The following is a 127,533-nucleotide window of genomic DNA, read 5'->3' on the forward strand; positions in this document are numbered from 1 at the left end:
TTCCAGTGATAATGCCTTGCCTTATGCCTGGGAATAAAACACTTCAATTTTCTCTACTTGCCTTTGGCTCAACCATTGGCTCAATTTACCCCATGGCCAACCCACAATTTAACCCAAGGCAAACATTTTGACTATATTAGCACACACATCTACAAGGATGCACATTCATGGTAGGTTTAGGACCTCATATTGAAGCTTATTACCCCAACTTATCTATATAACTGTTACGTTCCCCAGTTTCTGTGTTGTGGTTTGTGTATTATGTATGTATTTCAGGAAATGGATTCCTGAAATTCTCTACAAGCAGCTGATTGGTCAATCAACATTGATGATTGGAGAGCTGACCCCGCCCTCGTCAGGACGCAGCTGTCTCCAATTACTAACTTCTTCTGAAGCTATATAAGCCCCAGTTCTGTTGATCAGGAGGTAGACACAGAGATAATGGTTGAGAGTTATAGCATGTTGGTGGTTGCTAAGACAGTTGGTATGTGCTGTGTAGTTGTTGCTGTGAGAGCTGATTGTAATGTTCTGTGTTAGTTTGTTGCTCAGAGAGAGCTTCTTTAATGTCCTGAGTTAATTGTTTTTTCTCAGTTTGTTGTGAAGACATTTGGAATATTCTGTTTCATTTGTTCCCAGGGGGGAAGGGGAAGGCACCTAGGGAGTGCTTAGGCAAGAGACCCACGGGCATACATAACCTGTAGTAGTTTACTGTCTATGCACACTAGGAAAGATCTGGGTGGACCATCCCCTGTATTTTGGTTAGTGCACCAGGTGGTGCTAGTTAGGTAAGTAGTGGGTAGGCAGGTATTGTAGGAGAGGGGGCTTTGATATTTAGTTTCTTTGCTTTGGTTCCGTCCAGCCCCTTTTTCCCAAACTTACCGCGTGAAGGAATAAATTACCAGTAAGTGGTATTCTCTGCTTTTTGTCATCCTTGCTCACACCTACACCCCCATACCTTTTTCACACCACGGAGAGTTAAGTTGTAGCAGGGTGTTGCGTTCCCTCTTTCTAGAGGCGTGCGTAACAATAACCTTAAAATGATCTACTTCGAGTACAAGCATCATGAAACATCTGGCAATATATTCATTTTACTTGGTGAAAATCTGTTTTTAGGACACAATGTAAAAACGGGTAGCTGGAGCTCGTCTGAGCCGTTGGGTTCAGTTTGATGTCATATTGATATGTTAAATAAATGTGTCATTAGTGATTTCGTCAAACCTGCACCAGAACCTGTTTTGAATTTGTTTTGTTTGTTGTATATTAGCTGTGTTCTCCTTCACTTTAACCAGGCTAAAAAGAGAAGCTTGAATGATTCAGGTTTTATACTAATGGTGAAGGAGAAATAACAGTTTGCAAGTTTTATAGACTTATTTATTTTTCCACTCAACCCAAACTTTAACAACCTGTATATGTTAGGCAGAGCTCCCCATGCTCTTGTTTAAACCTGGGCCGGCATATTGTGGCAGTTTGACTTATGCATTTGGTGTTCTTTCAAATTAACTACCAGTGGCGTTTTCAACGTGATTCTTCTTTGCTTTCACCACAAATGGGAAGAGAACAAAAACATCTCTGCATGAACTGGAGAGTGCAAATTGCTCCAAAAAATGTAGCTCTGCCCAAGTACAAACAGGTGTGAAGAACTACATGTTAAGCTTGTATCGGCCCTTACCCAGAGTCACCAACCCACATTTTTAATGATCATGGTCACAGTATGGATAAGGTATACATGGGGCAAAATACATTGATCCTTAGCGGTTTTGGAACAGTCAGCATTTCATTAAAACAAACGACTAGAAACATTTGAAAGCTAATATACCCTTTTAACCAAAGCAGTGGAGCAGAGCTTCATATTTCACTACCTAACCAGTTTGTCCAGAACCCATAGCCTATGAAAACCCTATTAGGACCATGAGCATACCACCGTGCATCCCACTGCTGGCTTGCCTATGAAGCCAAGCAGGGTCATTCCTGGTCGGTCCCTGGATGCTGCTGAAAGTGGTGTTGGATGGCCAGTAGGGGGCACTCTTCGCTCTAGTCTTAAGATCAAAATCCCAATGCCCCAGGGGAAGTGATGGGGACGTCGCCCTGCGTAGGGTGCTGTCTTTCGGATGAGACGTTAACGTGTGACCTTACTCTCTGTCACTAAATATCCCATGGCACTTATCGTAAGAGTAGGAGTGTGCACCTACAGTAGCAAGAGGCAGTTTAGAAGTGTTTTGGAGTGCACATGTGATGGCAGAGTTCACAAAACAAATTCCCACTGTATTGATTGGTAAGGTAAGCATAGGCTACTTTGTAGTTAACATCTAATTGAAAAGGTTTATGGGAAAGCCTTTCCATCTACCAGAAGACTTTTCATTAGAATCCTCGCTAACAGCTACACAAAGTGGCAGGCTTGCGCACCACACATACAGACAAGGAAATCAAATCAAATGTTATTGGTCACATACACATGGTTAGCAGATGTTATTGCGAAATGCTTGTGCTTCTAGTTCCAACAGTGCCACAATATCTAACATTTCCACAACAGCTACCTTATACACACAAATCTAAGTAAAGGAATGGAATAAGAATATATAAATATATGGATGAGCAATGACAGAGCGGCATAGGCAAGATGCAATAGATGGTATAAAACACAGTATATTCATATGAGATGAGTAATGCAAGATATGTAAACATTATTAAAGTGGTATTATTAAAGTGACTAGTGATCAATTTATTAAAGTGGCCAATGATATCAAGTCTGTAGGTAGGCAGCAGCCTCTCTGTGCTAGTGATGGCTGTTTAACTGTCTGATGGCCACGAGAGAGTAGCTATTTCTCAGTCTCCCGGTCCCAGTTTTGATGCTCCTGTACTGACCTCGCCTTCTGGATGATAGCAGGGTGAACAGGCAGTGGCTCGGGTGGTTATTGTCCTTGATCTTTTTGGCAAACCTGTGACATCGGGTGCTGTAGGTGGTGTCCTGGAGGGCAGGTAGTTTGCCCCCGGTGATGCTTTGTGCAGACCGCACCACCCTCTGGAGAGCCCTGCGGTTATGGGTGGTGCAGTTGCCGTACCAGGCGGTGATGCAGCCAGACAGGATGCTCTCAATTGTGCATCTGTAAAAGTTTGTGAGGGTTTTAGGTAACAAGCCACATTTCTTCAGCATCCTGAGGTTGAAGAGACGCTGTTGTGCCTTCTTCACCACACTGTCTGTGTGCGTGGACCATTTCAGTTTGTCCGTGATGTGTACGCAGAGGAACTTAAAACAAACTTTCCACCTTCTCCACTGCTGTCCAGTCGATGTGGATAGGGGGTGCTCCCTCTGCTGTTTCCTAAAGTCCATGATCATCTCCTTTGTTTTGTTGACGATCACCTCCTCCCTATAGGCTGTCTCGTCGTTGTTGGTAATCAAGCTTACTACTGTAGTGTCGTCTGTAAACTTGATGATCGAGTTGGAGGCGTGCATGGCCACACAGTCACGGGTGAACAGGGAGTACAGGAGGGGGCTGAGCACGCTCCCTTGTGGGGTCCCAGTGTTGAGGATCAGTGAAGTGGAGATGTTGTTTCCTACCTTCACCACCTGGGGGCGGCCCATCAGGAAGTCCAGGACCAAATTGCACAGGGCAGGGTTGAGACCCAGGGCCATGAGCTTGGAGGGTACTATGGTGTTGAATGCTGAGCTGTAGTCAATGAACAGCATTCTTACATAGGCATTCCTCTTGTCCAGATTAGATAGGGCAGTGTGATGGCGAATGCAGGAAGTTGCAGAAAATACGAATCACTGATGCATTGTGTTCATGTCTTATGACATGATAAACTTGGGCAAATGTATTCATTTTCAATAGGCTACATTTTGTTGATCCCTACTTAGTTATATACATTTTTGAACATTGTTAAATTCTGTTTTAATGTCTGGATTCAGTCAGCGTTCTCCATATCGCAGATTTTCAGGGCCTTATAAATGCAATCAATCAATCATTACTACTGCTGTCACTATCATAAATACTTCTAGCAAGCACACATATTTTCTTTAGGAAGTGTCCCTTTCTAGTAATATCTTTGGTTATTCTACTAAAAGTTAAACTTACTCAAATTACAAAACAGAAATTAAATCTATTACTCAAATGTTATCGGCAAAATTATAATCAAATCAAGAATGTTATATCTGGGGATCATGTAGGAAACATGAAACGGAATATGATGCAACATAGGCCTTATAATATTTACAACATTGAAAACAATTGGCATTTCATTACAATCAGTAAATCAAGGTACATAAGACACCTGAAAACAAATTGTTACAATCAAACCAAATCATAGAAAAAAATTATGATCTACATTTATTTTTCAACAAATAATCCATGTATCCCATCCAGTTTAGATGGTTTTTTAAAAATAATGTAGGTACAGTATCATCCAACCTCTGATACATTCTCGAAGATGCTCAATTGATGAACAGACCCATGGACCGTCCACGGATAGACCTGGCTGGGCTGACCTCAACCTTCTGGGTCATCCATCTATATGGAAGATTAGATTTTAGCATGGTAAAAGAGTTGCAAAAACAGTGACTCGTAACTTCTGTTGGACTCTTGCATATGACTTTAGACTTGACTATTAAAACATTTAGTCAAGGATTGAATGAAAATATATATTTTTTTTAACAAATTGACCTTTGACCTAGAAGAGTCTAACCTGCAACGCAATGTTAACCTGCATGGATCATAACACACATCTGTTTCTGAAGAGAGAGACTTGAGATTTGACTCAGACTCGCCCTGTTGAGACTGGTGCTGAAAGACCTGTGACCCTTGACAGTGACATATCGATAAGACTGGCTGCATGTGCTGGATAAAAGCAACCTACACACAACCATGTCAACACAACTCTCATTAAAACATGTTTTCAACGTGAAATCACAACAAAAATGTCAGCGGATTTAGGTGAAAAGTTGGGTGAAAAAATACAAAATTCAGTCAACAAGTTTTTGCCCAATGCTCCGTTTTGATTTACCTTCAGACTGACAACTCCCTTGACCTCCATGCCTCCTATATAGTGAGGACCCGCCCAGTCTGCCCTATCTGCCTCCTCCTCAGAGGAAAACCTCACGTATCCCAACGCACTGGCACTCTTTGAGTCAGAGTTCTGTGGAGTCTTCTTGATCTGTTTTCAAAGGATGGACCATCACCATAACCAATAAAAACGCCAATAATCCAAGAAAATACTTTGATTTAAAGGGGTCAATCTGTGATAGCGACATCCATTTATGGACTTTTAAATTACTGATATACAGCCATTGATTCTTGATGAATATAACTTCTAAATACCTCATGAGATTAATTCAACTGTCTTACCCCATTAAAATGCAAAATATAAGCTTGTTTTACTCCACTGACTGCAGTGTAAAAAAGGTGGAGGGGTGGATGCTATGTTGTTTAAAACTACAGATTGCCCCTTTAAAAAGGTATGGTTTAGGCCTTATCCACGTGAGGCTAATATTACAATAATTGATATAATGACTTATCAGCCTACCGTGCATGCTGTAATGCTGCCCCACTGTCGGAATTAAGCTTGTAGGTATCCTTCATTTATGTTAGTGCTGAGATCCTTAATGACAAGCAAATGATCCTGTCCAACAGATACAAAATAAAGCCATTCATATTTTTATTTTAAAATTTAATCATAATAAAGTAACTATATTGTGTGTCTGTAATAGGAATACTATGAAAATACACTACATCCATTCATAGGCTACTAAGAACTACAGATGTCGGACCTTAATGTGATACTCCTGTTGTTGCAGCAAATCAAAGACTTTATTTGGCATAACTAAAAATGTCCATTAATTATAATCCACATTTCCTGTTGCTGCAGGATTATTTTCCTACTGTGACAAACTGGTCAAATTAAGATCCTACACCTGTAAGTGTGTTTTAGGATGGTCAGAAAAATAAGTGTTTGTTTACCAGTTTACACTTTTCGGCCAAATCAATCATGTTTTTTTTAGGGAGGGATATGTACGCTCTCCTTTGAGGCTCCATTTTCTCCATAACTAGAGGGAAACAGAATAAATCAATATTTCATTTCATTTAACCCTGTGAAAAGCTGTAGTCTTTGGATATTTGCTTCAGACAAAAACAAAATCGATCAGCGTAACTTCTTCTATGCTTTATAAAATATATAAAAAAATGTATCAGTCATAATTAACTTAACATGAAAATAACCTGTTAGAGCAAGATACAATTAATATTTCCTTTGTAGACTTTATTTTCTGCAATAAAAAACCTAAAATGTGATCTTTCACTAGAAGTATAATGATATATACACTGCTCAAAAAAATAAAGGGAACACTTAAACAACACAATGTAACTCCAAGTCAATCACACTTCTGTGAAATCAAACTGTCCACTTAGGAAGCAACACTGATTGACAATACATTTCACATGCTGTTGTGCAAATGGAATAGACAACAGGTGGAAATTATAGGCAATTAGCAAGACACCCCCAATAAAGGAGTGGTTCTGCAGGTGGGGACCACAGACCACTTCTCAGTTCCTATGCTTCCTGGCTGATGTTTTGGTCACTTTTGAATGCTGGCGGTGCTTTCACGTGAGACGGAGTCTACAACCCACACAAGTGGCTCAGGTAGTGCAGCTCATCCAGGATGGCACGTCAATGCGAGCTGTTTCAAGAAGGTTTGCTGTGTCTGTCAGAGTAGTGTCCAGAGCATGGAGGCGCTACCAGGAGACAGGCCAGTACATCAGGAGACGTGGAGGAGGCCGTAGGAGGGCAACAACCCAGCAGCAGGACCGCTACCTCCGCCTTTGTGCAAGGAGGGGCAGGAGAAGCACTGCCAGAGCCCTGCAAAATGACCTCCAGCAGGCCACAAATGTGCATGTGTCTGCTCAAACGGTCAGAAACAGACTCCATGAGGGTGGTATGAGGGCCCGACATCCACAGGTGGGGGTTGTGCTTACAGCCCAACACCGTGCAGGACGTTTGGCATTTGTCAGAGAACACCAAGATTGGCAAATTCGCCACTGGCGCCCACAGATGAAAGCAGGTTCACACTGAGCACGTGACAGAATCTGGAGACGCCGTGGAGAACGTTCTGCTGCCTGCAACATCCTCCAGCATGACCGGTTTGGCGGTGGGTCAGTCATGGTGTGGGGTGGCATTTCTTTGGGGGGCCGCACAGCCCTCCATGTGCTCGCCAGAGGTAGCCTGACTGCCATTAGGTACCGAGATGAGATCCTCAGACCCCTTGTGAGACCATATGCTGGTGCGGTTGGCCCTGGGTTCCTCCTAATGCAAGACAATGCTAGACCTCATGTGGCTGGAGTGTGTCAGCAGTTCCTGCAAGAGGAAGGCATTGATGCTATGGACTGGCCCGCCCGTTCCCCAGACCTGAATCCAATTGAGCACATCTGGGACATCATGTCTCGCTCCATCCACCAACGCCACGTTGCACCACAGACTGTCCAGGAGTTGGCGGATGCTTTAGTCCAGGTCTGGGAGGAGATCCCTCAGGAAACCATCCGCCACCTCATCAGGAGCATGCCCAGGCGTTGTAGGGAGGTCATACAGGCACGTGGAGGCCACACACACTACTGAGCCTCATTTTTACTTGTTTTAAGGACATTACATCAAAGTTGGATCAGCCTGTAGTGTGGTTTTCCACTTTAATTTTGAGTGTGACTCCAAATCGAGACCTCCATGGGTTGATAAATTGGATTTCCATTGATTTTTTTTTGTGTGATTTTGTTGTCAGCACATTCAACTATGTAAAGAAAAAAGTATTTAATAAGATTATTTCTTTCATTCAGATCTAGGATGTGTTGTTTAAGTGTTCCCTTTATTTTTTTGAGCAGTATATATTGTCTTACATACCAACAGAGGTCGTAGAGAAATACTTCCACCTGTTTGTTTGGTAGCCCTAAGAGCATTGCCTAGGAAAACCCATTATAAGATAGAATTCAACAGGTGGATTCGGGGTGGGTACAAGGTTTCTCTTCCTGCTTCCCAAGAAGATGTTGCAATCCTACTCTTGGCTTTCTACAAGTTCCATGTTACTCACCCTGCAGCATAACTCACATATTACTGGATTGAATTCCACAGAAATTTCTGAGTAAAAGGGCATTGTTCCCCCCTCCTCCCCATTGTGATATGTTGCCTCCTAGGAATGAATGTTAAATAACAATAGGAAATGATGAGGGTCATCTTGGGGTCATGATAGGGGCTGCACCAAATGATTGATGTATTATATTAATTGATTATGCTTATGTTGTATTAATAGAAGGGGAAGGGCTATAATACCCTTCCCCACTACATTTATAGGGTCCTGGACCACAGATTAGCAATATATGCATTATAAGGTTTAATACTGTTCCACAGTTCTTTCCTAGTCTCTGCCTCTTATAAGAAACGGTCTGAGCAGATGTGTGAGCTATTGCAGTCAAAACAGGGTGTCTGTGAGAAAGCGCCTCAAGGCTAAAAGAGATACATAGACACAGACTCCTGCAGGGGAGTAAATAGATAAGAGACAAGTCAGACACACCACTGTAAGCCACATGGGAATGGACAAGTACTGCTGAGCCCTTAGAAAACACAGGACTATTGTTTTCTCATGCAAGTTTGTATAACTGTATATGCATGGGCTTGGTCTCATGAGTAGAAGGTGTTGACGTAGGCAGTTACATCACTAGGGGTTGACTGCAAGCATATTAAAGCAACTTTTACCTTTTTTATTCTTACTCTTACTCTTTATTCTTACTCTGAAACATGCGTGCTGTGTTTACATTGTCATCTTATGACTGCAGTTGCATTAACCTCTGACATCTAGACATTCCGCTAGCGGAACACCTGCTCCAATATCCAATGATGGGCGTGGCGCGAAATACAAACTCCTCTAAAATCCGAAAACTTCCATTTTTCAAACATATGACTATTTTACAGCATTTTAAAGACAAGACTCTCGTTAATCTAACCACACTGTCCGATTTCAAAAAGGCTTTACAGCGAAAGAAAAACATTAGATTATGTCAGCAGAGTACCCAGCCAGAAATAATCAGACACCCATTTTTCAAGCTAGCATATAATGTCACAAAAACCAAAACCACAGCTAAATGCAGCACTAATCTTTGATGATCTTCATCAGATGACAACCCTAGGACATTATGTTATACAATGCATGCATGTTTTGTTCAATCAAGTTCATATTTTTATCAAAAACCAGCTTTTTTACATTAGCATGTGACGTTCAGAACTAGCATACCCCCCACAAACATCCGGTGAATTTACTAAATTACTCACGATAAACGTTCACAAAAAAACATAACAATTATTTTAAGAATTATAGATACAGAACTCCTCTATGCACTCGATATGTCCGATTTTAAAATAGCTTTTCGGTGAAAGCACATTTTGCAATATTCTCAGTAGATAGCCCAGCCATCACGGCTAGCCATTTAGACACCGACCAAGTTTAGCCCTGACCAAACTCCGATTTACTATTACAAAAGTTTGATTACCTTTGGTGGTCTTCGTCAGAATGCACTCCCAGGACTGTTACTTCAATAACAAATGTTGGTTTGGTTCAAAATAATCCATCGTTATATCCAAATAGCGACGTTTTGTTCGTGCGTTCAAGACACTATCCGAAGAGTAAATAAGGGTCACGAGCATGGCGCAATTCGTGACAAAAGATTTCTAAATATTCCATTACCGTACTTCGAAGCATGTCAACCGCTGTTTAAAATAAATTTTTATGCCATTTTTCTCGTAAAAAAGCGATAATATTCCGACCGGGAATCTGCGTTTAGGTAAACAGACGAAAGAAAACAAGGCATGGGGTCGACGCGGGCTGTGATGCCGGGCTATCTACTGAGAATATTGCAAAATGTGCTTTCACCGAAAAGCTATTTTAAAATCGGACATATCGAGTGCATAGAGGAGTTCTGTATCTATAATTCTTAAAATAATTGTTATGCTTTTTGTGAACGTTTATCGTGAGTAATTTAGTAAATTCACCGGCAGTGTTCGGTGGGAATGCTAGTCACATGCTAGTCACATGCTAATGTAAAAAGCTGGTTTTTGATATAAATATGAACTTGATTGAACAAAACATGCATGTATTGTATAACATAATGTCCTAGGGTTGTCATCTGATGAAGATCATCAAAGGTTAGTGCTACATTTAGCTGTGGTTTGGGTTTATGTGACATTATATGCTAGCTTGAAAAATGGGTGTCTGATTATTTCTGGCTGGGTACTCTGCTGACATAATCTAATGTTTTGCTTTCGTTGTAAAGCCTTTTTGAAATCGGACAGTGTGGTTAGATTAACGAGAGTCTTATCTTTAAAATGGTGTAAAATAGTCATATGTTTGAAAAATTGAAGTTTTTGCATTTTTGAGGAATTTGAATAACGCGCCACGGGATTACACTGGCTGTTGAGTAGGTGGGACGCAAGCGTCCCACCTAGCCCATAGAGGTTAAAGCAGACCACCATAGTCCCTGTGCCAAAGAAAGCGAAGGTAACCTGCCAAAATGATTACCGCCCCATAGCACTCACATCAGTAGCCATGAAGTGCTTTGAAAGGCTGGTCATGGCTCACATCAACAGCATCCTCCCGGATACCCTTGACCTACTCCAATTCCCATACCGCCCCAACAGATCACGCAATCTTAATCACACTCCACACTGCCCTTCCCCACCTGGACAAAAATAACACCTATGTGAGAATGCTGTTCATTGACTACAGCTCAGCGTTCAACACTATAGCACCCACGAAGCTCATCACTAAGCTAAGGACCCTGGGACTAAACACCTCCCTCTGCAACTGTATCATGGAATTCCTGACGGGCCGCCCCCACGTGGTAAGGGTAGGCAACAACACGTCTGCCACGCTAATCCTCAACACTGGGACCCCTCAGGGGTGTGTGCTTAGTCCCCTCCTGTACTCCCTGTTCACCCACGACTGCGTGGCCAAACACGACTCCAACACCATCATTAAGTTTGATGACGACACAACAGTGGTACTGTAGGCCTGATCACCGACAACAATCAAATCAAATGTATTTATATAGCCCTTCGTACATCAGCTGATATCTCAAAGTGCTGTACAGAAACCCAGCCTAAAACCCCAAACAGCAAGCAATGCATGTGAAAGAAGCACGGTGGCTAGGAAAAACTCCCTAGGAAAAACTCCCTAGAAAGGCCAAAAACCTAGGAAGAAACCTAGAGAGGAACCAGGCTATGAGGGGTGGCCAGTCCTCTTCTGGCTGTGCAGGGTGGATATTATAACAGAACATGGTCAAGATGTTAAAATGTTCATAAATGACCAGCATGGTCAAATAATAATAATCATAGTAGTTGTCGAGGGTGCAACAAGCACGTCCGGTGAACAGGTCAGGGTTCCATAGCCGCAGGCAGAACAGTTGAAACTGGAGCAGCAGCACGGCCAGGTGGACTGGGGACAGCAAGGAGTCATCATGCCAGGTAGTCCTGAGGCATGGTCCTAGGGCTCAGGTCCTCCGAGAGAAAGACAGAAAGAGAGAAAGAGAGAATTAGAGAGAGCATATTTAAATTCACACAGGACACCGGATAAGACAGGAGAAATACTCCAGATGTAACAGACTGACCCTAGCCCCCCGACACATAAACTACTGCAGCATAAATACTGGAGGCTGAGACAGGAGGGATCAGAAGACACTGTGGCCCCATCCGATGATACCCCCGGACAGGGACAAACAGGCAGGATATAACCCCACCGACTTTGCCAAAGCACAGCCCCCACACCACTAGAGGGATGTCTCCAACCACCAACTCACCGTCCTAAGACAAGGCCGAGTATAGCCCACAACGATCTCCGCCATGGCACAACCCAAGGGGGGGGCGCCAACCCAGACAGGAAGACCACGTCAGTGACTCAACCCACTCAAGTGACGCACCCCTCCCATGGACGGCATGGAAGAACACCAGTAAGCCAGTGACTCAGCCCCTGTAATAGGGTTAGAGGCAGAGAATCCCAGTGGAAAGAGGGGAACCGGCAAGGCAGAGACAGCAAGGGCGGTTCGTTGCTCCTTTCCGTTCACCTTCACACTCCTGGGCCAGACTATACTTAATCATAGGACCTACTGAAGAGATAAGTCTTCAGTAAAGACTTAAAGGTTGAGACTGAGTCTGCGTCTCTCACATTGGTACGCAGACCATTCCATAAAAATGGAGCTCTATAGGAGAAAGCCCTACCTCCAGCCGTTTGCTTAGAAATTCTAGGGACAATTAGGAGGCCTGCGTCTTGTGACCGTAGCGTACGTGTAGGTATGTACGGCAGGACCAAATCGGAAAGATAGGTAGGAGCAAGCTCATGTAATGCTTTGTAGGTTAGCAGTAAAACCTTGAAATCAACCCTTGCCTTAACAGGAAGCCAGTGTAGGGAGGCTAGCACTGGAGTAATATGATCACATTTTTTGGTTCTAGTCAGGATTCTAGCAGCCGTATTTAGCACTAACTGAAGTTTGTTTAGTGCTTTATCCGGGTAGCCGGAAAGTAGAGCATTGCAGTAGTCCAGCCTAGAAGTAACAAAAGCATGGATTAATTTTTCTGCGTCATTTTTGGACAGAAAGTTTCTGATTTTTGCAATGTTACGTAGATGGAAAAAAGCTGTCCTTGAAACAGTCTTGATATGTTCTTCAAAAGAGAGATCAGGGTCCAGAGTAACGCCGAGGTCCTTCAGTTTTATTTGAGACGACTGTACAACCATCCAGATTAATTGTCAGATTCAACAAAAGATCTCTTTGTTTCTTGGGACCTAGAACAAGCATCTCTGTTTTGTCTGAGTTTAAAAGTAAAAAGTTTGCAGCCATCCACTTCTTTATGTCTGAAACACAGGCTTCTAGCGAGGGCAATTTTGGGGCTTCACCATGTTTCATTGAAATGTACAGCTGTGTGTCGTCTGCATAGCAGTGAAATTTAACATTATGTTTTCGAATGACATCCCCAAGAGGTAAAATATATAGTGAAAACAATAGTGGTCCTAAAACGGAACCTTGAGGAACACCGAAATGTACAATTGATTTGTCAGAGGACAAACCATTCACAGTGAGACAGCACATAGGGAGGAGGTCAGAGAACTGGCAGTGTGGTGCCAGGACAACAACCTCTCCCTCAATGTGAGCAAGACAAAGGAGCTGATCGTGGATTACAGGAAAAAGGCGGACCGAACATCAACGGGGCTGTAGTGTAGCGGGTCGAGAGTTTCAAGTTCCTTGGTGTCCACATCACCAACGATATATCATGGTCAAAACACACCAAGAGAGTCGTGAAGAGGGAACGACAAAACCTATTCCCCCTCAGGAGACTGAAAAGATTTGGCATGGGTCCCCAGATCCTCAAATGGTTCTACAGCTGCACCATCAAGAGCATCCTGACCGGTTGCATCACCGCCTGCTATGGCAACTGCTCGGCATCTGACCGTAAGGCGCTACAGAGGGTAGTGCGTACGGCCCAGTACAACACTGGGGACAAGCTTCCTGCAATCCAGGACCTATATAATAGGCGGTGTCAGAGGAAAGCCCATAAAATTGTCAGAGACCAGAAGGCTCCTTAACAGCTTTTACCCCCAAGCCATAAGACTGCTGAACAATTAATCAAAATGGCCACCGGACTATTACATTGACACCCCCCTCCATTTGTTTTGTACACTGCTGCTACTCTCTGTTTATTATCTATGCATAGTCACTTCACCCCTACCTACATGTACAAATTACCTCTAACCTGTACACCTACACACTGACTCTGTACCGATACCCCCTGTATATAGCCTCGTTATTGTCATTTTATTGTGTTACTTTTTATTATTTTTTACTTTTGTATATTTGGTAAATATTTTCTTAACTCTTCTTGAACTGCATTGTTGGTTAAGGGCTTGTAAGTAAGCATTTCACGGTTCGGTCTACAACTGATGTATTCGGCGCATGCGACAAATAAACTTTGATTTGACATGTCAGTAATGTTAGGTGACATGTCAGTAAGACAAATGTATTAAATGAAATGCATAGACAGTGCCAATTTAATATTAACTGAGTACAAAGAAGAAAAATACAACCAACATAATATAGTATACTGAAGAAAAATATAAACGCAACATGTAAACTATTGGTCCCATGTTTCATGAGCCAAAATAAAAGATCCCAGAAATGTTCCATATCCACAAACAGCTAATTTTGAGTACAAATTTGTTAACATCCTTGTGAGCATTTCTCCTTTGCCAAGATAATCCATCCACCTGACAGGTGTGGCATATCAAGAAGCTGATTATACAGCATGATCATTACACAGGTGCACCTTGTGCTGGGGACTATAAAAGGCAACACTAAAATGTGCAGTTTTGTCAAACACAATGCAACAGATGTCTTAAGTTTTGCGGGAGCGTGCAATTGGCATGCTGACTGAAGGAATGTAAACCAGAGTTGTTGCTAGAGAATGTAATGTTAATTTCTCTACCAAATTGTTATTGTACTGCTGCTCTTTAATTACTTGTTACTTTTTATTTCTTCTTTGTATTTTTTTTTTAATATATTTTTTTAAACTGCATTGTTGTATTTGGTGCATGTGACTAATAACATTTGATTTGATAAGCCCTCCTCCAACATGGTTTTAGAGAATTTGGCAATATGTCCAACCGGCCTCACAACCGCAGAACACGTGTAACCACACCAGCCCAGGACCTCCACATCCGGCTTCTTCACCTGCGGGATCGTTTGAAACCAGCCACCCGGTCAGCTGATGAAACTGAGGAGTATTTATGTCTGTACTAAGACCCTTTTGTGGGGAAAAACTCATTCCTATTGGCTGGGCCTGGCTCCCAAGTGGGTGAACCTATGCCGTCCCAGGCCTACCCATGACTGTGCCCCTGCCCAGTCATGTGAAATTCATAGATTAGGCCTAATGAATTTATTTCAGTTGAGTGATTTCCTTATATGAACTGTAACTCAGTAAAATCGTTGAAATTGTTGCATGTTGCATTTATATTTTTGTTCAGTGTACATCGAAGCTTGAAAGCGGTGACAGGCAGCCCAGATACAATAAATATATTTTTAAAAATATATTCACAAAAGGCAATTAGCCATTTATGGCCCACATTGGAAATACCATACTAGTACAAAACACACCTTGGATGGTCTTGAATACATATCAGTCTCGAGTTACTTTACATTCTGATGGTCTTGAATACATATCAGTCACAGTTACTTTACATTCCGATGGTCTTGAATACATATCAGTCTCAGTTACTTTACATTCCGATAGTCTTGAACATATATCAGTCTTAATTACATTCTACAAGAAATGGCTCAGTGTCCTTCACCACACACATCACTCCACTTTGAGTTCACTTTGACTGGTTGATAGCAGCCAAATATCCTTGATGTGATGGGAGTCCAAAGTTCAACATACAGCATCCAATGAATACTCTGGAATAATTGAATCTTCCATTAAAACATATTAAACCTGAAATGACATAAGGAAAACTGATGTAATATTTAACAGAAAACTCCACAAATGACCTGAATCTGTTTAGACTAACACATCAACCTGAATCTGTTTAGACTAACACATCAACCTGAATCTGTTTAGACTAACACATCAACCTGAATCTGTTTAGACTAACACATCAACCTGAATCTGTTTAGACTAACACATCAACCTGAATCTGTTTAGACTAACACATCAACCTGAATCTGTTTAGACTAACATATCAACCTGAATCTGTGTTTGCAGGACAAGACAGATCTGTCAGAAGACAACATCATGGTTTTGGTACAGACTAATCATAGCAGCAGCTCTTGGAGGTCATACAACAGGGCCATGTTCATTAGGTACCAAACAGAAGAAAGCACACAAACAGGGAGGGCCTACCTGGACTTCATTTTCTGTTGCTGAACATTTAAATTTTCTGTTGCTGAACATTTTCCGTTGCGTACGCTAATGAACACGGCACAGTCAGGGTCACTCACCTCACTGCCCTGTGGCTGAGGCCAGGCGGAAGGGGACAGTGGGTACTGCCTCTCCTCATGGATGGCCTGCAGTCTAGTAATTAAGAACTTCTTGTCCTTCCCCTCCTGGTGATGAGAAAGAACAGATGAGTAACCACCAACACACAGATCACAATAATCTTTGTAAGAATATTTAATGAAACAGAAGTTTTTTGTCTACACACACACACACACACACACACACATTTTCTATTTGCACCTGTAGCAGACTGATTAGTTTCCTTTGGCCGTCTAAAATTTGGGTGTGAATGTAAATGGCCATTCTGAAAAAAAAGAGAGGAAAAATGAACTGCCAGGTAGGTGAACGTAACATACTTAAAACATACACTGTACTGTTAGTGGCTTTGCATAATAGTGTCAGCCAAACGGCACATAACAAGAAATATCCAGAGCAGTCCAAAGAATGTCCTTGTTGGATGCTGACTCACAGAAAGACACCTCCCATCAGGAACAGGAAGAGGGGGTTCTCCACCAAGCAGCTGTGTACCCAGTTGAGCCAGGCCAGCTTGGGGTTGGTACTCTTCAGCTCCTGGGCCCACTGTTTGCCTGAGTGGAACATGAAGGGGAGGTTCCTGAAAGGACCACAGCCAGAGGAGGGCTTAATCCTATGGGGGGGAGAAGGGAAGAGTGGAAGCAACATTTGGACCACAACATCCTTTTCATACTGCAGTGTCAACCTGAAGCGTACTGTTCTGGCTCAAATATATTTTCTGTTCATGTTGTCCTTCCCAGCACAATTCCAGAGATGCGTACTTTTGAAGGGATGTTACATTTTAAAAGGTGACTTCCAGCCATTTTTGAAAATGTTCAGTTCAGAAATTATATCCCTAATAGAACTATGGTAACTTACTCACACTTCATCATAAAAAAATATGTTTGAGAAACATAGCAACATAGACTCAAAAGAGAAAAGGTGCATGTACTGTATGCATTCATACGTGCGCCTACATTGGTATAGGTTGATATATTTGTGTGTGTGTGTGTGTCAGACAGCGTTTGTGTGTGTGTGTGTGTTGGACAGACTCACGTCCATATGGTGTAGGTCACAGACACGGTGGCCCCGAGGAAGGAGGGGAAACACAGCAGAGAGATGAAGAGGGTGCTCATCTGACTGGCTCTCCACGGCTTCCTGGGTGCCTGGCAGCTCACCAGTATGCTGCTCTGAGGGAGAAAAGCAACAAGAGAGTTCACCAGTAGACTGCTCTGAGGAGGGTGAACAGCAACAAAAGAAGAAAGACTAATGATTCTAACAGCGCTGAGGTTTCCACTGAGTGCGATAGCTGGCAACAAAATGGCGGATCCTGTTCATTTTCAATTGAAGGAAGTGGCTCGGGCCAAAGTGAACAAGGTGAAAGAAGACATGCACACAGAGCATGAACGGGTGGGAATTAAGTTGGGGACCTTAAGTTTCTGGATGGGACCTTTACTTACCTAATCGTTTGTCAACACTTTTTGGGCCTCTGGTTATGACAAGTGCAGAGTTTAGACATGATAGTTTGACCTCTTTTGAGGAGTGTACCACTGTCACTGAAATAGTCACACTGGTTGAGCTCTGAGCTGGGGCCTACCTTTACTGTGTAATGGTTACATTGGTGGAGCTCTGAGCTGGGGCCTACCTTTACTGTGTAATGGTTACATTGGTGGAGCTCTGAGCTGGGGCCTACCTTTACTGTGTAATGGTTACATTGGTGGAGCTCTGAGCTGGGACCTACCTACCTTTTTCATATGGAACAACAACAACAGCTTGAGGATCTGCACAGCTGGGAGTAAAGGAGTGAAGAGCACGCCTAGCCTGTGGGAAAAATGACAGAGAAGGAGACATAAATACCACAGAAACCTCAATGACATTATCATCAAAAGAAAGAGAGACGACCCAGGTCTGACGGCACCCGCAGCATCTAACGTAGCATGACAAAAACAATTATGTCACAGAGATACGAGGTGAGACGACTCATGGCATGCGAACAGGCATTTTACCAGGTGAGGGTTTGCCCATAGATGAGCTCGAGTACGTTACGGGCGATATCAAACACTGGCTTCCTCCTTCTCCTCAGCACTCCTTGAGCAAACAGCCTATGGGGGGGAAACAGAGTGGAGTATCAGTACATTTTACAGGAATTCTAAAACAACATGTTCAGCAGGTCTGCCACGCACAACTTCTATAAAAAAGGTATACTTATTTACAATTTCCATTTCACAAATACACTTTGGCAGTTACAACTTGAACATACTATACAGAATGTCTGCAAATATGACAAGAACAGAAATACAATCACATACAAATATTACAAAACCTGTATTGGTTACTGTTTAGCTGTCTGACTAATGAAGGTAATGGACTCTTGAACCATCCTTCAAAAGACTGTAGAGCACAGTCAACATTAAAATAGTAGTGTCACTACATCTCACAGTGAATATGAAACAAACAAACAAACAAACAAACAAGCTCAAGCAGTTCTGGCACTCACAACTTCACTTCCGACTTCCTCAGAAATGACCCAGAGAGCATGTCAAGCACAGTGAAAATAGAATACCAGTTACATCGCACATGAATTATCAACACAAACATCTTCAAAACATGCTCAGCTGGTCAGTCACTCAAATATGTCCAGATAGAATCTCCAAAAAGCAAGTAGAGCGAATATGAAAATAGTAGAATACACAGTACCAGTCAAAAGTTTGGACACACTCATTCTAAACCTACTCATTCAAGGTTTTTTCTTTATTTTTACAAATTTTCTACATTGTAGAATAATAGTGAAGCCATAACTATGAAATAACACATATGGAATCATACAGTAATCAAAAAAGTGTTTTAGATTCTTCAAAGCAGTCACCCTTCGCCATGACAGCTTTGCACACTCTTGGTATTCTCTCAACCAGCTTCACCTGGAATGCTTTTCCAACAGTATTGAAGGTGTTCCCACATATGCTGAGCACTTGTTGGCTGCTTTTCCTTCACTCCACGGTCCAACTCATCCCAAACCATGTCAATTGGGTTGAGGTCGGGTGATTGTAGAGGCCAGGTCATCTGATGCAGCACTCCATCATTCTCCTCCTTGGCCAAATAGACACAGCCTAGAGGTGTGTTGGGTCATTGTCCCACTAAGCGTAAACTAGATGGGATAGCATATCGCTGCAGAATGCTGTGGTAGCAATGCTGTTTAAGTGTGCCTTGAATTCTAAATAAATCACTGACAGTGTCACCAGCAAAGCACCCCCACACCTCCTCCTTCATGCTTCACGGTGGGAACCACACATGCGGAGATCATCCGTTAACCTACTCTGCGTCTCACAAAAACACGGCGGTTGGAACCAAAAATCTCAACATTTGGACTCCTCAGACAAAAAGACAGATTTACACCAGTCTAACGTCCATTGCTCGTGTTTCTTGGCCCAAGTAAGTCTCTTCTTCTTATTGGTTTCCTTTCGTAGTGGATTCTTCGCAGAAATTTGACCATGAAGGCCTGATTCACACAGTCTCCTCTGAACAGTTGATGTTGAGATGTGTCTGTTACTTGAACTCTCTGAAGCATTTATTTGGACTGCAATTTCTGAGGCTGGTAACCTAACGAACTTATCCTCTGCAGCAGAGGTAACTCTGGGTCTTCCATTCCTGTGGCGGTCCTCATGAGAGCCAGTTTCATCATAGCACTTGATGGTTTTTGCATTCCAGGTGACTACATATAGAATGCCAAGAGTGTGCAAAGCTGTCATCAAGGCAAAGGGTGGCTACTTTGAAGAATCTCCAATATATTTAGATTTATCATTTCTTTGGTTACTACATGATTCCATATGTGTTATTGCATAGTTTTGATGGCTTCACTCTTATTGTACAATGTAGAAAATAGTAAAAATAAAGAAAAACGTTTCCAAAGTAGTAGGCGTCTCCAAATTTTTGACTGGTACTGTAGGTTAACACAAACAAATCTCCACAACATGGGGATACAGACAGGAGTATCAGTACATCTTACAGGAATTATTACCACAAAACACTTACTTCCAAATAAATTCTCCAAAGACTGTGTTGCCGTGAATATGAAATCCACGAGCAGGAAACGATACAGCTCCTGACCAACAAAGCTCTCCCAGCACTGTAGAGACAGACCAAGATACCAAAGCCAAAAGTTACATTACAACAACTGTGGTGGGAGCTCATTAACAGACTAATTGTCATCTGAAAGAGTCTATACTATCCCAAATATGGGAACTCATTTTGTGGGACAGCAAAATTGCTTCACTTGCAAGGCCTACATTAGGAGGTGTGTATGTGGGGGTGGTCCAAAATAAGGGAGGGTTTTCCAACAATTTTTTTTTTTTTAAGTGCTTTGGGGAGGGTTGTGTATATTTTTTTATTGGGCACAGGGGAGGGTAGTATGTTTTTTATATATACTTTGTATTGGGCACAGGGGAGGGTAGGGAGTTTTTTATGTACATTTTGTATTGGGCACAGGGGAGGGTAGGTAGTTTTTTATGTACACAGGGGAGGGTAGGGAGTTTTTTTATGTACATTTTGTATTGGGAACAGGGGAGGGTAGGGAGTTTTTTATGTACATTTTGTATTGGGAACAGGGGAGGGTAGGGAGTTTTTTATGTACATTTTGTATTGAGAACAGGGGAGGGTAGGGAATTTTTTATGTACATTTTGTATTGGGAACAGGGGAGGGTAGGGAGTTTTTTATGTACATTTTGTATTGGGAACAGGGGAGGGTAGGGAGTTTATGTACATTTTGTATTGGGAACAGGGGAGGGTAGGGAGTTTTTTATGTACACAGGGGAGGGTAGGGAGTATTTTTCACTGATTTACATTTTGGTCTTTTGCAGGTTTTATAATATCATTTCTTCCAACCTTGCCAAATGTCCTCATGCAAGCAGATGAGCCTCCCCTATATCAAGGAGTTTTGGTACTTCCCTTATGCACTATGCTTTTCTGAGCTCTATCCGCCATTCAGTGACAATAGTTGTAGTTGGATCGTATGTCCATATCTGCAATAGTCAATCATACCACACATAAAAGTGTAACAGTATAGCTTCCGTCCCACTTCTCGCCTCGAACCAGGGACCCTCTGCACACATCGACAACTGACAGCCACGAAGCATCGTTACCCATCGCGCCACAAAAGCCACGGCCCTTGCAGAGCACCACCGCTAACTAACTAGCCATTTCACATCGGTTACAAAAGCATTGAAAGCTGCATACATTTTAAATATGAATCCAGAAGAACAAAAAGGAACAGCTGATAGGCAGCAGAGAGGCCTGGTGCATCATTGCGCGTGAAAGAACAGTTAAGCCATGAAACACACAGGTCAAAAAGCTCACCTATTGATCTTGTTATTAAGGGACAATAGAATGATCCCACCTAGACTACAACACCTCAATTAATAATTGCATTATTGTTTTCAAGTGAGTACAACATTCTACTCTAGGCTGCAGTGAATATGTACAGTAACTTGAATAATGGTGCAAAAGCCCTGTGATTTGAATGTTTAATTCCATTTGGATCAGTTGTGGGTCTACTCTGGACCGTCTATAAGGTCTAGAAATGCACAGTAGTAGGCTAGTCTGGCTGTATTTTTACTTCTGATACTGAGATGTGTTATCTGTTGCAGATCATCATTCTCCCAAGTCGTCCTATTATAAAATGTGGCCACATACAGTATTCTCCTGGCATGCTCAGTTATTCAGGAAAGCTTCATGTGCGCTCTGCCTCTGCAATCCAAGCTACTATTCCTCACACACCTACAGTGCATTCGGAAAGTCTTCAGACCCCTTCCCCTTTTCCACATTTTGATACGTTACAGCTTTATTCTAAAATTGATTAAATTGTTTTTCCCCCTCATCAATCTACATAAAGAACCAACGCTTTAATGTAGCCTAAATATTTATAATTTTACTTTTAACATGCATTACCTTTTATATGTGGAATTAACACACCCAGTCAATGTTTTAATCTGATTAGGCTACTTCTAAACTCTCCTGTAGGTCTGCGCACGTTTGTCCAGAATATCATTCCAGCATCCTCAAAATGGCTTGACATTAACCAGGTTTCCATCCTACCTTTTTATGCAAGTAAAGTACATGTTGGATAAAAATGTCACGGCGTCATGGGAAAGCATGCTGTTTATTAGGATACAGATGAAATAAGTTATGAGGAACTTCACAGGGTGGTGAAAGTGCACAGTGATGAGCTTGATGCTCCTTTCAATAAATATCGAGGGTCTTATTCTGGTGATATGATGATTGGCTGATGTTTGACAAATATAAGAAATCTCATCATGTAGTAGGTTATGCCCCCACTGTATCTGTGAGCTGCTGGCTACAGTGCATGTGCCAGTACTAGAGTGGGTACATTCGCTACAGCTACGCATACTTTGTGACACAGCCATCAGTAGGCCTAGAGATGAAAATGCCATGGAAACCCCTTTCACTTTATTTTTTATTCGGTACATGGGAATTTAACTGCAAAAGTAACATTTGATGGAAACACAACTGAGCATATAGTTTTGATGCAGATTTTAGAATATTAACATGAAAATCTGTTGCCAATTGGATGGAAACCTGGCTAGACACCATAAAGACTCTGGCAAGTGCGCTAGTCCAGTGTAACTTTGATTATGCCTGCACATCATGGTTCACCAGCAGTCCCAAACATCTAAAGAACAAGCTACAGACCAGCCAAAACAAGCTTGTAACAATTGCACTTAAACTCCCCCCTCATACTCACATGGATGTCAAGCATTTTGTTGTCTCTAATGTGTCTGTATCTGTCACGAGTTTCTTCATCATCCGATGATATAGCGAAATCGTCGTCTGAAAGTGTGGACCAATACGCAGTAGAGTTGATGTTCATTTTCTTAATTTATTAAAGAATGTTGACCACGAAAAACAAAAAAACAATAAGCACGACAAATGACAGTTTTGCAGGCTCACAAAAACACGCAATGCAAAAACAATCTCCCACAAATACAAGACAAACACACCCAACTAATATAGGACTTCCAATCAAAGGCAACACCAAACAGCTGCCTTCAATTGGAAGTCCACCCCAATTAACTCAACATAGAAACACACTCACTAGACTACACATAGAAATACATAAACCATAACTCAAAACCCGGACATAATAAATCAAACGCCCTCCTAACTAACACACCACCCTGAACCACATAAAACAAATACCCTCTGCCACGTCCTGACCAAACTACAACAATTAACCCTTATACTGGCCAGGACGTGACAGTACCCCCCCTTAAAGGTGCTAACCCCGGAAGCACCTTAAAAAACTAAAAACAAAAAAAAAACACAACCCCAAACAACAAAACCAAATTTCCCCTCTACTAAAAGGGAGGGAAGGGAGGGTGGCTGCCGTCAACGACGGCACTGTGCTACACCCCCCCTCCCCAACCCACCTATATCAGGAGGTGGCTCCGGTTCTGGCCGCTCGGGGCAGTCGGGCCGCTCCGGCCGCTCGGGGCAGTCTGGCCGCTCCGGCAGCTCGGGGCAGTCTGGCCGCTCCGGCAGATCGGGGCAGTCTGGCCGCGCCGGCAGTTCGGGGCAGTCTGGGCAGCTCTGGTGACTGTTGACTGGCGGGCAGCTCTGGTGACTGTTGACTGGCGGGCAGCTCTGGTGACTGTTGACTGGCGGGCAGCTCTGGTGACTGTTGACTGGCGGGCAGCTCTGGTGACTGTTGACTGGCGGGCAGCTCTGGTGACTGTTGACTGGCGAGGCTGGGTTTACGCACTTGAAGCCTGGTGCGTGGTGCTGGTACTGGGCGTACCAGATTGGGAACACACACCTCCAGGCTAGTGCGGGGAGCGGGAACAGGACGAGTCGGACTGGGTTGACGCACTTCCGGGTCCGCACGAGAGACAGGAGCTGGAAACCCAGGGCTATGGAAGCGCACAGGCGGTCTTGATCTTACCTCCTGCACAACCCGTCCTGGATGGATGGAACTAGTAGCCCTGCACGAGCGGGATGCCTGTACAGGGCGGACTGGGTTGTGCAGGGGCCTGATGGTAGCCGTGCGTAGAGCGGGAGTTGGGTAGCCTGGTCCTCGGAGGCGTACCGGCAACCAGATGCGCTGCGCAGGCATCCTCCTACCAGGCTGGATGCCCGCTCTAGCACAGCACCTGCGAGGGGCTGGAATTACGCGCACCGGACTGTGCGTGCGTATGGGTGAGATCGTGCGCTCCTCAGCGAAACATGGCGCTCTCCACCTCATACGCTCCTCCATATAACGGGTAGCTGGCTTCCAGCTCTTCCTAGGCCTAGCCAAACTACCCGTGTGCCCCCCCCAAGACATGTGTCTTGGGGGTGCCTCTCATGCTTCTCCCTCTGCGCGTCCAAGGCCTCGTACCTCCGCCTCTCTGCCTTGGCTGCCTCAATTTCCCACTGCGGGAGGCGATAATCCCCAGCCTGGTGCCAAGTTCCAGCCCCGTCCAGAACTTCCTCCCAGGTCCATCTCTCCCGCCAGTCCAACTCGAAGTCCCTTTTCTTCTGCTGCTTGGTCTTTAGTTGGTGGGAGATTCTGTCACGGGTGTCGTTAGAAATGGAGGACCAAAACGCAGCAGGTATGTGTATACTCATCCTCTTTATTTACGGGAAAAGAAGGAAAAAACCAAACAAACACGTATACAAAAATAACAACCCGATGAATGACACAATAACAGTCTTGAAGGCAACACAGCAATCCAAGAACAATCTCCCACCAATACAAGACAAACACACCCAACTAATATAGGACTTCCAATCAAAGGCAACACCAAACAGCTGCCTTCAATTGGAAGTCCACCCCAATTAACTCAACATAGAAACACACTTACTAGACTACACATAGAAATACATAAACATAGACCATAACTCAAAACCCGGACATAATAAATCAAACGCCCTCCTAACTAACACACCACCCTGAACCACATAAAACAAATACCCTCTGCCACGTCCTGACCAAACTACAATAACAATTAACCCTTATACTGGCCAGGACGTGACAGTATCTATGTAATGTGTCTGTATCTATGTAATTGTATATGTATTTGTTAAAAATAGGGACCACAATGGAAAATAAGTCACCGACTTTATTGTGCAATACCGGTCACTTAAAAATCCATGTACTGTGTGTACACACACACATATACGTATACATATACATATACATATACACATACATATATATACATATATAATACATATATACTATACATATACATATACATATATATATACATATATACATATATACATATACACATATACATATACATATACATATACATATACATACATATATATGTATCACACACACTACCGTTCAAAAGTCGGGTCATTTAGAAATGTGTGTTTCTGTGTAGACATTGTTAATGTTGTAAATGACTATTGTAGCTGGAAACGGCAGATTTTTTATGGAATATCTACATAGGCGTACAGAGGCCCATTATCAGCAGCCATCACTCCTGTGTTCCAACGGCACGTTGCGTTAGCTAATCCAAGTTTATCATTTTAAAGGGCTAATTGATCATTAGAAAACCCTTTTGCAATTGTGCTAGCACAGCTGAAAACTGTTGATCTGATTAAAGAAGCAATAAAACAGGCCGCCTTTAGACTAGTTGAGTATCTGGAGCATCAGCATTTGTGAAGTCGATTACAGGCTCAAAATGGCCAGAAACAAAGAACTTTCTTCTGAAACTGTCACGTTCTGTGCCGGAAACCGTCGCCGGAAGCTCTGGACTGGGAACCGTCGCCGGAAGCTCTGGACTGGGAACCGTCGCCGGAAGCTCTGGACTGGGAACCGTCGCCGGAAGCTCTGGACTGGGAACCGTCGCCGGAAGCTCTGGACTGGGAACCGTCGCCGGAAGCTCTGGACTGGGAACCGTCGCCGGAAGCTCTGGACTGGGAACCGTCGCCGGAAGCTCTGGACTGGGAACCGTCGCCGGAAGCTCTGGACTGGGAACCGTCGCCAGAAGCTCTGGACTGGGAACTGTCGCCTGAAGCTCTGGAACGGGAAGGCGCACTGGAGGCCTGATGCCTGGGGCCGGCACAGGTGGCGCCAGACTGGTAACATGCACCTAAGGGCGAGTGCGGGGAGCAGGCACAGGACGTACCTGACTGGGAAGGCGCACTGGAGGCCTAGTGCGTGGAACTGGCACAGGTGGCGCCAAACTGGTGACACGCACTTCAGGGCAAGTGCGGGGAGCAGGCACAGGACGTACCTGACTGAGGACACGCACTTCAGGGAGAATGCAAGGAGGAGGCACAGGATATACTGGACCGTGGAGGCGCACTAGAGGTCTGGAGTGTAGAGCTGGCACAATGCGTCCTGGACAAATGACCACCTTCGCACGGCAAGTGCGGGGAGCTAACACAGGACGCACTGGGCTGTGAAGGCGCAGTGGGGTCCAGGATATCCTGGACCGAGGAGGCGCACTGGAGACCAGGCGCGCTGAGCTGGCACCACCCGTCCTGGACAGATGCCCACTTTCGCAAGGCAAGTGCGAGGAGCTGGCACAGAACGCATCGGGCTGTGGATGCGCACTGGAGACACCGTGTGTTTCACTCCTCGGCTCCACCGACCACTCCATGTGCCCCCCCAAAAAAACGTTTTCGGGCTGTCTCTCGGGCTTCTTTCGTGGTTGCGAACCCCGGAGTCGTCATTGATCCTCCTTCGCTGCCTCCGCCTGCTTCCATGGCGGGCTCTTGTCTCCTGCCATGATCTCCTCCCACGTCCGGGAAGTCCTCCACTCTCTTCTCTCCCGTGCCCAGGATCCCTGCTCCTCCTGGTCACGCTGCTTGGTCCTGGTTTGATGGGATATTCTGTCACGTTCGTGTGTATAGACGGACCAAGGCGCAGCGTGAGTAGCGTTCCACATCTTTTATTAGAAAGTGAAACTAAGCAAAATACAAAAAGAAAAAGAATAAATGAAACGTGACGACAATGCAACTACACATAAACAATATCCCATAACCCACAAGTGGGAAAAAATTCTACTTAAGTATGATCCACAGTTAGAGACAACGATAACCAGCTGCCTCTAATTGGGAATCATACAAATCGCCAACATAGAAAATATAACCTAGAACCCCACATAGAAATAAATAAACTAGATCAACCCCCCAGTCACGCCCTGACCTACTCCACCATAGAAAATAAGGACTCTCTATGGTCAGGACGTGACAGAAACTTGTCAGTCTGTTCTTGTTCTGAGAAAGGACGGCTATTCCATGTGAGATATTGCCAAGAAACTGGAGATCTCGTACAACGCTGTGTACTACTCCCTTCACAGAACAGTGCAAACTGGCACTAACCAGAATAGAAAGAGTGGGAGGCCACGGTGCACAACTGAGCAAGAGGACAAGTACATTAGAGTGTCTAGTTTGAGAAACAGACACCTCACAAGTCCTCAACTGGCAGTTTCATTAAATAGTACCCGCAAAACACCAGTCTCAATGTCAACCGTGAAGAGGCGACTCCGGGATGCTGGCCTTCTAGGCAGTGTTGCAAAGAAAAAGCCATATCTCAGACTGGCCAATAAAAAAAGATTAAGATGGGCAAAAGAACACAGACACTGGACAGAGGAACTCCGCCTAGAAGGCCAGCACCCAGGAGTCGTCTCTTCACCGTTGACGTTGAGACTAATGTTTTGCGGGTACTATTTAATGAAGCTGCCAGTTGAGGACTTGTGACAAATAAAAAAATAGATCAATCCAAACTGTGCAGCGGCCATTTGACAAACAGAGAGGCATCTGTTACAAAACACCAAAATGACAGTTTAATGACAGTCGGAGATTGTCAACACAAGCCTTCAATACTGGGTAGGCCTACAAGGTAGGGAGGGATGTATTTCCAGTTGGTCAAGATTGTCAGTCTATTTGTTGTGGTGCTGAAAATGCAAATCATGATATTGAAGTGCATGAAATTGGTATGCTTTGTTTATTGGTTGTGTGGTGCATTGTGACAGAAACCTGTTGGTGGAAAATGTGTCGCATATATTTGACATAGTTATACATATGGCATTAAAATGTTAAATCTGATTTCCCCCTAGCTGATCATTGTCTGCATCCGGCTCTGATTGTAGTGTAATGAAACAGGCAGGGAGAGTGAGCTCCTCCGTAGTGGTCGGCCAACCCTCAACCTGCATGGCATCAATCGTGCCACAAAAGCATGCCGAAGTGGCAAAATTGATATCCATGTTTATAAACACAGGGTTGCTACAGTTAGTTATTTGTGGTCGTAAACATTATTTTGAGTTAATTCTATGAGGGGGGAGGGTGTGCAATTTATTTTACAGTGAAAAGGGGAGGGTCATGTGGAAGTAGTTAAGCTGAGGAGGGAGGTACATTTTTTGTATGACACCATGAGTTGGACCAGCCCCCCTAATCAATTTAGAACTGTCCCCTACTACTACTAATTTGGGCAATAAATTCTTAGCTACTAATGTTTCCATGAAAGGGGACCTTCATTTGAAGGTGACATGTTGTTTTATGACAGACATCATGGTGACAAGAATCAGGTGTCTTTCCTGCAGACCATGTTGCTCTGGTTCAGCTGCAATTTTCCCCAGCCAATGGTAGCACAGTACTCCAAGAATGCTCACCTTCAGCAGTAAGTTCCTGTATAAAAACAGGATGTACAGTATCAAGTGTCTCAGAGTAAGAGTGCTTAGGGTCAGTTTATCCCAGCCATACTCAAATGGAGGACTGTGGTCCGGATCCGGACCCAGAACGGGTCAATACACACAGCGGGTCCTGACTTTTTTGGGGGGAACTTAGTCAGGCTTTCAACTTGCTGCTGTTGAGTTATAATAAAATGCACAAGGTGCAATTTCAAAATGTGTAAGTACATGGGCAGTTTTCTTATGTTCAGAAATTATTCAGACCCCTTGACCTTTTACAAATTTTGTTACAGCCTTATTCTAAAAATGTATTAAATAAATAAAACTCATCAATTAACACACAATACCCCATAATGACAAAGTGAAAACAAGTTTTTACATAAGAAATTTCTATTCGAAATTGAGCTCAGTTGCTTCCTGTTTACATTGATCATCCTTGAGATGTTTCTAAAACTTGATTGGAGTCCACCTGTGTTAAAGGCACACACCAGTCTATATAAGGTCCCACAGTTGACAGTGCATGTCAGAGCAAAAACCAAGCCATGAGGTCAAAGGAATTGTCCGTAGAGCTCCGAGACAGGATTGTGTCGAGGAACAGATCTGGGGAAGGGTACCAAAAAATGTCTGCAGCATTGAAGGTCCCCATTAACACAGTGGCCTCCATCATTCTTAAATGGAAGAAGTTTGGAGTTCTTCTGTGGAGATGGGAAAACCTTCCAGAAGGACAACCATCGCTCCAGCACTCCACCAATCAGGCCTTTATGGTAGAGAGGCCAGACGGAAGCCATTCCTCAGTAAAAAGGCACATGACAGTTCGCTGGGAGTCTGCCAAAAGGCTCTCAGACCATGAGAAACAACATTCTCTGGTCTGAAGAAACCAAGAGTGAACTCTTTGGCCTGAATGCCAAGTTTCACGTCTGGAGGAAACCAGGCACCATCCCTACGGTGAAGTATGGTGGTGGCAGCATCATGCTGTGGGAAAGTTTTTCAGCGGCAGGGACTAGTCAGGATCAAATACAGGTGGAAAGATGAACGGTGGAAAGTACAGAGAGATCCTTGATGAAGACTGCTCAGGACCTCAGACTGGGGTGAAGGTTTACTTTCCAACAGGACAACAAGCACACAGCAAAGACAACGCAGGAGTGGATTCGGGACATCTCCATGTCCTTGAGTGGCCCAGCCAGAGCCCGGACTTGAACCTGATCGAACATCTCTGGAGAGACCTGACAGAGCAACGCTCCCCATCCAACCTGACAGAGCTTGAGAGGATCTGCAGAGAAGAAAGGGAGAAACTCCCCAAATACAGGTGCGCCAAGCTTCTGGCGTCATACCCAAGAAGAATCAAAACTGTAATCGATGCCAAAGGCGCTTCAACAAAGTACTCAGTAAAGGTTCTGAATACTTATGTAAATCTGATATTTCAGTTTACATTTTGTATACATTCCAAACAAATTCTAGAAACCTGTTTTTCTTTGTCATTATGGGGTATTGTGTGTAGATTGAAGAAGGGGAAAAACAACTGAATCAATTTTAGAATAAGGCTGTAACGTAACAAATGTGAAAAAAGTCAAGGGGTCTGAATACTTTCCGAATGCACTGTAGGTAAGTTGGCTAACCAGCTACATGTCAGTTAGGTAAATTAGGCTAATCAGTTACCTATCTAAATCTTGCAGTTATCGTGGCTGGATTACGTGCCCAGGGCCCCCCATTGATTTTGCTGAGTCACTCAGGTATCATATGAACACGCATTAGACATGTAGAATTGCAGGAAATTAGCTTTAAAACTGCAACATTTTCTCTCTGCCAACAAGAGAGGTTTGAACAGTTTGGGGTCGCACTGTGAGGGGGGGGGGGGTTTGTTACTACGGCAATAGATGACAATATCCATGCACTGGTTTAGCCTTTCAGATCACAAATAATAACATTACATTTCCTGGGAGGAGATGATCCTAGATCAGCACTTCTACTTTGAGAAGCTTGATACACGGATCCAGATATTGTTAGAGAGGAAGGAACATTTGTTGAGTTTGTTAGGGCACGCTTTTTAAAAACGTACAGCAACGTACAGCAAATATGAGCATTTCTTATTGGACAAGACCAGGTAGTCCCTCTGTTTCAGTTCATTTCCTTCTGTTTGATGCCTAATGAACATGACCCTGCTGTACTACTTTGGCCGTTGGATGGAGAGCTTTATTACCCCCCCCATTGGGCCTCTGTTAACCACTTTGATAGGAGCACCTAAAAAGGATTACTCTGAAGTTATGGTATCTGTGGTATAGTATACTTTTATGAAGGGCCATTGACAACACCCTCCCATTTCTACTTCGAGGTTTACACATGGAGGGAGTTTCTAGCTCACTAACTGTTGTCCAAACCAGTTGTTAGACCTCTTTGCCTAAGCTGTTGATGGTTTCTTTGTTGCTATCCCTGGTTTTGCTTAGCCCTGTTTATTTTCCAATACCCAACATATTCAACATGTATTTGATCAATTTCACCTACTGCAGTTGAAAAAAAACTACCCCAGTTTTCCAATAGATTTTTACGTCTTCCACTTCTGTATTTCATCACTAGGTGGAGACATTGACCATAGTAACCCACACCTTGAGTACCACCCTGTATGGTCCACCACTGTCTCATTAGCACCATCAGCTGAAGCGGGTTCTCCCCAATTGTCTTCCCTGTGCCCTATATGAAACTTGTCCATTCCCTTTGTGATTATTTTGACAGCTGAAATGTCAATCTTTTAAAGTTGCCTAATAAAACTAAGAATTGTGAATGGTGAGCCAGCGTTGCGCCTTTTCCTGTCCAATGATGTTTACACATTTTTAGGTTTCACCTCGACTCACGTTGGTTGAGGACCCTCTACTTCTTTCCAAACGGTATCTCTTTTTTTAATATAGTGAAAAGTAAACAAGACTCAATGGTTGTGTCTGTGTGAAACATCTTGTGATTGTGTTATGGGCTCATGTACAGACCAGTTAACTTGACATCTGAAATAACCCCCCACTTATCTCAAGACGAAACTTCACAAGACATTCAGAATACCGCCCATTGGGTTCCACTGTGCACCATGTACCGATACAGGCACTTGTTGGATTGGCTTTCTGTCCACGTAAGAGCCAACAAAATGTTCCCTGTGCTACTTGATTACCGTAATTTCCGGACTATTAAGCGCACCTTAATATAAGCCGCACCCACTGAATTAAATTATTAATTTTTTTGAACATAAATAAGCCGCAGCTGCCTACCGGTACATTGAAACAAATGAACTTTACACAGGCTTTAACGAAACACGGCTTGTAACAAAAAATGTGCAGTAAGCTTTAGTTGTCTTTTTGCACTGAGTCAATTCCTCACGCTGCTGTTTCCAACGTCTTATCATCGACTCATTAAGACCAAGCTCCCGTGCAGCAGCTCTATTTCCTTTTCCAACAGCCAGATCAATCGCCTTCAACTTGAAAGCTGCATCATATGTATTTCTCCGTGTCTTTGCCATGATGAGGGTGACAAAATGACTACCGTAATCAGAATGATGGGAAGTTTGAGAGCGCTCGATTTAATCTAAACAGTAAACAAAAAAGTTGTTTGACCTTAACCCGTTCGGCAATTTCATTGGTCTAATGAAAGCTTCATGCCGCCAAAAAACTGAGCACGTCACAGAATGTGTTTTTTTGGAGAAAAAAAAATTGAAAGCGGGAAAAATCCATATATTAAGCCGCAAGGTTCAAAGCTGGGAAAAAAGTTGCGGCTTATAGTCCGGAATTTACGGTATATGGGAATGTCACTGGGGAAAGATGCATACATTTCAACCTCCTTAGAACATTTGTTGCTTGTCAGTCATGCTTTGAATTAAAAAGGGACATTACACTCGTCAGATGTTTTTCTGTAGACTGAAGATTTGTCCACATTCCACACTACTGGTTATGTAGAGCTAGCAGTATGCTTCAACCCCAAAATTGTTTTAAAATGTAACCTTTATTTACTAGGTAAGTCAGTTAAGAACAAATTATTCTTTTCAATGACGGCCTACACCGGCCAAACCCGGGGCAATTGTGCACCACCCTAATGGAACTCCCAATCACACCCGGTTGTGATACAGCCTGGAATCGAACCAGGGTGTCTGTAGTGACGCCTCAAGCACTGAGATGCAGTGCCTTAGACCGCTGCGCCACTCGGGAGCCCATTAATGTCACAATCCAAAATGAATGGTAAATATAGACTAAGCAACATGTAATTTACATATTTCCATTCATATTGGATTGTGACATTAGCTCTGGTAAGATAATTCCCCAACTTAACTTGTTGGACAACCAGGGTTGTACATTTGTCATTTTCACCAAAATTAGCTGTTTTTTCAGAAAGCCCAGTTGGAAGATTCCCAGAATAAGCAGGAAATCCAGAATCCTTCAACCATGATTTTTGGGAAAAATATTGTAACTTGGGGAAAGTTACCAGAATGCTAATGTACTAATATGTGTCAAACACTGAACATCTCTGAAAACAGTTCTAGTCGTATTTACCTGAAGATGGAAACATAGAGACATACAGTGGGCGAGTTGAAGTTCTCCATCCAAGACATGAGGTTGAAGAGACCAGGGAGGAGCAGGTTCCCACAGGACACAACCCCAGGCAGAGCCAGCAGACGAGCCTCATGCACCAAACTGACCTCCCCCTCTGCATCCTCAAGTCTCCTCTGGTCATATTGAAGGAAAAACATTAAACAAAGGACTGTCTTGTCAAGAAGAGAGTGTAACAAAATAGCAGGAGTGTTGCATAGGCCTACAGTAGAGACCAGGTGTGTTACAGGCGTTATCCTTTGGGCACAATGTTCAGAACATTGTTGCTATGAATATTAGTTGGGTGGGCAGTGGTGGCAGATCAGTCTTCTCAACTCCTATGGTCATTGTCAAACGTACAACCATAGGAGTTGGCTATACAGAACAAAGATCTGTGACCTGGCTATAGAAACACTGCAGTGCAGACAGACATTAAGGTAAGGCTCTACATCGCTGACTATAGTCTGGTCCTCCCAGATCTGTTTGTGTTATTTGGCATGACAAAGTCCATAGGAGTGGGCTATACACCACAGATCTGGGACCAGGCTTCTGACCTACTCCAACATTGAGAATGTTGCATTCCCTTCGAGTAGGCCCCGAGACATCTCCCTGTCTTGTTTTGCAGGCAACTACATGTCTTAAGCTGCTTTCTGATTTCACAATGTGATTTCCTCTGTTGACTCACCAAAGCATAATTCTGCAACAAACAAAAAACGTTCCTGTCTGATTCTCAGAGACAAACTCTGAAAAAACCCTATCCCCCAAAAACTGTGGCAATACTTGAAAGTAAATTGGCGATAGCCCTCTTCCAATATCCACCCACTAACTTACTACTTAGAAGGAAGTTATGTATTGCCAATATCCACCCACTAATGTTCTACTTAAAAGGAAGTTATGTACAGTGTTGGGCAGTGTATTCTATGTGGTATGCTAGTATGAAAATTGGAAGGTAGCTAATGGGCTGGTGTGACAACATCAGCAGTGGGTCAGTGACAGAGTAAGCTCTCCCTTTCCTTGGTAAAGGCTCATCTACCTTTGAGAGAGCAGCCACAAAAAACTCTGGCAGTAATACCCCTATTGTGCAAACCTGAACTGTACTGTGCTGGTACGTATAGCCCATTTTCTTTCCACATTGTCTTCTCCAGCACAGTGCCAGCAGCTATAGAGGATGCCTAACCAGGCCAGTGCAGTACAGCTCATGCTTGGCTCAGCAGTGTGAAAAGGGTGCAACAGCTTAGCTGCGGCTGGATTTGCATAGCGTTCTATGGTGTGATACGAGTCCCCCCCTCCTCCCTACCACACACACACACTAACCAGGTGCATGTCCTTGGCAAAGCAGTGGATGCCGAGTGCACAGAAGAAGGTGCTCCCCAGAGAAATGCTCCATGCTAGCAGGTGCACTGCCATCCCAGAAAGCCTGCCCTTCTCCTCCTCTCCGCCTTTCACCTCCGACAACAGCTCCTGGAAAGAACGAAGAGACCGTCTATTTATTTATTTATTTAACAAGGACAGTACACAATAACCAACAATCCGACAATACAGCTCATTTTTATCAGTAGCCAAAGTGTTTGTGAAAAATAACTTTCCCAGTCAGTATTTTAATCTGTGTCATAATGTAGTTCCTTGTTCCTAACTTAGTCTTATTTGCACATCTTAAAATGGATGCATATTCTTGTTTGTTGACACTGGGCAAGAATGTAGCTTTCTATAGGCACGCTACACCACAAACACCTAGACCTAGATCCGGTGTGTATTTCAATACCAGCTAGAACAGCTGTCCTTTAGATACTGTAAATATGCAGATCTATCAGAGGCAAATTGACTGACTGGGAGTGGCCTTCAGTCCCTGACTGACTGGGAGTGGCCTTCAGTCCCTGACTGACTGGGAGTGGCCTTCAGTCTCTGACTGACTGGGAGTGGCCTTCAGTCTCTGACTGTGTGCATAGAATATGAGCTTGATCAGGCCTCTATCCGATCTGTTCTATTTTGTTTGTTACAGTCTACGCAGGATTTTGCTCCTGCCCATTACTAACATCCCTGATCCAAATGATCAGCAAATGATCATGGTTCATCACACCTAAAACAAATGGTCAGTGAATCATGGACCACATTTGGCTGAATAAGGTCTATTAGTGATGGGCTTGTGCAAAAACGTGCACACCTGTTGATGTTAGCTCTTCAGCACTGGAGTTGGAAACCCCTGGCTCGTGTTCATTAGGCACAAAATGGAATAAACAGACTGAAACAGGGAGGGACTACTTGGATTTGTCTAATAAGAAATGCTTATTTGAGTTTTTTGGCTAGAATTTCGTTTCTTTTTTTACACTGTGAGCCCTAATGAACATGATCCTGTACCGTACCTTGAGCTGGGTGGTGATATTCTCAGACTGCAGCCTGACAGACATCTTCTTACTGACTTTGAAATCCCAGGAGCAGAAGACCTTTATGGCCAAGTTTCCCTGAGACTTCAACACACGGAAACTCCTCCCAAAGGACTTGGACATGCTAAGACAAATACAATGAAAACATTTGATTATTCCCATGAAAGACCAACAAAAGAGGAAAACGTCACAAATCTGTCCTGCCAACTCTTATGGGCATTTTCATACCAACACGGACCATAGCAGTTGGCTATAGAGCACAAACAGATCTGGGACCAGGCTAACAGAGATTCCAAATGAATAGATCAGGGTCGTATTCACATTATGATCAATGGCTGTATTTAAACAGGCAGCCCAATTCTGATATTTTGCGGGTAATTGGTCTTTTGAACAAATAGATCAGATCTTTCACCAATAATTGGACAAAATATCAGAATTGGACTGCCTGTGTGAACGCAGCCTAAAAACGATAAACTGATCCTATATCAGCACTTCAAAAGATTTGAGGCCTGTTGTTCAACCTGTAAACGAGGACGATGCCGGTGATAAAGAATGTTATGGTGAAGAAGTAGGCTAAGGGAATGTTGTAGGCCATCATGTGTGGGTCACTGGTGGTGCCGCAGCCAGTCCCGGCGGTGGCTTCAGCAGGTCTACAACTGGTGTTGATGGTGGAGTTGGTGTAGTAGCCATAAAACATTAGAGAGTTAGAGAGATAACCCTGAGAGGGAAGAGAGGTGGTGTGGTTTCAGAAACAGACTGACAACACTGATGTAGTGTTTTGATATAGAAGTGCTTTTGCAGGTGCTTTACATTTGTATGGGTGGGCATTGCGTTGTGACATAGCTAGGTATGACAGCAGCTGTTGTTTTATTGGCGTATGCTGGATTTACACTCCACTAGGTGTACTCTGTAGAGGCTCAACAACCACTTCACCGCACACAGCAGAGATTTTGGTGCATGCCAGAAATTGTAACAATGCAATCGGTCACATTTTGTTAGGACGATAAGTGGAGTTTAAACAAAGTCAAAACCTTGTGGATGAACATAATCTACCAACCAACCAATCATGACCCTCATCTTACCGTGCCGGTGAACAGCTCCAGGCCTGTGACTCTGTGGGAGCTGGGGGTGTGAAGGGGCGGGTGGATGGTCTGGGGGAGGACCAGGAACAGTCCGTTGATGAAGAAGAGGAAGACGTTGAAGAGCAGAAGAGTCCTGATGAAGAGAAAGTAGGAGAGCACACCAGTGCCAAAGCGGCCGCCCAGCCTCTTCAAAGCCACCTGCCACAACTGCAGGGAACTGAGGATGAAGAGACATCCGAACAAGATGTGATACAAAGTCTGTGGACACATGACGCAGAGTTACTTTCATGCCCAACATCTCTGTGCAGAGATTAACGTCAGGCTTGGAGCACTTTCCTCAGATTTTACATCTGAATGATAGCCATGAAATTGCCAACATCATGTTTTATGCTAGTGATAGCTTGGTTATACTCACTCGCTTAAGGAGGCTACAGCAGGGAACCTGGCTGCTCAAGATGGACTGTCCAACTTTGTCACTGAATGCAAGTTTCCTAAGGAGAGATGTTGACTGTAAAAGGGGTGTTTAAAGATTCAGCAATGACGAGAGAGAAGGGTTTAAGTAGCTTTCGTGTAATTTGTTTATTGTCAAATTTTACATTGGCATCATGTAAAGCAAAGGGTGTCCTGGAACAATTAAGATAATCAATTACAAACAAGGAAGAGAATATGGCACACACCTCAGCTTAGTCTTCTCAGCCAGACTGAGGGGCATGGCACGCAGCACACGCACACCGTGTCATAAAATAAGTTGTACTCATCCTTAAAAATGTCGTACTGGAGAGAAGAGGACCAAAACGCAGCAGGTATGTGCAGGCTCATCTTGACTTTTATTAACTATCAAAATGAATGCCAAAATAACAAACCATGAGAATGAACGAACGACCACCCAACAAACAGTCTGGCAAAGCATAGGCTCAACACAGAACAATTCCCCACAACCCCAAAGACAAACACACACCTATATAGGACTTCCAATCAAAGGCAACTATACACACCTGCCTTCAATTGGAAGTCCCAATCATCAACCCAATATTTTACAAACAAACCTGCCACGTCCTGACCAAAACTAAAACACTAGCTCCATCTGCTGGTCAGGACGTGACAGTACCCCCCCTCAAGGTGCAGACCCCGGAATGCACCTAAAAAAGAAAAACAACAAAATCCCCAATACCCCAACAAAAACCCCTAAACCATAAGGGAGGGAAGGGAGGGTGGCTGCCGTCAACGACGGCACTGTGCTACACCCTCCCTCCCCAACCCACCTATCCTGGAGGTGGCTCAGGTGCAGGCCGTTCCAGGCTGTCGGGGCAGTCTGGCAACTCGGGGCAGTCTGGCCGCTCGGGACAGTCGGGGCATTCTGGCCGCTCGGGACAGTCGGGGCATTCTGGCCGCTGGAGGGCAGTCGGGGCAGTCTGGCCGCTGGGGGGCAGTCGGGGCAGTCTGGCCGCTGGGGGGCAGTCTGGCCACTCCGGCAGGTCGGGGGCAGTCTGGCCACTCCGGCAGGTCGGGGGCAGTCTGGCCACTCCGGCAGGTCGGGGGCAGTCTGGCCACTCCGGCAGGTCGGGGGCAGTCTGGCCACTCCGGCAGGTCGGGGGCAGTCTGGCCACTCCGGCAGGTCGGGGGCAGTCTGGCCACTCCGGCAGGTCGGGGGCAGTCTGGCCACTCCGGCAGGTCGGGGGCAGTCTGGCCTCTCTGGCGACTGTTGACTGGCGGGCAGCTCTGACGACTGTTGACTGGCGGGAAGCTCTGACGACTGTTGACTGGCGGGCAGCTCTGGTGACGACTGTTGACTGGCGGGCAGCTCTGGTGACGACTGTTGACTGGCGGGCAGCTCTGGTGACGACTGTTGACTGGCGGGCAGCTCTGGTGACGACTGTTGACTGGCGGGCAGCTCTGGTGACGACTGTTGACTGGCGGGCAGCTCTGGTGACGACTGTTGACTGGCGGGCAGCTCTGGTGACGACTGTTGACTGGCGGGCAGCTCTGGTGACGACTGTTGACTGGCGGGCAGCTCTGGTGACGACTGTTGACTGGCGGGCAGCTCTGGTGACGACTGTTGACTGGCGGGCAGCTCTGGTGACGACTGTTGACTGGCGGGCAGCTCTGGAGACGACTGTTGACTGGCGGGCAGCTCTGGAGACGACTGTTGACTGGCGGGCAGCTCTGGTGACGACTGTTGACTGGCGGGCAGCTCTGGTGACGACTGTTGACTGGCGGGCAGCTCTGGTGACGACTGTTCACTGGCGGGCAGCTCTGGTGACGACTGTTCACTGGCGGGCAGCTCTTGCCCCGTCAAACAGCCCTTGTGCCCCCCCCTAAAAAATTCTTGGGGGTGCCTCTCGGTCTCCCTTACCTCGCCAGCCTTCTTCCGCTGCTTGGTCCTTTTTTGGTGGGGAATTCTGTCACAAAATAAGTTGTACTCATCCTTAAAAATGTCGTACTGGAGAGAAGAGGACCAAAACGCAGCAGGTATGTGCAGGCTCATCTTGACTTTTATTAACTATCAAAATGAATGCCAAAATAACAAACCATGAGAATGCACGCACAACCAACAAACAGTCTGGCAAAGCATAGGCTCAACACAGAACAATTCCCCACAACCCCAAAGACAAACACACACACCTATATAGGACTTCCAATCAAAGGCAACTATACACACCTGCCTTCAATTGGAAGTCCCAATCATCAACCCAACATTTAACAAACACAAACCTGCCACGTCCTGACCAAAACTAAAACACTAGCTCCATCTGCTGGTCAGGACGTGACACACCGGCCGACAGACTCTGAAGATTGTTGACCAGCTCCTGTCTCTTGGTCTCTGTAATCCACACATAAAGTTAAAAGGATACAGTAAAACTTCCATTAAATAGCCCAGGCATTTATTTGCTTCAATCATTGAACACAACCGGCGAATATTAGAGACAGGCTTGCATTTGCCTGGCTATTAAGGGAGCACGCAACTGGCATGCTGACTGCAGGAATGTCTAACAGAGCTGTTGCCAGATAAATTAACATTAAATTCTCTACCATAAGCCGCCTCCAACATTGTTTTAGAGAATTTGTCAGTACGTCCAACCGGCCTCAACCACAGATCACGTGTAATCACAAAAGCCCAGGACCTCCAGATCCAGCTTCTTCATCTGTGGGATCATCTGAAACCAGCCACACAGACAGCTGATGAAACTGTGGGTTTGCACAACCAAACAATTTCTGCACAAACTGTCAGAAACCGTCTCAGGGAAGCTCACCTGTGTGCTCGTTGTCCTCACCAGGGTCTTGACCGGACTGCAGTTGGGCATCGTAACCGACTTCAGTGGGCTAATGCTCACCTTCAATGGCCACTGGCATGCTGGAGAAGTGTGCTCTTCACGGATGAATCCCGGTTTCAACAGTACCAGGCAGATGGCAGATGTGAGGGAAAGTGTTTTGTTGATTTCAACATTGTGAACGGAGTGCCCCATGGTGGCAGTGGGGCTATGGTTATGGGCAGACATAAGCTATGGACAACGAACACAATTGCATTTTATCGATGGCAATTTGAATGCACAGAGATACCGTGACGGGATTCTGAGGCCCATTGTCGTGCCATTCATCCACCGCCATCACATCATGTTTCAGCATGATGATGCACGGCCCCATGTCACAAGGATCTGTACACAATTCCTGGAAGCTGTACATGTCCCAGTTCTTCCATGGCCTGCATACTCACCAGACCTGTCACCCATTGAGCATGTTTGGGATGCTCTGGATTGACATGTACGACAGTGTGTTCCAGCTCCTGCCAATATTCAGCAACTTCGCACAGCCAGTGAAGAGTGGGACAACATTCCACAGGCCACAATCAACAGCCTGATAAACTCTATATGAAGAAGATACACTGCATGATGCAAATGGTTGTCACACCAGATACTGACTGGTTTTCTGAGCCACGCCCCTACCTTTTTTTTTAAGGTATCTGTGACCATCAAATCTGTGACCAAAAAAAAAAACGTGTTTGATACCATTCCACTTATTCCACTCCGCCAATACCACAAGCCCGTCCTCCCCAATTAAGGTGCCAACAACCTACTGTGATTCCCAGCCATATGAAATCCATAGATTAGGGCCGAATGACATGTATTTCAATTGACTGATTTCTTTATATGAACTGTTACTCAGTAAAATCTTTGAAATTGCTGCATTTTTGTTCAGTATAGCATCTTCTAACCAAACCTTGATATCTTTAACTTTTAACAGCGGAGTCATTCTTGTTGGTACAGCCCATCTCAGCAGAGCACACAAAACAGACACTGACTCCCAGCGGAGGGACAGTCAGGGAATTTATTCAAAGGAATTTATTCAAAGGTTGAACAAGAGGTGCTCACCTCATACAGCATTGGTAAAAATATCTAAAACTGTCTAGTTTCAAATGCCATACACATTGTCCTGTGTCTGTAGTGAGGATGGTAAAAGGCCCCTCAAAGCTGGTGAAAGACTATTGCCTTCAGAGGTGGACGGTGAAGTGGGTTTGGGGATGGCACTCACCTTCCTCACAGACATCCTCAGAGTCTGCCTCGATCCCATAGCCACGGATACTAGGTCTGGAGGAGAGGAAAACGTCTTGGGTCTGGCGGTGGTACCTGCGCAGCTGAGTAGAACGGATGTTGCACTGGGAGATGATTTCAAGACGACTCTGCTGCCCTGTGTGAGGAGAGACCATTTCCTGAGGTTTAAAAGGAGGAAGATTACATTTACTACCGGGGTGTACTCACTAGGAACCAAACGTAAACAAACGGCCAATACAGGGAGGGATTAACCTGAACTTGTCCAATAAGTATTCTGTTGCACAGCATACATGGTTCGCTATGGTGTGCACTAATGAATACACCCCAGTAGTTTATTCAAACATCAACCACTTGTGAGGTCAGTGGCTTTTGCGTAGGCCATATTCTCCTCCAGTAGTTTTCTGAAACTTCTGACACAGTAAGACAAGAGACAGGAAACTCATCTAATGACTTATTAATGTACTTAGGCCACCCATTTTGACCATCCAAAAACATTGCTAGTATTAAAAAAGATAATTGGATTATACCCCCAATAGATTCGACCATTGTACGTATTTAAAATGTGTGTGGTGCGTTTACACTTATCCAGAGCGACTTACAGTAGTGAGTGAATAGGTTTTCATACTGTTCCCCGGTAGGAATCGAACACACAACCCTGGCGTTGCAAGTGCCATGCTCTACCAACTGAGCCACATGGGTAACAGGGCAGATACAAGAGGAACTGCAACATTTTTGTACGCTCTCAAAATATCACCCATAGTCTCTTTATAAGTCACACAAAAACCTTTGGCCTGGGTCTTGTTCATTAGAGCACAACGTGGTAAAACCTCACGGTTTCAAGCCGTTTTCTTCCCTTCTGTATCTAATAAACACAACCCCGAGGTTTCCCCTTAACAAACCGGCTTGTCACAGAAAGGATGGTCTCACCGACGCTGCGACTGGGCATGGAGGACAGGACCCTCAGGGTGGCGGCAGACCAGCGGCTCCTGACCAAAAGGTTGGTCTGCATGGATTCCTCACTCCTCTGCAGCCTCCTCTCATCTGCCCGCTCTCTGACATCACTCATCTGGCTGGCCTGCCTATCTGTGGGGAACATATGATTGAATATGATTAATCACATTTGTTCAGTAAGACACACTCCACTGGCCTTGGTTGTGTTCATTAGGGAATGCAATGGAAAATGCTTAAAAAAAAATGTTTCAACTGCAAACATTTCTTATTGAACAAGTCCAAGTCGCCTCTCCTTGATTCAGTCAGTTTTGTTACATTTGGTGCCTAATGAACACGAATCTGGTGGTTGTCTGTTTGTGCTTTAGCCAACTCCTCTGTGTATTATGTTCTTTGTCATACAAGTAGGCATGGCAACGATAAAGACAAGTTGGCTACAGCACAGTATAGGACCAGGCTAATACTGTTATGGATGTAGTGGTTAGAAGGTATCAGTCCTCACCTCAATGAGCATATCAGTTCACTGGAAAACATTGCACTTGTAACAAACTGGGTGTATCCTAAAAGGCAACCGATTGCCTACATAGTGCACTACTTTTGATCAGGGCCCATAGGGAATAAGGTGCCATTTGGGATACAACCACACATAGAAGTACCTCTGCCTTCCGTTGTAAGGACCTCCATTTCCAGGGCTTCAGGACTGCCACTCTCCAGACCTGTTCCCGTCACCCTAATGAGCTGGCACATAGAGTCCTGGGCCATATCATCACCCCTAAGACTCCTGGTGAACGTTGAGCAATGGAATAGTAGAGGGTTATACCAGACAGAGGGCTATGGTACACGTGCATGCATCCACAGACGGCTGAATGGACAGATACTTGTAAATGCGTAAACAAATGCGCGCACACACACAGCACAGTGTTATTCTAGTGGTTAGAGCTTTGGGCCAGTAACCTGGGCAAGGAAGTCACCCACTGTTCCCCCGCACCTCTCTGATTCACAGGGGTTGGGTTAAATGCGGAAGACACATTTCAGTTGGACAACTGACTAGGTATCCCCCTTTCCCTTATTCTTGGTTTTATCTACAAATAAAACACATTCAATATGAATTATGCAACGATTGACGAAAAAATAGCTCCTGTTTGTCGGTGTTATGTTTTCCAATTCTCAGGACAATGATTAATCAAACGCAAGACTCCAATGTTCCCAAGGCAACTGGGGTCACTGGAACATATCCAAAATAGAGAAACAGACCAGAGGACAAATAGCACCACAGGCTTCAATAACTAAAACATCTGCAAAGACCATAACATGCAGGCTCACTGCAGAATACAGAATATATTCTGGACCGCCACGGACACCATTCTGTATACATCTGGCCCTTCTTTGGACACTGTGCTAACAAACCTCCAAACGAGCTTCAACACCATACAACACTCCTTCCGTGGCCTCCAACTGCTTTTAAATGCTAGTAAAACTAAGTGCAAGCTCTTCAACCGATCGCTGCCCGCACCCTCCCGCCCGACTAGCATCACTACTCTGGACGGTTCTGACTAGAATATGTGGACAACTACAAATACCTAGGTGTCTGGTTAGACTGTAAACTCTCCTACCAGACTCACATTAAGCATCTCCAATCCAAAATTAAATCTAGAATCGGCATCCTATTTCGCAACAAAGCCTCCTTCACTCATGCTGCCAAACGTCCTCGTAAAACTGACTATCCTACCGATCCTTGACTTCGGCGATGTCATTTACAAAATAGCCCCCAACACTCTACTCAACAGACTGGGTGTAGTCTATCACAGTGCCAACCGTTTTGTCACCAAAGCCCCATATACTACCCACCACTGCGACCTGTATGCTCTTGTTGGCTGGCCCTCACTACATATCCATCGCCAAACCCACTGGCTCCAGGTCATCTACAAGTCTTTGCTAGGTAAAGCCCCGCCTTATCTCAGCTCACTGGTCACCATAGCAACACCCACCAGCACGCGCTCCAGCAGGTATATTGCACTGGTCATCCCCAAAGCCAACACTTACTTTGGCCACCTTTCCTTCCAGTTCTCTGCTGCCAATGACTGGAACGAATTGCAAAAATCTCTGAAGGTGGAGTCTTATATTTCCCTCTCTAACTTTAAGCATCAGCTGTCAGCAGTTTACCGATCACTGTACCTGTACACAGTCAATCTGTAAATATCACACCCAACTACCTCGTCCCCATATTATTACTTACCCTCTTGCTCTTTTGCACCCCAGTATCTCTACTTGCACATCATCATCTGCACATATATCACTCCAGTATTAATGCTAAATTGTAATTATTTTTCTTTTATGGCCTATTTATTGCCTACCTCCCTACTCTTCTACATTTGCACACACTGCACATAGATTTTTCAATTTTTCTTTTCTATTGTGTTATTGACTGTACATTTGTTTATGTGTAACTCTGTGTTGTTGTTTGTGTCACACTGCTTTGCTTTATCTTGGACAGGTTGCAGTTGTAAATGAGAACTTGTTATCAACTGGCCTACCTGGTTAAATAAAGGTGAAATAAAAATAAAATAATACATAGAAAATCATTTTTCTGTAAAAAGAATTCTGTGTACACTTTAACTACTGAAACCACATATAAAGTAAGGTAGAACAGATAGTGTAGCTATATATTTTAAATAAGATTGTCTTTGATAACTAACATTCACTAAATAAACACTAGACAGTCTGGGAGAATCTAAAATTCCTAAATGTCACTGCAATAAAGAAGCACTTTTTTCAACTTCCACTGTCCTCCAAAAGCTCTTTGCTTCAGTTTGCTCCTTAAATCAACCTTGGTTAGCGAGAGGCAGTGTTCCCTTCCCTTATAACCATATAGTAGTTGGACTGCGATAAAGGAACTTTTGAATGGGATGTTTAGACCTTGACTAATCTCTCGTGAACAGACTGCATAAACATAAATGGTACCATAATCCAGCATCTGAACAAATTACGCAATATTTTTGTTCTGGGTTAACTAAGATTAAACCTTGACCTATTCCAAACTAATGATGTTCTATGCACCAACTATGTACAACCAGACAAAGAGAGTGTTTGTGAAACTACAACTAACAACGAGGAACAACAAAGCACACACAATAATTCAGTATCTCCTTAAGAGTATGCAATTGTGGACAGACATGGGCTACAAAACACAGCTCAATTCTACTTTAACATCCCGTCATTAACAGAGAGATGAGAGTAACAGAGAGATGACAGGTTTCCAGAAGGAAACACAATAGAACCTACAACACCAGTCAGTACACTAAACTTCTGAATCATTATTCATAGGCAGTAGCTTATGACTTAGCAAAACTGCATATGTATTGTAACTGCAAAAAGTAACTTCAAATTGAATAGTTTGATGCAGAAGACTTGCATTATCGATGTATGTTCTACCCCTCACCATTTTTGAAGACTTAATTTTTTAAGACTGCCATGCACAGCCCCAAACCACCAATCAAACGGAAGAGATTCTGCCTGTTTGTTCACACTTACGGCACATGGAACTCTCAGCTCAGCAACTTTCAGCTCGAGCGTCTTTCTCTGGCGCAGACTCAACCAATTAAATACATTATCCTCAATAGAGGTGTATTCATTATGCGAAAAGTTTCAAAAACGTTAATAAAATATTTGCAAATGAATGTCAAGTTAATTCTAAACAGTTTGAATACATTTTGTAAGTCAATGATGTAACATTCTAATTGCAATCCTGCATTACAGTGGAGCACAACTGAAATGCATTGGCACATCACTAAAGACTAAAATTAAGTGAATATATAATCCATAATAAACTGTCTGTCTTTCACAGCAGGAATCCCTTATCTGTGTTTCTGCTGTCGTCTACTGGTAAACCTACATTATGAATGGAGTTAAGTGGGATATGATAGCAGTTGTTTGAGACGATATTAGTTAGAGAATCTAAAATATTGAAGTGAATAACAGTGATATGCAGACCTCACACCAGTAAATGTTTTCTATTTGGCGGTCAAAATGCAATGTTTTCATGTCCAAGGCACATTGGGGCGGCAGGTAGCCTAGTGGTTAGAGCGTTGGACTTGTAACCGCAAAGTTGCAAGATCGAATTAAATAGGGTGTAGGCCAGGCAGCAGGCTGTTAGCCAGCCTGCAAGCTTAGTGGAGTCTGTCACTAGCACAGTCAGTGTAGTCAGCTCAGCTATCCCCATTGAGACCGTGTCTGTGCCTCGACCTAGGTTGGGCAAAACTAAACATGGAGATGTTCGCCTTAGCAATCTCACTAGAATAAAGACCTCCTCCATTCCTGCCATTATTGAAAGAGATTGTGATACCTCATCTCAAAATAGGGCTACTTAATGTTAGATCCCTCACTTCAAAGGCAGTTATAGTCAATGAACTAATCACTGATCATAATCTTGATGTGATTGGCCTGACTGAAACATGGCTTAAGCCTGACGAATGTACTGTGTTACATGAGGCCTCACCTCCTGGTTACACTAGTGACCATATCCCCCGTGCATCCCGCAAAGGCGGAGGTGTTGCTAACATTTACGATAGCAAATTTCAATTTACAAAAAAAACAACAACAACGTTTTTGTCTTTTGAGCTTCTAGTCATGAAATCTATGCAGCCTACTCAATCACTTTTTATAGCTACTGTTTACAGGCCTCCTGGGCCATATACAGCGTTCCTCACTGAGTTCCCTGAATTCCTATCGGACATTGTAGTCATAGCAGATAATATTCTAATTTTTGGTGACTTTAACATTCACATGGAAAAGTCCACAGACCCACTCCAAAAGGCTTTCGGAGCCATCATCGACTCAGTGGGTTTTGTCCAACATGTCTCTGGACCTACTCACTGCCACAGTCATACTCTGGACCTAGTTTTGTCCCGTGGAATAAATGTTGTGGATCTTAATGTTTTTCCCCATAATCCTGGACTATCGGACCACCACTTTATTACGTTTGCAATCGCAACAAATAATCTGCTCAGACCCCAACCAAGGAGCATCAAAAGTCATGCTATAAATTCTCAGACAACCCAAAGATTCCTTGATGCCCTTCCAGACTCCCTCTGCCTACCCAAGGACGTCAGAGGACAAAAATCAGTTAACCACCTAACTGAGGAACTCAATTTAACCTTGCGCAATACCCTAGATGCAGTTGCACCCCTAAAAACAAAAAACATTTGTCATAAGAAACTAGCTCCCTGGTATACAGAAAATACACGAGCTCTGAAGCAAGCTTCCAGAAAATTGGAACGGAAATGGCGCCACACGAAACTGGAAGTCTTCCGACTAGCTTGGAAAGACAGTACCGTACAGTATCGAAGAGCCCTCACTGCTGCTCGATCATCCTATTTTTCCAACTTAATTGAAAATAAAAACAATCCGAATTTTTTGTTGTTGATACTGCCGCAAAGCTAACTAAAAAGCAGCATTCCCCAAGAGAGGATGGCTTTCACTTCAGCAGTAATAAATTCATGAACTTGTTTGAGGAAAAGATCATGATCATTAGAAAGCTTATTAAGGACTCCTCTTTAAATCTGCGTATTCCTCCAAAGCTCCGTTGTACAGAGTCTGCACAACTCTGCCAGGACCTAGGATCAAGGGAGACACTAAAGTGTTTTAGTACTATATCTCTTGACACAATGATGAAAATAATCATGGCTCTAAACCTTCAAGCTGCATACTGGACCCTATTCCAACTAAACTACTGAAAGAGCTGCTTCCTGTGCTTGGCCCTCCTATGTTGAACATAATAAATGGCTCTCAATCCACCGGATGTGTACCAAACTCACTAAAAGTGGCAGTAATAAAGTCTCTCTTGAAAAAGCCAAAATCTTGAGCCAGAAAATATAAAAAAACTATCGGCCTATATCTAATCTTCCATTCCTATCAAAATATTTTGAAAAAGCTGTTGCGCAGCAACTCACTGCCTTCCTAAAGACAAACAATGTATACGAAATACTTCAGTCTGGTTTTAGACCCAATCATAGCACTGAGACTGCACTTGTGAAGGTGGTAAATTACCTTTTAATGGCATCAGACCGAGGCTCAGCATCTGTCCTTGTGCTCCTAGATCTTAGTGCTGCTTGTGATACCATCGATCATCACATTCTTTTGGAGAGATTGGAAACCCATATTGGTCGACACGGACAAGTTCTGGCCTGGTTTAGATCTTATCTGTCGGAAAGATATCAGTTTGTCTCTGTGAATGGTTTGTCCTCTGACAAATCAACTGTACATTTCGGTGTTCCTCAAGGTTCCGTTTTAGGACCACCATTGTTTTCACTATATATTTTACCTCTTGGGGATGTCATTCGAAAACATAATGTTAAATTTCACTGCTATGCGGATGACACACAGCTGTACATTTCAATGAAACATGGTGAAGCCCCAAAATTGCCCTCCCTAGAAGCCTGTGTTTCAGACATAAGGAAGTGGATGGCTGCAAACTTTCTACTTTTAAACTCGGACAAAACAGAGATGCTTGTTCTAGGTCCCAGAAACAAAGAGATATTCCTTTGAATCTGACAATTAATCTTGATGGTTGTACAGTCGTCTCAAATAAAACTGTGAAGGACCTCGGCGTTACTCTGGACCCTGATCTCTCTTTTGAAGAACATATCAAGACTGTTTCAAGGACAGCTTTTTTCCATCTACGTAACATTGCAAAAATAAATAAATTTCTGTCCAAAAATGATGCAGAAATATTAATCCATGCTTTTGTTACTTCTAGGTTGGACTACTGCAATGCTCTACTTACCCGGATAAAGCACTAAATAAACTTCAGTTAGTGCTAAATACGGCTGCTAGAATCCTGACTAGAACCAAAAAATGGGATCATATTACTCCAGTGTTAGCCTCCGTACACTGACTTCATGTTAAGGCAAGGGCTGATTTCAAGGTTTTACTGCTAACCTACAAAGCATTACATGGGCTTGCTCCTACCTATCTTTCCGATTTGGTCCTGCCGTACATACCTACATGTACGCTACGGTACAAGACGCAGGCCTCCTAATTGTCCCTAGAATTTCTAAGCAAACAGCTGGAGGCAGGGCTTTCTCCTATAGAGCTCCATTTTTATGGAATGGTCTGCCTACCCATGTGAGAGACGCAGACTCGGTCTCAACCTTTAAGTCTTTGCTGAAGACTCATCTCTTCAGTAGGTCCTATGATTGAGTGTAGTCTGGCCCAGGAGTGTGAAGGTGAACGGAAAGGCTCTGGAGCAACGAACCGCCCTTGCTGTCTCTGCCTGGCTGGTTCCCCTCTCTCCACTGGGATTCTCTGCCTCTAACCCTATTACAGGGGCTGAGTCACTGGCTTTCTGGTGTTCTTCCATGCCGTCCCTAGGAGGGGTGCGTCACTTGAGTGGGTTGAGTCACTGATGTGGTCTTCCTGTCTGGGTTGGCGCCCCCCCTTGGGTTGTGCTGTGGCGGAGATCATTGTGGGCTATACTCGGCCTTGTCTCAGGATGGTAAGTTGGTGGTTGAAGATATCCCTCTAGTGGTGTGGGGGCTGTGCTTTGCAAAGTGGGTGGGTTTATATCCTGCCTGTTGGGCCCTGTCCGGGGGTATCATCGGATGGGGCCACAGTGTCTCCTGACCCCTCCTGTCTCAGCCTCCAGTATTTATGCTGCAGTAGTGTATGTGTCGGGGGGCTAGGGTCAGTCTGTTATATCTGGAGTATTTCTCCTGTCTTATCCGGTGTCCTGTGTGAATTTAAGTATGCTCTCTCTAATTCTCTCTTTCTCTCTTTCTTTCTTTCTCTCTCGCTCTAGGAGGACCTGAGCCCTAGAACCATGCCTCAGGACTACCTGGCATGATGACTCCTTGCTCTCCCCAGTCCACCTGGCCGTGCTGCTGCTCCAGTTTCAACTGTTCTGCCTGTGGCTATGGAACCCCGACCTGTTCACCGGACATGCTACCTGTCCCAGACCTGCTGTTTTCAACTCTCTAGAGACAGCAGGAGCGGTAGAGATACACTCAATGATCGGCTATGAAAAGCCAACTGACATTTACTCTTGAGGTGCTGACTTGTTGCACCCTCGACAACTACTGTGATTATTATTATTTGACCATGCTGGTCATTTATGAACATTTGAACATCTTGGCCACGTTCTGTTATAATCTCCACCCGGCACAGCCAGAAGAGAACTGGCCACCCCTCATAGCCAGGTTCCTCTCTAGATTTCTTCCTAGGTTTTGGCCTTTCTAGGGAGTTTTTCTTAGCCACCGTGCTTCTACACCTGCATTACTTGCTGTTTGGGGTTTTAGGCTGGGTTTCTGTACAGCACTTTGAGATATCAGCTGATGTAAGAAGGGCTATATAAATACATTTGATTTGATTTGATTTTGATCAAATCCCCGAGCTGACAAGGTAAAAATCTGTCGTTCTGCCCCTGAACAAGGCAGTTAACCCACTGTTCCTAGGCTGTCATTGAAAATAAGAAATTGTTCTTAACTGACTTGCCTAGTTAAATAAAGGTAAAAAAATATATAATTAAACACAGCCTGTGTCCCAGTCAAAAGGCAGCATCCTTGCTGATTGGGAGGCCAGTGGAGGCTGCTGAGGGAAGAACGGACCATAATAATGGCTGGAATGGAGCAAATAGAATGGCATCAAACACATTGAAACCATGTGTTTGATGTATTTGATACCATTCCAACAATTCTGCTCCAGCCATTACCACGAGCCTGTCCTCCCCAATTAAGGTGCCACCAACCTCCTGTGGATGCCACCATCATAGCCTTAAAGATGAGCTATAACCTTGACAATAAAGATGTTATACACTATAGCCAGAATTGTTGTTTATCTTGCTCTCTTCCACACCACAATGATGTCAGCCAGTAGGCTACATAAGCCTACTTATTATTCGGAAAACGTGTGAAAACTAATAGTTGATAACAAGTTAATAAAAATACAAGCCATTGTGTACACAATGGGGTGTGTGTAAGGGGACACAGACATAGAGAGAGGATAGATGCTTATTTATTTTGTACACACCCTTTGAAAATGTGTGATTATGTAACAATACTGAACACTACGGTAAAAAGGTCACTGCGAGAGTAGCAGTATGCCTATTTATTTGAAGCAATTATTAGTCCTTTGAAAAAAGATTTACTAGAGATGACGTGGTCATGGTCGGGGCGGTTCTTTAACTTTTCGGGAAATGAGAGTGAAAACAAAACCAAAGAACTGCAACTTCACAGATGACACGTGCGCATAGTCATTTTCTAGCTGAAGTTGGGACATATTAATCGGCATAAAAACACATATAAAATGGAATCTGGTGCCTATGGGGCCTCGCTGGCCGGAGGTGCCTTCGACTTTATGAGCTTTATTAAACAACCTCAAACCATAGTCCGCATCTTGAGCTGGGTGAGTGATTTACTCTAGGTTGACAGCCAGCTAATCGTGTTATCTTGGGAAACTTTTGAAGTAGCTAACGTTAGCTAGCTAACAACCATAGCTAGCTGTCTGTTTAACTACAGTACACATCACAGTTGTATTGTCTTTTTATGGAAAAGCTTTGCTCAACGAGGCAAGAAGACAACATGCAAGAGTTATTGACCTGTTTTCTAGTTTGTGATGTTGTTGCAGTTGTGGAAAAGTTTCGAATGACACTTGGCTAATGCTAGCAAACAGGCTATCCAGCTGTGTCATAGGAGGGAACTTTTCCTCGTGACCAGTTTAGCTGTGTCAACCAAAACCAACGCGTTTTGCCACCTGTTGATGATGATAGTTTTGAGCTACAGATGTCAGTAGCTTGCTGCTGTAACTTTAGCTCGCTGGCATGACGTGGAAGAGGTTTGTTTAGCTACTGTCTGATAAACTGTCAGTATGACAGATCCACCACACCACGGTCATCCCATCACTTCCGTACCCCTGTAAAAAGATAGCTGTGATGACAATTTGTTTGCATGCAACTATCTATTATTATAAGATTGACTATGTTTAGTTTAATGGGGAAAAACATGTTGTTCATTGATGTTGCATTACACTTCAATGTCAAGAAGAAATGGATCTTGGATGCACTGAGCTAGCTAACCAAAAGCTGAAGCCCTTATGGAAAATCCCATTGGATTCCAATCGGAAATCATCATGGGATACAGGTCATGGGACCCCAGTTTGGTTGTTTTCACTGAAAAACCCAATGGGGTAACCGCAGAGCAAGCTCAACGCAACTCGCAGCTGCTCAGTTCACTTGCCCTGAGCAACCCCCAAAAAAATTTACCCAGAAAAAAAAGAAAATCAGGTATTTTTCGTCTCTCTGTGTAAAGCAGCCGATCAAGTAAAACAGTGCTCCTCTGTATGTGTAGCCTATCTGATGCTGTCTGGTCAAAAGGAGCATGACATTGTTGCCGCCAGTAGCATTGAATGCAAGGGAAGCCAGGAAGCATTTGGCTTCCCTTGATAAAAATAAAATAGGCAATCAGCGTTGATCTAAACTGAGTGAGCTCAACTGTGAATGGGCCTGGCACACCAACAAAATAGTCAAGGGAAGACAGTTTGGATTTGGCTTCACACTAATCACAAGCCAAAAGTCATTTACAGAAAAAACTTTAATTGTTGCATCTTGTTGTGTCGTTGTCCTCTGGTAATAATCCCTTTTCTAAATTATCCATGGATAGAAATGGGAATTTGATTCTCCATACTGGGTAATGACTATTACGGCAGTTCTGATCTAACCATACATTCATACATTGTCTCCCTGGCCTGAGAGGATGGAAGTTAAATACAGTTGAAGTCGGAAGTTTACATACACCTTAGCCAAATACATTTAAACTCAGTTTTTCACAATTACTGACGTTTAATCCTAGTAAAAATTCTGTTTTAGGTCAGTTAGGATCACCACTTTATTTTAAGAATGTGAAATGATAGTAGAGAGAGATTAATTTCAGCTTTTATTTCTTTCATCACATTTCCAGTGGGTCAGAAGTTTACATACACTGAATTAGTATTTGGTAGCATTACCTTTAAATTGTTTAACTTGGGTCAAATGTTTTTGGTAGCCTTCCACAAGCTTCCCACAATATGTTGGGTGAATTTTGGCCCATTCCTCCTGACAGAGCTGGTGTAACTGAGTCAGGTTTGTAGGCCTCCTTACTCGCACACACTTTTTCAGTTCTGCCCAGAAATGTTCTATAGGATTGAGGTCAGGGCTTTGTGATGGCCACTCCAATACCTTGACTTTGTTGCCCTTAAACCATTTTGCCACAACTTTGGAAGTATGCTTGGGGTCATAGTCCATTTGGAAGACCCATTTGCGACCAAGCTTTAACTTCCTGACTGATGTCTTAAGATGTTGCTTCAATATATCCACATAATTTTACTGCCTCATGATGCCATCTATTTTGAAGTGCACCAGTCCCTCCTGCAGCAAAGCACCCCCACAACATGATGCTGCCACCCCCGTGCTTCACGGTTGGGATGGTGTTCTTCTGCTTGCAAGCCTCCCCCTTTTTCCTCCAAACATAACGATGGTCATTATGGCCAAACAGTTCAATTTTGGTTTCATCAGACCAGAGGATATTTTTTCAAAAAGATTGATCTTTGTCCCCATGTGCAGTTGCAAACCGTAATCTGGCTTTTTTATGGTGATTTTGGAGCAGTGGCTTCTTCCTTGCTTAGCGGCCTTTCAGGTTATGACGATATGGGACTCGTTTTACTGTGGATATAGATACATTTGTACCTGTTTCCTCCAGCATCATCACAAGGTCCTTTGCTGTTGTTCTGGGATTGATTTGCACTTTTCGCACCAAAGTACGTTCATCTCTAGGAGACAGAACGCGTCTCCTTCCTGAGCGGTATGACGGCTGCGTGGTCCCATGTTGTTTATACTTGCGTACTATTGTTTGTACCGATGAACGTGGTACCTTCAGGCGTTTGGAAATTGCTCCCAGAGATGAACCAGGCTTGTGGAGGTCTACAATTCTTTTCTGAGGTCTTGGCTGATTTCTTTTGATTTCCCCATGATGTCAAGCAAAGAGGTACACCTCCAATTGACTCAAATGATGTCAATTAGCCTATCGGAAGCTTCTAAAGCCATGACCTCATTTTCTGGAATTTTCCAAGCTGTTTAAAGGCACAGTCAACTTACTGTATGTAAACTTCTGACCCACTGGAATTGTGATACATTGAAATAATCTCTGTCAACAAGTGTTGTAAAAATTACTTGTGTTATGCACAAAGTAGATGTCCTAACCGACTTGCCAAAACTATAGTTGGTTAACAAGAAATTTGTGGAGTGGTTGAAAACGAGTTTTAATGACTCCAACCTAAGTGTATGTAAACTTCCAACTTCAACTGTATGTAGCTAGATGTAGTAGGCTAATGTTAACTAGATAGCTCATCGTTGCCCACGAAAGGAAGTTAGGCTAGCGAGCAAGCATTTTAGCCAGGTAGCCTAGGAAAACAAAAACGAAAAGTGTGTACTGTATGACAGAGTCATGAAAGAGAGGAGGATGGCATTGACGTTTCTGGGTGAGTCAATATGTATAGTTTATTTTTTATTTTTTACTTGCGCGCATGCACACAAATCAGTACCATAGACAGCCATATTGTATTTAGCTTAATTGGACAACTGTTTTTGATATCTTAGTTGTCATTGTATTAGACTAAGCATAGGTGATTTGATGATGTTGAAATGGTGCTGGAATAGTGGAGGCAGCTCCTGTTTTCTTTGAGACTTGCAGTAACTCCGTGGTTCTAAATCAATAGTTGTTTACAAGGCCGAAAATGCTGGAAACATTAACTTGCTTGACCATGCTGTAGTAGTTCATGTAACAGTTTGTGATCTTCACTGGAAAGATGTTGCTCTCCGATTTTGTGATGGAACAAAGGTGTGGTTGAATTTATTCCGCCACTGTGTCTTCTTATTGTCTCGGCCATATGCCTTGCTACCGTGATATATCAGGTTATAGAGCAAACAACGCAATTATGTAATATGGTTGTGTGTCCTGGCTTGGCTTCCTCAGTGATTTTACCCACTCACCAGTACAGCTGTCCAAAGGGTTCCAATGGGAATTCCAATAGAATGCACATATTGTGGTTGATAGAGTAGCGGGTGGGTGTGGGCTATCCACATCCACTACAGGTCGGCTTCGTAAGGCTGCCCACATCCACTACAGGTCGGCTTCGTAAGGCTGCCCACATCCACTACAGGTCGGCTTCATAAGGCTGCCCACATCCACTACAGGTCGGCTTCATAAGGCTGTCCACATCCACTACAGGTCGGCTTCGTAAGGCTGCCCACATCCACTACAGGTCGGCTTCATAAGGCTGCCCACATCCACTACAGGTCGGCTTCGTAAGGCTGCCCACATCCACTACAGGTCGGCTTCGTAAGGCTGTCCACATCCACTACAGGTCGGCTTCATAAGGCTGTCCACATCCACTACAGGTCGGCTTCGTAAGGCTGTCCACATCCACTACAGGTCGGCTTCATAAGGCTGTCCACATCCACTACAGGTCGGCTTCGTAAGGCTGTCCACATCCACTACAGGTCGGCTTCGTAAGGCTGTCCACATCCACTACAGGTCGGCTTCGTAAGGCTGTCCACATCCACTACAGGTCGGCTTCGTAAGGCTGTCCACATCCACTACAGGTCGGCTTCGTAAGGCTGTCCACATCCACTACAGGTCGGCTTCGTAAGGCTGTCCACATCCACTACAGCTCGGCTCGTAAGGCTGTCCACATCCACTACAGGTCGGCTTCGTAAGGCTGTCCACATCCACTACAGGTCGGCTTCATAAGGCTGTCCACATCCACTACAGGTCGGCTTCGTAAGGCTGTCCACATCCACTACAGGTCGGCTTCGTAAGGCTGTCCACATCCACTACAGGTCGGCTTCGTAAGGCTGTCCACATCCACTACAGGTCGGCTCATAAGGCTGTCCACATCCACTACAGGTCGGCTTCGTAAGGCTGCCCACATCCACTACAGGTCGGCTTCATAAGGCTGTCCACATCCACTACAGGTCGGCTTCATAAGGCTGTCCACATCCACTACAGGTCGGCTTCATAAGGCTGCCCACATCCACTACAGGTCGGCTTCGTAAGGCTGCCCACATCCACTACAGGTCGGCTTCGTAAGGCTGCCCACATCCACTACAGGTCGGCTTCATAAGGCTGTCCACATCCACTACAGGTCGGCTTCATAAGGCTGCCCACATCTACTACAGGTCAACCCCTGAGCCAGAGCCCCAGATATCAGTCACATACTGTACTGTACCACTCTTGTGACCATGTCATAAAATCATACCACACACACACAAGGGCTTGAAAGTTAAGCATTTCACTGTACTTGTTCATGTGACAACTTGAACACCCTCCCCTTGAAGTTATCCTCTACCGTTACGCATCCCTCCAGACATATTACCTTTCATGTTTTTTTCCCCAGGACATACTGTATGTCCTCATGTGATTGGTTACAGGTTGTCTAACACTGTGCTACACCTGTCTTATTTGATAACAGGCCTATGTGATAATATGATAACAGTCTTATATGATAACAGGCCTATGTGATAATATGATAACAGTCTTATATGATAACAGGCCTATGTGATAATATGATAACAGTCTTATATGATAACAGGCCTATTTGATAATATGATAACAGTCTTATATGATAACAGGCCTATGTGATAATATGATAACAGTCTTATATGATAACAGGCCTATGTGATAATATGATAACAGTCTTATATGATAACAGGCCTATGTGATAATATGATAACAGTCTTATATAACAGGCCTATGTGATAATATGATAACAGTCTTATATGATAACAGGCCTATGTGATAATATGATAAGTCTTATATAATAACAGGCCTATGTGATAATATGATAACAGTCTTATATGATAACAGGCCTATGTGATAATATGATAAGTCTTATATGATAACAGGCCTATGTGATAATATGATAAGTCTTATATAATAACAGGCCTATGTGACGGACCCCAAGGTGTTCTAACCGACATGTTGTCTCTTCAGATCTTTTCCATAGTGGTGTTTGCCACCATCACTGGAGAAGGCTATGTCAACCCTTCACACCTGCCTGACACCAAATGCATGTTCAACGGGAATGACAGCGCATGCGGCTTCGGAGTGGGTATCGGAATTTTGTCCTTTCTCGCCTGCGTCATCTTCATCATACTGGACGCCTACTTCCCTCAGATCAGCAACGCCAAAGAGAGGAAGAACATTGTCACTGGCGACTTGGTCTTCTCTGGTTAGGGGATTTTTGTTTGTTTGTTGAGTGATACTCCAATGCTAAATCTGTAAGGCTGTAGTTTGGCACCCAGAACTGAGACTTATGGTCAGATTTTTCAACGATAATCTTGGCAACACTTCCTATGAATAGCTTCCTTACAATGCATTACAAGCAGGTTTATAATGCCTTATGTCATGCACAGTTCACTATACTTAACAAGTTAGGTACTAAAGGTGCACTGCTTATAAACATCTATAACTACACTCATAGTGTAGTTGCTCATATGGTGTTATGAATGCACTTATAATGCATTAGGAAGAAGGAATTAGTAGGAAATGTTACCATAAACTTTACTTTCCCTCCTCTGTCTGTCAGGAGTGTGGACGTTGTTCTGGTTCATCTGCTTCTGTGTCCTGGCCAATCAGTGGTCTCACACGACCGAAGTAGCAGGCATCCCTGTTGACGCCGCCCGAGCCGTAGTGGCCTTCTCCTTCTTCTCCATTGTCACTTGGGTGAGTCAGTCTTTCTCGCTCTCTTTTTTTTGTCTCTGTCTCTCAACTGGCATGTTACTATTTGAAACGGCTAGCTGCAGCTGGTCTGAGCGGTCGACAGTGAATGCTCTCACCCGCTAGTAATTCATGCTGATTGTTAGCGTTCTGACTTGCTACAGGCTGTCAGGCAAGAACAAGGCAGATGTATCCTTTTCCAGAGATGTATTATCTCTTGGTCACCACCACACAGCTACACACACACACACACATAGAAGTTATCTTTGTGGTTCTATAAGGAAAGGAGAATACATGTACATATTAACAGTGATAATGCAGCTATATAATTTGAAATGTATATAGATTAAATACTGTAGCATAGCATTTCAGACCCATATTCACATATAACTACAGATGGGGAGAGGCTAATCACTGATGAGGCTGCCAGTCAGGATTCATGGCTCTGTCTCTTGTCCAGCTAGAGGTTTTCTAAATCAAGTGTGCAAGCGCCAGCGCACCAGGCATTCTAGAATCTTCTACTTATCTTACACACAACACTCTCTGGCAGTAATTGTAACATGCACATAATGCTCTACATCTGCATTGCTGTTTGGAGTTTTAGGCTGGGTTTCTGTATGAGCACTTTGTGACACGTTATGGGATTTTTAAAAACGTATTTACCAATATTTCCTCTCACAGGCTCTATTGACTACATTTGCTTATACAAGATACCGCCAAGGAGTGAATGACATTGACCAGGGCTACACAGACCCAGCCAATGACTACAGCACCCCTTACCCATCCACCTCCGCCTATCCCCCGTACCCCACCAGTGGGCCAGAGGGCTACCAGCAGTCCCCTTTCACCCCCCAAAACCAAGAGCATCCAGCACCATACCAGCCCCCGTCTTACTGAGGGACTGAACCATTGACCAGATTTGGGGGGGAGGATGTTTTTGAGTTTTTAAGTTGCCATTGGTGCCTGTAGCCTGGTCCCAGATCTGTTTGTGCTGTCTTGCCAACTTCTATGGCCATTGTCATGCCAAACACAAAAAGATCTGGGACCAGGCTATGGTGCCTCAGCTATGTGGACTGATCTCAGCACTCCACTGGTCCTCTCCTTTACCTAACTGTTTAAGTCATAGCTGGTGTTTCGCTTACATAATGAAGGGTGTGTTGACATGATTTAAGTTGGTATTCATATTGTAGTTTAGATTGTGAATGCATTTTTATACATACAACTAGAGGGCCTGAGCTGAGCTGAGCTTCAGGTAGAATCTAAGGAAAACTGTTACTAGGGTAAAACCTAGAATGCCATGGAAAAATATGAGATTCAGAGTGCCATCACCACTTGAGGTAACTGCCATATGTTATTTCTGTTGTTCTCTGTACTGTTTGTCTTGTAACATATGTAATGCAGTCATGTGGACACTGAAGTTCAGATCAAACCACTAAAACATATGTCGCTGGGAACATTGGTTTGTATTGCAAATAATGAGGCTATGCTATGGACACAAACTGTATTTTTCTATGCTGCCTAATCCAGTTATATGGTATAGTGCATATACAAATACCTTTTGATAATTTCAATGTATTTTAACATTATAGCCAGCCCAGGATATCAGAACTTATTGCCATATATCTAGAAATCAAATGTATTGCTAAATTATTGACAAACAAAGACTGTTTTTGTTTTTCTCTGCAAACCCATACTTTTATTTGTCCCAATAATGGGTGCACTCTCTGAAAAATGCTACCCTTAACGAGTACTGTATATCAATGCTTTTAAAACCCACCGCTGAACTCACTAAGAGCCTATTTCCCGTGCCCAGTTTAAACCTACTCCTGGACTGAAACTCACGCTTTTAATGGAAAATCTCCATTGCAAATAGGTTTTCATCCAGGAATAGGTTTATTAATCTTGGTCTGGAAACGTTATCTTTTTGTCATTTGAATGTCATTTCTAGAACATGCTCCCGGGTCATGTTAACCCTTTCATTAGATTTTTTTTATTGTAGTTTCAAACAAGTCTGTAATATATATGGTAAACGAGGGTGTGTGTTGTTTAGTATCAGGAAGGCCCTCTCCTCAACTTGTTTGTCTCCTACCTTCATCTATTCCGAACGTGCCTTGGAAAGGTTTTATTCAGTTCTGGAGTGTTCTTGTCCCCGACACACACCTCTTCAGACAAACTCATTCAGAATTCTCATAGATGAGTTTAGCAAAATACCATCCAGTAGGTAATATATACAATATATTGAATTTAATGGTATTCCATTGAAAGAAAACGAGTAGGCGGCCAGTACCTTGCAATAACCTTTAGTGAACTATTAACAGAATATATTTACAAAATAATACATATGGGAGAAGTCAGCATACTACATTAGGACACACAACTGCAACGTGTTTTGACTACTAGTCTTCCTCAGGCAGCATTGTGATATTCGATTGAAAATTGTTTTGTAAATAACCTATGCCTTTTAATCCTCCTGGACATGACAATGACTTCCATACCAGACTAAGAACCTTCATCAAAAAACGACATATTGTGCAGCCATAACCTGCCATTTGTTCTTGGTATATCTTTGGTACAAGCTAATTTATTTACTTCCTCTCTGATGAAGTGATATCACCACTTATGCTCTCAGGTTTGAAGATTACACTGAGAGGCTTTGCAGTCGGTTGCACAAAGTGCCTTATAAAAGCCTACCACATTACAACCGAACCTTTGCCAAATAAAGACTTTTCCTGTTTGGAGACTGTCCATTTTTTTTAAGAAGGGTGTATTCCAAAGGCAAATATTTGAGCAGCCGCTAAGGAGGGAGAGTAAAGGAGCTGGTTAAAAGTAGATAAATAAGGTTTACAACTAGAACTAGTAAGACTACTTGTGCTCTCTCTCTGGGTGGGCCCTGTGTCACATCTAGTTATGTTTCACATTGGACGTGGAGCTTACTGAAAACACAGACATTGTGCAACATAAACAACCCATGACTCTTGTCAAATTTTTCAATGTATGCCAATGCCAGGAACCTTTCACTACTAACATACAGTGAGTGGAATTTGAAGTCTAGCACCGTCACTGCTATTATGGAAGGACATGAGCTTGTTCGACATTGCAGGCGACTACCGTCTGACTGATCTACAAAGAAACCTTGTATCATAAATAACTACTGCTCAGTCAGTCACAATTTACCCTGATACATAGTTTTCTATCCTCTCGAACACGGCCAATGATTTTAGATGTTCTGTTGCACCTGCATTGCAATGAGTTCTGGAGTGTCGCAATGACGCATATTAGATACGTTTTAACGTTACAAGCAATTGATACACTTTCATCCACAGTTTACGCAAGCAGCGCATAGTAATCCAGAATACGTTTCAATTCGTAGGCTAGGTAGATTTCGTTGACTGGGCGGGACTTATTTTAAACTGTCACTGAACGAGGAAGTAGCCCATGGTTTCCCTGATGATGCAAATGATGGAGACTAAACACTGTAGCCTAGATTTAAACGAAGCTGTGTTGTCGCCAATCAAACCAATATCGGACTGTTATTTGGCGGCATATCACTTGTAGTGAGTATCGTTCTGACATTATTTGTAACAGCTGCGCACCCATGAAGCTTCGTGTCGCCTTTATTTAATATTATCCGACAATTCTAGAGCGTATCCTAGTTCAACGGGAGCACTCATATGTTGTCACATGTACTTCCCCTTTTCATGTTCGAATTAGGCCTACTCACTAATGTCAGTAGTGTGATAATCAGGGCTCGAGTTGGCATGTGATTTAAAATACACTATATATACATAAAAGTATGTGAACACCTTCAAATTTGTGGATTCGGCTATTTCAGCCACACCCGTTGCTGACAGGTGTATAACATTGGCAGTTGATTGGCCTTACTGAAGAGCTCAGTGACTTTCAACGTGCATCGTCATAGGATGCCACCTTTCCAGCAAGTCAGTTGGCAAATTTCTGACCTGTTAGAGCTGCCCCTGTCAACTGTAAGTGCTGTTACTGTGAAGTGGAAACACCTAGGAGCATGGCTCAGCCACAAAGTGGTATTTTTAAGCACATAGCATGTAAAAATAGTCTGTCCTGGTTGCAACACTCCACACCAAGTTCCAAACTGCCTCTGGAAGCAATGTCAGCATAATAACTGTTAGTTGGGAGCTTCATGGAATGGGAGTCCATGGCTGAGCAGCCGCACACAAGCCTAAAATCACCATGTGCAATGCCAAGTGTCTGCTGGAGTGGTGTAAAGATCACCGCCATTGGACGCTTCACCATCTGGCAGTCCGAAGGACAAGTCTGGGTCAGGAGAACACTACCTCAACCCCATTGGAGAACTTTTGGATGAATTGGAACTCCAACTGCAAGCCAGGCCTAATTGCCCGACCTCACTAATGCTCTTGTGGGTGAATGGAAGTAAGTCCCTGCAGCAATGTTCCAACATCTAGTGGAAAGCCTTCCCAGAAGAGTGGACGATGTTATAGCAGCAAAGGGGTGACATACAGCCGCAATGTCAGTGGAAGTCTGCCAGTCTAACAATGTTGTAAACCCCATTATAAACCAACCACATGATCACACAGCACTGTAGGTAGAACCAGTATCTAGTCTTGTCATTTATAACTGCAGGAATGTAAAAGACAAGATGATGCATCAGTAGGAAGATACCCTACTTTGAATAGTGAATGCTTGTATGTGAATATTGTCATTCAACATATTCAAAACAATGTAAATGCATAAACTATGGCAATCCAAAAAGAACTTGAAACAACTAGGCCTAGAGACCTATTGCAGTGACCTTAACCTGTCACCTAGTAGTCTCTAGACAGACGGGATGCCTCCCACGATGTTGCTACCCGAGGTTAATCACCTAGCAACATTGTCACGAGGTTCGGATCTCCTGGCCTAACAGATAAATTATTGAGTAGCTGGGCCCGAGTTCGAGTCCCGGTCAGGGTTACCCCTGAATTTGCTACCATCAGGTACCATCACATGGTATGCTCAGTTGAAAGGCAGAAAACAGTTAGTCTATGCTCATTCTGCAACCCCTGCCCAACAGCAGTCACAGTGAACCATTTATTGTCTTGATACACCTGTGTCCTTTAATGACATATAACCTTTGTAGCGCCGAAGTCCATTATATGGCTGTTGAAGACCGTTTCTGCAGATGTTGCCCTTCTTTGAAAAGTTGCTAAGAGACAGTGGTTTATAATTAGAACCGATATCTGCGTGTAACTAACTTCTTTGCTTTATCCTGACATGGGTGAAATTCTCAAATTCATATTTATTTAAAGTAACTGTCCACTGAAAATCACTTTTGAAAGTTCATATTCTGTTACCTCATACCCAAATGTTGTTGACTCATCCTATACTCATACTTGTGGCCAAAGCATAAATTGGAGAAGGGAAAAAAAAAAAAATATATATATATATATATATATATACACACACACACCTCAAACAGATTTTTTCCAGATATGCTGGCTATATCCTCATAGAGGATAATGTAGCTGGCCAATCAGCAGTCTAGTTGTGTGAATATTTTTAATGACCAGCATACGCCCACACCATTCTGTTGTTGAGGTACGCCCACACCATTCAAAAACAGAAAATATGCTTTTTAACGTACTTATTAAAAAAAAAAAACTTTTCTCATATTGTAATTAATTATAGGTCAAATTTAATAGACATCTAGACAAAATGGGCGATTACTTTAAAGTGCATTGTAGTGCAGGGAAACATATCACAAAGTCTTTAAAATGACACAAAGACCATTCAAATGGATGATCAGAGTGGGTGGATAATAAAGTAGACTTATTATAATGATGAAAACAAAACATGTTATAGTCCATGCATTTCAGACTTCCACCGTGGTTTTACCAGTCAACACTCCGTTGGTAACCTATTTGAATAATATAGCCTGCTCCCAGGTCTGTTTTTACTGTCTCGCAAACTGCTATTGTCATTGTCTTGGTAGCACGAACAGATCTAGGGCCAGGCGACTTTGAAGACACCACCATCATGACATTGCATCGCAGACACACCTTGGTGTGTTCTCGGGTCTAAAGTTGTCATAGTGATAAGAGATTGTTTTTTGGTAACGGCTGATACTAGATCAGTGAATTTTGAACCTTGACCTTTGTGCATGTGTGCACTACAAGCATAGGTAAAGTCAACAGATTGTGCCTCTAGTCTGGGCTCGTCCCATACTGTTTGTTCTGTAGCCTGTAGTGTGGCCTCGTTCCATACTGTATGTTCTATAGCCAACTCTTTAGCCTATCATTCGTTGTCATGTTGAAAAGTTGAACGATATAAACTTTTTCAGCAGAACATACAGTATGGAACGAGGCCAGGCTACAGAACATACAGTATGGAACGAGGCCAGGCTACAGGCTACAGAACATACAATATGGAACAAGGCCAGGCTTCGGGCTACAGAACATACAATATGGAACAAGGCCAGGCTACAGGCTACAGAACATACAATATGGAACAAGGCCAGGCTACAGGCTACAGAACATACAATATGGAACAAGGCCAGGCTTCGGGCTACAGAACATACAATATGGAACAAGGCCAGGCTACAGAACATACAGTATGGAACGAGGCCAGACTACATGCCACAGAACATACAGTATGGAACGAGGCCAGGCTAGAGATCATACGGTATGGAACGAGGCCAGACTAGTGGAACAATATGTTGACTTTACCTAGACTTGCAGTCCACACATGCACAAAGGTCAAGCAAGACAAGAGTGGTGAAGAGTAGTTGTGTCAATTACCTTGCTAGGTTTTCCCCTTTGGACTTGCGGTGGTTAATCAATACTAATCCCCCAAGTCTAGTTAAAGTTCACCACCATTGTTGCTACCCTTAGTCACGGTTGCACAGCCAATCCCTTTCAGCTGATAACTAAGGAGTTCACTGCTCAGCATTCAATTAACTCTAGGGCAACAGAAGAGTGTAGCTGGTCCATTGGTGCGGTTGTGGAATTGAGATGACAGTCAGCCAGCGTTCGGGAAGGAGGAGGAGAAAGGGTAACTCCATACTACCAGAGCTCTTGTTTGTTTCAGTGACAGCAGATCCTGCATGGACTCTGTGATTTGAGGAGTTTTTTGTGAGGTACTATATGGAGGTGAGGTAACTTGGTCCCAGATCAGTTTGTGCGTGCTTGCCTATACCTCACCTACTCATATGTATGGCATGACAATGACCAACAAAGTTTGCTATAAAGCCCAAACAGATCTGGGACCTGGCTAGAGGAGAGACATGTTGGAGATATGTACTATAGTGTGTGATGTCTGTAGTTGGGATTCCATCCATCACAGATACTTTACCCTGTAATTGATGCCGTGTGTTTGAGGACCTACATGCTCACACCTCAGGCACTTCTTAGTGTGGGTGCACAAACAACAATCTGTTTTCTGGTGATTTAGTTTCAACCAGCTGCTGTGTGCGTGCCTGTGTGTTAGACTAGCATGCCAGAGAGGGAAGTCTGCCACAGAGCAGAGAGTCTCAGGGTGTCATAATGGACTTCTGTTTGGCTGGGGGCCCTGGCCACAGTCCTGGTATAAAAGAGCCTTTGAGCAGAAGAGGGGCTGCTGCTGCTGGCTTTAGAGACATTATACCCTGGTCACAGGATGTGTCGCTCCTGGAACCGACTCAAAGCGAGGTCACAAAGATATTGTTGAGGGTGTACATGTTGGTGTATTTCTGAGAGCGCGTTTCAAATGGATGCTTCATTAGATTTCGATACTGCCTTTCACCCCGATTCACATTTGAGATTTTTTTCATCTACCATTTAGGCTACGCCGCGCCCACATGCATTTGTTTCTTCTCCGCCATGAATCTGGATCTGAGTACCTCCATGACGATTTCTAGAATGTAAAAACATTCTAACAGTTCTGATTGGTCCCAGAAACCAATGAGTCGAGCCAGAGTCAGAATACTTGAAAATTCGTCATTGGTTTTGCTACTCTGATTGGTTAGAGATGATCCAATCACTGATTACTATGTTTTGTACAATACCCATCATTTTGACGTCACCACAAATGACTTCAACGATGGGAGTCTCAGACTGAAGTATGTATCAAACATCATCAGCCAACATTTAGGCTACATTGAGTGTAGAATAAATTTTTTCAGATGTATGGAGACAGATACTATCAAAAAAGGCCACCAGTAATGCTGTGGTAGTCAGTTTCTTATTTAGATGTACCAAAACGTAGGCAGGATTGCATTGCCTTATTCTGTCGCCTGTTGGCTATCTCTCTCATGAGTGATGTTGATCGAGTATCTGGTAAGCAGAACACATGAGATTTTCTACTGAGATTAGCTCCCTCTGGGATAATAAATCCAAATAAAATGTTATTGGTCACATACACGTGTTTAGCAGATGTTATTGCAGGTGTAGCGAAATGCTTGTGTTAATAAAGACTACTCTACCTGTTCACCACTTGTTAGCTTAGCCAAATCCTAAAAGTAGGCTGGTTTTTGAACACCCTCATCTGACTGAGAGTTTTGAGTGACATGGTTGTGGGGGTGGTTTCCGGGTGCCTACTTGCTATCTTTCCTGCTTTACCTGTTTCACACGAAATATTGTCCCATTTTATGTCACTGAATGGGCCACTCCCAGGATCCACGTCGACACACTGCCTGCACACCTGTGGCCAGCTTCTATTGGTCTCACCTGTAGCTCCCACTTCGTCCTCCTTCACAGCAGAACTGAGCTGTGGGATGCTCATTGGCTGTACATAGACATTCTCTTCAGGATCTGTAAGCTAGTGTTATTTCAGTGGTCTGCTATATGGACAGAGGTGACCCTTAAAGAAGAACGTCCTTGTGAGCAGAGATTATATAATTATTTTAAGTTTTTTACAGGCAAGCTGGATCTGAATGAAGCTGGTGTGTATTGTATAATGTTGTCTGGTGTGAAATCTCACACATTATTTCTTTTTTATGAATGTTTATGTACTGATTTGGTGTTTCACTGATGGCATTGATATAAGTCTCTTGTGAAAGACTTAACACATGTAAAATCAAAACACCTAATCCATCTTCAAGGAGTTATTCAGCGGTTGTGGGGTTGTTATTGTGCCGTCACATTCTAAAGCTGCATTATATCTCTCGAAATTGCACTGAGATAAGCATGATGATTGAGAGTCTGAAGACTTGTGAAATATTCTGCAACACTGATTGTCTATAGGATCTAGGCCTAAGTAATAACTACAATACATGGTGATCTACTGGTGTGAGTGTGTTGTGTGAGGAGGCGAGGAGAGGAATCAAGGAAATACAATTGAGATTCTACCTGTGTACTGTAGCTGAGGAGGGCAGCCTCTCCCTTAGAAATCAGACCTGTGACCCTTCCATTCTCCTCTCCCTAACCTTTCAGGTCCCTCCCCCATGCCTGTTTCTCCAGGCTACACCCAACTGGAGCAGAATGATCCGTCTATGAACCCCCTGCGCATCTCAGTCGGAGGACTTCCCATGTTGGCCTCCATGACCAACACCCCAGACCCCCGATTCCGCCTCAATTTGAGGGCCATCGTAGCCCTGACCCTGGCCATTGCCCTGGTCCTCCTCTACATGCACCTGAACCCGGGCTCCCACTCTGAGGCCCCCAGCTCCCGTAACTGGAAATCTGGCCACACGGGGATGGAGGTGGCCGACCGCTACAATGACACTTACCCGCTCAGCACTCCCGAGCGGACGCCGCAGGGCACGCGCTACCGCATCGGGGTCATCGCCGACCTGGACACGGACTCGCGCAGTGACAAGAAGCTGACGTGGTTCAGCTACATGCGCCGGGGCCACCTGCTGGTGTCGGAGAGTGGCACCAAGGTGGCCGTGGAATGGGACGCGGAGAGGGTCCTGCTGGAGAGCCACCTGGCGGAGAAGGGCCGGGGCATGGAGCTGTCAGAGCTGGTGGTATTCAGTGGGAAACTGTACAGCGTGGACGACCGAACGGGCGTGGTCTACCACATCGACGGCAGCAAGGCTGTGCCCTGGGTCATCCTGCCTGACGGGGACGGCTCCGTCTCCAAAGGTCAGTGAGGCAGATGAGCCAAATTCAAGTGCAGAATCGACCCCCAACCCATTCTTCCTAGGCACTCCTGTAGATCTGAAAGGATTGAATAGGTATAAATTATATGGTAATTGCTTCATCTTGCCTTCTGATAGGGTAGATTGAATTTTCACCATGTTGCTTACGCCTATTTAATCTTCTCAGATCTCTATAAGTGAATATGGAGTAGGGGTTAGGGGTCCATTTGGGATTGTGTGAGTGTCTCACTGTGTAGACCAGGCAGGCAGATTTGGAACTTAATCTGTTTATTTACTCTAAGGGGTCTGTTGAAGAACCTTATCTGGGGTAGACCACAACCATGGCAATGGAATTTGTTGGATCTCATTCTCATTTGTAAACACTTGATTGTACAAAACATTAAGAACACCTTCCAAATATTAAATCGCACCCTCTTTTACCCTCAGAACAGCCTTAATTCATCGGGGCATTGACTCTACAAGTTGTCGAAAGCGTTCCACAGGGATGCTGGCCCATGTTGACTCCAATGCTTCCCACAGTTGTGTCAAGTTGGCTGGATGTCCTTTGGGTGGTGGACAATTCTTGATACAAACTGGAAACTGTTGAGCATGAAAAACCCAGCAGCATTGCAGTTCTTGACACAAACCTGTGGCAACTACTACCATACCCTGTTCAAAGGCACTAAAATATTTCGTTTTACCCATTCACCCCCTGAATGGCACACATACACAATCCATGTCTCAAGGCTTAAAAATCATTCTTTAACCTGTCTCCTCCCGTTCAGCTTCACTGATTTTGAAGTGGATTTAACAATTGACAACAATAAGAGATCATAGCTTTCACCTGGATTTACCTGGTCAGTCTCTCATGGAACAAGCAGGTGTTCCTAATATTTTGTTCACTCAGTGTATGTATCCTTTATAAGCCAAGTGAGAGAGTATATTTCTCTTAAATACTTTCTTACTCTTTAGTGCATTCAAAAGGTCTGTACACTAGTTCAGTGGATCATAACATCTTGATGTGTGTCCCAATGACCCTCTGTCAGGGTTCAAGGCTGAGTGGCTAGCGGTGAAGGACGAGCACTTGTATGTGGGTGGCCTGGGGAAAGAGTGGACAACCACCACGGGAGAGGTGGTCAACAACAACCCTGAGTGGGTAAAGGTGGTGGGCCATCGGGGGGACGTGCAACACCAGAACTGGGTCCCCAAGTACAACCTCCTGAGGTCCGCAGCTGGGATCGAACCTCCAGGTGAGAGCTGCTGATGCTGACTGTGTTAGCTCCAGCTGTATACAGCTGGAGCTATCTATGCAAACTATTAGCATTCTTTATGATATTCAGATTCTTATGACATTCTCTCCGCAGGTTACCTGATCCACGAGTCGGCCGCGTGGAGCGACAGCCTGCAGCGCTGGTTCTTCCTCCCACGCCGCGCTAGCAAAGAGCGCTACGACGAGACGGCCGACGAGCGCCGCGCTGCCAACCTCGTCCTCAGCTGCTCCCCGGACTTCAAGGACGTCACCGTGAACCGGGTGGGCCCGCATAACCCCACGCACGGCTTCTCCTCCTTCAAGTTTGTCCCCGACACGGACGATCAGATCATCGTGGCTCTCAAGTCGGAGGAGGACGCTGGGAAAATCGCCTCGTACATAATGGCATTCACACTGGACGGCCAGATCCTGTTACCTGAAACCAATATAGGAGACGTGAAGTATGAGGGTCTGGAGTTCATTTAGGAAAACAAGGAAGAGACTGAGCCGATGCCTTTCGAGGATATATATATATATATATAGTAGCTATGTGGAACATAGTTGTTGACATTCCATGCACTCAAAAGTTAACTTGCTGCTTGTTAATTGACTGTGAAGACGACACGTAGCCCAATCTATCAATCACGGATCAGAAGCCATTTTGGTGTGACCTGAGGTTGAGCAGGGACGTGTTCATTAGGCATCAAATGGAAGAAAACGGACTGAAACCGGGGGGGCTACCTGTCATTTCTTTGTTTTATGTTGCAAAACATTTAAAATAATAATTTTGTTGCATGCCCTAATAAACTCAACTCAAGGTTTCAGGGCAGAGACATTCTAACTGCTCAGTAAATGGGAGCTGAGAGTTGCCTAGGCTACCTGAACAAAGTTCTCTAGTTGATGATGTCCTCTTGATGGCCATCCTCTACCTACGCCAACAGCTGTTCATCTAATGTAATGTAGACTTTGTAAGAATGAATGTACAAATAATCAATGAATCTTAAACTGTGATTTAACTCATAAAATGCAGATAATAATGCAGAAATAATGGATTTCTAGATTCCCCCCAATGTATAACACAGTTTCGTCTTACTTTTTACTACATTAAATCATATACTTCAGGACACTATACCCTACGTCAGGGATCATCAACCGGTTTCAGCAGTGGGATGATTTTGTTCTTGAGCGGATAGTCGGCGGGCCGGAACATAATTACAAATCATTTCTAGACTGGAGATTGACCACAAGAAGCCCGAAGAGATTTATTTGACTAAAACATAATTTCAAACCTTGCTTACATTTGTATATGATCACGTGTCTCTCTGTTATGCGTGGGAATACTTTGGAACAGATTTCCAAAATTAAAATCACTTGGAGCTGATTTTCTGGTGTTTTTAGTCTTTTATGTCCAACAATGAAAATGCAAAAAATAAAAACCTGCCCTACGTGACTCCATTGACCTTTATGAAAATATGTTTTTTAAAGGAATATAGAACGAAATCAGAATCTCACAACATCCTGTTTTGTTGTACTGGTGCTTGTTGAGTAAAATCGATCTTGATACACCATGAGTCTTTTATTGGGTGGGGTTGGGAATTATACAAAATCAAGAGACATTAACCTCAAAGAAGATGACTATTTGTCTGCATTACGTAACTATCACATCAACTTTTAGGTTAGGTACTATGAATATACCTTGATATTGATTAGCACGTGTGTGTTATTGATTATCATGTCATATGGATGTGCGCTTACCAAAGCATTTGTCATTTGTTCAACGCTGTTAATTCTGAATATTGATTGAACATAATACAAATGTATTAAAATCATGTTAGGATTTAGGGTTAGCCATTGTTTTTTCTTGTCAAAGGTTGATGAGATTAGGCTTGAGCTAATCCTTGATGTCTCTTTGTTCAGTCAGTCTAATCTATTGGTGATCAAACTAAAACAACAAGCTGTGCAACCAGCCCCCTGTGATGTCACACTACATTTAGAGAATCCAGTTGCAGATGTGCAGTTTTGATTACATTAGTAAATACTTTCACCCCTGTGGCTATAGCCTAGTTAAAGGTTCAATAAAAATAAAATCTATATAAGCAGTGTCATTTTACAAGGCTTTTAAAAGAACCACGACGCGCGCAGCAAGACACCAAGAGGTAAGATATTCAAGAATCTGAATGTCAAATGTCTCTGAAAATACGAGATTAACTTTTGTCCTTAGTGCTGAATATAATATGTTTGCTTTTATATTGGATTATATTGAATATACTCATGAAATCTGATATTTCCCTTTCTCTATTCATCACACTTAAGTAATGTTAATTTGTGAATTACATTGTTAGAAGGACAATGGCATGATTTATATTTTTGGAGTAGATTTTCCTATGATCAGGCATCAGCCAATCATGTGGTGTACTCCTCAAGTTCCACTCCAGCCCCAGACTATGTCAAGTCATTCACAACACCAAACCACAATAGTGGGATTTACCAGACCAAGGAAACCAACCCTGTCAATTGGTCAGCAAGAGTCTTTAAGAACCAACGAGAATGTTCCAGGTGTATTTCCTTCCCCACTGCCAGTCTCTCTCTCCAAAGCAGCCTCAGACAAAACCAGACCAACAGTGTTCGCTTCAGCAACCAACTGCTCCTAACATGTGAGGGCAGGTATGTCTTTCACGTCCAGGACTTCAAGAACGACATGGCCCAGATCCCTACTAACAGCAGTCTGGCCCTGTCCTACCCCTGTCCTGAAGGCCAGTATGTATTTCGCTTCGTGGTGAGACCAGAATACATATGATAACACTGCCTGGCACAGATGCAACAATTCTCCTAACACACATCCACAAATCTAATAATTATGTCCCTGTTGCCAATCAGTTTTTAATAAGAGTTTGGAATGACAGTACTGTAGTTTTGGAAATACAATATTTGATTGATTTGGTTACATATGCTGAAAGCATATCCAAATGTATCACTGTTCTTAGATTAAAATTATGCAAAAAACTATATTAACATAAAATGTATGCATGCACTTGAATAAAAGGCGTTTGAACATACAGGGAAGAGGATTATGTTTTTTCCATGTCTATTATTCCTCCACTAGATGGGGTCCTTCCTTCAATCATATTCAGTTGTAAATACTCCTTATGGAGGCTGAGTTCCTCTCTGACCAAACTCCTCTCTGACCCTATATGAGACCTTCAGTTTCTAAAAGCACATAATTAGCGCAGTACTGGACTCCTGGGTACTCTAAAGGATTAGAACCATACAATTACTGGAACAGACATTCACATTTAAGTCAACGACCCATAAAGGGTGGCCCGGCAGCCATATTAAGTGTACCAGTCAAATTGCCGTGGTGTAAGGGGCTTTATCCTATTTAGTAATTATATTTCTATTATTGTAACCTTGTCCACTCCAGCAGCTGTGATCAGTCCAGACTGACTGTGATCGCTGCTGGTCAAACAAACCTCTGTCAATATGACGTCAGCCATAGATGCTGTTCAGTGCTCCAGCAGGGTTGGTTAGCTCAGCATCACAGAGCAACTCTGATGTATTTTTAACTGTTGTGGGAACAAAGTTCAATAGTATATCTGTTTATTACAGAACCAATGAATAAGGGTGGAGGCTTGACCACTTGACAGCATTGGCATTATGTGTGGTCTGTGGAGAGAGCGAGACAGTAGCTCTTCTGTAACAATGTTTTTATAATGGGGAATTTGTTTTTGTTTTTATAGACATTCGTAAAAACACTTTTGGCTCTTTGTATACTTGGTAGTCATGAGGTCAAAAACGGACTCAAGAGAGACAAGTTATGGCATGTGTGCATGTAAACAACTATCTTCACATTTTCAGGTAAGAGACGATATTCTTAGGGCAACCAAAAAATACTGCTGACCTGGCCAAAGGGAAAGTGCTTTTCAGACCTTAAATCATCTCTGAGTAGGGTATGACATAGTGATTGATCAGCATTTTTGCCACAGGTGATTTAAAAAAAACTTAAAACAACAAAACGGTAAGGATTTCCAGTAGGCGTAGCCTAAAACTGATCTTCTGGTTCATCCCTATTGGGGCTCCCGGGTGGCGCAGCGGTCTAAGGCACTGCATCTCAGTGCTAGAGGCATCACTACAGACCCTGGCTCAATTCCAGGCTGTATCACAACCGGCCGTGATTGGGAGTTCCATAGGGCAGCGCACAATTGGCCCAGTGTCGTTAGGGTTTGGCCGGGGTAGGCCGTCATTGTAAATAAGAATTTGTCTTAACTGACTTGCCTAGTTAAATAAAAATAAAACATTTTTAAAAAGTTGAGCCTGGTCTGTGGTTGTCGCAATAGGCAGGGGAGTAAAAAAAACCTGAAAACAACCAAATTGCTAAGAATTCCAGTAGGGGTGCTGCAAAAAATGTAGGTTTTTTGAACCTGCTACACTGGAAGCGTAACTTTTACTCAGGGCGAGCATAGCTGAGCCACTTTATCCTATTGCTCTGGCCGAGATAGACTATATAGGGGTAACTTGCCTAGCCATGCTAGCTTCGCCCTTATGTGGGTGCTACCAAGCATGCTAAGTAGTGATACGTATCAGCAGCCTTTGTCAGCCAATCCAGTAAGGGTTAGAAGCTCTGGTGAGCTTCGATTGGTTACTCGCGTGTCACATAACTGAATATTTGCATAAAGTTCAGCTGTGCCCAACTTTAGCCCAGCTATGTTCAGCTCCCGCAGCCATGCTTGCATTGCCCAATGGTCCCCTCGCGGCTCTAGCCTTTTGGGGGCCCCAAGCGAGATTTGGTTGAGGGCCCCCCATCTCGCAGCAAAACAATTTAGTGACCCCCCTCTTGACGGTGGAGAGAAACATTTTACTTTTAAAGTATTTTTTTTGCAGTTCTACACATTTTGTCATGAGAAAACTTTGTAATTATATTACAAATGTAATTGCAATTCTACACATTTTGCCATGGGGCAGAGTTTCTTTTGCAGTTTTACAGCACATTTTCCGCAATTCTACCCACTTTGCTATTGTGTAGCGATAATTTTTGTTGCACTTCTAAAGCTACACATGTGCCCATGACTTATACAATGCTAATGATATCTGAGTGAGAATGACAAACAAAATCAATGCACACACACAAATGCTTATTTTTCTATCCTCGTGGGGACCTAAAATGTATTTCCATTAAAAATCCAATTTCCCCTAACCCTAACCCTTACTCTAAACCGAATCCTTACACCTAACCCTAAACCTAACTCTGATTCCAACCCTAAAGGTGCTATCTACAACCTAAATAAGAGAACACTTTGAAGAACCCTTTTTGCTTCCAGGTTGAACACTTTTGGGTTCATACATGGAACCCAAAAGGGTTATACCTGAAACCAAAAAGGGTTCTGCTATGGGGACAGCCGAAGTGTAACTCCTAACCTTAAAATAGCCTTTGTCTGGGAAATGTCCCCACGGGGAGAATTTAACTTTTTTAAACTATCTTTGTAGGGACTTTTGGGGATTTCAGGTCCCTACGAGGATAGAAGAAGAATTCCACACACACACACACACACACACACACACACACACACACACACACACACACACACACACACACACACACACACACACACACACACACACACACACACACACACACACACACACACACACACACACACACGCACAGGAAAGGGACTGATTAAGGGTACGAGTAACTCTCATTACATTACATTATACTACGCATACTACACTGGAAGATAGTTGTCTTGTTAGATAATCATCTCCTACATAGACATATTTCAGTCTGAGAATAGCTGACTCTAATGACAGTAATAGCACTATTTAGAGAAAAGGAGAAGCAGAGAGGCCTGTTAGAGAGGCCTGGAACCTGATGTGGGTTGAGAGTCAGGAAGTGAGGAAAACGGCCTTCATACACCAATTTCCCGGACTACAGTCACACGTTCAGAAATTCCATTAGCAGTCAACACTCAGGGGGAGAAGTATGTCAAATTCAGTCCCTTAAAGGCCCAGTGCAGTCAAAAATGTAATATTCCCTTGGTTTTATATTTCCACACTATGAGGTTGGAATAATATTTTAAAATTGTGAAAATTATGATAATGCCCTTTTAGTCAGTCTGTTTTGGTGGGTTGGCGTTTTGGCCTGCCTGGTCACCAGGCAGTAAATTATTTAATAAAACAATAAGAAATAGAGTTCCAAACATCTCTGCCTATAACACCTAGTTTTCAGTTTTTCAGTCACAACTCAGACTACTCCCAGACAGTCCTTGCAAATTTAAGCAAGAATTTTGCTTGAGAAATTGCTCTTTGCTAAGAAGCTATTTGTGTCTTTTTGACCATTTGAATTGAAAACAATTACAGTAAAAATATGATTTTTGCTTGATCCAGTAATGCGCTGCGGAGGCTCCGTATGGAGGGTGTGACGCAATTGCGGAGCCTCCGGAGGCTTGCAGAGGCCAAATCAAGTTCCGTACGGTAATGCCATGAGCCTCCCAAATTGTGTAACAATGCAGAGGGCTCTGCATAGCTGCACATTGACATGATTGTTTGACAGTAGGTGGGGCGGTACGTCCAGTATAAACATAAACTCAGGTCCTTGACAACTTCCTTCACAACAGCTCTGCTCCGTGAAGCAAGAAGTATGAATGCCCTGACTTCTGTGGAGGCTGCATCGCTGTAAATGCTGTGTGGCCACTTCAGACGCCAGATTTGTACTTACTTGTTACCCAGAAATGATTTGACATTAAGATAAAAACAGCTGCAAACCTTTAAGCATAACAAACACTGAACAAACAGTTTCTATCTTGGTTCCCATCATATCGCTCAACATTAGTGGACAGTCACCATGTGGATCTCTGTGTGTCTGATCAGCTCTTTCCTTCATAGCACTGCAGGTGAGTCCTACAATATCCTAACATGTAGACTATGTAATATTTATAGCAAAGAAAACCTCCTACCTACCCTGCATAAGTAAAAGTGTCAGATAAATGTATTCAAACAACATCTGGCATGTGTTGAGAAATAGAAAGTTATCAGAATATCTTGCAGATTAAAAATACATACAGTCTGCTTCAGTAAACAGGAAACACAGAAAATGTTGCTGGTTGATTTTTTTTTTCCAATACAGATTTAAATGGGTTTCTTGGTTGTATGGTTTAATAACAATGTTTTATAGCATCGATTTTAAATAAATAAAATGCTGATGAAATCTCAGACCTGTCGATGTTCCAAAGTCAACTTAAGTGGATTGCTGTTTAAAGTACGAGCAAAATGTAAAATGACGCAAAGTAATCTGTTGATAGTTACTATCCATACAGATGTCATATTTGATGTGTATTGTTAATGGAGCTCTGTAATCCTGCAATGACATTAAAAACATTCTGCCGAATGTTGTTTTGTGTTTCAACAGGCTGCACTCTGTCAGTCACTAACTATGATGAGATCACTGTCTACTCAGGCCAGTCTGTTCTCCTGACCTGTTCATGTACTGAACCCCAGGCTAAACCTCCCAGCGTCACATGGACTAGACTCAATCAGCAGCATGAGATATTAACCAAGCCCTCACAGGATTCTCTCTACAGGGACAGAGTGAAGATGTTTAATAACAACTCTCCTGGGAACCTCTCTGTCCTCCTCTCACACGTCACAGAGGACGATGTTGGGTGGTACAGGTGTGGAATCAGTCATGCATACAGAGACATCAAACTCACTGTTAAAGGTAAGAGACGCTGCTAATATCAGGCTTACATCACTCTGTATAGAAAGTAAAACAGGAAACACACTTAAATAAAACAATCTATACACAATTAATGATATGGCCCATGTTAAAATATATCAGCCATTTCAAATGATTAGGTTTAAGACAGGTAGCAGTAGTATTGTTTGTAATGTTTGTTGTAATTGTTTGTTAAGTGTTTATGGTAGTAGTTGTAGAGAGCTATGATTTTCTGTAATCAGAAAAAGAAGTATCCAATAACACATTGCTTTGTGTTTCAACAGGCTGCACTCTGTCAGACCCTCGATCAAGGGTGGTCAATGGATCCCCAGGCCAGTCTGTTCTCCTGCCCTGCTCCTGTAGTAAAACCCAGGCTAAACCTCCCAGCTTCACATGGACTAAACTCAGGGATCACCAGACACCTGAGAGAATACCAACCCAGAGTGATCTCTACAAAGGCAGAGTGAATATCTTTAATAACACCGCTCCAGGGAACCTCTCGCTCCGCCTCTCACACGTCACTGAGGACGATCAGGGGTGGTACAGGTGCCAAATCAGCCGTGAAAAATACAGTGACATCAAACTCACTGTTAAAGGTAAGAGATGCAGCTAATATCAAGCTTACATCGCTGTATATATAGAAAGTAAAACAGGAAACTTAAAATGCAAAATGGATAAAAAATGAATGATATGGTTAGGTGTGTATGGTAGTAGTTGTAGAGATCTACCATTTTCTGTAATTAGAAAAATAAGTATCCAATAACGCTCTCGTTGGCTGGCCATCGCTTCATACTCGTCGCCAAACCCACTGGCTCCAGGTCACCTACAAGTCTCTGCTAGGTAAAGCCCCGCCTTATCTCAGCTCACTGGTCACCATAGCAGCACCCACCCGTAGCTATATCTCACTGGTCACCCAGGCTACCCACCTCCCACCTGAGATAATATCAACCCAGAGTGATCTCTACAGAGGCAGAGTGGAGATGTTTAATAACACCTCTCCTAGGAACCTCTCTCTCAGCCTCTCACACGTCACTGAGGACGATCAGGGGTGGTACAGGTGTGGAATCAGTGAGACTCAAGTGACAGACATCAAAATTGATATTCAAAGTAAGACAGACAATTCTGATTAATCACTTCAATAATTTTTCAACACCACTATTGATATTATCTACTCACTTTTGGAAATCATCTGTAGATATTGTAACAGCATACTGTAAATATTGTAACATAGTGTAGATATTGTAACAACATACTGTAGATATTGTAACAACATACTGTAGATATTGTATACAACATACTGTAGATATTGTAACAGCATACTGTAGATATTGTAACAGCATACTGTAGATATTGTAACAGCAAACTGTAAATATTGTAACATAGTGTAGATATTGTAACAGCATACTGTAAATATTGTATACAACATACTGTAGATATTGTAACAGCATACTGTAGATATTGTAACAGCATAATGTAGATATTGTAACAACATACTGTAAATATTGTAACAGCATACTGTAAATATTGTAACAGCATACTGTAGATATTGTAACAGCATACTGTAGATATTGTATACAGCATACTGTAGATATTGTAACAGCATACTGTAAATATTGTAACAGCATACTGTAGATATTGTATACAACATACTGTAGATATTGTAACAGCATACTGTAAATATTGTAACAGCATACTGTAGATATTGGAACAGCATACTGTAGATATTGTAACAACATACTGTAGATATTGTAACAGCATACTGTAAATATTGTAACAGCATACTGTAAATATTGTAACAGCATACTGTAGATATTGTATACAACATACTGTAGATATTGTATACAACATACTGTAGATATTGTAACAGCATACTGTAGATATTGTATACAACATACTGTAGATATTGTAACAGCATACTGTAAATATTGTAACAGCATACTGGAGATATTGTAACAGCATACTGTAGATATTGTAACAGCATACTGTAAATATTGTAACAGCATACTGTAGATATTGTATACAACATACTGTAGATATAGTAACAACATACTGTAGATATTGTATACAACATACTGTAGATATTGTAACAGCATACTGTAGATATTGTAACAGCATACTGTAGATATTGTAACAGCAAACTGTAAATATTGTAACATAGTGTAGATATTGTAACAGCATACTGTAAATATTGTAACAAAATACTGTAGATATTGTAACAGCATACTGTAGATATTGTAACAGCATAATGTAGATATTGTAACAACATACTGTAAATATTGTAACAGCATACTGTAAATATTGTAACAGCATACTGTAGATATTGTAACAGCATACTGTAGATATTGTATACAGCATACTGTAGATATTGTAACAGCATACTGTAAATATTGTAACAGCATACTGTAGATATTGTATACAACATACTGTAGATATTGTAACAGCATACTGTAAATATTGTAACAGCATACTGTAGATATTGGAACAGCATACTGTAGATATTGTAACAACATACTGTAGATATTGTAACAGCATACTGTAAATATTGTAACAGCATACTGTAAATATTGTAACAGCATACTGTAGATATTGTATACAACATACTGTAGATATTGTAACAGCATACTGTAGATATTGTAACAGCATACTGTAAATATTGTAACAGCATACTGGAGATATTGTAACAGCATACTGTAGATATTGTAACAGCATACTGTAAATATTGTAACAGCATACTGTAGATATTGTATACAACATACTGTAGATATTGTAACAACATACTGTAGATATTGTATACAACATACTGTAGATATTGTAACATACTGTAAATATTGTAACATACTGTAGATATTGTAACATACTGTAAATATTGTAACATACTGTAGATATTGTAACAAATATTGTAACAACATACTGTAGATATTGTAACAATATACTGTAGATATTGTAGCAACATACTGTAGATATTGTAACAGCATACTGTAGATATTGTAACAGCATACTGTAGATATTGTAACAGCATACTGTAGATATTGTATACAACATACTGTAGATATTGTAACAGCATACTGTAGATATTGTAACAGCATACTGTAGATATTGTAACAGCATACTGTAGATATTGTATACAACATACTGTAGATATTGTAACAGCATACTGTAGATATTGTAACAGCACACTGTAAATATTGTAACAGCATACTGGAGATATTGTAACAGCATACTGTAGATATTGTAACAGCATACTGTAAATATTGTAACAGCATACTGTAGATATTGTATACAACATACTGTAGATATTGTAACAACATACTGTAGATATTGTATACAACATACTGTAGATATTGTAACATACTGTAAATATTGTAACATACTGTAGATATTGTAACATACTGTAAATATTGTAACATACTGTAGATATTGTAACAAAATATTGTAACAACATACTGTAGATATTGTAACAACATACTGTAGATATTGTAACAGCATACTGTAGATATTGTAACAGCATACTGTAGATATTGTAACAACATACTGTAGATATTGTATACAACATACTGTAGATATTGTAACAGCATACTGTAGATATTGTAACAGCATACTGTAGATATTGTAACAGCATACTGGAGATATTGTAACAGCATACTGTAGATATTGTAACAGCATACTGTAGATATTGTAACAACATACTGTAGATATTGAAACAACATACTGTAGATATTGTAACAACATACTGTAGATATTGTAACAGCAACACTGTAGATATTGTAACAGCATACTGTAGATATTGTAAAAACATACTGTAAATATTGTAACAGCATACTGTAGATATTGTAATAGCATACTGTATATATTGTAACAGCATACTGTATATATTGTAACAGCATACTGTAGATATTGTAACAGCATACTGTAAATATTGTAACAGCATACTGTAGATATTGTAACAGCATACTGTAGATATTGTAACAGCATAATGTAAATATTGTGACAGCATACTGTAGATATTGTATACAACATACTGTAGATATTGTAACAACATACTGTAGATATTGTATACAACATACTGTAGATATTGTAACATACTGTAAATATTGTAACATACTGTAGATATTGTAACATACTGTAAATATTGTAACATACTGTAGATATTGTAACAAAATATTGTAACAACATACTGTAGATATTGTAACAACATACTGTAGATATTGTAACATACTGTAAATATTGTAACATACTGTAGATATTGTAACATACTGTAAATATTGTAACATACTGTAGATATTGTAACAAAATATTGTAACAACATACTGTAGATATTGTAATAGCATACTGTAGATATTGTAACAGCATACTGTAGATATTGTATACAACAAAATGTAGATATTGTAACAGCATACTGTAGATATTGTAACAGCATACTGTAGATATTGTAACAGCATACTCTAGATATTGTATACAACATACTGTAGATATTGTAACAGCATACTGTAGATATTGTAACAGCATACTGTAAATATTGTAACAGCATACTGGAGATATTGTATACAACATACTGTAGATATTGTAACAACATACTGTAGATATTGAAACAACATACTGTAGATATTGTAACAACATACTGTAGATATTGTAACAGCATACTGTAGATATTGTAACAGCATAGTGTAGATATTGTAAATACATACTGTAAATATTGTAACAGCATACTGTAGATATTGTAATAGCATACTGTAGATATTGTAACAGCATACTGTAGATATTGTAACAGCATACTGTAAATATTGTAACAGCATACTGTAGATATTGTATACAACATACTGTAGATATTGTAAAATACTGTAAATATTGTAACATACTGTAGATATTGTAACATACTGTAAATATTGTAACATACTGTAGATATTGTAACAAAATATTGTAACAACATACTGTAGATATTGTAACAACATACTGTAGATATTGTAACAACATACTGTAGATATTGTAACAGCATACTGTAGATATTGTAACAGCATACTGTAGATATTGTAACAGCATACTGTAGATATTGTAACAGCATACTGTAGATATTGTAAAAACATACTGTAAATATTGTAACAGCATACTGTAGATATTGTAATAGCATACTGTAGATATTGTAACAGCATACTGTAGATATTGTAACAGCATACTGTAGATATTGTAACAACATACTGTAGATATTGTAACAGCATACTGTAGATATTGTAACAACATACTGTAAAACGAGGGCCCTTCCAGGCCAACAGCACTGCAGTACGTAGATTACCTGACCTGACAGACTGAGTTGAGTGAAATTGATAACACATTTCACCAACTGTTCTACTCATTAGATTTAGGTACATAATATAGATTTGTAATGTGCTTTTGCTCTGGCTAATGTTCCTCTTGTCTGTTACGGAAATACCAACCCCTCACAACCACTACCACCAAACGCACACCATTAACTCAACCGAATTGACTAGACAGCACAACATTCCTAATACCAACAACGTCACCTAAAGGTCAGTGAATGTTTGTTATGAAATTGTTCTCCATAAAAATAATATTAAAATGAAATCGTTTATATGTATGTTTCTGTTTATATAACCCATATTCCCATCAAAGGGCCAGTACATTTACAGAACTTTGAACAAAAATCAGTAGTCAAGCTGACCCCATAATCTCTTGTATTGGACTGTACTGGAAGAGTTCTCTTTTGCACACAGCCAAGCTACAGTGGGCTCCAAAATTACTGGCACCCCTGACTGGCAATGCACAAACTATGCTTAAACAAATATAAACAATATAATTATAGAGATAAAATCAAAATACCAACATGTGAGAAATACTGTACTTTATTAATGTTTCAAAGGAACCAACCAAAATAATTTTTTGATTTAATTAAAAATCAATGTCCTCCAAATCAACGTTTCACAATTAATGGCACCATTAAAGATTATTGTAAATAACATCTACCAAAATTAAACCACAAATAAAATTCCACATATTTAAGTTTATCTAAGTCTTAAGGAACTATATTGAGCCATTACACCACTTCCTGTTTCACTAGGGTATAAAAATGAGGTAACACACATGCAATATCCCGCTGTCATCCAACACCATGAAGAAAACAAAAGAACTGGCAGTTCAAAAGAGACAGATGGTCGTAGACCGTCATAAATCTGGTAATGGCTACAAGAAGATCCACAAACGATTGAATATACCACTGAGCACTGTCAGGACAATTATTAAAACATTCAAAAGATATGGAACAGTTGAAAACCTCATGGATAGAGGGCATTTTGCCCCCCAAGATAGAGAGGAGGATGGTGAGAGAAGCAACAAAATCCCCAAGAATCACTGTGAAAGAATTGCAGGCCTTGGTGGCGTCTTGGGGTCACCAGGTTTAAAAAAGCACCATCAGACGCCACCTCCACAACCACAGGCTCTTTGGAAGGGTTTCCAGAAGAAAGCCCTTTCTGACCCCAAGACACAGACGCAAGCGCTTGGAGTTTACCAAACGTCATTTAAATTATGACCGAAACAAGGTGCTCTGGTCAGATGAGACCAAAATTGAACGTTTTGGTCAGATACAGCATCGGCATGTTTGATATCGAAACATAGATGCATACAAGGAGAGGAACCTCATACCCACGGTGAAATATGGAGGGGAGTCAGTGATGTTTTGGGGCTGACTTAATTCCAGAGGTCCAGGGGCACTGGTTAAGAATGATGGCATAATGATTTCCACCAAGTATCAGGCAATTTTTGCTGACAATCTGGTTGCCTCTGCCAAAAGGCTGGGACTTGGCCGTAGGTGGACTTTCCAACAAGACAATGACCCAAAACATACCTCAAGATCCACACAGAAATGGTTCTGTGACAACAAAATCAATGTTCTGCCATAGCCATCTCAGTCGCCGGACCTCAATCCAATCGAAAACCTGTGGGCTGAGTGGAAGAGGGCAGTTGATAAGCGCAAACCCAAGATTGTGAAGGATCTTGAAAGGATCTGCATAGAGGAATGGTCCAAAATCCCTCCAAATGTGTTCCTTAACCTTGTCAAACATTACAGGAAAAGACTCCATGCTTTTATCCTTGCCAGAGGTGGTTGCACTAAGTACTGAATGAGGAGTACCAATAATTATGAAACCTTGATTTTGGTAAAATTTATTTTGTATTAAATAATTGCATGATTTTGGTTGGTTCCATTGAAACATTAATAAAGTACAGTATTTCTCACATGTTGGTATTTTGAGTTTATCTCTATAATTATATTGTTTATATTTTTTTAAGTATTGTTTGTGCATTGCTAGTCGGGGTGCCAGTAATTTTGGAGCCCATGGTATCTGTTACACTCTAGATTGACAGAACACTGTCATGTCCTTTAGGGGCAGACACATTGGGGACTTCAGGAGAAGATCCATCTGCTTCCCCTCAACAAAACAATACAATCCAATACATCTTACTGGCTGTTTTACCAGTCATACTGATCATCGCTGGAGTGGCTTTGTACATATACAAGAGAAACAAAGGTACAGTATGTATTCCATAATTGCAACCACTCAGAAAAGCAATGACTTCAGTGGAATGTGGAAATTATTTGTTTTGTGTATTAAACTCTGTTATTAATCCCCAGGAAAGAAAAACACGGAGGAGAAAAGTAGTGGGGGCAAAACAGAAGGAGAGAAAAAGGTAAATAAATCATTCAGAATCTCTATCACATTGAGAGTGATGGGAAAGGAAGATAGATAGAACAATCAATCAATCAATCAAATGTGTTTATAAAGCCCTTATTACATCAGCTGATGTCACAAAGTGCTGTACAGTAACGCAGCCTAAAAACACAAACAGCAAGCAATGCAGGTGTAGATGCACGGTGGCTAGGAAAAACTCCATAGAAAGGCCAGAAACTAGGAAGAAACCTAGAGAGGAACCAGGCTATGAGGGGTGGCCAGTCCTCTTAAGGCTGTGCCAGGTGGAGATTATAACAGAACATGGTCAAGATGTTCAGATGTTCATAGATGACCAGCAGGGTCAACTAATAATACTCACAGTGGTTGTCGAGGGTGCAACAGGTCAGCACCTCAGGAGTAAATGTCAATTGGCTTTTCATAGCCGATCATTCAGAGTATCTCCACCGCTCCTGCTGTCTCTAGAGAGTTGAAAACAGCAGGTCTGGGACAGGTAGCACATCCGGTGAACAGGTCAGGGTTCCATAGCCGCAGGCAGAACAGTTGAAACTGGAGCAGCAGCACGGCCAGGTGGACTGGCGACAGCAAGGAGTCATCAGGCCAGGTAGTCCTGAGGCATGGTCCTAGGGCTCAGGTCCTCCTAGAGAGAGAAAGAAAGAAAGAAAAAAAGAAAGAAAGAATTAGAAAGAGCATACTTAAATTCACACAGGACACTGGATAAGACAGGAGAAATACTCCAGACATAACAGACTGACCCAGGCCCCCGACACATAAACTACTGCAGCATAAATACTGGAGGCTGAGACAGGAGAGGTCAGGAGACACTGTGGCCCAATCCGACGATACCCCCAGACAGGGCCAAACAGGCAGGATATAACCACACCCACTTTGCCAAAGCACAGCCCCCACACCACTAGAGGGATATCTTCAACCACCAACTTACCATCCTGAGACAAGGCAGAGTATAGCCCACAAAGATCTCCGCCACGACACAACCCAAGGGGGGGCACCAACCCAGACAGGAAGATCACGTCACTGGCTCAACCCACTCAAGTGACGCACCCCTCCTAGGGACGGCATGGAAGAGCACCAGTAAGCCAGTGACTCAGCCCCTGTAATAGGGTTAGAGGCAGAGAATCCCAGTGGAGAGAGGGGAAACGGTCAGGCAGAGACAGCAAGGGTGGTTTGTTGCTCCAGTGCCTTTCCATTCAGCTTCACACTCCTGGGCCAGACTACACTCAGTCATAGGACCTACTGAAGAGATGAGTCTTCAGCAAAGACTTAAAGGTTGAGACCGAGTCTGCGTCTCTCACATGGGTAGGCAGACCATTCCATAAAAATGGAGCTCTATAGGAGAAAGCCCTGCCTCCAGCTGTTTGCTTAGAAATTCTAGGGACAGTAAGGAGGCGTGCGTCTTGTGAACGTAGCGTACATGTAGGTATGTACGGCAGGACCAAATCGGAAAGATAGGTAGGAGCAAGCCCATGTAATGCTTTGTAGGTTAGCAGTAAAACCTTGAAATCAGCCCTTGCCTTAACAGGAAGCCAGTGTAGAGAGGCTAGCACTGGAGTAATATGATCACATTTTGGGGTTCTAGTCAAGATTCTAGCAGCCGTGTTTAACACTAACTGAAGTTTATTTAGTGCTTTATCCGGGTAGCCGGAAAGTAGAGCATTGCAGTAGTCTAACCTAGAAGTAACAAAAGCATATATTCATTTTTTCTGCATTAAGCTTCTGACTTTTGCAATGTTACGTAGATGGAAAAAAGCTGTCCTTGAAACAGTCTTGATATATTCGTCAAAAGAGAGATCAGGGTCCAGAGTAACGCCAAGGTCCTTCACAGTTTTATTTGAGACGACTGTACAACCATCAAGATTAATTGTCAGATTCAACAGAAGATCTCTTTGTTTCTTGGGACCTAGAACAAGCGTCTCTGTTTTGTCCAAGTTTAAAAGTAGAACATTTGCAGCCATCCACTTCCTTATGTCTGAAACACAGGCTTCCAGGGAGGGCAATTTTTGGGCTTCACCATGTTTCATCGAAATGTACAGCTGTGTGTCATCCGCATAGCAGTGAAAGTTAACATTATGTTTCCAAATGACATCACCAAGAGGTAAAATATATAGTGAAAACAATGGTGGTCCTAAAACGGAACCTTGAGGAACACCGAAATTTACAGTTGATTTGTCAGAAGACAAACCATCCACAGAGACAAACTAATATCTTTCCGACAGATAAGATCTAAACCAGGCCAGAACTTGTCCGTGTAGACCAATTTGGGTTTCCAATCTCTCCAAAAGAATGTGGTGATCGATGGTGTCAAAAGCAGCACTAAGGTCTAGGAGCACAAAGACAGATGCAGAGCCTCGGTCTGATGCCATTAAAAGGTCATTTTCCACCTTCACAAGTGCAGTCTCAATGCTATGATGGGGCTAAAACCAGACTGAAGCATTTCGTATACTTTGTTTGTCTTCAGGAAGGTAGTGAGTTGCTGCGTAACAGCTTTTTCAAAAATTTAGAGAGGAATAGGAGATTCGATATAGGCCGATAGTTTTTTATATTTTCTGTGTCAAGGTTTGGCTTTTTCAAGAGAGGCTTTATTACTCCACTTTTCACATCCCACTTATCATTGTGGTATTATATGGTTAATGGGACAAGGTTACTGTAGGTGTGTCTTATTTTCTGTCTCCTAGGATGAGTCCTCTGCAATGTGTGCCATGATTGCAGACAGAAACACTGGTTTAGGCGACAAGATAACAATACCGCTCAGTGCACCAGTAAGAGACAGTGTGTTTGTGTGTGTCTTAAAGACTGTTACTGGATCAAGTCATGTCAAATTCAGTGGCCAAATTAGGGTCTCAAGAAAGATAACGTCTCGATCATTGTGCTATTTCTGTGCTGTGGATGTCACTGTTTCGTCTCAAACAGGAGGCTGCTGAGAGGAAGACGGCTCATAACAACGGCTTGAATGGAGAAAATGGAATGGCACCAAACACATAGAAAACGGGTTCAATACCATTCCATTGATTCCAATCCAGCCATTACTATGATCCCATCCTCCCCAATTAAGGTGCCACCAGCCACCTGTGGTGTCTCATTGTATCTCTCCTCTCTAGGATGATCCCTCTGTAATGTATGATACGGTTCAAGAACCCAGAAACAACAACCAAGAGGAGACAACAACACCCCTCAGTGCTCCAGTAAGAGAAGTACTGTGTGTGTGTGTGTGTGTGTGTGTGTGTGTGTGTGTGTGTGTGTGTGTGTGTGTGTGTGTGTGTGTGTGTGTGTGTGTGTGTGTGTGTGTGTGTGTGTGTGTGTGTGTGTGAGTGAGTGAAAGAGAGGGGGTGTGTTTGTTAGTATAAACATTATCTACAGTGTAAATGAGTGTGAATCTGTGCATCCCTATAGATATCAGCAGCAGTGCCTGTGTCTCTTACTGTCCCTCTCTACAGGAGGATCCCTCAGTGACATACTCCACCATCGTCCACATGAAAGGAAAAAGGAACGCAGTAGTGAGTCTGGAGAGAGGTGGAGAAACAGAGTACGCCACTATCAAGACAGGCACGTTCTCCTAGAGCCACTGTACAATAGGCCTACAGCCATCTCACAGCCTTTTCCTGCAGAGAGATCTCATATTGGGCCCAGTATCAAGAGGTTTGATCTGGCACACATGACGATAAATATATTTCACTCTCTACTAAGACATGTTGAGTGGTTATCACAGGAGATCAGATGTTAACCTACAACCAAAATAATAAAGTCCCAGAGATATAGGCAAGATGATTGGTGAAGCAATAAGATACCATTTTGTTTTTGTGTAGCTGAGACAATCAAAGCAACTTATATGGCTTAAAGTTCAGCCAGTTCTCTTTTTATATCGTTGTTGTGCATTTATTTTTAAATCTGTAAACTTTTTGAAATAGAGACGGATGATTTCATACGTTTGAGAAAAGGGAAAATGTGGTTTGATGTGTCAAAGCAACAAAAAAAAAAGATTTCACAATCAGTATTGCAAGAGGTTGCTATCATCCATCTTAATTTATACACTATACTTCTTATTTTTCTGTCAAGTAACTGGTATACACTGAGCATTTCATCATTCTCGAAGTTGTGAAAACAACCTCAACATGTTGTCAAAACCTGTTAGTTAGCTACAGTACTTCCTCTTTCGTGTAATGGACAAATCACATATTGTGGACTTCCTGAAGAGGGAAAGCAGTCTAACAAGGTCATCAACTGAAGCATACACTTCTGAAGTGCACAACTAACAGGGAATGACATGTTTAAGTGTGTCCTTTTCTTTGTCATTTGACAAAGTCAGATTCTCCAATCATAACTGTAAATACACTGAACAAAGATATATACGCAACATGTAAAGTGTTGGTCCTACAGTATGTTTCATGAGCTGAAATAAAAGATCACAGAAATGTTCCATACACACAAAAAGCTTATTTCTATCCCAGGCCCACCCATGGCTGTACCTCTGCCCAGTCATGTGAAATCCATAAATTAGGGCCTAATTGATTTATTTCAATTGACTGATTTCCTTATATGAACTGTAACTCAGTAAAATGTTTGAAATTGTTGCATATTGCATTTCTATTTTTGTTCAGTATACATATGAGGACACCGAGATCCAGACTTCTGTAATTTTATCTAATCTGACAAATAAATGAATAACGCAAATCTATATTTTATACACAATAAAGAAAATAAATGATGGGTCAACATCTAAATATTGCTTCCAGTGTCGATCAACACTCACTAGAGAAGTAGGCAAAACTAGAAACGCCGCTCTGCGGACAAAAGGCAATTTTAAAACTCTTCTGTGACTCCTGCCATGTCTACAGACATCCCCAAACAAACAGAAACGCAGTGGTGGAAAGAGTACTCAATTGTCATACTTGAGTAAAAGTAAAGATACCTAAATAGAAAATGACTCAAGTAAAAGTGAAAGTCACCCAGTAAAATACTACTTGAGTAAAAGTCTAAAAGTATGTGGTTTTAAATATACTAAAGTATCAAAAGTAAATGTAATTGCTAATATATACTTAGTAATCAAAGTAAAAGTATAAATAACTTCCAATTCCTTATATTAAGCAAACCAGACGGCACAATTGTATTACCTTATGAATAGCTAGGGGCACACCCCAACACTCAGACATCATTTACAAACAAAGCATCTGTGTTTAGTGAGTCCACCAGATCAGACGCAGTAGATGACCAGGGATGTTCTCTTAATAAGTGCGTGAATTGGACCATTTTCATGTCTTGCTAAGCATTAAAATGTAAACACGTAGTTTTGGGTATCAGGAAAAATGTATGGACTAAAAAATACATTATTTTCTTTAGGAATGTAGTGAAGTAATATAACTGGTAAAGTAAAGTACAGATACCCCAAAAAATGACTTAAGTAGTATTTTAAAGCATTTTTACTTAAGTACTTTACACCACTGCAAAAACGACTCTCTGAGAATGAGTGCACAACTGGTAAATGGTGCTGCCAATGACTGGAACGAACTACAAAAATCTCGGAAACTGGAAACGCTTATCTCCCTCACTAGCTTTAAGCACCAGCTGTCAGAGCAGCTCACAGATCACTGCACCTGTACATAGCCCATCTATAATTTAGCCCATACAACTACCTCTTCCCCTAATGTATTTATTTATTTATTTTGCTCCTTTGCACTCCATTATTTCTATTTCTACTTTGCACTTTCTTCCACTGCAAATCTACCATTCCAGTGTTTTACTTGCTATATTGTTTTTACTTTGCCACCATGGCCTTTTTTGCCTTTACCTCCCTTATCTCACCTCATTTGCTCATTTGTATATAGACTTATTTTTCTACTGTATTATTGACTGTATGTTTGTTTTACTCCATGTGTAATTCTGTGTTGTTGTATGTCGAACTGCTATGCTTTATCTTGGCCAGGTCGCAATTGTAAATGAGAACTTGTTCTCAACTTGCCTACCTGGTTAAATAAAGGTGAAATAAAAAAAATTACAAATAAAAATGTAGAAAGGCACACACCTGGCTATATAAGGTCACACAGTTGACAGTGCATGTCAGAACAAAAACCAAGCCATGAGGTCAAAGGAATTGTCCACAGAACTCCGAGACAGGATTGTGTCGAGGCACAGATCTGGGGAAGGGTATCAAAACATTTCTGCAGCATTGCAGTGTACCAAGTACACAGTGGCCTCCATCCTTCTTGAATGAAAGAAGTTTGGAACCATCAAGACTCTTCATAGAGCTGGCCGCCTGGCCAAACTGAGCAATCGGGGGAGGAGGGCCTTGGTCAGGGAGGTGACCAAGAACCGGAGGGTCACTCTGACAGAGCTCCAGAGTTCCTCTAGATGGGAGAACATTCCAGAAAGACAACCATCTCTGCAGCACTCCACAATCAGGCCTTTATGTTAGAGTGGCCAGATGGAAGCCACTCCTCAGTAAAAGGCACATGATAGCCTGCTTTGAGTTTGCCAAAAGGCATCAAAAGACTGTCAAACCTTGAGAAATAATATTCTCTGGTCTGATGAAACCAAGATTGAAACCTTTGGCCTGAACGCCAAGCGTCACGGCTGGAGGAAACCTGGCACCATCCCTACGGTGAAGCATGGCAGCATCATGTTGTGGGGAGGTTTTTCAGCAGGAAGGGACTGGGAGACTAGTCAGGATCGAGGGAAAGATGAACGAAGCAATGTACAGAGAGATGCTTGACGAAAACCTGCTCCAGAGCACTCAGGACCTCAGACTGGGACGAAGGTTCACCTTCCAACAGGACAAGGACCCTAAGCACACAGCCAAGACAATGCAGGAGTGGCTTCGGGACAAGTCTCTGAATGTCCGAGAGTGGCCCAGCCAGAGCCCGGACTTGAACCCGATTGAACATCTCTGGAGGGACCTGAAAATAGCTGTGCAGCGACGCTCCCCATCCAACCTGACAGAGGTTGAGAGGATCTGCAGAGAAGAAAGGAAGAAACTCCCCAAATACCAGTGTCCCTAGTTTGTAGTGTCATACCCAAGAAGACTTGAGGCTGTAATTGCTGTCAAAGGTGCTTCAACAAAGTACTGAGTAAAGGGTCTGAATACTTGTGTAAATGTGATATTTCTGTTTTATATTTTTTATAAATTAGCTAACATTTCTTAAAACCTGTTTTTGCTTTGTCATTATGGGGTATTGTGTGTAGATTGATAACAAAAATGTTGTTTTAATCAATTTTAGAATAAGGCTATAACCTAACATAAAGTGGAAAAAGTCAAGGGGTCTGAATAGTTTCTGAAGGCACTATAGACCAACATGATGCAACCATGCATAAAGCAAGCTCAGCCCTGTTAGTTCTATTGGTTCTGAAAGCATGGTTTATTGAGTCATTATTAGTTTTACACTTAGGACATGACCCCCTGCTGTTGTGCTGTAGAATTTGTCTCTTGCATAATAAATTCTATACATTAGTTTATACTGGATTAAGTGTACATTTTAGTTAACTGTAACTGTGTTAGTTATGCTCCAACTGTCCATCCATCTTGTGCCAACATCAGTTCTTTTTAAGTCATGGTTGCAATATTTGTTTCTAAGAGATAGTCACTTTACCCTGCCTTTATGTACATATCTACCTCAAATACCTTATTATTATCTATCCTGATGTCTAGTCACTTTACCCTGCCTTCATGTACATATCTACCTCAAATACCTTATTATTATCTATCCTGATGCCTAGTCACTTTACCCTGCCTTAATGTACATATCTACCTCAAATACCTTATTATTATCTATCCTGATGTCTAGTCACTTTACCCTGCCTTCATGTACATATCTACCTCAAATACCTTATTATTATCTATCCTGATGCCTCGTCACTTTACCCTGCCTTCATGTACATATCTACCTCAAATACTTTATTATTATCTATCCTGATGCCTAGTCACTTTACCCTGCCTTCATGTACATATCTACCTCAAATACCTTATTATTATCTATCCTGATGCCTAGTCACTTTACACTGCCTTTATGTACATATCTAACTCAAATAACTCGTACCTCTGCACATTGATCTGGTACTATTCCTTTTGTGTTACTATTTTAATAATATTGTTTTTTACTCTGCATTGTTGGGAAGGGTTCATGAGCAAGCATTTCATGGTAAAGTCAACACCGTTGTATTCAGCGCATGTGACGAATAACATTTTATTTTATTTTAAATTAATAGGAGTGTATCACTTTGGCAAAAGTATTTTGTATTTGTAGTATTTATCAGCTCCTCTTACTGGGTTCCAAACAGGAATAATAAATTCACATCACAACAAACAACAGCCTACATCATACATAAAACAATTACATCACAACAAAATAACAGCCTACATCATACATAAAACAATTACATCACAACAAAACAACAGCCTACATCATAAATAAAACAATTACATCACAACAAAACAACAGCCTACATCATACATAAAACAATTACATCACAACAAAATAACAGCCTACATCATACATAAAACAATTACATCACAACAAAATAACAGCCTACATCATAAATAAAACAATTACATCACAACAAAACAACAGCCTACATCATAAATAAAACAATTACATCACAACAAAACAACAGCCTACATCATAAATAAAACAATTACATCACAACAAAACAACAGCCTACATCATAAATAAAACAATTACATCACAACAAAACAACAGCCTACATCATAAATAAAACAATTACATCACAACAAAACAACAGCCTACATCATAAATAAAACAATTACATCACAACAAAACAACAGCCTACATCATAAATAAAACAATTACATCACAACAAAACAACAGCCTACATCATAAATAAAACAATATATCATACAAGACATTATTACATCATTACTCTAATATTATACATGTACAATATAAAATGCATAATACTACATTACTACAATTTACAATGTGTGCGTGTGTGTCCTCACAGTCCGGGTTGTGCCGTGAGGTGTTGTTTTATCTGCTTTTTAAATCTGATTTTACTGCTCGCTTGAGTTACTTGATGTGAAATAGAGTTCCATGTAGCCATGGCTCTATGTAGTACTGTGCATTTCCCATAGTCTGTTCTAGCTATGGGGACTGTGAAGAGACCTCTAGTGGCATGTTTTGTGGGGTATGCATGGATGTCTGAGCTGTGTGCTAGTAATTTAAACAGACAGCTCGGTATATTCAACACGTCAATACCTCTCACAAAAACAAGCAGTGAGGAAGTCAATCTCTCCTCCACTTTAGGCAGGAGAGATTGACATGCATATTATTAATGCTAGCTCTCCATGTACTTTTGCTCTGTACTGGGCCAGTTGTAAGTTGCCAATGTCCCTCTTTGTGGCACTTGACCATACGACTGGGCAGTAGTCCATGTGCGACAAAACTAGGGCTTGTAGGACTTGTTTTGTTGATAGTGATGTCAAGAAAGCAGAGCAGTGCTTTATTACAGACAGACCTCTGGTGTATAACAGTTGTATAACACAGTCTAGCCTATGTCATCACTACTTATTGATTTAATACATTTTGGATTAAAGAAGGCTCTTCAGTAAGGCCATTCCACTACCAATGTTTGGCTAAGGAGATTGCATGGCTGTGTGCTTGATTTTATACACCTGTTAGCAACGAGTGTGGCTGAAATAGCCCAATCCACAAATTTGAAGGGGTGTCCCCATACTTTTGTATGTACAATGTAGTTGTACCAGGGACTTTAAGAGTTACCCCATTGCCTGGGTGTCACGACTTCCGCCGAAGTCGGTCCCTCTCCTTGTTCGGGCGGCGTTCGGCGGTCGACGTCACCGGCTTTCTAGCCATCACCGATCCATTTTTAATTTGTTTTGTCTTTGTTTTCTATACACCTGGTTTCTATTCCCCAATTACATGTTCATTATTTAACCCTCTGTTTCCCCCATGTTTGTGTGCGTGTTTGTATAAAATGTTCAGGTCGTAACTTGTTGGCTGGTATTGTTTGCCGGGTTCGTTATTACGCCCGTTATTTACGAGTGACCGGTAGTTCACGCACCTTTAGTATTTGTTTTATACTGGTGCTGTTCGTGGAATAAATTACATTGTACACTCATCTCTGCTCTCCTGCGCCTGATTCCATGCACCAGTTACCCATAGCCTGACACTGGGTCAAGTGAGGCTCTAAAGTTGCCAACAGGTGATTGGTGAAAAAAACAGTGAGGAATTCCAGTAGGCGTAGCCTAAAGCTGATCTTTCTGGTTCATCCCTATTGTTTAAGTGAACAATGGACAATTTATGGCATTTATGGCAGCCGGGCAAGTGGAGCCTGCTCTGTGGTTGTCCCAATAGGCAGGGGATTTTTTTTTACTGAAAACAACCAAACTGCAAAAAATTCAAGTAGGGGTGCTGCAAAATAAGTCCATTTTTTACCTGCTACACTGGAGGCATAACTTTTGGTCAGGGCGAGCAGAGCTTGAGCAACTTTACCCTACTTCTCTGACTGGCTGAGATACTATTATAGTGGTAACTCACCTAGCCAAGCTAGCCTCGCCCTGATGTTGGTGCTAACAAGCTAGCAAGCATGCTATGTTGTGTTACATATCAACAGCCATTGTCAGCCATTCAAATCAAATCAAATTTTATTGGTCACATACACATGGTTAGCAGATGTTATTGCGAGTGTAGTGAAATGCTTGTGCTTCTAGTTCTGACAGTGCAGTAATATCTAACAAGTAATCTAACAATTCCTCAACAAATACCTAATACACACAAATCTAAGTAAAGGGATGGAATAAGAATAGATACATATAAATATATGGATGAGCGATGACTGAGCGGCATAGACAAGAAGCAATAGATGGTATAAAAATACAGTATATACACATGGGATGAGTAATGCAAGATATGTAAACATTATTAAAGTGGCATATTAAAGTGACTAGTGATCATAGTTATTTTTAGTTTTTAAATACTTTGCTATAATGACACACCTAGCTAGCTACCCACCACGTTCCTTTCTGTTAGAATGTGCACGTAGTACACCATCATGCTTTCGGGATGTCTTTTCAGATTTCACAATGATTATTTAGTTGGGACACTACATCACCACACTCCCTCTCTTGCTCTTGGTCCTCCTAATCTTTGTAAGTCACCTTGATTTCACACCTTTGTGTTTTATCAGTTTCGTTATGAAAATATTTGCGAACTCCATGACAGTAGCTAAAGCAAGGGGCTATAGCAGCACACAAATAGCCTATAAATGCATGCTGGGCCGGGCATGCCCTAAGCTTGTGAAGTGAGTGTTACTGGAGTGGTAATGGAGCAAAATTGGAGGGGGCGAGAAGGCCCGACGCTACAGCCATTGGGCAACTTGCTCCGCGCTTCAGTCAGATTTGAGAACGCTCTAGTTCCGCTCCAGCTTCGCTCCAGCTTCGCTCCAGCTCCGCTCACATGCTCTGTTCTCAATCCATGGAATTATTCCACTGCACCACCAGGATGGAACTAGCATGCCATGTTTTTTTAACTCACACAAAGCTGTTCATTTTAGTCTATTCAAACAGACCCCTTTCAAAGGAAAAAAGCAGTCATTAACCTGTTGGGGCTAGGGAGCAGTATTTGCACGGCCGGATAAAAAATGTACCCGATTTAAACTGGTTACTACTCTTGCCCAGAAACGAGAATATGCATATAACAGAACTCATATGGCAGGCCAAAACCTGAGAAGATTCCATACAGGAAGTGCCCTGTCTGACAATTTGTTCTCCTTCTGTGGCATCTCTATCGAAAATACAGCATCTCTTCTGTAACGTGACATTTTCTAAGGCTTCCATTGGCTCTCAGAAGGCGCCAGAAAGTGTTATGACGTCTCTCCAATCTCTGGGCGAAAAACAGCAGGAGATTTTGTGAGTGGTCATGCTGTGAGCAGTGACACTGGAGATGCGCGTTCATGTGAATTCTCCATTTTTTTCTTTCAGCTTTTGAATGAATACAACGTCGCCCGGTTGGAATATTATCGCTATTTTACGAGAAAAATAGCATGAAAATTGATTTTAAACAGCGTTTGACATGCTTCGAAGTACGGTAATGGAATATTTTGAAATTTTTTGTCACGAAATGCGCTCGCCCTTCGGATACTGACCTGAACGCACGAACAAAATGGAGGTATTTGAATATAACTATGGATTATTTGGAACCAAAACAACATTTGTTGTTGAAGTAGAAGTCCTGGGAGTGCATTCTGACGAAGAACAGCAAAGGTAATCCAATTTTTCTTATAGTAAATCTGAGTTTGGTGAGGGCCAAACTTAGTGGGTGTCAAATTAGCTAGCCGTGATGGCCGGGCTATGTACTCAGAATATTTCAAAATGTGCTTTCGCCGAAAAGCTATTTTAAAATCTGACATCGCGATTGCATAAAGGAGTTCTGTATCTATAATTCTTAAAATAATTGTTATGTATTTTGTGAATGTTAATCGTGAGTAATTTAGTTAATTCACCGGAAGTTTGAGGTGGGTATGCTAGTTCTGAACATCACATGCTAATGTAAAACGCTGGTTTTTGATATAAACATGCATGTATTGTATAACATAATGTCCTAGGAGTGTCATCTGATGAAGATCATCAAAGGTTAGTGCTGCATTTAGCTGTGGTTTTGGTTTTTGTGACATATATGCTTGCTTTGAAAATGGCTGTGTGATTATTTTTGGCAGGGTACTCTCCTGACATAATCTAATGTTTTGCTTTTGCTGTAAAGCCTTTTTGAAATCGGACAATGTGGTTAGATTAACGAGAGTCTTGTCTTTAAAATGGTGTAAAATAGTCATATGTTTGAGAAATTGAAGTTAAAGCATTTTTGAGGTATTTGTATTTCGCGCCACGCGATTCCACTGGCTGTTGCCCAGGGAGGTTAAGATCAGGTGTGGACAATTAGTGGGTACGGGCAACACACCTGAACACACACACAGGATAGAGTTTCTTGATGCTAAGAACAGAATATATGTTTTTAAATAACATTCTTATGACGTTCTTTGAACGTTACCAATGTTTTTGTGTGGTTTTTATAGAAAGTTTTCTTAATGTGCTGAGAACATGACTTTATATAGAACCATGAGGAAACCTGCAGAAAATGTTATGCTGAAGTACTGAAATTCCATAGAAGAACTTTGTTTCTTTACGCTCTCTGAGTTTTTTTTAGGACATTATTTTAAATAGAACCATGAGGAAACCTGTAGAAAATGCTATGTTGAAGTACTGCAATTCCCACAGAAGAATGTTGTTTCTTAATGTTCCCTGAACAATTTAAGAACATTACTTTTAACAGAACCATAAGCTAACCTGTAACAAACGTTATGCTGAAGTACTGAAATTTCCACCTAAGAAACATATGGTTCTCAGAACGTTATGTGCTAGCTGGGTATCCTGCACCATTCCCAGAAAGTTGTGGCCAGCGCCAGAAGGAATCAGTTGGAAGGGCATTTGATTTCTACAGGCAGGCACGCTTTTTAACGGTGTAAGAGTAAAGACCATAGGCCGCTCGTGAGTTTCAAGTTTGGGGAAGCTTACAACTTATCCTACAACTTCTACCGATCTACTTACCAGTTGATCATTTTTATAACAGTATTTCGTGGAACAGTTTCATTTCAATAATAACCTTTTGGTTTTTCTAATTGTTTTTCACTTGGTTAATCATAAAAATGTGAATTAAAATTCAACTAATGCAAGAGTACCAGCCTCTGCCATGTGGACACATTGATACACCGTGATCCATTCATTGGTGGCTAAATAAATTAACGCATGGAACTTAGAGCCTATAGGCCAATGCAGAAGTAGGCCTATACAGTAACTTCCATCTTCAACTAAGTAAAATACATCATCCTAAACCCAAGAAATAAAAACAGAAGAAAATATCCTGATGAAAATGCAGGTTCTTTCAATCACATTAATCTCTCTTTTCTGCCTGTCTGCCCCACTTTCTATCTGTCTTGACTTGAGCCATAGCTGGTGAAGTGCAACATTGTAGGCTACCAAATAATTCAACTGGGTCTGGGCCGAAGCAGTTGCTAGTGAACTTGCAACATTGTATCAACTAGAGAAGGCCTATTCTGGGCCCTCAGAGTATCCCGAACCAGTGAGCTCCGGACAGACAGCTTTGTTTTTAAAATTTCGTTTCCACTGGATATATCATATATGGGATCATCAGATCATGATATTTTGCTATTTCATATCGAGGCTTGGGGAATATCGGGTGTTGGAAAGACTTTTCAAATACAGTGAGGAACTATTATTATATGTAATGGATGTGTAAAAAAAAATGACTTCGTTGACTCAAGTCTACTGTGTGAGGTGAAGAAGCTCAGCTTATTAGTGGTGGACGTGGTGAGTTAAGACAATCAGAAATCCGATATCCCCTAATGGGCATGTTCCTACATTTGCCCACAGCAGGTCAGTTAGGCTTACTTTTATGCACGCTCACTCAATATTATCCAGAAAGTCTGTTCAGAAAAATCGAAAAAAGTACATATAGGCATACAACTACAGTGTTTTAATAGGGATTAGATAAAGTCAAAATATATTCATAACGTAAAATAAATAATTAAATACAGGCTATCACGTTAGATTCTACTGGTTAGATTCGTGTCTTTTCGCACGATTTAAGTAGCACGTAAATTCGTGTCTTTTCGCACTAATTAAGTAGCTCATAAATTCGTGTCTTTTCGCACGAATTGAACAACACAAAAACGCACGAAATCTGCTGAAATACATTATGTACATATATGCGCGAATTGAATGTGAGGTCGGGCTGCATTATCAGGAGAGGGAAACCAGACACATGCTCATTGCACACATGGGGCACTCCAAACAAAGGTAAATGAAAAACATGACAAAACTCGTAAATGATGGTTATGAAATAAAGTCTAGCAGGTTGAACTCTGCGAATGTTTCCACTCGGAGAGTGAGAACGGTAAATGAATCTAATTACTACCGGCATTAACAGAACTCTATGTAACCAAACGATGGATATTAACAGTAGGCCTACTACTAGTAGGCCTACTGGTACATATGTAATGGAGAATTTATCAAAATAAACAAAGGGCAAACAATTCACACAATGAAACAATGAATGTGCAAGAATTGTTGGGAGAGCTGAGCACATTCTGGAGAGCTGAGTGCATGCATTCTGGAGAGCTGAGTGCATGCATTCTGGAGAGCTGAGTGCATGCGTTCTGGAGAGCTGAGTGCATGCGTTCTGGATAGCTGAGTGCATGCGTTCTGGAGAGCTGAGTGCATGCGTTCTGGAGAGCTGAGTGCATGCATTCTGGAGAGCTGAGTGCATGCGTTCTGGAGAGCTGAGTGCATGCGTTCTGGAGAGCTGAGTGCATGCGTTCTGAAGAGCTGAGTGCATGCGTTCTGAAGAGCTGAGTGCATGCGTTCTGGAGAGCTGAGTGCATGCGTTCTTGGGAGAGCTGAGGCACGTTCTGGAGAGCTGAGTGCATGCGTTCTGGAGAGCTGAGTGCATGCGTTCTGGAGAGCTGAGTGCATGCGTTCTGGAGAGCTGAGTGCATGCGTTCTGGAGAGCTGAGTGCATGCGTTCTGGAGAGCTGAGTGCATGCGTTCTGGAGAGCTGAGTGCATGCATTCTGGAGAGCTGAGTGCATGCGTTCTGGAGAGCTGAGTGCATGCGTTCTGGAGAGCTGAGTGCATGCATTCTGGAGAGCTGAGTGCATGCATTCTGGAGAGCTGAGTGCATGCATTCTGGAGTGAAACGCGCCATATCTTCGCCACACACCCCTCCCCGCCACACACCCCTCCCCTTCTTCATCTCAATATTTTTAATTATACTCAAAACACGTTATCTTCACACATATTTTAGTTTCTTTTCACTGACAGCCACAATTCAATAATCAAGTATTTATCTTGTCACGCGTGCTAACAACATTTTTATGCACTTGTAATTTGAAACAATCCAGAGCTATTTTCTTTTAAAGAAGCTAATGATACTCCATGGTTAAGTCATGGTCTTTGGTGAAGTATGTTTAATTATTTTATTTAGACATGAGTAATTATATAATTTTGGTAAAACATACATTTACTTTAGGGGAATCCAGCATCAGAACAGTGCACTGTGCACCCACCAACTTTCCTTTCCAATTCGCAACTGTACTGAAACCAGATATCTGTTATAATGACGAGATGCTCATGTCTCCACCCTAACAATGGGAGTCATCCAACAGGCAGGAAGGCAGGCGACAAGTTTAAGTCTGCATATAATGCCCATAGAAACGCATTGGGCTCATTCTGCACAGATTTTTTGCGAGAGTGTGTCCTCTCGCTTCACCTCTTCCTCTCTGCTGAAACTATCATACCAGAGAAAGCATCTGTGCGAGCGAAACAGCGCCACTCTGTCTTACTGTATGTAACCCATGTATCTGATGCTGTCTGGCCAGAAATAGTATGACATGCTGAACTATTTTCGTCCACACAACGTCAGATACATCTTTCTATCTGCATGAGTCTCTATCAAATAAATGATCAATATTTTTATATTTTATTTGGACAGGCAAGGAGGTAACGAGGCCATCTAAGGCCCACCCCTAATGATGGGCCTGCATTGTGGGAAGGTTTTATGCAATATAACCATAGGACAACCTCACTCACACCAAGCACTAAGAAATAAATGGTTCTCAGAACATTATGTGCTAGCTGGGCTAACACTGCCATGTTGGCAATAGAATACCTTTCAAATGATGCCCACCCACCTAACCCAGATTGATTTATAATGGAATGTTTTTGGATTGTAAACTACAAGTGTGTTTAATTCAGTTCCTCCATGGCAAAGCTAGGAGCGCTCAAAAAAGCACCTTATAGTTTAAGGCTCTTTCCTTGAGTCATAATAGAGCATTGAAATGATTTAGGAACATTTTACAGTTTGCAGAGTTGTGTTGCCACTTGGAGACACTAGTTGGACCTCTCACTCAAACCGTTGTAATCGTTTTTTCTTATCTTGCACCTAATGAAAAATGTAAACGAAAATTCTTATTAATATTACTGAATGTTTACAGAGTATTTTCAGATTTCGTTATTGACAAATGCTGTAAATAGCACAGTAAATGTAAAATGCACATAAATTCCACAGTGTAATGTTTGGATTCAGTCTTGTGTCAGGTGAACTGTTTTGTCCGCACCTTTGGTGTCCCCATCCAATTGCTACCATGTCTTGCATATCCTTTTTATAGTTCTTCTGTTAGAAACATTTTTATTTGGCCCACACAGGCCAATTTTGACAAGATTAAGGAGTTAAGGTCCCTGCTACGACTAGGTTCCAAAATGTTACCTGGTTACCATCAGGAGAGAAAAAATGGCCCCAACAATCTGGGACCTGTGGTGCCACTGCCACCTCTGTGTCCAATCAGATTCCCGGAAATCGCAGGTCAGGCATGGCACAAGTCTATAGAATTCAGAGTGTGCATTCCACTTTCATAAGGTATTATTTTAGCAAACAGAAAATAACTCACTCCTGAAAGACACAAGCAAAAACTCTTTAGAGAAATGTTGTAGCAGCCTACACCTAAACATTAGTGATCTGACCTGCAGTATCAGTCTGATCAACTGTAAGCCTCTATATGTCCTGTCCCATCAATCAATCAATCAATCAAATGTATTTATAAAGCCCTTCTTACATCAGCTGATGTCACAAAGTGCTGTACAGAAACCCAGCCTAAAACCCCAAACAGCAAGGAATGCAGGTGTAGAAGCATCTGGCCAGGGGAAACAAAGTGGTAACACTATGTATTTATGGCCTGAGACAATGTATTTGTCTTAAGAGAAAATGTGAATGTGATCAACTTTGGTTTATATTGAAACTTCTTTAATCCTGTCACGACTTCCTCCGAAGTCGGTCCCTCTCCTTATTCGGGCGACGTTCGGCGGTCGACGTCACCGGTCTTTTAGCCATCGCCGATCCACCTTTCATTTTCGATTTGTTTTGTCTTGTCTTCCCACACACCTGGTTTCAATTCCATCAATTACATGTTGTGTATTTAACCCTCTGCTCCCCCCATGTCCTTGTCCGGAATTGTTTATTGTAAGTGCTTGTGCACGTTATGTCTGGTGTGCGTTGGGTTTTGTACCCATTTATTGATTGTTCTGTTTTCCGGTGGTTTATATTATTAAACTGCGCCGTTGGAAACACATTTTTTTTGCTCTCCTGCATCTGACTTCTCTGCCGCCAGTACGCACCCCTTACAAATCCAAAATTCAAATAGTGATGACATAGGCTAGACTGTGTTAATGGACCTGTCACTTTCTAAATACAAATGTATATAGGCCTACACAGGGAAGGAATTTAAGGTTTTGGGGCACTGTCCGTTTCCATCCATGGGCTGTCGTGGAATATTGACTCAGAAATATAACACTTACTAGAACCTGTGAATTCAATATAGACTTTATTACAAACGTCGCAAAGCCGAGCCTCTCCATGGAAAATACTAAATTCTCATTTTACAGTGTCCTACCTTTATAGTATTCTGTCTTTGCAAAACATATAGAGTCCCCTCCCTCTATATGAAAATAGCTTCCCTTGACCTTTCTCCATCTTTCCATCTCAGTTCTTGCTTGTTAACGCCCACATCTGATAGCTGTATAGGTTATAATTAGGGGTCGACTGATTATGATTTTTCAACGCCGATATCGATTATTGGCGGACCAAAAAAAGCTGATGCCGATTAATCGGCCAATTTTTATTTGTTTATTTATTGTAATAATGACAATTACAACAATACTGAATGAACACTTATTTTAACTTAATATAATACATCAATAAAATCAATTTAGCCTCAAATAAATAATGAAACATGTTCAATTTGATTTAAATAATGCAAAAAAAAAGTGTTGGAGAAGAAAGTAAAAGTGCAATATGTGCCATGTAAAAAAGCTAACGTTTATGTTCCTTGCTCAGAACATGAGAACATATGAAATCTGGTGGTTCCTTTTAACATGAGTCTTCAATATTCCCAGGTACGATATTTTAGGTTGTAGTTATTATAGGAATTATAGGACTATTTCTCTCTATACGATTTGTATTTCATATACCTTTGACTATTGGATGTTCTTATAGGCGCTTTAGTATTGCCAGTGTAACAGTATAGCTTCCGTCCCTCTCCTCGCTCCTACCTGGGCTTGAACCAGGAACACATCGACAACAGCCACCCTCGAAGCAGCATTACCCATGTAGAGGAAGGGAAAAAACTACTCCAAGTCTCAGAGCGAGTGACGTTTGAAACGCTATTAGTGCGCACCCGGCTAACTAGCTAGCCATTTCACATGGGTTACACCAGCCTAATCTCAGGAGTAGATAGGCTTGAAGCCATAAACAGCACAATGCATTGCAAAGGGCTGCTGGCAAAACGCACGAAAGTGCTGTTTGAATGAATGCTTACGAGCCTGCTGCTGCCTACCATCGCTCAGTCAGACTGCTCTATCAAATCATAGACTTAATTATAACATAATAACACACAGAAACACGAGCCTTAGGTCATTAATATGGTCGAATCTGGAAACCATCATCTCGAAAACAAAACGTTATTCCTGTTACATTGCACAACCTTCAGTGTTGTCATAATTACATAAAATTCTGAAAAATTACCCAAAGTGTTGCATATACCCTGACTGCGTGCAATGAACGCAAAATGACACAATTTCACCTGGTTAATATTGCCTGCTAACCTGGATTTCATTTAGCTAAATATGCAGGTTTAAAAATATATACTTCTGTGTATTGATTTTAAGAAAAGCATTGATGTTCATGGTTAGGTACAGTTGTGCAACGATTGTGCTTTTTTTCGCAAATGCGCTTTTGTTAAATCATCCCCGTTTGACGAAGTCGGCTGTCTTTGTTAGGAAGAAATAGTCTTCACAGTTCGCAACGAGCCAGGCGGCCCAAACTGCTGCATATACCCTGACTCTGTTTGCAAGAGAAGTGACACATTTTCACAAGTTAAAAGAAATTCATGTTAGCAGGCAATATTAACTAAATTTGCAGGTTTAAAAATATATACTTGTGTATTGATTTTAAGAAAGGCATTGATGTTTATGGTTGGAGCAACGTGTACCTAAGCGATTATATGCAACGCAGGACAGGCTAGATAAACTAGTAATATCATCAACCATGTGTAGTTAACTAGTGATTATGATTGATTGATTGTTTTTTATAAGATAAGTTTAATGCTAGCTAGCAATTTACCTTGGCTTCTTACTGCATTCGCGTAACAGGCAGGCTCCTCGTGGAGTGCAATGTAAAGCAGGTGGTTAGAGCGCTGGATTAGTTAACCGTAAGGTTGCAAGATTGAATCCCTGAGCTGACAAGGTAAAAATCAGTCTTTCTGCCCCTGAACAAGGCAGTTAACCCACCGTTCCTAGGCCGTCATTGAAAATAAGAATGTGTTCTTAACTGACTTGCCTAGTTAAATAAAGGTCTAAAAAAATAAAAAATTACCGTCCAAATCGGCGTAAAAAAATACCGATTTCCGATTGATATGAAAACTTGAAATCGGCCCTAATTAATCGGCCATTCCGATTAATCGGTCGACCTCTAGTGATAATGGTAGCAGGCCCTGGTCCTATATGTTCCATTCCTTATATAGCCATTCTGTCTTAGCTCTTCAAACTGGACAGCCTAAACACTGCTAATAATGGAAATATAATCATAGTCATGAGTTTTGCTCCCACAGGGCCTACATGATGCAACCCTGCCTAAAGCAAGCTCAGTCCTGTTAGTTCTATTGTCTAATCACAGTTGTCTGTGTAACGGAAACCCCCCTTTTAAAATATAATTAATATGAACAAGTACAAGGTTTTACTATAACTATTGCTGAACACACCTTTTCTATGCATTTATTGTCCATACTGTCTATATTTCTGACTCTGATATTGCTTGTTCTGATAATTATGAATTGTTTTACTTTTTGGATTATTTGTGTATTGTTTTTTAATTTCTAGATATTACCGCACTTTTGGAGCTAGAAAACACAAGCATTTCGCTGCAGATCGATGTACACGACCAAATAAACTTTGATTTGAAGGTTGCTGCAGTTTGACAGGGTTTTCATCCTCCCTATAGGGCCAGGAGTTTTTCAGGAGTTGAACTATGTGACCTGATTAGAAAAACTCTGTTCTCCTCATAGCCCATATAAAACATTTTTTAAATGGATTAATCACTGTCGTACCCTATCCAGAGATGTACTTTCCGGTCTGAAAGGCCCTTTCCAATCGGCCAAGTCAGCAGTACTTTTTGGTTGCTCAAAGATTATGGTCACTTGCCCGAAAATGTGAGTAAAGTCTCAGAGAGGTCAGAGAGTAGTTTGGCCAAAGAGGAACTCATACCGTTTAACCCAATTCAGCTTCCATAAGGAGTATTTACAACTGAATATGATTTAAGGAATGACTCCATCTAGTGGAGGAATAATAGACATGGTACTATACAGAGAAGCAGAGTAGACCTAGATAGACATGATTCATGTGGGCTTTTAGAGGAGGGTAAGTACTATACAGAGAAGCACAGTAGACCTAGATAGACATGGTTCATGTGGGCTTTTAGAGGAGGGTAAGTACTATACAGAGAAGCAGAGTAGACCTAGATAGACATGGTTCATGTGGGCTTTTAGAGGAGGGTAAGTACTATACAGAGAAGCACAGTAGACCTAGATAGACATGGTCCATGTTGGCTTTTAGAGGAGGGTAAGTACTATACAGAGAAGCACAGTAGACCTAGATAGACATGGTTCATGTGGGCTTTTAGAGGAGGGTAAGTACTATACAGAGAAGCACAGTAGACCTAGATAGACATGGTTCATGTGGGCTTTTAGAGGAGGGTAAGTACTATACAGAGAAGCAGAGTAGACCTAGATAGACATGGTTCATGTGGGCTTTTAGAGGAGGGTAAGTACTATACAGAGAAGCACAGTAGACCTAGATAAACATTGTCCATGTTGGCTTTTAGAGGAGGGTAAGTACTATACAGAGAAGCACAGTAGACCTAGATAGACATGGTTCACGTTGGCTTTTAGAGGAGGGTAAGTGCTATACAGAGAAGCAGTCGACCTAGATAGACATCAGATCTTTGAATCTGTCATATTATGGTGTCTGTGAGAGCATGGGCAGCGCCATTGAGGCCATCTCCATTTTGAAGTAGTCCATTTTCTTCTTCTACTATTTCTATGAGTTGGCAAACAAACTGAAAGGGTGCATACTGCCACATGCAGTGTGTGGTTTGAACAGGTATAAAGGCAAGGTTGGTGATTTACTACCGCCTGCAGTTATGGAAATTTCTGCTCAGAACTATAATTCATTGGCTGATCCCTCCTGATGACCCAATTGGAATTATGTAATCCTTCCTTAACCCATATGAAGTCCCACCCACCCAGTAGACAACTTCAAAATGGTGACAGTCTACAATGGCACTGGCCATGGCAAAACAGGCTTTTGGGCACAAGAGTCCTCTAGCTATTTCTATGGGAAGCACCAGCTGTCATTTGGGGGAAAAAACAATCCACATCCCTGCATATTCAAATGCCTTTATTCAAGTGCAAGCATAGATGTTATAGTTTTTTCTTAATACTTATGTAAGAACAGTGCTACATGTTGATATGCTTTCAGCAAATCAACAAAACTACATTACCATAATTTAAAACTCTTGACTAAAAGAAATTAGCAATTGATTGGCAACAGGGACATAATTATTAGATTTGTGGATGTGTGTTAGGAGCATTGTTGCATCTGTTCCAGGCAGTGCTATCAGATGTATTCTGGTCTCACCACGAAGCGAAAGTCATACTGGCCTTCAGGACAGGGGTAGGACAGGGCCAGACTGCTGTTAGTAGGGATCTGGGCCATGTCGTTCTTGAAGTCCTGGACGTGAAAGACATACCTGCCCTCACATGTTAGGAGCAGTCGGTTGCTGAAGCGAACACTGTTGGTCTGGTTTTGTCTGAGGCTGCTTTGGAGAGAGAGACTGGCAGTGGGGAAGGAAATACACCTGGAACATTCTCGTTGGTTCTTAAAGACTCTTGCTGACCAACTGACGGGGTTGGTTTCCTTGGTCTGGTAAATCAAACTATTGTGGTTTGGTGTTGTGAATGACTTGCCGTATTCTGGCATGGGGTAATAAGGTTGGTAGTTATTGTAGCGCCTGTTGTAATCATATCGTATATCTTGGCGTGGTGGCTCTTTGTTGGTTGAGTTGATGGTGATGCTCCATGGCTCAGCAGTGTAGATCCTGGGATGGTAATCATGCTCTTCTTCACTCTCGCTGCTTTTGTGCTTCCTCAGAGTGTCGAACGACAAGGCGTTGAACTGGAAGCCTCTGAGCATGCTGACACGATAGAGCTTCTCGTGGCTCCTGTAGAGCTCTGAGGTGAACTGCAGGTCGTAGAGCTTCTCGACAGGGATCATCGGGAAGCGGATGTGGCCTAACAGGGCCACCTGGCTCTTGGTGCCGGTCGAGTCACCCTTCTCTATGATCCAACTCTCCAGCGCTTGCAGGAGGAACCCCTCGTCCGGTACCACTAGGTCAGACCGCGCCAAGAGGGCCATCAGGAAGTCTGTGGAGAGATCGCTCCAGGCCGGGGAGTTGATCAGAGCCTCGCAGTTCCAGGCCAGGTACTGGAGGCAGTTCTCCTGAAGCAGCAGGTCCCCGGTCTGGACGGAGTACTGGTACAGGGAGACCTGGGTGTAGAAGGAGGGGTCCTCAGGGAGGAGTACGGTGAAGAGCCTGCCGGTGTCCTGCATCAGCCGTTTCACCCCGAACATTGAGGCCAGCTTGTGGAGGCACTGGGCAGAGGAGACGGTCACGTCAATCTTGCGGGTGTAAAGGTACCTAGAGAACCAGAGCAAGGACATTTAAATAAATGTACTTGTATTTAAAAAAATTTAGGAGTTACCATAGCTAAAAAGGAACTTCAGCCAGTGGTGTTAGACCTAGAGAAAAACTGTGCTTTAACCTCCCTGGGCGAGGTCCCACCCTAGTCAACAGCCAGTGGAATCGCATGGCGCGAAATACAAATACCTCAAAAATGCTATAACTTCAATTTCTCAAACATATGACTATTTTAAACCATTTTAAAGACAAGACTCTCGTTAATCTAACCACATTGTCCGATTTCAAAAAGGCTTTACAGCGAAAGCAAAACATTAGATTATGTCAGGAGAGTACCCTGCCAAAAATAATCACAGCCATTTTCAAAGCATGCATATGTCACAAAAACCAAAACCACAGCTAAATGCAGCACTAACCTTTGATGATCTTCATCAGATGACACTCCTAGGACATTATGTTATACAATACATGCATGTTTTGTTCAATCAAGTTCATATTTATATAAAAAAAACAGCATTTTACATTAGCATGTGATGTTCAGAACTAGCATACCCAGCGAAAACTTCCGGTGAATTTACTAAATTACTCATGATAAACGTTCACAAAATACATAACAATTATTTTAAGAATTATAGATACAGAACTCCTTTATGCAATCACGGTGTCAGATTTTAAAATAGCTTTTCGGCGAAAGCACATTTTGCAATATTCTGAGTGCATAGCTCGGCCATCACGGCTAGCTAATTTGACACCCACCAAGTTTGGGACTCACTAAACTCTGATTTACTATTAGAAAAATTGGATTACCTTTGCTGTTCTTCGTCAGAATGCACTCCCAGGACTTCTACTTCAACAACAAATGTTGTTTTGGTTCCAAATAATCCATAGTTATATTCAAATACCTCCATTTTGTTCATGCGTTCAGGTCAGTATCCGAAGGGTGACGCGCGAGCGCATTTCGTGACAAACAATTTCAAAATATTCCATTCCCGTACTTCGAAGCATGTCAAACGCTGTTTAAAATCAATTTTTATGCTATTTTTCTCGTAAAATAGCGATAATATTCCAACCGGGCGACGTTGTATTCATTCAAAAGCTGAAAGAAAAAAATAGAGAATTCACATGAACGCGCATCTCCAGTGTCACTGTTCTCAGCATGACCACTCACAAAATCTCCTGCTGTTTTTCGCCCAGAGACTAGAGAGACGTCATAACACTTTCTGGCGCCGTCTGAGAGCCAATGGAAGCCTAGAAAATGTCACGTTACAGCAGAGATGCTGTATTTTCGATAGAGATGCCACAGAAGGAGAACAAATTGTCAGACAGGGCACTTCCTGTATGGAATCTTCTCAGGTTTTGGCCTGCCATATGAGTTCTGTTATACTCACAGACACCATTCAAACAGTTTTAGAAACTTTAGAGTGTTTTCTATCCAAATCTACTAATTATATGCATATTCTCGTTTCTGGGCAAGAGTAGTAACCAGTTTAAATCAGGTACGTTTTTTTATCCGGCCGTGCAAATACTGCCCCCTAGCCCCAACAGGTTTTAAGTAAGGCACAATCACCCTGGAGCTACACAATTGATGCAAGGAGACGTTGATTCATCTCGACAGACTACTTTTGAGGCCTAAAATCATCTGACACATTTGGATTCTTGTGTATGTATTTAACCAATAAACATACAGTGTATCTAAATAGCACCTGTTAAGGGTCATATACTAGTACCTGATGAAGCTGGTGACACAGGGGCTGCAGGCTTGGCTAATCTCTAGGGAGAGGTTACTGGACCCGTTGGTGATGTTGAAGTTTGAGTAGAGAGAGAGGATCAGTTTGTGGGTGCAGATGTTCCTCTCCTCCACTTCAAACTTCCCCTCCCCATCTCTGTTCCCTGTGGGGCTCTTGATTGCGATGAGGAAGTCACAGTCATCTCCACGGTCAAACAGCTCACCCAGGTCATCTGACAGGCCCAGACTGTGGTCCAGGAAATGTGCTGTGTCACTGGTCAAATCTGTGCCTGTACAGTATGAGGAATACACGTGATTAGGACTGTACATGATTAGTAGGAATATGTAGGGCTGATAGTGTGTATTTTAGTTTCAGTGAAGTTTAAGAACATGTATTCATTCATTAATTAATTCCTTTATTTACCAGGAAAAGAACCTTGTGCAGTTGTTATGGGTTAAAATGTCTGTTTCTTCCATAACCCTTGGTCAGACAGGGGCTGTAGACACAGAGTGAATCTGAAAAGTATTTTCCTCAATTCCCTGCATCCTCTCAACTCACCTCCTAAAACCATCAGAGGGAATCAGGGAGAGCATTGGATCTTATCCACCAATGCTCTGCTCACTTCTCTCTGATGTTTGCGAAGGAGGCGTGGAGACTTTTCAGAAGGAGACGAGAGGAGCCAAGGAATCAGGGGACATACTATTGAGATTCCCCCACAGTGTAGTAGCATACCTCTCTCACAAACGACCCCTGCGTCCTCCTTGTGGGAACAGTCGGTCAACGCCCAGCCCTTGAAAGGACAGCTGGACAGGGACTTCTCGGTTCCTTTGCAGTCCATATCATCCAACCAGATTGAACCCGATCCTTGGATACAAAACAGAGGATAAACAAGGAGCAAGCAAAATCATGTGCAGAAATAAGCAAAATATTATATTGTGGTGTATAGTTAAGTTAGTTGACTCTTTCTGCTGGTGCTGCCTGCCATTCCCACAAATCACTACCTATTTGAACTTGCTCCCTCCAAGAATCCCAAATTCCTTGTTGTCATATTGCTAACACTTATTCAATTCTCTCATACTTTCACAAAAGTCGCTAGGGGCTAGGGGGTTGCTGAGGTTTGATTTGGGATTCAGAGTTATTGACAATGCGATTAATACTTATTTTTTCCACTGCTTCCTGGTGACAAAGTCATGCAATGAGTCATATTCATCAGGCAAACTGTAGCAAAAGGTTTCAAATTGTTGTGCTGACAGAACATGAAGGATTGTGGGCCCACCTTCTCTGTGGCCGACGTGTGTAAAACATGTAAACGTGTTAACCCTTGCAAGGCTGCCGGTCCAGATTGCATCCCTAGCCATGTCCTCAGAGCATGTGCAGACCAGCTGGCTGGTGCATTTACGGGCATATTCAATCTCTCCCTATCCCAGTCTGCTGTCCCCACATGCTTCAAGATGGCCACCATTGTTCCTGTACCCAAGAAGGGAAAGGTAACTGAACTGAATGACTATCGCCCTGTAGCACTCACCTCTGTCATCATGAAGTGCTTTGAGACTAGTCAAGGATCCTATCACCTCTACCTTACCTGCCACCCTAAACCCACTTTAAATTTGCTTTCTGCCCCAATAGATCCACAGACGATGCAATCACCATCACTCTGCACACTGCCCTATCCCATCTGGGCAAGAGGAATACCTATGTAAGAATGCTGTTTATTGATTATAGCTCAGCATTCAACACCATAGTACCCTCCAAGCTCATCATTAAGCTTGAGGCCCTGGGTCTGAACCCCAACTTGTGCATCTGGGTCCTGGACTTCTTGACGGGCCGCCCCAATGTGGTGAAGGTAGGAAACATCACCTCCACTCCGCTGATCCTCATCACTGGGGCCCCACAGGGGTTCATGCTCAGCCCCCCCGCCTGTACTCCCTGTTCACCCATGACTGCATGGCCAAGCATGCCTCCAACTCAATCATCAAGCTTGCAGATGACACAACAGTAGAAGGCTTGATTACCAACGATGACGAGACAGCCAGAGATGATTGAACAGAGATGATTGTTGACTTCAAGAAACAGCAGAGGGTGCTGCCTATACCCATAGACTAGAAATCATTGTCCACTTTAAGGAATGGAACACTAGTCACTTTAATAATGTTTACATATCTGGCATTACTCATCCCATATGTATATACTGTATTCTATACTATTCTACGGTATCTTAGCCACTTAATGGTTACATATCTGGCATTACTCATCTATATGTATATACTGTATTCTATACTATTCTACGGTATCTTAGCCACTTAATGGTTACATATCTGGCATTACTCATCTATATGTATATACTGTATTCTATACTATTCTACGGTATCTTAGTCACTTAATGGTTACATATCTGCCATTACTCATCTATATGTATATACTGTATTCTATACTATTCTACGGTATCTTAGCCACTTAATGGTTACATATCTGGCATTACTCATCTATATGTATATACTGTATTCTATACTATTCTACGGTATCTTAGCCACTTAATGGTTACATATCTGGCATTACTCATCTATATGTATATACTGTATTCTATAGTATTCTACGTTCTCAATCACCTAATGTTTATATATCTTGCATTACTCATCTCATATGTATATACTGTTTTCTATACTATTCTACGGTATCTTAGTCTGTTCCGCTCTGACATCGCTCATCCATATATGTATATAGTCTTAATTCATTCCTACTTAGATTTGTGTGTATTGGGTATATGCTGTGTAATTACTTGTTTAGATATTACTGCACTGTTGGAGCTAGAAGCACATGCATTTCTCCACACCCGCAATAACATCTGCTAATAGTGTGCATGTGACCAATAAAATGTGATTTGATTTGAAAATGAGCATTCCTTATTGCACAAGATCTGATGGTGCCTACCCGTTTGACTCTGTGTTGCACTGTTTTATTCTTCCATGTTGTGCCTAGTGAATACGACCCAGGTATTCCCTCCCTGTTTCAGTCCATTTGGTGCCTAGTGAATACGACCCAGGTATTCCCTCCCTGTTTCAGTCCATTTGGTGCCTTGTGAATATGACCCAGGTATTCCCTCCCTGTTTCAGTCCATTTGGTGCCTAGTGAATACGACCCAGGTATTCCCTCCCTGTTTCAGTCCATTTGGTGCCTAGTGAATATGACCCAGGTATTCCCTCCCTGTTTCAGTCCATTTGGTGCCTAGTGAATACGACCCAGGTATTCCCTCCCTGTTTCAGTCCATTTGGTGCCTAGTGAATACGACCCAGGTATTCCCTCCCTGTTTCAGTCCATTTGGTGCCTAGTGAATACGACCCAGGTATTCCCTCCCTGTTTCAGTCCATTTGGTGCCTTGTGAATATGACCCAGGTATTCCCTCCCTGTTTCAGTCCATTTTCTTCCATTTGGTGCCTAATGAACATGACCCTTGTAAGATACTAACCCTCTCCATAAGTCCCTCCAGTGACAGCAGATACAACGCCAGGGAACTTCAGCTGACGACACACCACCTGAGCCTCGGCCAGGTCCCAGCCATCGTCACAGACGGTCCCCCATTTCCCCTCGTGGTACACCTCCACTCGACCCTCTGAGTCATGCTTACCCCCCACCAGCCTCACCGCGCCTTCCTGTGTGGGCTCTGTCGAGGACTTACCTGTGAGCACAGAGAGGGTGAGGATTTTAAGTTAGTCAGTTTAAAAATTGGACTGATGAGCTTCAACTGACAACGGATATATGCAACTATGCTGTTTCCTTACATTTCTATTAGGCTGCAGTACAAAGGATGAACCAACTTGTTTGTGTTTTGCAAATAGGAACTTGAGGAGAACTCTACAAGATTGGCCTATTGTTGGGGTAGGTTCCTTGTCCCTTGTCAATCTTTGGCTTATTGGTGAAATAAGCTGTCAGACAATATCTTCTTTAAGTAAATGAAACCTTTATTTAATGCAATTGCAGACAGAAGTTGACAACGAAAACACAGCACGCATGTTTCACAGTAAGTTCTGCACCCCACCTAAGGGCACAGCTGATTATATACATGTGATCACTCCCTAGTGGTCTGATCACCAACGTCAATGTATGTGTGTATCAATAAGCTGAGGTTACCTTATAAGGTAACCTAGTACAGTAGTTTCTCTGAATTTATTAGAATTGTCCACTGTCACACAAGATCAACATGTCAAAACCAGACAGTGGTTACTTCTCTTTATCTAGTTTCAGTCTGGCTCAGAACCAGCCTGCATGTACACTCTCGCCAGGGCTTAACCACAGACTAATATAGATGCTTGTGCAACGTGTAGTGGCAGAGTTCTTAGACACATAGCAACAGTATCTTATTATAAGGCCTGCAGCAAAACATTTGAATCTTAAGGTCCCCTTAATCAATAATGGGGAGGGTCTTTGGGACCCACCCCCTACACTATTCCTGATTCATTGGAAAGTCTGCTATAAAAACATCAGATCATTGTCATTCTCAAACTAACATGACTTAATTGTGATGAAGTGATAGGGGAATATCAGATTTCATTGTCCAACTGAACTTACCCTGGTCCCAGATCTGTTTGTGCTGTATGGCCATGGCCTTTGGCATGACAATGACAGTAGGAGTTAACAACACAGTACAAACCAGGCTAAATGGAACTCACTGAATAGATTCCATGTTGCAGAGTCTAGTCCAGGGACATGGAGAAGCAACAGCAGCCACAGAGTGATTCCACGATTCTGCATTTTCACCAGCCAGCTTGGAAAACTGACAAACAGATAAGCAATAGAAAAAGAGGAAAATTTGGCATCCTGAGTGGCTCAGCGGTCTAAGGCACTGCAGTGCAGTGTTCGATCCCGGGCTGTATCCCAACCCGCTGTGATTGGGAGTCTCATAGGGCGGCGCACAATTGGCCCAGCGGCGTCCGGGTTAGGTTTTGGCCGGTGTATGGCGTCTTTGTAAATAAGAATTTGTTCTTAACTGACTTGCCTAGTTAAATAAAGGTTAAATAAAATAATTCTGCATGGAACAGTGGGCCAAACTTCCTCCACAGCAACGTGAGAGACTGATCAACAACTACAGGAAGCGTTTGGTTGGAGTCATTGCAGGTAAAGGTAAATTGCAAACGTTGTTTTGACACTGACTGACAAGCATTGCGATTCGACAAGTAGAAACGTCAGGTTTGTCACTACCGGGTCGGTACAGTGGGTATTTTGTTCTAGCAAGAGAAGGAACCGCCTCCCACTGTTATCCGCAGTGAGATTCTCAGTGTTTCTGGTGAAATATGCCCACCTCACAACGTCCATGAGCAAAACCATTGGCCTAAAGCTTCAATGTCTAACGTTAACATTATATTATACCATCTTCCTCAACAATAACAACCACCATTTTTAGTTTTAGCTGATGCAATACATGAATTATAATTACATTTAAAAAATGGTACTAAAGTAGCATAATTGTATTCTACACAAAAATACAAGTAGTGCTGTATCTGCTAAAAATCTAATGCTTCATGTCAAATACCTGCATTCAATAAGACAACAGTCATACAGTCTACAATGCACTGTGCTATTCCACTCCATACATTGTATTGATAAGAAATCATATCACATTTTGTTGATTTTTAACGTCCATTTTCTATACATAAAGTAAATGTATGTGTACAAGAGACAATCAAGTATATATATTACAATCAAACAGTATTGTTTATGCATCACCGAGGACAATAGTTAATTAGGCCTTTCCAGAGATGACATTCTGATTCTCAAATGTCTTACCTCTTGTGTCTTGCTGTGTGCGTCGTGGTTCTTTTACAACCCTTATGAAATTATACAGCTTATATAGAAACAGGGCTGGAAGTAGTTGCTAATGTAATGAAAACTGCACTTCTGCAAATGGATTCTCTACGTTTCGTTTCTTGTGAAATCAAAGGGGATCTGGGTAGCATGAATCTTGCCCTGGAGGCAGCTAGGCAGAGTGGGCACTAGCTGGCACAGCCACAGTCTTAAAATCAGATTTGAAACCTAACCCTAACCTTAAACCTAACCTTAACCTCACTGTTAAACCTAATGCCTAACCTTAAAGCACTTTTTTAAATTCATTTTCACGATATAGCCAAACTCTTTGGACTTTGCAGCTGGGACATCTAGCGGAAATCGCTCAGTTCTGCCTTGAGGGCAAGATTCATGGCAATAAACGTTAACCTGATCACAAAGGGGCTGGTTGAAACAGGTTGTGGGAGTGAGCAAGTCATAACGTGACAAAATAAGTGAGTATAGTGTAGAAAATCATTTTACCACCATTTTTACCATCTAAACCGCTGGTGTACAAAACTGAAAGTAAAAGCCACAAAAACTAAAGCATAGAAATAACGCACATAGAACAGATCTACCTCCTCTTAAACTTCCGTTCATTGAGAATGACATATCTGTAAAACACTTCTATGTGAATTTTGTCAGGTCGCCCAAAAAGTTACATATTGCAGATCTACTGCCTCTTGAACTTGCATTCAATGAGAATGACAGATCTATAACACATTTCTATGCACATTTTATTGGTTCACCCCAAAAATTACATATTGCAGCTTTAAAGCAAGTTTTATGCAGTTCTACACATTTTGCCATGTGGTAGAGAGAAAATGTTGCAATTTTATAACACATTTCCAGCAATTGTACAGATTGTGCCATGTTAAAATGATATCTGAGAGTGACTAACAAAATCAATGGGGGCCCCCTGGAAGTCAGGGCCTCTGGGCGTGTGCCCTGCGTGCCTGGTCAGTATTCGGCCATGATTACTACACGTTTAGATACTTGGGTAAACTAACTTACCAATCTAAAAATTGTTGGCTGACATGGCTAATTGAGTGACTGTCAGTGACTAAGAAAAACTGCTGATGCACAACCAAATGTTCAACCTGGACCTTGTAAGTTGAGACCCCGGCTTTTTTGGGGGGTCTCAGCAACTGCTTATGTCACTTATGCCTGGAGTTGGAACTGCAATTTCCCAACCCCAATAGATAAAAGACTGACTGTACCAAGATACAGTGCCTTCAGAAAGTATTCACACCCCTTGACCTTTTCCACATTTTGTTGTGTTACAGATACAATTTAGATTTGTTTTGTCTCTGATCTACACACAATACCAATTATGTTTTTAGAAATGTTTACCAAATTAATAAAAAATGAAAAATGTAAACCCCTTTGTTATGGCAAGCCTAAATAACAATAATTAGTTGCATGGGCTAACTCTGCATGCAATAATGTTGTTAAAAATGATTTTTGAATGACTACTCCAGCTCTATACCCTACACATACAATTACCTGTAAGGTCCCACAGTCGAGCAGTGAATTTCAAGCAGAGATTCAACGACAAAGACCAGGGAGATTTGCCAATGCCTCGCAAAGAAGGGCACCTATTGGTAGATGGATTTTTAAAAAGCAGATATTGAATATCCCTTTGAGCATGGTGAAGTTATTAATTACACTTTGTATGGTGTATCAATACACCAAGTCACTACAAAGATACAGGCATCCTCAGTTGCCGGAGAGGAAGGAAATCGCTCAGGGATTTCACCATGAGGCCAATGGTGACTTTAAAACAGTTACAGAGTTTAAAATAAATCTTCTTAAGGCTAGGGTCCTTTTTTCTCAATTTCCGCCTGACTGACGTGCCCAAAGTAAACTGCCTGTTGCTCAGGCCCTGAAGCCAGGACATGCATATAATTGGTACCATTGGAAAGAAAACCCTTTGAAGTTTGTAGAAATGTTAAAATAAGGTCGGAGACTATAATACAATCGATATGGTAGGTAAAATTCCAAAGAAAAACCAACCAGTTGTTTTTTTGAGAGCCCATGCTTTTACAATGGAAAGTATAGGGGCATAATGAATTCTAGCTCCCAGGATGCAATTCACATGGCTTCCACAGGGTGTCAGCAGTCTATGTTCAAGGTGTCAGGCTTGTAACTTCCAAAATGAATAAGAAATATGAGTTTTACGAGGACACACTCTTGGAAATTCGAGTTTGGGCGCGCGATGAAGACGCACCTGCTAATATTGGTTTCCTATTGAACATACTTTCCATAAGAAATATTATAGTTTGATTACATTTTAGGGTATCTGAGGAGTCAATAGAAACATATTTTGACTTGTTTTAACAAAGTTTAGAGGTAGATTTTTGGATGCCTTTCTCTGCATGTTGAACGAGTGGATTACTCAAATCGATGGCGCCAACTAAACTGACTTTTTGGGATATAAAGAAGGATTTTATCTAACAAAACGACACTACATGTTATAGCTGGGACCCTTTGGATGACAAATCAGAGGAAGATTTTCAAAAAGTGAATATTTAATCGCTATTTGTGAATTTATGAAACCTGTGCCGGTTGAAAAATATTTTGATGTGGGGCGCCATCCTCAAAAAATCGCATGGTATGCTTTCGCTGTAAAGGCTACTGTAAATCGGACAATGCAGTTAGATTAACAAGAATTTAAGCTTTCAACCGATATATGTACCTAAATGTTTAATATCCATCATTTTTATGATTATTTATTTGAATTGCGCGCCCTCCCGTTTCACCGGAAGTTGTCCCGCTAGCGGGGCGCCTAGCCCTAAGTTAATGGCTGTAATAGGAGATAGTACAAAACTGAGTATGGATCAACAACATTGTAGTTACCAACACAACACTGAGTACCACTTCATATTTTCAAGCATGGTGGTGACTGCATCATGTTATGGGCATGCTTGTCATCGGCAAGGACGAGGGAGTTTTTTTTAGGATAAAAATAAACTGAATAGAGCTAAGCACAGGCAAAATCCTAGTGGAAAACTTGGTCCAGTCTGCTTTCCAACAGACACTGGCAGACAAATTCAACTTTCAGGATAACAATAACTTAAAACACTAGGCCAAATATACAATGGAGTTGCTTATTAATAACTTATTAAGACATCATTGAATGTTTGTGAGTGGCCTAGTTACAGTTTTGACTTAAATCGGCTTGAAAATCTCTGGCAAGACTTGAAAATGGCTGTCTAGCAATGATCAACAACTAACATTGACAGACCTTGAGGTTTGCAAATACAGGTTTGCAAAGCTCTAATTGACTTACCAGAAAGACTCACAGCTGTAATCGCTACCAAAGGTGATTCTAACATGTATTGGCTCAGGGTTTGAATACTTATCTAATCAACAACAACAAAAAATCCCCCACTTTGAGTATACAGAGTATTTTGTGTAGATCATTGACAAAAAATCTATTTTGATCCCACTTTGTAACACAACTAAATCTGGAACAATTCAAGGGGTGTAAATACTTTATAAAGGCACTGAATATCAAGGATTAGGTCAAGCCTGATCTCGTCAAACTTTGATGTCAAAGGTCAATGTCTATGTTAATTTTGTATGATTCCCAACTTCCCAAACGCACCAAATAAAATACTCAGGGTGTATCAAAATAGATTTACTCAAAAACCACCAGTAAAACAAAACATTTGTTATAATAGGATGACATGAGATTCTGCTTTTCTATATTCCTTCAAAAAACATTCTATTTTCATAAAGGTCAGACCTTCAATGGATTCACATAGGGTAATGTGTCCTGGAGCATATGAGTTCACCTGAATTGAGACAGGGGATGTCCAGATTGTCTAGAAGTGCATGCATACGAGATGTGTCAGGAAGAGTCTCTGATGAGTAAAGAGCAGAATAAAATTGCTTAAAATGGATTGTTGATTTCTTTGGGATTGGTAGAAGTTAAATCAGGTGCAACACAGATTTCAGGTATGGTGCTGCTAGCAGCGCATTGTCAAAGCTGGTGAGATAACAACTTGCCAGCTTTCTCTCTGTGTTCATAGAATTTTTGCCTCAACTTAAACAGAAGCTGCTCCGTTTGTTTGGTGGAAAGATTGTCAAATTCCGATTGGTGTAGCAGTCTCTGTAGAGTTCAGGAGTCGGAGAAGAGGCATATCTATTGTCCACATCTAGAAAGAGTTGAGATGGCTCCGATAAGCGTTTGGTGAACTGTTTGTTGTCATATGCTGTGTATTAAATCATTTGGCACCTAAGATACAGTTGAAGTCAGAAGTTTACACTTAAGTTGGAGTCATTAAAACTTGTTTTTCAACCACTCCACAAATGTATTGTTAACAAACTATAGTTTTGGCAAGTCAGTTAGGACATCTACTTTATGCATGACACAAGTAATTTTTCCAACAATAACAGACAGATTATTTCACTTATAATTCACTGTATCACAAATCCAGTGGGTCAGAACTTTACATACACTAAGTTGACCGTGCCTTTAAACAGCTTGGAAAATTCCAGAGAATGATATCATGGCTTTAGAAGCTTCTGATAGACTAATTGACATAATTTGAGTCAATTGGAGGTGTACCTGTGAATGTATTTCAAGGCCTACCTTCAAACTCAGTGCCTCTTTGCTTGACATCATGGGAAAATCAAAAGAAATCAGTCAAGACCTCAGAAAAAAATTGTAGACCTCCACATGTCTGGTTCATCCTTGGGAGCAATTTCCAAACGCCTGAAGGTACCACGTTCATCTGTACAAACAATAGTATGCAAGTATAAACACCATGGGACCACGCAGCCGCCATAACTCTCTGTCTCCTAGAGATGAACGTACTTTGGTGCGAAACGTGCAAATCAATCCCAGACCGACAGCAAAGGACCTTGTGAAGATGCGGGAGGAAACAGGTACAAAAGTATCTATATCCACAGTAAAACGAGTCCTATATCGAGATAACCTGAAAGGCCACTCAGCAAGGAAGATGCCACTGCTCCAAAACCGCCATAAAAAGCCAGACTACGGTTTGCAACTACACATGGTGTCAAGACTGTCCTGCTCGGCTCAGGTTACTGGGGACCACAATCCTACAGAGAGATTTCTACCCCCACCAATTGTAAATCTAAGGCAGCAGACAACATTCCTTTGTCCTCTCACTATGGAGAACCGGCCTCAGAACATTAAACATGCAATAAATGGACTTTGGGACATTGGGTTTCGTCAGCCACAATGGTGGAAATGACGAAAGATGGAACATGAAAATTAATGTCATTTTTGTTTTGTTATTAAAAGTTAAAGGACGATGTTATAATGAAAATAGTATAACTTTAAGAATTGTCCTAGTATATGCTTGATATTTATACAATGTACGTTGGGTGGAAAATGTCCAAATCAAAGAGAATGTTTTGGTAAAGATGAAATGTGAAGTTAGTTGTCTAAATTGGATCTGAGTAAAATCCAGACCTTCCCTCGTAACTTGGTACGCCCAGAGAATTGCCCTAAAGGCAGGAATGCCCCCTTCTGACCCGAGGGTATAAGACATGTGAGTTAAGAATTAACATGTTAGACTAAGTGACCACTTAGTCTAACAGCCAAGGTCTGAGTAGCTGCAGCCAAGGTCTGAGTAGTCAACAAACCCAAAACGCAACATGAGGTTGAAGACAAAGGAAACCTCTTCTATCCATGCTATGGATGAGTAGCTGCGTCTAAGAGGGTACATTTAGAACAGAACACCCAGCCACCACTCTCCATCGAATCGTGTATCTACACTGCTTTCATTCCTACGCTGTGAGCCCTGAGCTACAGGGCTGTCTGTCCTCCGAAGACCCCTTTCACAACAAGCGTGAGGAAACAGAGCACTAATACAGAAGGACACTAACATCGTGAGGACAACCAGAGAGTTACACCAGAGAAGGCGCCAAGGCGCCATCCACGCGAAGACCCCCATCGGAGACCTCCAACATGTAATTAAATCATTATATTCTGACCCATAAGAGCGGCAGTTCGGGGCAAGGCTAGGGTTAAAATAAGCATAGCTGACAAATGCACACAAATGTATATTTCTCTCGTGTACTTTCTCTTTTTCTCTTTCTTTTAAATCCCCATTTTGGGTAACACGCGCCATAGTGTGTTGGCCCGTTATACTAAGTTCTAATCAATAGCCTAGACTGTGTTTTTGTGTATGTGTATCTTATATTATCATTTTAGGTTGCTAGTAAATAAATAAATAAATAAAATCAACTAAACTTGGTGTGGTATGGACTCATTAGTGGGACTCGGGTTTGTGCAGATTCCCGGATAATGCGACATTCAGAATGAGACTGTAGAGGAAATTGATTAATTAGCGACTGTAAAATTGATTCTGATATTCTTTGAGTTAATTTGGGAAATAGAAACTCAATAAACCAATTTTCCCATGGTGCCCCAGGTTAATGAGTTAATTATTGCCTGATTCATTTAATCACGCAATTATAAACCGTTAATCATTCGATGAGCAGCAGTCACCCCATTAACCGATACAACGTCATCACAATGGGGACAAAGATTGTACTTTTTGGAGAAATGTCCTCTGGTCTGGTGAAACAAAAATATAACTTTTTGGCCATAATGACCATCGTTATGTTTGGAGGAAAAAGGGCGAGGCTTGCAAGCCGAAGAACACCATCCCAACCGGGAAGCACGGGGCTGACAGCATTATGTTGTGGGGGTGCTTTGCTGCAGGAGGGACTGATACACTTCACAAAATAGATGGCATCATGAGGCAGGAAAATTATGTGGATATATTGAAGCAACATCTCAAGACATCAGTCAGGAAGTTAAAGCTTGGTCGCAAATGGGTCTTCCAAATGGACAATGACCCCAAGCATACTTCCAAAGTTGTGGCAAAATGGCTTAAGGACAACAAAGTCAAGGTATTGGAGTGGCCATCACAAAGCCCTGGCCTCAAACCTATAGAAAATTTGTGGGCAGAACTGAAGAAGCGTGTGCGAGCAAGGAGGCCTACAAACCTGACTCAGTTACACCAGCTCTGTCATGGAGGAATGGGCCAAAATTCACCCAACTTATTGTGGGAAGCTTGTGGAAGGCTACCCGAAACGTTTGACCCAAGTTAAACAATTTAAAGGCAATGCTACCAAATACTAATTGAGTTTATGTAAACTTCTGACCCACTGGGAATGTGATGAAAGAAATAAAAGCTAAAATAAATAATTCTCTACTATCATTATGACATTTTACGTTCTAAAATAAAGTGGTGATCCTAACTGACCTAAGACAGGGAATTTTTATGAGGATTAAATGTCAGGAATTGTGAAAAACGGAGTTTAAATGTATTTGGCTATGGTGTATGTAAACTTCTGACTTCAACTGTAGGCCTAATGATCATGTCCTAAAAATGCTAACATTAGAACAACCATGGAGAATTTATAAAATTTTGCATGATGCGCATTGATACTGTAGTACACAGCCTATCAACATGTGAGGCGAAACTCGTGAAGTAAGAAATGTTGTCAAAATTGCCTTACCGACATCTGCATTGCAAAAAGCCTGTTGAGGATGTAAACTCAGCATAAAAATAAACTTCCCTTTTTCAGGACCCTGTCTTTCAAAGATATTTGGATTTTTATGAATTAACTTCACAGATCTTCATTGTAAAGGGTTTAAACACTGTTTCCCATGCTTGTTCAATGAACCATAAGCAATTAATGAACATGCAACTGTGGAACGGTCGTTAAGACACAAACAGTTTACAGACATTAGGCAATTAAGGTCATAATTATGAAAACGTAGGACACTAAAGAGGCCTTTCTACTGACTCTGAAAAACACCAAAAGAAAGATGCCCAGGGTCGCTGCTCATCTGCGTGAATGTGCCTTAGGCATGCTGCAAGGAAGCATGAGGACTGCAGATGTGGCCAGGGCAGTAAATTGCAATGTCCGTACTGTGAGACGCCTAAGACAGCGCTACAGGGAGACAGGACGGACAGCTGATCATCCTCGCAGTGGCAGACCACGTGTAACAACACCTGCACAGGATCAGTACATCCGAACATCACACCTGTGGGACAGGTACAGGATGGCAACAACTGCCCGAGTTACACCAGGAACACACAATCCCTCAATCAGTGCTCAGACTGTCCGCAATAGGCTGAGAGAGGTTGGACTGAGGGCTTGTAAGCCTGTTGTAAGGCAGGTCCTCACCAGACATCACTGGCAACAACGTCACCTATGGGCACAAACCCACCGTCGCTGGACCAGACAGGACTAGCAAAAAGTGCTCTTCACTGACGAGTCGCTGTACTCTCTCCCCAGGGGTGATGGTTGGATTGTGTTTATTGTCGAAAGAATGAGCGTTACACCGAGGCCTGTAATCTGGAGCGGGATCGATTGAGGTGGAGGGTCCGTCATGGTCTGGGGCGGTGTGTGACAGCATCATTGGACTGAACTTGTCTTTGCAGGCAATCACAACGCTGTGCGTTACAAGGAAGACATCCTCCTCCCTCATGTGGTACCCTTCCTGCAGGCTCTTCCTGACAAGACCCTCCAGCATGACAATGCCACCAGCCATACTGCTCGTTCTGTGTGTGATTTCCTGCAAGACATGAATGTCAGTGTTCTGCCATGGCCAGCGAGGAGCCCGGATCTCAATCCCATTGAGCACATCTGGGACCTGTTGAATCGGAGGGTGAGGGCTAGGGCCATTACCCCCAGAAATGTCCGGGAACTTGCAGGTGCCTTGGTGGAACAGTGGGGTAACATCTCACAGCAAGAACGGGCTAATCTGGTGCAGTCCATGAGGAGGAGATGCACTGCAGTACTTAATGCCACACCAGATACTGACTTACTTTTGGTTTTGACCCCCCCTTTGTTCAGGAACACATTATTCCATTTCTGTTAGTCACGTGTCTGTGGAACTTGTTCAGTTTGTCTCAGTTGTTGAATCTCACGTTCATACAAATATTTACACATGTTAAGCTCGCTGAAAATAAACGCAGTTGACATTTTTTGCTGAGTTTACAATCATGCAAGTTCAAGCTTCTGCGATTTCATCGACCCGCCAAAGGACTAGTACTACCAGACTAATGAAACTGCTTAGTCATTTTAGAAATAAATTATTTTACTGTCAACTCTATACAAGAAAAAACTATTGCGTGGAAGGAAACCGTTTATCCCATGACAATTCAGTCTATAACTACGAGAAACCAATAAAACCTTCTACGTACAGTACTATATGGAATCAGCCGCCTTTTTATTGTAGACTGTTAGCTCCTCCCCCAATCAGAACCAAGCCAGTCAGGCTGATCATTCTATTAATCGAGAACCACAGCCACTCCTTTTTTTAATTCCCTGCCTAACGGGACATAAATTGTCCCTCTTTCAATTAAAAAATGGGGATGAACCAGAAAGATACATTTTAGGCTACACCTACTGGAATTCCTTATAGTTTTGTTGCTTTCAGGAAGAAAAAAAGAAATCACCTGGGGTAACTTTAGAGCAGGAGAAAGAAAAAAATCCCCACAACTCTGGGTCCTGTGGTGCTACCTCTGAACAATCAGATTCACAGAAATTACAGGTTGTGCAGGTCGAGCATGGCACACATCTATATAAATCAGAGCGCGCTATATTCTTCTCACCATCATCTTCCCACCGGTATTATTTTAGCAAACAGGAAAATAACTCACTCCCAATAGACAAGCAAAAACTCTTTAGAGAAATGTTGTAGCAGCCTACACCTAAACATTAGTGATCTGACCTGCAGTATCAGTCTGACATTTACATTTACATTTAAGTAATTTAGCAGACGCTCTTATCCAGAGCGACTTACAAATTGGAGGATTCACCTTATGATATCCAGTGGAACAACCACTTTACAATAGTGCATCTAAATCTTTTAATGGGGGGGGGTTAGAAGGATTACTTTATCCTATCCTAGGTATTCCTTAAAGAGGTGGGGTTTCAGGTGTCTCCGGAAGGTGGTGATTGACTCCGCTGTCCTGGCGTCGTGAGGGAGCTTGTTCCACCATTGGGGTGCCAGAGCAGCGAACAGTTTTGACTGGGCTGAGCGGGAACTGTGCTTCCTCAGAGGTAGGGAGGCGAGCAGGCCAGAGGTGGATGAACGCAGTGCCCTTGTTTGGGTGTAGGGCCTGATCAGAGCCTGAAGGTACGGAGGTGCCGTTCCCCTCACAGCTCCGTAGGCAAGCACCATGGTCTTGTAGCGGATGCGAGCTTCAACAGGAAGCCAGTGGAGAGAGCGGAGGAGCGGGGTGACGTGAGAGAACTTGGGAAGGTTGAACACCAGACGGGCTGCGGCGTTCTGGATGAGTTGTAGGGGTTTAATGGCACAGGCAGGGAGCCCAGCCAACAGCGAGTTGCAGTAATCCAGCCGGGAGATGACAAGTGCCTGGATTAGGACCTGCGCCGCTTCCTGTGTGAGGCAGGGTCGTACTCTGCGAATGTTGTAGAGCATGAACCTACAGGATCGGGTCACCGCCTTGATGTTAGTAGAGAACGACAGGGTGTTGTCCAGGGTCACGCCAAGGTTCTTAGCACTCTGGGAGGAGGACACAATGGAGTTGTCAACCGTGATGGCGAGATCATGGAACGGGCAGTCCTTCCCCGGGAGGAAGAGCAGCTCCGTCTTGCCGAGGTTCAGCTTGAGGTGGTGATCCGTCATCCACACTGATATGTCTGCCAGACATGCAGAGATGCGATTCGCCACCTGGTTATCAGAAGGGGGAAAGGAGGAGATTAATTGTGTGTCGTCTGCATAGCAATGATAGGAGAGACCATGTGAGGATATGACAGAGCCAAGTGACTTGGTGTATAGCGAGAATAGGAGAGGGCCTAGAACAGAGCCCTGGGGGACACCAGTGGTGAGAGCACGTGGTGCGGAGACAGATTCTCGCCACGCCACCTGGTAGGAGCGACCTGTCAGGTAGGACGCAATCCAAGCGTGGGCCGCGCCGGAGATGCCCAACTCGGAGAGGGTGGAGAGGAGGATCTGATGGTTCACCGTATCAAAGGCAGCAGATAGGTCTAGGAGGATGAGAGCAGAGGAGAGAGAGTTAGCTTTAGCAGTGCGGAGAGCCTCCGTGACACAGAGAAGAGCAGTCTCAGTTGAATGACCAGTCTTGAAACCTGACTGATTTGGATCAAGAAGGTCATTCTGAGAGAGATAGCAGGAGAGCTGGCCAAGGACGGCACGTTCAAGAGTTTTGGAGAGAAAAGAAAGAAGGGATACTGGTCTGTAGTTGTTGACTTCGGAGGGATCGAGTGTAGGTTTTTTCAGAAGGGGTGCAACTCTCGCTCTCTTGAAGACGGAAGGGACGTAGCCAGCGGTCAAGGATGAGTTGATGAGCGAGGTGAGGTAAGGGAGAAGGTCTCCGGAAATGGTCTGGAGAAGAGAGGAGGGGATAGGGTCAAGCGGGCAGGTTGTTGGGCGGCCGGCCGTCACAAGACGCGAGATTTCATCTGGAGAGAGAGGGGAGAAAGAGGTCAAAGCACAGGGTAGGGCAGTGTGAGCAGGACCAGCGGTGTCGTTTGACTTAGCAACGAGGATCGGATGTCGTCA

General features: G+C 42.4%; 4 protein-coding genes and 2 pseudogenes across 15 annotated transcripts; 3 read left to right on the forward strand and 3 right to left on the reverse strand.

The window, feature by feature from the left end:
- Positions 1-4,484: 4,484 nt before the first annotated feature.
- On the reverse strand, positions 4,485-6,035 carry LOC106606446 (heterogeneous nuclear ribonucleoproteins A2/B1-like; annotated as a pseudogene).
- A 9,864-nt stretch (positions 6,036-15,899) lies between these two features.
- On the reverse strand, positions 15,900-37,383 carry LOC106606424 (transmembrane channel-like protein 6; annotated as a pseudogene).
- A 13,885-nt stretch (positions 37,384-51,268) lies between these two features.
- LOC100194517 (synaptogyrin 2-like) lies at positions 51,269-60,644 on the forward strand. 2 transcript variants are annotated; one of them, NM_001139603.1, is given in 5 exon segments: positions 51,413-51,562; positions 57,181-57,418; positions 57,776-57,912; positions 58,588-58,823; positions 58,956-60,644. In NM_001139603.1, coding segments are annotated over 4 exon segments (690 nt in total). In that variant the 5' UTR covers positions 51,413-51,463; the 3' UTR covers positions 58,804-58,823; positions 58,956-60,644.
- A 715-nt stretch (positions 60,645-61,359) lies between these two features.
- Positions 61,360-70,751, forward strand: cant1 (Soluble calcium-activated nucleotidase 1). Of its 7 annotated transcripts, none has more exon segments than NM_001140509.1 (4): positions 61,360-61,460; positions 67,287-67,940; positions 68,983-69,186; positions 69,301-70,635. In NM_001140509.1, coding segments are annotated over 3 exon segments (1,218 nt in total). In that variant the 5' UTR covers positions 61,360-61,460; positions 67,287-67,297; the 3' UTR covers positions 69,672-70,635.
- A 5,018-nt stretch (positions 70,752-75,769) lies between these two features.
- Positions 75,770-89,323, forward strand: LOC106606433 (cell surface A33 antigen). 5 transcript variants are annotated; one of them, XM_045715686.1, is made up of 9 exons: positions 75,775-76,072; positions 76,588-76,896; positions 77,178-77,489; positions 82,377-82,415; positions 84,285-84,428; positions 84,533-84,588; positions 87,281-87,364; positions 87,704-87,787; positions 88,040-89,323. In XM_045715686.1, exons 1-9 carry the CDS (start codon positions 76,024-76,026, stop codon positions 88,160-88,162), a joined length of 1,200 nt encoding a protein of 399 aa, XP_045571642.1. In that variant the 5' UTR covers positions 75,775-76,023; the 3' UTR covers positions 88,163-89,323. The 5 variants fall into 5 exon arrangements, with proteins under 5 accessions (XP_045571644.1, XP_045571642.1, XP_014058105.1 ...); XM_045715688.1 differs by lacking the exon at positions 77,178-77,489 and having other exon boundaries at positions 75,770-76,072; XM_014202630.2 differs by lacking the exon at positions 87,281-87,364.
- Positions 89,324-107,121: 17,798 nt separating this feature from the next.
- Positions 107,122-116,063, reverse strand: lg3bp (Galectin-3-binding protein). The gene is made up of 6 exons (NM_001141791.1): positions 115,944-116,063; positions 114,830-114,933; positions 113,629-113,838; positions 110,898-111,029; positions 110,166-110,454; positions 107,122-108,438 (listed from the first exon to the last, which is right to left on the reverse strand). Exons 2-6 carry the CDS (start codon positions 114,909-114,911, stop codon positions 107,358-107,360), a joined length of 1,794 nt encoding a protein of 597 aa, NP_001135263.1. The 5' UTR covers positions 114,912-114,933; positions 115,944-116,063; the 3' UTR covers positions 107,122-107,357.
- Between the last annotated feature and the right edge of the window lie 11,470 nt (positions 116,064-127,533).

This window comes from Salmo salar, chromosome ssa03 (assembly GCF_905237065.1).
Source record: "Salmo salar chromosome ssa03, Ssal_v3.1, whole genome shotgun sequence".
Taxonomy (NCBI): domain Eukaryota; kingdom Metazoa; phylum Chordata; class Actinopteri; order Salmoniformes; family Salmonidae; genus Salmo; species Salmo salar.

What these genes read in the sequence shown, in the direction of transcription:
- LOC100194517 (XM_014202598.2), top strand. Translation starts at nt 51,464, where the DNA reads ATGGAATCTGGTGCCTATGGGGCCTCGCTGGCCGGAGGTGCCTTCGAC. An exon ending in TAGTCCGCATCTTGAGCTGG is followed by an intron (nt 51,563 to 57,180) that starts GTGAGTGATTTA and finishes TTGTCTCTTCAG; the next exon opens with ATCTTTTCCATAGTGGTGTT. An exon ending in TGGCGACTTGGTCTTCTCTG is followed by an intron (nt 57,419 to 57,775) that starts GTTAGGGGATTT and finishes TCTGTCTGTCAG; the next exon opens with GAGTGTGGACGTTGTTCTGG.
- cant1 (XM_014202601.2), top strand. Translation starts at nt 64,890, where the DNA reads ATGACAGTCAGCCAGCGTTCGGGAAGGAGGAGGAGAAAGG. An exon ending in GGGAAGGAGGAGGAGAAAGG is followed by an intron (nt 64,930 to 67,286) that starts GTAACTCCATAC and finishes CTAACCTTTCAG; the next exon opens with GTCCCTCCCCCATGCCTGTT. An exon ending in AGCTGGGATCGAACCTCCAG is followed by an intron (nt 69,187 to 69,300) that starts GTGAGAGCTGCT and finishes TTCTCTCCGCAG; the next exon opens with GTTACCTGATCCACGAGTCG.
- lg3bp (NM_001141791.1), bottom strand. Translation starts at nt 114,911, where the DNA reads ATGCAGAATCGTGGAATCACTCTGTGGCTGCTGTTGCTTCTCCATGTC. An exon ending in TGCAACATGGAATCTATTCA is followed by an intron (nt 113,839 to 114,829) that starts GTGAGTTCCATT and finishes CTGTGCTCACAG; the next exon opens with GTAAGTCCTCGACAGAGCCC. An exon ending in TGTGTCACCAGCTTCATCAG is followed by an intron (nt 108,439 to 110,165) that starts GTACTAGTATAT and finishes CTGGTTCTCTAG; the next exon opens with GTACCTTTACACCCGCAAGA.
- LOC106606433 (XM_045715686.1), top strand. Translation starts at nt 76,024, where the DNA reads ATGTGGATCTCTGTGTGTCTGATCAGCTCTTTCCTTCATAGCACTGCA. An exon ending in AAACAGAAGGAGAGAAAAAG is followed by an intron (nt 84,589 to 87,280) that starts GTAAATAAATCA and finishes TCTGTCTCCTAG; the next exon opens with GATGAGTCCTCTGCAATGTG. An exon ending in CAATACCGCTCAGTGCACCA is followed by an intron (nt 87,365 to 87,703) that starts GTAAGAGACAGT and finishes TCTCCTCTCTAG; the next exon opens with GATGATCCCTCTGTAATGTA.